The sequence below is a fragment of the Carettochelys insculpta genome, chromosome 15 (genome assembly GCF_033958435.1).
Source record: "Carettochelys insculpta isolate YL-2023 chromosome 15, ASM3395843v1, whole genome shotgun sequence".
In the NCBI taxonomy this organism is placed as follows: Eukaryota; Metazoa; Chordata; order Testudines; family Carettochelyidae; genus Carettochelys; species Carettochelys insculpta.
The window spans coordinates 32,909,697-33,023,963 of NC_134151.1; the positions used below are offsets into that span (position 1 = coordinate 32,909,697).

Consider the following 114,267-nt stretch of genomic DNA (forward strand, 5'->3'; position numbering starts at 1 on the left):
CACCCAGTGTCTCAGGGCAGGCAGCTCCTCTGCTGGGCATTTGCCCTGTTCCCCAGCACCCCAAGGTGGCAGCCCCTGCTGCCAGCAAGCTCTGCCACAAGGCGGCTGCCTCATTCCCTGGTGCCCCACACCTAGGGGAGGAAGCTCCTGCTGTGGGGAAAGCTCCTCCATGGGGCAGCTGTCCCATTCCCTGGCAGGGCAGGCCCTGCTGCCAGGGACCCCTGCCTCAGTGAGCTGCCACTTTCCCTGCCCCCACCTGCACCAAGAGTCTGAGGAGACCCTATTCTCAGCATCCCCCTGGCTGGAGGTTGCACAGCCTGCATCCTCCACTCCCCAGCATCGGAAGGCTGCAAACCTCCATCTCTGGTGCCTCACCATGGGGCATCAGACCCCATCACCAAGGAGCTCTGACATGAGACAGCAGCACCCCACCCCTAGAGGCCAGTGTCCTGTATTGGCTATAAGACAATGTGGTCACCCAAATGACGAGCGATGTTTTCACAACATTATTATATCGGCAAAAGCCTGAGTGGAGATGCAGCTGCACTGGCACCGAAATGCACTGGTATCCTTTATTTCACCCAGGGAACCAGTATAAACTGTGCCTCAGGCAGTGAGGGGCTAGAATTTCTGTCTCACAGAAACACCTGGCTTTTTTTTAAACTTTTGTTTTGTTCCGAATGGGACTGGAAAGAAAAAAACCACCATGCAACATGGCATTTTCAAGACAAAGAAATCACCGTTGTGCTCCCGGAAACATTTCCTCTTGTTTTAATGTTTTAAATATAAAAGAAAAGAAACATCTGAACAAAAAAGTGTTGTGAGAAGAAAAATCAAAATGTTCCACTCTGAAAATGTTGGAACGGACTGTTTCAAAATGTCTTTTCCCCCCATTGGCATGAAATTTCATCACAAGCAACATTTTGTCCTGGCAAATTTCCATATAAATCAGGGGTGGCCAAACTTCCTAGCCTTCCAAGCTCCCCTGGCAATTTTCAGGGGTTTGAGAGAGGGGTGTGCTTGGTAGGACTCAGGACTTCAGCCAGGCTTCAGCTGAAGCCTTGGGACTCCCCGCTTCCTAAGGGGGCAGAGTCCCTGGTCTCACCACTCTGCTGAAGGCAGGATCCCCAAATCGCACCACCTTGTCACAGGCCAGGAGCTCCAACCTTCCCTCCCCTGAACCGAAGTGGTAGGTGGAGAATAGGGGGAATATGCAGGGCTCTGTGAGCCATGTTTTAACCATAAAAGAGCCACATATGGCTCACAAGAGCAATTTGGCCACCCTTGATCTAAATGAACCAGAATTTTCTAATGGAAAATCATTCCATAGCTCTCTACCACTGCAAGGATTTGCTGGTATAGCTAGCTATACGGACAAACCTACTTTAGTGTAGACAAGGCCTTGGGGAAGATCCTAGACCAATTTTTTTCCCGGTCCCGGTGGGAGTGGAGAGAGCCAAGCAGAGTCTGTGGGAAGAACAGTGTGGTTGGTGAGTGGTTTTCCTGGCTGACATGCCAGTGCTCGCTGTGTCACAACCACAGGAGGAAAAAGCCCTGTGAATTGTGAAATGGTGGTTTGATAACAGGGTGGGGGAGACACCCTGCAGCCAGCAGGCCAATCTGCTGCTCCATGAATCAGAGCTAGCTTTGCTGGACTGGCAGAGCCAGCTTTTCCTACTCTTGGTTGGGTCAGATGCTGCAGCATCTCTGCCTTGTGCTGCAGATTAGCTGGAGCTCAGTTTGGTGAGTCACCTTTGCCGCTCAGCTTTCAGTTGTCACTAGCTTCTCCATTGCAAAAGTGAAGTGGCCACAGCTAAGGCCAGCGTTCTTTACCCTTCCCTGGCTGCCCTCAAGGAAGCATGTCCAGGCAGTGCTTTCCTCTGGAACATTAAAAATACTGGGCAAACCTGGTCATCACTTAGAGGATTTGCTGGGTGTGTCTAGTATACCATTTTGTGAGAAAAGGGTCAATCAATTCAAGGGACTCAATGACTCAGGGTTAATTAAAAACACCACCCAGGTTTTCAAAATGTAACGCACGCAAAATGGAAATGCCAAAATATATAACGCCTTTCCGTGTCTAATTTGCATGCAGTGTTGCTGCCACTGTGCCCAGAAGCATGGAAATTAGCTACCTGGGAAACTAACCAGTTATGTGCCTAATTGGTCACTTGCTTCTTAAATTAAGTAACTTGCATGTGTATTGGTAGCTGTGTGTGCAAACTCAGTGTCCAGCACTGCACACAATTTTGTGCATGTACATTTTTTGAGATGTCAGTTCAGGCTGGGGTCCCGGCTGAGCCAGGATACCAGAGGCATCTTTAACTTACACAGTACAACAGCAAGGAAGAAATTCCAGGCATGGTTCTGATCTTGCCTTTTAAACATGTTATAAAGGGCGACAGGGAGTGCTCATGGCATGCAAGGAAGCCTCCAGAAAGACAAGATCTGATGAGACAGATTCTTAGAGGTACTCAGCACTCCATGGGAACTGAAGAAGATCTTCCCAATGGTCCTAAAAGCATCCTGAGTTCTTCTGATAATCTGCTCCCAATATTCCTTTAGACATTACAAAAAGGCACAAATACAATCTCACACCCCTTTGCTCTGGAAAGGCCTTTAAAACGTAGTAGGAAATGAGAACTCTTCTATAGTGTTTTGGGGTTTTGGATTGAAATAGAAAATAATTTCCACGTAGATCATTCTATAAAAGGGTTGAAAGAGTCTGAGAGCTTCTGCTGCTTTTTGGAGAGATTTCTCTAGCACCTTTAAAGCAATTCTATAGGACTTTGCAGGTCACCTTTTAAATGAGTGATCACGTGCCATGTGATGTCAACCGTGGTGGAGGATGATGGGTATTTGAGTCACTATTCCCCTGCTGGGGATAATGCTCCCTCTAAGATTTCCCTACATGTGTAGAACAAATTTTGTTATGTTCACCCAGGCAAGTGCAATGTGCACCGCCAATATAAACACTTCTTGTCAGCTATGGGCAGCTGTGGGCATGCTACTAATCAGTTAGGCAGCACCTGAATCTCTCCTGGGTGGCCGCCCAAAAGCTCAGTTTACAGGGACGACTAGCTGGGAGTTTCATTCCATATATGCCGGGAGTTTAGCAGAGTGGAGCAGTGGGCTGGTAGTTTGTATGAGACCTATCCCTAAAGCACACACTTCCATGCCAGATCAAGGATCTCCCAAATTCAGGCAAGTCTGGAGTAAAGGACACAACTGTGAAATGAAAGTCCAGGTCCAGGCTGTCTGGATTATGGGGAAAAGTAGGAGGATGTGTTGCAAGAGCTATTTGGGGACTGGAGTGGGGTGTGCAAGGCGGGGGTGCAGTAGGGCAGAGGTGAGCAAAGTGGGATATGAGCCCCCTTGGGGGGGGGCATGAAATTTTGCAAGCAGGGGCCCAGCACAATCAGCTGTTGGGTCTCAGGCTCATCCATCTCACTAAAATGTTGCAATATGTTACTGGTTTTATGTCTGTGCAGTCACGTGGACATACCGATTAATGAACTTTTTGCATTCTACGGACTTTTCCTTACCTGTGCCGAAAGGTGTTTTTTTTTTTTTAAATATGAACATAACCAAATTCCCCAGCAGTTTGGATTACATTCGAAAGGTTGGGAGGGCCCTGCTAATTGCAGGACAAAAAGTGGGGCTCCACATAAAAAGCTTGCTCCCCCCTGCAGTAGGGCATTAAAGGATGGAGTGAGACCAGGTAGGGTGGGTGGTTACAGGAGAAGGAGGCCCTCCTGCTTTCATGAACTCAGCCATACAAAAGTGGTCTTTGGAATGGCCTGTCTCCTGCTAGGCCAGGATCTGGGCACTGATTAGGTCCTATACTGTAGGGAACACCTTTACCTTGGCAGGGAAGTGCTCTAAATGACCACCTCTAACTCCTCTGCCTCTGTGAACGCTCCCCTCACTTTGCCCCCCGGATTTGTCAGGTACTGTGTGCAGATGCCATCTCCTGCTTACTGCTGATCCCTGCTCCATTCCCATCTTCCCAGTGCGTCGGCTCCCGTCTCTGGCTTCTGGAGCCGGGGGCTGGCCTCGCCCCATCACTCAGAATTAATGGCAAGCCAGCGACAGTTCTGTGGCGAATAGGGGCTTGGAGCCACGTCACCCAGTCGGGCTCTGGGCTGCTTGGAGCGCACTACTCGTTGTAATACGATAACTGTCGGATGTGCTGATAGGCCAGGCTTCCTGTGTGCTGGGCAGCCGCTTGGCAGGGAGCGTGATGGTTTCTGAGTGTGGTTACAACCCCTGTTTGTTTTTAAAATACTGCCATGTAAATCGGGGGCTGGGGGGGCGGATTACGTCACACCCCCAAAGGCCCTCCCCTCCGCGAGGCGGTTGGCCCTGCACGGGGGCAGATCTAGCATAACTTTGCTGCACTGAAGTTCTCTGCAGGTCACTGGCAGTAAAGCATGATCAAACTGCTCCTGTGCAGGCTGCACTGGATGTGTCCTTGCCGGCGAGATTTCACCTGTCAGGCCTATTTCCTCGGTCGCTTGCTCCTGCCTGGATGCACCGGGAGTTTACACCTTCCCCAGGGCCATTTCTAGGGAGTCAGTGTCTTTCTGTACCTGCCTTTGAGTGCAGGGCAGCAGCCACTTTAGGAGTCTAAGACCTGCCAGATGGATCAGATCCAGCGTTCCCCGTAAGCTGAGCACTTGGGCGGCTGCCCGGGAGAGATTCAGGTGCCACACAGCTGATTAGCAGAGCACCCACATGTGTTTCTATTGGTGGTGCACATCCACAAATGCCTTGGTGCACATAACAACATTTATTCTGCCCCTGGATGGAAATAATTACAGGGAGCATTGGCCGGATCTCAGGTGCATCCAGCCCTGTGTCCTCTAGCGCTGGTCAGGGCCAGGTGCTGCAGGGGAAGGCATCAGCACCCTCGAGCAGCAGGTGTGGAAGGATAATCTGCCACCCACAGGAGGCCTCATCCTGGTCTCTAATAGTTGGAGATTGACAGAAGTCCTGACGCACAGAGCACTTTCTAAGGTCCCCCTGTTCTGGCTTACCCCAGGGAGCTGCCCGGAGCCCCCCAAGATCTGCATGCAGAGGGTTCTCTACCCAGGCACATCCCAAAGACACAGTCTGGCCCTCACTTCTTCTGATTGCCGTGATCTGAGACATGGCTGCATTTCACAATGGGATAATGCTGAACCACAGCCAGGGAGTTACAAGCAGAGGGGAAACTCAGCAGAAACAAGTGCTGGCTGAGCTGCAGCAAAAGCCAGTCCGGAGCTATTTAAATGGCTGGCATGGCCCTGGCTGACAGTAGGACAGTACCAGGAAGGCATAGTACGTTACGTTCACCCCTGGTTACAAGAGCTGCCAGATTCACTCCCAGTAGGAAAGCGGTGGTGGTTTTCTAGGTTTGTTTGTTTGTTTCATGCTTCTGTCATTCCAAATGGGCTGGAGAGATTGGTACAGAGCGAAGGCACCTGAAACTGGCTGGAGACCGGCTCCAGAAAACCCCACTCCCTGTGAAAAGGCCATCCTGGGCTGACACAAGGTGTCTAGACCAGCACTGGAGTGCCGCATGCATGGCAGACACTGTGGGTTTGTGTAAACTGCAGTCATGGGGTGTGATTGCCACCAGACATACTCGACTACCTACTGGGGGTCCAGGACCACTGATGTGGTAGCAGAGTGCCCTGCAGAGTGAGCTGTGCAAATATGTCTGGAACTCTGGCTAATTCCTGCACTGCTACGACTACACTGCTCTGGGACCTGCACAAGGCTAAAGACAACGGGAGGGAGGGTGAGGAGACCCACCCTAAGGTCCCTGGATGGCAGACAGGCTACATGTGCAATTTACCAGGCTGGGGACTTTTTTTGTGATAAGATAGTAATGCTGTTGCTGGTCTGAGCTGGCTGCTTATCTAGCCTGCCTATGTTTATGGGTTTTGTCCAACCAACCGAGACTGAGCATGGCTGGGAGTTTTCACAAGGTCACTTGAACTCAGGGCCTCTGGACCCAGTGGGAACAGCCACCCAGAGTCCTGTGGAGAGTTTCAGGCTGGGATGGTGATTTCAGAGCCTTCCAGTCGCTCTGGGGGAGGATTGGGGGTTTTGCGAAACGTGGGGAGAAGAGAAAGCCAAAGCCAGTCAACTGTGTCCCTGTTTTGGCCTTTCTTTTGACTGGCAAAAAGAATTAAGCGGTGGGTGCGGGGGAAGAGGATGAAGCTCACTTTGCCCCCAAAGAGTAATAATCAAGGCTTGTAGCTGGGTGGAGGCCCAGGACAGACCACACAAGCCCACTCCAGGGGAGTTCTCTGCACTCCCGGTTAGTTCTCCGGCCCTGCATGGGAAAGCGGATCCATGCTAGGGAGTTTGCACTTTCCCGCCCCTGCTGCCAAGGGCACGGGAAGATCGTGGCTGCCTCAAGGGCTGGGTGGGAGGAAGAGGGGCCTGGGCTTGCTGCTATTTATTCCTCAGCCCGAAGCCGCTGCAGGATGATAAGTGAAGCAGTTGTCATTGCCTGGCTGGGGGAAGGCGAAGGAACGCATGCCAGGCCCCCCTCCTGTGTCACCCCCCTGCACGGCCCACCATGCTCCTGCATGCACACGCTGGTTCGGCTGATGACTAAATAAGGACACAGGGCTGCTAAAAATAGAGCCTCTGCCAAGGGCTCTGCTGACCTGCAGGACCCTTCCCCGACGGGAGTCAGCGCCTGGGTGATTCAGCCAGGGCCCATCTGCTCTGTGCTCCCTCCCCAGGGCTGCACACGTAGTTCCTCACCAGAGCAGGGCAGTAGGTTACGCTGGGTCTGATCTGCCAGAGGAGGAGGGGGGCACTGAGGAAACCCTATCTCCGACCCCCCATCTCTGGGCCCGGCACCCCGCTTCAGAGTGGGGAGGGCACCACTGGCTGCACCCGCAGCTCTGTCCATTCCAGGGGTGACCCAGACGTGTCCCCAACCTCGGCTGGTCAGAAGCTGGGAATGGCCAAAGGGGAGGGATCGCTTGATCCCTGTTCTGCGCTCTCCCTCTGGGGCACCTGGCCCTGGCCACTGTCAGAGGACAGGACACTGGGCTAGATGGACTTTCAGTGCGGCCCAAGGTGGGTGTTCTTCTGTTCTCTGCCTTGCGGGGAAGAATTCTAACGTTGCAGATGCGCAGGCATCAGCAGAAGCACAAAATACGTTTGTTGCTGCCTGTTATTTGTTCAATGTCATTAACAGCAATTTCTTTATTCGCGGCATCGTTCAGTTCATTGGGGTGGGACATCTACTGAGCAGACACTGAAAGCCCCAAAGTGCCTTTTCTTAACCCCATCCTGGCCTACTCCACCCAAGCAATGCTCCAACCAGCTGGGACAGCGTAGGTGGGTGCTAGAGGGGGAATGGATGCTGGGAGCAGGAGTCCAGGGAGTCTCACTAGATAAGAGAAATAACCTCCCACCATTAGTAGGTTGGAGCTCAATGAACGTGCATCAAAGATCCTGGGAAGAAGTAAGAGTCTCTGTGTAGGTGGGGGCATGTCCTGGCCTTAGGAGGCTCATCATTCCAGATCTCTCCCCCTCACCACCACCCACTTTCCAGTGCAGGCAGATTCGCTGAAGCCTAGAAATGCACTGTGGGGCCCAGCTGGGGAAGGTCCCACACCCAGAGCAGAAGGTGAGGAGGAGGTAGAGATGGTCACTCAGGGGGCTGCCTTTTCTCCAGCAGGAACACACACTTAATCAGCTGGAAGAAGTGGGTAAGTTACCCAGGTCTGGCAATCAGCTGGTTCCCCTGCCAGCACTCCGATTCTCCATTTACCATGCCGGAGAGACCGTATGGTCATGGGAGAGTCCTTTCCATTTTCTGGGAGCACCCCCGAACACCCTTTGAACAGCTGCATTCTCAGCCTTGGGTGCAGCTCTGTGGCCATTCTCCGGAGGAAGTACTATTTGCAGGATCAGCTGTACAAGCAGCCCCCTCATGCCTTGGTGAAGGATCTGTCTAAAGTCTTGTGTTTATAAAAGGCCTTGGCTTGGCACAGCATGTCAGCAAACATAGGGAAATGTGATCCCTGCCCCAACACATTTATAATGCAAATGAACAAATGTGGATTATGTTGTTTTCATGGCTGAATTTTCTCTTTCTTTCTGTAAACATTATAGTCCTTTGCCTGAGCCTCCCTCTCTCTCTCTTCCCACTGCTGAAAGTCTTTGTAATTCTTATTATACACATGTGCAGCAAACATACGTCATCGCCCTGAAGTCACTAAGACTGCTTTGTTATTTGCCCAGATGAATGAGTTCTGCAGATGTAATTTTGCCCTTCAGGACACAGCTGGGGCTCTTTTCTTTTCTTTTCTTGAAAGCTTGTTACTTATTTGATAAAATGGTTTACTACTAAAGATCGGTCCAATTCACCACCCCACTCCCAGGAATCCTGACATTCAGGGCTGTTCGAGATCTGGCTCCATATATGATGGCGGGAACCATTTAAAGGGTAAAGAATGATAGAATGAGTCACTTCCCTTCAACACAGAATAAGGAACTTTAGTTAGACTGTGGACACTGACCCACTGGATACGTATGTGCATGTGCACACACACAAATGCAACCCTTACAGACGTCCAGAGATCTTGCATTTCAGTTATTGGATTTTATTATACAGAATATCAGCTCGGGAGTAGGACCTGGCCTGTTGGGATCTTCCTGCACCCATCAGGCTTCTGGGAAAAGCATCCTGAGTTGGGTGCTGTGATTGGCTGGGGGTGGGGCAGCATCTCCTGGGTACAGCGCTGTGACCAGCTGGGGAGGGTGAAGCACAGGACCGTATGCATCGGGGTGGGTGACCGGTTTCTCATGCTGTACAGAGACATGGGTACTAGCTGCGCTGCAGGTGGCATTCCATAAGATGAGCCAGCACAGCTGGGCTCTTGGGGATGCTCATTCTTCCCAGGCCATGCTGGGCTCGCTGTGTTAGCTGGGACAGAGCCAAGAGGGCTTCCCTTTAGGTGGATGTGGGGGACTTTTCAAGCACCTCGTGCTCCTGACCAAGGAGGCGTGCCAGCGGCTGCAGAGCAAGCCCACCCCACTCTCACCCAGCAGCAGCAGCTCAGGCTCCCCGTACTCCAGATGTGGTGACATGGTGCACGGAGTTGCATGGCACTGCCACCCAGCTACCTGAACGCTGTGGGTGGGTCGAAACGCCCGGAGTGGGGAGGTGGGCCAAGCCCCACAGGATAGGAGATACTGACCCATTGCCCAGTCCCACTCCGTCTGCCAGCCTCGTGCTGCAGCTGGAGACGGGCAATGTGGCAGCCCTACGCACCCTGTGGATGCCTGTGCCACCACTCCGTGTCCCTGCACTGGCTCCAGAAGAACCATGTAGAGGCCACGGAGGGAGGGTAACTGCTGCCTTAGCATCGTGAGACTGATTCATCTGCGTGAGCAGGTGCCCGAGTGAAGGTGTTCCTCAGGTCTGAGAGATGTGGTTGGGCTGGTTCTGCAGAGCCCTCTGCCCATACCCATGCCAGGAAGGGTATTACATGATTAGCATTGCACCAACCTCTCCGGCTAAACATACCTGCAGGGAAGATATGGCACCAGCTTCCCAGACAGGACTAACCAGGGCTTTCATTAGTGCAGAGCATGTCACAATCTGCATGCAGCAAGACTCCCTTCTCCCTGCCTCCCAGGAAGGCGGCAGATGCGGTGCAGCTACCTCGCTGGTGTGTTGCAAGGAAAGATGTTGCACCCCACACAGGACTTTCTTCTTCCTTTGTAGTAAAGAGAAGGGCCCACGCTGCAGAATGTGGCTCTGTGTAATGGACCCCCAAAGCCGGGGGTTGTTGGGATCCCAGCTGGTTTTCATATCATGTCGCAGAGGTGGAAGGGACCTCGGGAGGACACTGAGTCCAGTCCCTGGCACTCATAGCAGGACCTATCACTATCCCTGACAGACTTTTTTTTAAATCTAGCCTGCCCTGGTTTGTTTAGCTGTTATAAAGGCAAAGGCAATTGTGTTTGGGAAACAATTTTGTGGCTGATGCAATCCCGGCCCATCTCCAAAAGTTCTGTGGCACATTTGTGCACACCTGGATGGGTTGGCTAAGGGCCTCAGCTCAGGAGGTACCAACGCTCCACAGGTAGATGAACTGGTTACTTTTTCATGCAAGTCGGAGTTTACTGGTGGAACTCACTGCCACTGTGGGTCACTGAAACCGAAGGTTTAGCAGGGTTTAAAGCAGGCTTTGCCATTTTCATTTATATGCCTCACAGTAGCATTTTATAGGCTAAAGCAATCACAGATGGCTGGGACTAAGAGAGAACTGTATGGGCAGTTTATTCCACATAAGTCCATGACGCATGTTCTTAGAGCATCTGGCACTGGTCTGTGTTAGAGACGAAGCATGGGGTGAGGTGGTCTGTGGGTCTTTTTCAGTTTGGACTATTCCAATATTCCTGGATCTTCAGGTCCCTTGGGCAACCAGTGTGCCAACATCCTTGCGAGCCCCCTGTCACTGTTTGTCTAGGTAAACAAATAACAAGCAGTCCCAGGGCACTTAGAGACAATCAGATGTGCTAGGCCAGTAGTTCCCAATCTGGGGTCCGCGAACCCCTTGGGGGTGCAAGAAGTATTGCAGGGGGCTGCAAAAAACCAAACCAAAACAAAAAAGAGAGATAACAATGATCGTCGAAAATAAGTTTTAAATAAATTGCACAGTTACAAGCCAGTGTTATTTGTAAAGTAAACACCTGCCAGTCCTGTTCTTAATCGCAGTCGGAAAATCTCGGTGGCGGCTTCCTTTGTGTGAAGCCCGCAGCGCGGCTAGAGCTGGCGGATGGGAGCCTGCCAGGCTGGGGGTGGCTGATGGGGGCCGCACTAGTGAAAAGATCGGGACCCGGTCTCAGGGCATGACCGCTAGTGGGTCCCCCCCCGTCTCCTCGGATGTTTGCCCGCGTGGCCCACCTGAGCCCGCAAACCCGCGCAGGCCCGGGCCCGCCTCCGCTGCGCGCCAGCCGCGCCGAGACACGAGGGGGAGCTGAGCGTCGGCGGCCGAGCAGGCGCAGGGAGCAGCCGGGCAGGGCCCCGCCCCCCGCTTGCCCGCCCCCCTCCAGCCGCACGCACCCGAAGGAGGAAGGGGCCGGGCCGGGCGAGGACGAGTAGCGCTGCGCAGCCGGAGGCGCAGTCGCTGCCGAGCCGCGGTGCCCTTCCCTGCGCGGCTTCCTCCCGCTGCGGTGCTCCGCCTCCCTCGCCAGCCGCTTGGCCCCGGAGCGGAGCGAGCTATGCTGGTGTTGGCGCTGGCCCTGTGCGCCCTGCTCCCGCTGTGCCCCGCTGTGCCGGGCGGGGTGGAGGAGCCGCTGCCCAGGCGGCTGAGCAAGGTAAGGGGCTGCCCCTACCCCCCAGCCCCGGGGCAGAGGCAGAGGCAGGTTCCCCAGGGCTCAGCTGCCCCAGCCCCAGCTGTATCCGCCCCGGGTGGCTGGGTCCCCGGCTCAGTTAATGCTCCAGTCCTGGAACACCTGAAAGACTGACACCTGCCTGCCGTGGGCCACCCGCTTCCTCCTTCCCGAGGAGCTGAAGCCGGGAGTCTCTGAGGCGCTCCGGGGCTGCGTGGGGCCTGTGCCCCTCGCAGACAGGCAGCTTGTGTTTTCCATCGTTCAGCTCATTGCTCTGCGCTGGGGCTGGGATGTGGGGTCAGTGGGCGGCTGCCCTGGCCCTAGCTCACCGCAGCAGCTTGGGCCCAGGGGAGAAGCACCTCCCCATGGCCCCTGTAGCTCCAGTGGGCAGAGCCAGGGCAGAGTGCCTGTTCCCAGCTGGGGCAGGTCCAGGCGCGTCTGCCCCGTGCAGGGTGAGGAATGCAGCAAGCTGTGCACTTCCCCATGGTCCCTGACAAAGGGGAACAGCCAGCCGTGGTCCTAGGCATCGGGGGGGAGGGGGGAGCAGGACTTTCAGCACCCACCCATCCTCCACAAGGGTCCTGGAGGTGAGAAGACTGGGGCTGGGGCAGTCCCACAGGGAATCAGCCCCAGCCAGCCCGTTTCACCTGCCTGGTGATTGTCTCTTTCTTCTCTTTGGTTTTATCCCATTGTCCTGAAACAACCAAACTCTGACTTTGCTTCATGTTATGAGAAGAGGAATCCGTACACCGAATTTGGGGCCCTAACTCTTACCGTTTAGCAAGAGTTCTTGACCAGACTGATGGACGGGCAGACACACACACTCTCAAACGTATAGTAAATAATGTCGCTATTGATGTTATTAGTCGTTTAAATGTCTGATCCTTCTGTCAACCCTGCTCAACTTTTGGTGTCGCTGATATGTAGAGGCAGTGAGTTCCACAGGTGTTCCATTGCGTGTTGTGTGACATGTAATCTGTTTATCTGCCTGAGCAGTGTTAGTGTCTCCAGTGCCACAGAGGTCTAGGAATGTGTTGGTGTCAGAATCATAGAACTAGAAAGAACCTTGAGAGGTCGTCAAGTCCAGTCCCCTGCCCTCACAGCAGGACCAAGCACCATCCAGACCATCCCTGGCAGATGTTTGTCAAACCTGCTCTTAAAATTCTCCAGTGATGGAGATTCCACAACCTCTCTGGGCAATTTGTACCAGTGCTTAACCACCTTGGCAGTTAGGAAGTTTTTCTTAATATCTAGCCTTTACCTCCCTTGCTGCAATTTAAGCCCATTGCTTCTCGTCCGATCTTCAGAGGTTAAGGAGAACAATTTTTCTCCCTCCTCCTTGTAACAACCTTTTAGATAATACTTGAAAGCTGCTATCCTGGCCCCTTTCAGTCTTCTCTTTTCCAGACTGGCTGGGATGAACCCTGTGTAGAGGGGTAGCCGGGATGGGAAGCGAGGTTCCATCCCTGGGCAGCAGCCAGGGTGGCAGAGCTGGGTGGAAAATTGTTTTCCTGCCAGGTCAGCATTTTCCAGGCTCCCTGTGTGGTCCCTCCTGTATCAGTACAAGGACCCAAATTGCCAGTGGGTTTGCATACTGAGAGCCCCAGTCTGGATATGTTCAACATGTGTGTCTATTGTCTGATTAGGTGGTGTTATAGGAGCTGGGTCAGTGTTGTTACTGTTTCTGAAGCCTGAAGATGGGTAGCTTGGCAGCACCCCATGCCAGACAGAGACTTGCCAGGGCTTGGGGCTGCCTGGTACCCAATGTGTGCGATGCAGGGAGGAAACAGGGACTCTAAGACAGGGATCAGGAATGCGTGCCCACCTGCTGCTCTTGGCAGAGCAGAGGGAGGATTTGGCCTGGATTTCTATGGGCATAGCACCCTGCTTGCTTGCCTGCTGTGAGGGGAAGCTGGGCAGCTGTCAGTCTGTAGCCCAGGACAGCTAGCGATGATCTTGTACTCTCTGTGACACTGCACCTCACTGCTCTTCTGGTGTGGCCAAACTCCTGCTGCATGGCTAAAAATGATGGCAATGAGTGGTGCATCACACCTTACAGGCTTGGCCCTGCTGTGAGCTGGCATTGCTCATGTCGGTGGAGACATGCATGCCTGTCTGCCCGGAACTGGGCCAAGATCCCTCAGTTGTACCCTCCTACGATGGATGACTGTGGCCTGAGCTGACCCGAAGGCCTGTCCCGTTCCACACCTGCCTCCTGGAATCTGCCTTGCCATGAGGGCCGTAACTCTGACACAAAGCACATGGCTTTATTATTGAATCTGTACAACACCCACCCCAGCGCAGAGCCTGGGCTCACAAGCAGCTTCCTCTGAGACCTGCCAGGGGTTCTCAGTTCTTCTTTTCTTCTGTGCAATGTCAGTTCCACTTCCGCAGCCGAAGTCATGAGATGCTGGAGTTCTGTGGGTGTGAGAGATCTCCCCAGAGAGAGCTGGAGGCTCTGGCCACACCCCCCAAGATTGGACAGATAAGCGTGTAACTCCTTGTGCACAGTCTGCAGGACGCACATGGAGCAGGGCTCAGAGCAGCGATGGGCAACTTAGGCTAGCGAGAGGGGCCGGCTGAGAGGCCCTGCATCCCAGTGGGCTGCACAATTGTCATGACCGAGAGAGTCTCCAGGGATAGGGGTGTTTTGCTCACTGAACTGGCATACCTAGAGTTTGCAGGGTGTGCTGACTGAACTGTAGCAGCGCTTTGATAGGCGGGAGAGCCCAGCTCCCACTGTCAGTGCTATGTGTGGTTAGTGCACGCCTCACTTCATGTGCCCTAGTTCTGCACACGTGTGTGTCACATGAATAACACCAGTAGGGAGAAAACCAGCAGAAGCTGGGAGTCCCACGGCGTGGTCCACGGTAAACGGAACATCTCGTGGGCCACACCTAGAACCCTGATGGGCTGCATGTGGCCCATGGGTCGCAGGCTACTCCCCGCTGGCCCAGAGGCTCTCTGCAGCCGAGGAGTGCAGCTTGGAAGGGAGGTGCAGAGAGGTCTCAGATCCCCTTTTATGCTCTGCTGATCTGGGGCTGTGCGCTGGGTTCGTCTCAGCTTTGTGTCAGGCACCTTGAGGCCTGTTCTAAAGAATGCCAGTTACTGGCATCCCCAAGGGGCCCAGGAAGGAGCTGGGAATTGCTGGGGTACGGGACAGCCTCAGCTCAGCTCCAACCTGCAGCCCCCCCAGCTATGCCCCAGAGGCTGGTTGCAGAGTGGAGAGGTGGTATAGAAGCTGCTGCCTTGGCATTGCACTTCAGGAGGCTCCTCTATGTGGAGTTGAACCCCAGGGTTGCCTGTGCCAGGGCAAGAGCCACTCTGGACTGCCAGCGTGGTGCCAAGCAACCTGGGTCCTGGGAAGAGTGCGGCTCGACAACTTTCCATCCGTGCACCTCGGGCTGGATTCAAACCAGAGGCGTGGCAGCGTGTGGCTCCCTTTCCCACATCTGTCTCCTGAGCCATTGTGGTTCCCAGCCTACCAACTAAGGACTTGGAGGGGAAAGACCTCGTGTCTGTTGCCCATCCCTGAGCCTGGCTCGTGTTTTCACCGCTTCCTTCTGTGCTCGCTGCCAGCAGCCGGAGCCACTTGCGAGCTGCAGCCAATAGATGGGAAAACGTAGCCTCTGGCTGGGCAGGGCATTGGTGACTTGCAGCCAGGCTAGTGCAGCGGTCATTTGGCTACAGGCTTGTGCCAAAGCAGTAGGGGCACCAGGCGTTGCCACTGAAAAGGAGGTGACCTTCATCTCTCCATGGGGTTTCTGAAATGACTGTCAGCACCTGAGCAGGGCCAAGTGCTGTAAGAGAAAAAGCTGTTATGGTCAGGCGTGTGCCCAGTAGGGTTCTGGGCCATGTGTGAGCACAGGATGGGTTTTCTGTGTGTGCCAGACCATTGCACAAGAGCATCAAGCAAACATTGAATCAGTCCCAAGGGCCTGATTCACACTGACACTGAGGGTGCTGTCCACCGCGGTGGCAGTGAAAAAGGGGCCTTCCACTGGGAGTAAGAGCTTACAATTTTTGTGCCCCATTTCCTGAGCTCTACCTTGGGTGGAAGCAGCATTTCCCGTAGAGCCCCCATCTGCCAGACCAATCACCCCGTTCTCCTTCTGGGCCCAAAGGGGCATCACATTGGTCAGCTCAGTAGCCACCCAGAGAGCTGGGCTTGTTTTTGTTACCCAAGAGGACAGACCTTTGTCCCCTGCTTGTTTGGACACGTCTGTGTCCTCAAACTCAATGCATGGTTTTAGGGAACTGGGCTTTTGTCCTTGCCTGGGACATGTGCCTTTGACATGGCTTGACGAACGTTTGTTGGAAGTAGCAGAGTTATCCCTGACTCAAAGGTAGCCACTGAGTAAGCAGCACGGGGTGTTCCATGGAAATGGTAAGCAGCCTGCGATCTGATTGTCTAACCCTGAATGACCATGCGATAATTGCCCCATTCTGTTCGTTCCATCTGAGGTACCTGGCACCAGCTGCTGTCAGAAGACGTAAATACTGACCTACATGGACCAGTGGCTTGACCCAGTGTGGCTGTTCTTATGTTCTTCTGCTGAAAGTGTGAATCTGTTCTACACTGATTAGTCTTTCACTGGAGTACTGTGACCAGTTCTGGGGCCCTTGTTTTAGGAAAGATGTGGAGAAATTGGAAAGGGGTCCTGAGAAGCTCGACTGAAATGGTTAAACGTCTAGAAAATATGACCTGCGAGAGAAGATTAAAGGAACTAGGTTGTTTCCTTGGGAAAAGAGAAGTCTGAGCAGGGACAAGGCTTTCAAATACCTAAGTGGGTGTTACAAGGAGGAGGGAGAAAAATTATTCGCCTTAACCTCTGAAAATAGGACAAGATGCAAAGAGCTTAAAATGCATCAAGGAAAGTTTAGATTGGACATTGAGAAAAATTTCCTAACTCTCGGAGTGAAGAAGCACGGGAATAAATTGCCTAGGGTGGCTCTAGAATCTCTACCACTGAAGATACTTAGGAATGGGTTAGTTAAATATCTAACAGATGATCTAGATGGTGCTTGGTCCTGCCATGAGGGCAGGAGACTGAACTTGATGACCTCTTGAGGGCCCTTCCATTTCTAGCGTTCTGTGATTCTGTGACTCTCCTCTATAGATCGACACCCGGTCCAGCAGTATGCCAGATGCTGAAATTTACTGAGAGCAGACAGAGGTGTGCTCCTGGGAGAAGTTCTCCTTTTAGTGATGTGTTGGCAATTCCGCTGATATCAGCGGGTTGGCGCTGACTCTAAGTCAGAAGAGTTTACCCACAAAACCAGTCTGTCCTAACACAGGCTCCAGGCATGCTGATAATGTGAGGGGAAGCCCAGAGCAGCTGCTGTTGACTCAGCTGTCCATGGCCTGTGGATAAACAGACCTTGGGTTTAAGTGGTTGGTCCACACCTAGAAGTTGAACTGGTTTGAAAAGGATTTAGCCCCAGTCTTGGACACACAGTCACACTGGGTTGAACTGGAGGTCTAACTTATATAAGTTCAGTAAAACCAGTGCAGCTTTGTGTGTGGGTGCTTTTATACCAACTTATACCTTATCTTGGTGTGGTTTGTTGTGGTAAATTTCTGCATAAAAGCTGAACTAATCAAAACAGTTTGAAACTAGTACAAGTTGAACCTCTCTCATCCAGCACCCTTGTGGTGCCGAAGGAGAGAATTTGCCAAACCACTGGAGGTCAACATTGTGTAGCGTATTACCAACACTTCCATAGCTTACTGGGCTATTAGAAGACATTTAGGGGTAAATTACAGCTAAATAACAGCACAGAACACTGAGAGCCAGGACTGGTGACTGCAAAGAAGCATGATGGGGCCTGAGGAAACTTGGCCACACCCATGATCAATGATTGTGCCGGATTATGGATGCTGCTGAATGAAAGTGTGCTGGATTAGAGAGGTTCAACTTGTATCAGAGTCTATGCATGAAAGTGGAGACATTGGTTTAATGAAACTGGTTGATGTGAAACTGGTACAGCAGCTTCTGTGTGCAGACAAGCCCGTAGGGCAAACCACTGTAGCTACTCTTCTGATGGTTTAGCTTGCACTTGTCAATTTACTGACACCAGCAGAAACCAAATTTAAATCAGTGTCAGACTGTCCACACACAAAGCTGAGCAGTTTTAACTAAACCAGTTGAAGTTGCACCTTCAATTGCAGTAGTGCTACTTGTCTGCATAGATCAGGTCTTACACACTCAGTTCAGAACCTGTTAATAAAACAGACTCAGCTTCAGACTCAAGTTTGTTGGTGATATCAGTGACGAATGTGCTATTTCTACACACACACATCTGGCAGACAATGTTCCCTCTAAATTGAGCGCTTAGTGGCTGCCCAGGAGATATTCTGGTACTGCCCAGCTGATTAGCAGAGTACCCACAGCCATCCGTAGCTGGCTGCATGTGTTTCTAACGGTGGTGCACATCTGCACATGCACATAATAAAATTTGTTCTTCCTCTCAATGGAAAAAAAAATGAGAGGGAACCCTGGTGGCAGATGCAAGTTCTTATAATTATTGTTCAATAAACAGTTTGGAAATGACAGAAGGAGCAGCATTTGTTAAGTCTCTTCGAGGAAGAGAATTTCTAAAATGCCTGATGGATTTAGGATGCCAGAGGTGATGGCATGTGTGGTCCTAAATCCCTTGGGCACATTTGAAAATCTCCTCCTGCAATGTTAGTATATCGTTACTATTCCTTCAGCATCTGACTGCACACTTTTAAAGCTCTGTGTGTGTGTGTGTGTGTGTGTGTGTTCTCCACCCCCAGAGTGGAATTGTGAGGGCCCTTTGCCCTCCCAAATGCTACAGTGCAGCTGCCATATTTCCTGCTCTGGAGGACCCCCTTTCAGAGCCCCCCAAGAGGTTGCTGGAGCACTTTCCCTGCTGGTGTCACAGGGAACATGAGAACTGAGTGTCCTTGCCATGCTAGCTGAGAGCTCTTAGCCAGCAGGCCAAGCTGAGCACAGACAGGGGGTCTTTAACATTTTCCTTTGCTGAATCCTGTAGGTTCGTGGCTTCTCATGGAAGGACTGTGGCAATGGGACTGACCCCTTTGTGGTCCAGAGTCTGTCCATAGCCCCCGACCCAATCTGCCTTCCTGGGGATGTAAAAGTCAGCCTGGCGGTTTCCAGTAAAGTGGACCTCACCGCGCCACTGAAGGTAGGTGGGAAAGGCAAGCCTGCCAGAGAGGCCTCTTCACACTGGGACCTGCCCCTTAATGTGCGGTGGAGTGCTGGGAAAGGAGGTGCCACAAGCCACCACAGTACCCAGCCCCAGAAACCTTTCTGGTCTCTGAATTGCTCAAGAGGTGGCAATACACAGGAATGGCCAGGCCGGGAGCGTGTTTCCAACCCCCTGGCCCCGGCCTGGTCCCACTGCAGCTACTTTCCAGGGCTCTAGTTTTTTATTCACACCGATGTCTGGGGCTGGTGCAGGAGAACTGAAGGCTGCCTTGGTCTGTGCTTGGTTTGTCTGCAGGGCTGTGACTTTTCCGTGGAGTGAAGCAGTGCAGCCCAAGGCTGTTCCTAGGGGCAAGCAGGGCCTGGGGCAACTTCCCCCTGCCCCAGACCCCACCCCACATTCTTCTGCCACTGCTCTGCCCCTCCCCCCACTCCACTGCTTCCCCGAGCCCCATCCCCTGGTCCCCCCTCCTCCTGGTTCCTGAATCTCCCTCCCCAGAGCTATGTAACCTGGGAGAGCCGGAGAGGGGTGACAGCAGGGGCCATGCCACCCCTGCACTCACTGGGGTGGTGGAAGCTGACATTTGATCTGCTCTTCTGCCATCTCCCAGCTCCAGCTCCCTGTGCTCCGCCTCACCGCACTAGGCCCTCCGGTAATTCCCCGGCCGCCCTGGGCCACGCAGGCTCCCATGCAAATGGGTGACTGTCCCGTCCATAGGACAGTTGTGGCAGCTGCCCTGGGGCCCCCCCAAACCACAGGGCCTTCCTAAACCATCCCCTGGGCGGGACGACTGGTGCAACCCTTGGGAGGGAGGCACTTATCTTGGAAGGAAGGCACGCAGACTGCGCTGGTTCCTCCAGGAGCCCACTGATTTGTGCCTAGTCACTGCCCTGTGCCTTCCCACACCCTCGCGGCACCCTGCAGCCTGCGAAGTGGAACTGGGCGAGAGCCAAGGCCTTCCCAGCTCCCTGCAGCAACCCAGCACGTCTGGGTAGGCTGGGCTGATGAGCGAGTCTGGGAATCGCCTCTGCGGGAAGGTGGCCAAGCAGGAGAAGGGCAAGCGTTGAAGCGGCTGTGGCCCAAGGGGCACATCCTGGGCACCCGGCGACCCCAGTGGGGAGCAGATGAGTGCTCAGGACCTTTGGGAATAAGGGGATGGAAGGTGGCTGGGGAGCCCGTCCTCCGAGAAGCCTGGCCAAGGGTTTGAGATGTGGCAAGCTCAGCCAGGAGCCGTTCCCTTGATCTTTTCTCACTCTCCCAGTGCTCTCTGTAAACCCCCTCTGGGAGGGGAGGAGCTGCCAGCCCTGAGAGCCCAGCTCCCAATGCCTAGCCTGCTTCACATGGTCACTTTATAGCGCTGTGGCTTCCTGTGCTGAGGGATGGGTGGAGGGAATAGTTTTTCACACCCCTGAGCACGGTTCCCTCTGTTTTTTTCATCCACGGGCAGAATAAATTTTATGTGCACTGAGGAATGTGCTGATGCACACCACCAGTAGAGAGACAGGCTGCTGGCTGTGGGCGCTCTGCTAATCAGCTGGGCGGTGGCTGAATCTCTCCTGGAGGGCCGCCCAAGTGCTCAGCTTCCAGGGAACACTGCCCCTGAACCAAAAAGCTGCCTCATTGTAAAGTGCCAGACATGGCTGAAGGCACAATCCATGGGGTGAGCTGAGAAAGAAGGGAACAGAGGAGCGCGGGGTGGCGAGGAGAAGACGCAGTGAGAAAGGGTGCTGGGGGCAGAGAGACAAGGGATCCTGAGTGGGAGAGTCCAAGTTGGGTTAGGAGGAGGGGCGGAGACCAGGGGACCCTTCCTGGAAGGTGACACAAGAGGAAGGGGGTGTGTGAGGCTCCAGGGGTGTGGAGAGGCAGCCAGGAGATGCCTGGCTACTGCGCAACCCGGTCCCCAGCCTGTGGGCCACGGGGAGCTGATCTGCTCCCTGCCCCCACAAAGCCAGACTTGGGTCCTGATTGTGGAGACGCTGATAACTAACATAACCACTTCCTCAAAACTCCCCCACCTCTGCACTGCACCCGCTGCAGCAGCGGGGCTGGGTGCTGCCAGGACCCACAGCAGAGGGGCTGTGCCCACCAGGCGGAGGGGCGGCATTGCAGGGTGTCGGAGGGGCGCAGCCTCCACCTCAGCTCTTACTGAAAGCGGAAGGTGGCTCTGGTTCACTAAGCCGTGCAGCCTGGCTCAGGGCTGGTGTGGGAGGTAGGGGGAGGCAGGGCTCTGTGCCCCTCAGTGACACTGTGAGTCCCTGCCCACCCTTCCTCAGTGTCAGCCCGGCAGGCCGAGGCCTGGGCTTCATGGGGGCTGGGTCAGCAGGGCAGGTCTCGTCCATGGGGTCTCCGCTGCAGGGTGTTCGGTAGCAGGCAGTTCTCATTCCCCAGGAGCGTGCGTAGCAAGGGACAGCAGGCCTGTGTCTCCCCTGCCTTTGCACCTGGGCCCCTTGCTGTGGCATTAACCAGGACACTGCTGTGGCCCTGTCCTGCCCGCAGCAGGCTGAGAGCAGACTGCTGGGATTCGCTGGGGAAGATAAACCTGGCAGTGCCCTAAGGACAGGGCTGCAGTTACAGAAGAAGTAGCCAGAACTCGCCCCTGCCTCCCATGTGCCTCAGCCAGGCAACGGCGACAGTAGCAAACACTGAGCCAGGGAAAAGGGAGCTGCTGCCCAATTCAGGACCTTGCTGTTCCGCCTCTTTATTGAGTGCAATGTGGCTCTGGATCACTTTGTGCTGCTTCCTCTGGTACTTAAGCACACTGCCAAATTCTGCTCTCAGCGGGAGCGGTGCACCAGCACCTCCAAGAACAAGACTTTGCAGCCTTGAGTGCTGTTCTCATTGCTGGTCGTTCATATGTGAGTTGTTGTCAGTGTGTCCGCAAAGCTGAGCACTTGGGTGGCTGCCCAGGAGAGATTCAGGTGCTGCCCAGCTGCCCGTGTTTCTACTGGTGGTGCACATCTGCACACACCTTGGTGCACATAATAAAATTTATTCTGCACATGGCTGGAAAACATTACCGGGAACCCTGGTTGTGGTAATGCTTGGATGTTGGCTAGATCCAAGTCCTGCTGTGTTAGGTGCTGTGCAGGAAGAGAGGGCGGCTTTACAGTCTAGGTCTGGGCACGTGTTTTTTTTCAGGAACAAAATTAAAGAAGATGATGGGTCTTTGCTGAGTTGTTTGAACAGGAAACCTGCAGCCCAGTGATGACTCCCAGGTGTTGTCATTCCTAAAAATCTCTTGCATTGTGGCTAAGCGCTCTGCCCTCGGTTCAGACCAAGGGCTGGTGTCTGATCTTTCGTCAGGCTAGTGAAGCTCCAGTGCCTTCAGTTTAGGATGGTGCTTCTCCCGCTTGGAAGAGCGTACACTCTAAGGCTGCCAAGGGAAACCAGGGCAGGCCATGGACCAACCAGTGTACTGCAGGGCTACAGAGGAAGGCTTCCAAGAGAGGGGAAGGGTAGAGGGGAACCTGTCCCAGCTGGGATTCTCTTGTATGTGACTGTGTGCGCAACCCCTGGTCCCAGGTGGTGTTAACGGTGGAGAAGAAGATAGCGGACATGTGGATAAAGGTCCCCTGCCTGGACCAGATCGGGAGCTGCACATACGATGATGTTTGCAGCATCCTGGATAATGCCATCCCCCCTGGCACTCCGTGCCCCGAGCCCCTGCTCAGCTATGGCCTCCCCTGCCGCTGCCCCTTCAAACAGGTAAGCGCTAAGCCAGCTGTTTCCCCCCTTGTCAGGACCCCTCCATCTCCTCTGGACAGAGCCAGCTTGTGACATGGGAAGGGCAGGATAGTCACAGCCCCTAAACCCAGGACCCTGCTCAGCCCAGCAGTACTTGTCTGCCCTCGCTGGCCATGTGCAGAGGAAGGGGCTTTGCTAGCACTTGGAAGAGAGAGAACAGAAACTGCCATGACCGAGAGATGATGGGCTGAGGGTGGGCTTCTCCACTGCCTTGCAGCCTGGGTGTCTGGTTGGAGGTACTGGCCCTGGCTGGAGCCTGGGGCCTGAACTAGATGGACCCTTTCTGCTCTGCAGTGCTTGCTTTGCACACAGGGTATCAGGCTGACAGAACCTGGTCCAGCAGGCCCATGCCAGGAATGCCTGGGGCTTTGCCTCCCAACCCCTTGTGGTGGTCTGCAGCAGGGGTGGATCGGCCGTACAGGAAGGCCGGACAGGCTGGGGGTGAAGGAGTCCTTGAGAACAGCCACTGTCGCTGTTTGATCATTGGGCCTTCTTGGGCTCTGCCTCAGGTTGCCAGGTGTCCAGTTCTCAACCACAAAGCTGCTCATAAAGGGACCCCACTGACTCTGGTAGGCACTGCCAGTCATGTCCAGGGCCATCCCTAGAGGGGAGTGGGGCCTGGGACATCCCTCTCCCTAGTGCCCCAGGCTTGAGGCCCAGAGCAAACCCACCCTGCCGCAGGCCTCATCCTGCCCCTGCTCCTCAAGCCAGTTGGTGGTGCTGTGGGGCTGAGGCAGGCTAGTCCGTTTTGGACACTGGAGGTCCCTGCACCCCCCACTTGGGTTTTTAACAGCTCCTGGTGGAGCAGATTACTGTCACTGCCAGTGGGGACAGGTCCCACGCGAGAGTGTCACACACACCTCTAGGGCAATTTATTGTGAAGGAATTACCCCTGCGGTGAAGGGTTCCACTGAACCCGGAGCTTCTATGTTAGACACAGCAATGCGTGAAGGACTATACCTTCCCTCTAGTGTGCCTGTGACACACACACCCCAGGCAGGGGCTGCTGGCAAACTGGGAAGGGGGTGACCAATTTATAGGTGGCTGCTCTTTGCCTCGCCCGTTCTTAGCACTCTGCTCTGCCTCGAGGGCCCTTCCATTCACAGAGCCTCACTGCCACCGCCTGTTGTACTGAGCTGGCCCAGGCAGTGCAAATGGGGCCCAGGGACCCAGGGGAGTACAGACAGAAACCCAAGGGGCTGAAGCCTTCGCACGAGGCAGGTGACTGAGAAGCAGAGAGGAGGATTTGGAAATCCCTGGGTGGTGGGTTTCCCCTAGGGATGGTGGGCAGCTGTGTTCCCTGTAAGCTGAGTACTTGGGCAGCCACCCAGAGAGATTTGGGTGCCTCCCAGCAGATTAGCAGAGCACCCAGCTGTCCACAGTGAGAAGCATCGGTTTCTGCTGGTGGTGCACATCTGCACCTGCTTTGGTGCACATACCAAAATTTATTCTGCTCATGAGCGGAAAAAAATTAGAGTGAACACGAGTGGGCAGCCAAGAGCACCAGTGTGGATGTAATTCGTGATCAGTAAGTATGGATACGCCAAGAGGCTTGACTTGTTCACCTTGGTTAGGGCTGAGATTGAGTGAGAGGCACAGGGCAGGGATGGCTGGCTCAACGCAAGTGCTGTGGGGGCCAGGGTGAGGCAGGACCTGCCATGTGCCAACATCTTGCTGTCTGTTTCCCTCCTCAGGGCTCCTACTCCCTGCCGCCCAGCGATTTCTACTTGCCCATCACAGAGCTGCCCTCCTGGCTGACGAACGGTGACTACCATATTGAGAGCACCATGAGCAATGGCGCCCAGCAGCTGGCCTGTGTCAAGATGGCCTTGTCCCTCCACTCGGATTGAGGCTGGCCCGGCACTGCAGACTGCCACCTTTCCTTTCTCTTTCCCTCTGGTGGAGAGGGCCACGAGAGCAGCTGCCAGGTCTGCTCCTCCTGCTGCTTGCCCTCGCGCTGCTGCTACTTCCTCTTTCCCGCCTTGGTTCGCCTGCTCCCTCTCCAAAAAAGGCCAGTGTAAAGTGGGATCGGGGCAGGCCTTTGTCTGCGGTGCAGGGTGGACTGGGAGGTGGGCCAGATGGGCAGGTGCCAGCAGGGCGCTTTCTGGTTGGGTCCTTCCTGGTCCTGAGTCAACAGTCGGGGTGTTTCCGGGGGCTCCGACTCCTCGCAAGTGGACTTGAGTCTGTCGCGGTGTCTCTCCCCACCATGCATTGCATTTCCCAGCTGGGCTTAGATCCGTCACTGCACCCAGGTTCGTGCTGTTCCGTAGAGCAGAGTCCAACCTTCCCCAACGGCCTCCTTCTCCGCTGTGCACCATGCACCGCACCAGTTTGGGGCTGATCCATTGAAGTCCATAGAAACTCTGATTTCAGGCCCATGTGGAGGGACAGAGTACTAAACAGAACTTTCCACCCCAGCTGCTGTGCGATTTCCAGATGTGCCTTACCCAGGAATGTCCCAGGCCCCAGGACCTCATGGGTCTCTCCCACCCCCAGTGTCGCTGGTCCTGCAGGGGATGTAGTTTAAATTGCTGACTCTACCACCCAGACTTTCTTGTCACATCCCTGTGGTGGCTGAAGCTTTCAGGAGCTCTTTTCCAGGCCAGAATGTCCCCTCTGCACACTCTACCCTTGAGAGAGCTGTTTTAGTGCTACAAGCCAGCCGTAAGGAGTGGGTGTAGGTTGATTATTTTCCCACATATATAATGAAATCACACTCTTTGTATTGTTTAACCTTCCCCTGCTGCAGTCAGTAATGATGGGAGGGTCCATTAACCCTCGGCTGACTGGTGTAAAGCAAATTCAGGTGTCACCATACTTCACCAACAGCAGGTCAGTTAAACTCTGCCCAGCCTGGCCCAGGCTCTTTGCTCTCTGTTGGGTGTGGTGCAGGGCTGTTTTGTTTGCCTGGGTATTTTTAATCCCCTCCCCCAGACAGTTAGAGCACAGCATTCAAGGAAATGAAAAGTCCTTTTAGACCATCTGTAGGAAAAGAGAGGAGGACCAAGCCCTGTCCATGAATGTGTGCCCCTGCACTGGACTGCAAAGATGCGGAAGATGGACCATGTATTCTCAGCCACCCCTGCTGGAGACAAGGTACTGGGCTAGATGGACCCTTGGTCTATCAAAAGGCGGAACTTAAGTTTCTAAGAGAACCTGCGGCTGCGGCAGCAGAAAAGCTGTCAACACAAAGAGCTCTACAGTGAGCACTGAAATCACTTATAGTAAATAAACTTCCACCAGAGGACCACGCTGGGCCAGATCCATTCCGAAGATGTCATTGCTTGTGACAATGGAGGGAGAGCAGGAGGGCTGGGCATCGCCGGTCCAAGAGGCAGGTCTCCACGTTGTGTCTCTCCCACATCTGCATTAAAAACAGAAACCAGGGACAGAGCAAGAAAGCAATGTACTAATAGTTTCGCCCAGGGGACCAAATGCCTCATTCTGTACTGGGCTTTTTTTACCCTAAACAGGGTTGTGGTTGTGACACCTTGACAACCCAGGGAACAATTTGATTGGCTGACAAGCATTCCAAGCAATGTTGTTCTGAAACACTGAACTTCTAACCTACAGGGTTGATTGACCAGCTCCGATAGGTGCTGCTGTAGGGTGAGACAGGCCGTTGCACTGCTGTATGTTGGGCAGAGGAACAAATGAGTTTAGAATGGAGTAGGTGTGCAGCTGCAGTAAAGGAATGGAGCACATGGGGCTGTGCTGATCAGCCTTTTCCCACAGGCTTTAAGGAGAAGCACCTCTGTTTGGCATAGGAGGTGGAGGGAGTCTGTGCCCTAACTGGGTGCACCGGGACGGTTGATTTATTCCTTTCAGGAGCGATTCTGCAGCTCAGTGGGAGCTTGGCCATTGATTTCAGTGGGGATAGGATCACGTTGCATAGACGGGGGTGGCTTTTCAGTGCTGTTGAGTTGCTGCCTCCCAATTCACCTGCAGGGCTGCCATTGCACCTGCAGACCCAGTTCAAAGCAGCTGACCCTAAGGTGTGTGTGGAATACACAAGCCAGACCCTGCACACCCACTCCCGCATTATTGCTCTGGAGCTGTGTGTGTGTCCATTGCTGGGATAGTGCACTTGGAATGCGAGTAGATTACACCTCCTGCTGCTGCAGCCGAGCTGCATGTGTGCCAGGCCACCCCCACCTTGTACCCACATTCATGCACTTGATTAGCGTGGGTAACACATTGTCACTGCACACTCTCTCTGGCAGTATTTTGTTCAATCAGCACACTCCTGTCTTGTGCTGCTGCGGTACCTCATCATACACTGTCTTCTGCTGTACTCTGAGCATACACATGTGACAGCCACTGCTCACCCTGCTCTGCATTACTGCATCTGTAGTGTGTGTATAGTAGGCATCCTTCAGTCTGCATAGACTATGGATCGCGCCCTTTAAAGTTTCAATTGAGGACTTCATTTACAGCGTCTGTTGTGACTATAAAGACCCACACGAGAGTGACAGTCCTTGCTGCATCTCTTGCAGATGTAGTGGGTGTCTGGCAAGTCCTTACTGTGCTTCCTGTACGCTCGCTTCTCCTCTGCTAGTTGTCTGATCTTCAACTCGCCCTTCTGAAGGCCCTTGTGTAACCCCTGCCTCCATCTGCTGTGGTCATCTGCTAGATCTTCCCAGTTGTCCAGCTCGATGTCTACCTCTCTGAGGTCTCTCTTGCAGACATCTTTGTAGCGCAGGTGGGGCGTCCGGGAGGTCTTTTGCCAGAGACTAGCTCACCATACAGGATGTCTTTTGGAATCCTTCCATCGTTCATCCTGTGGACGTGGCCAAGCCAGCGGAGTCGACGCTGCCTGAGGAGGGTGTGCATGGTTGGGAGTCCAGCTTGCTCAAGGACGGCAGTGTTGGTCGCTCTGTCCTTCCATGATATTCCAAGGATACGCCTGAGGCAGCGCAAGTGGAAGACGTTCAGCCTCTTCCTGGCGGGCATACAGGGTCCAAGTCTCGCTGCCATAAAGGAGGGTGCTGAGGATGCAGGCTCTGTAGACTTGCATTTTGGTGTGAGTGTACAGCTTGTTGTATATGACATCCTAATACTCCTACTCAGCACTTGGGTAGGTCTGATCTTCCAAGCACTTCATAAGCCTTAACTACCGAGGGGCGTGTGTGATGGTGATTAGCATTGGCTTAATGGAGGATGATTTGCACAGTGTGTGTGCCCATGACAAAAACCTTGGTTACCTTTCTGCTTCCTAAACTTGCTGCACTTTATAGTGACTTCCTGTCAGAGTGGGGGTGGGGGGAGGGGTTGCTCTGCTTTGTTCAGTGTGGAGAATTACTAACACCCATTCCTGCATCCTTCCTGCTTGTCTGAACCCTGCTATTTTTGGGAGGCAGCGGCCCCTAGTGCTGGTGCCACAACAGACACTTAATAAATCTCTTTAACTAATGGGCTGAGTCCTTAGCAGTGGTTCTTGGGTCTTTGATACATTTGAAATTGGATTTTCTGTATTTTAAATGAACATCGGGCGAGTTGGTTCGTTACCCAGGATCGTCCGAGAGCCCTGGCTGGAGCGAGTGATGGTGGATGCCTGGGCTGGCCCAGCTCTTATGCCACGTTGCTGTGAGTGCATCTCCTGCTGGACCTGCAGCGTTCCTCGCTCGTCTTATCCCGGGCACCACACAGCTGTATCAAAGGGAGGTGCAAAATCCCCTCAATACACTGCTGGGCTCTTGAAGGGCCCTGGGTGTCAGACAATTTGCATTCATCAGACTGCCTGGGCAAATGATTCCCAGCAACTGCTCTCACTGGACATTTCCTGGATCAATTTGCCCCTGCCCTGACACATCCCATGGGTCCTTGTCCCACAGGCTCTCAGATGTAGGTGTCACCTCAGGTTCTGGCTGGCAGTGCCAGAATATGCATAAGAACGGTCATATTGGGTCAGACCAAAGGTCCATCTAGCCCAGGATCCTGCCTTTTGACAGTGACCAGTGCCTGATGCCCAGGAGGGAGTGAACAGAGCAGGTGATCATTGAGTGATCCCTTTGCTGTCATCCATTTCCAGCCTCTGACAAACAGAGGCTAGGGCCACCATTCCCACCCAGCCTGGCTAATAGCCTTTGATGGACCAAACCTCCATGAGTTTTCCTAGTTCTTTTTTGAACCCTAATCAAGTCCTGTTCTTGACAGCATCCTCTGGCCAGGAGTTCCACAGGCTGACCAGGCACTGCCTGAAGAAAAACTGCCTTTTGTTAGTTTTAAACTTGCTACCCATTAGTGTCATTTGGTGACCCCTCATTCATTACATTACCCAGGCTGCCCTGTGTACTCCCCATCATCCACCACATAGCTGAGTGGCTGGGCATGTGCTGAGCCCCTCTGGTATGCCCCAACACAAGCCCCAGTATGGGTACAGGCGTCCCTGGTGTACACATCCCCCTCTGACCTCTTTGGGGGTGTACACACCTGTCTCTGAATCCTGAACTAGTGAAATGTGCCAGCTGAGATGGTGGCTTTTGTTACATCCGTGTGAGTGCTAGGGGGACAGAGAGCCACAGAGTTGCCTGTGTGTGTGAGATGCTGAGGCTCGATTTCTAAAGCCAGCATGCTAAACCTGCAGTGCTCAGACACAGGCAGCCCTGTTGTTCCCAATGGGTGGTTCTCCTCCTGCTGCACTTTGGCTTCTGGATCTGTATCAGTGTAGGGAAGAGCTTGGAAGTGGGAAGCTTTGAGGCTGGCAAACGCCAGCAGGGACAGACCTGGACCAGGAAAGTGATAAGCCCTGGTGTGGGACAGCCAATCTGCAGCCTTCCTGTGCTCTGTGGGGGAGGTTAGTGGGTGTTAGTGAACTGGCTGCACGAGCCTTTCCTGCTGACTGCAGGCAGGGCTGGTATCCAGTCTGTGCAAGGCTGGGATTCAAGCCATACCAGGGCTGGGATCTGGGGTGTGCCAGACTGGAATCTGGGCCATGCAAGGAGTGGGGCCCGGGCTGTGCCAGGGCTGGGATTCTGGGTGTGCCAGGGTGGGACCCAGGCTGTGCTAGGGCTAGAATCTGGGCTGTGTCAGGCTAGGATCTGGGACGTATTGGTGCTGGGATCTGGGCTGTGCCGGGGTGGGACTCCGGCCATGCCAGGGCTTGAATCCAGGGTGTTTCAGGCTGGCATTGGGCTCGTGCCAGGCTGGGATTCTGGGTGTGCCAGGCTGGGATTCTGGGTGTGCCAGCAGGGGGCGCCGTGACTGGCCTCGCACCGCGCAGCAGCCAGCCGTGCCCTTCGCCGCCTCCGGTCCAAGCTCCCCCGGGGCGGGGCTAGGGCGGCTCGCGCCACTCCAGCTCCGGCCGCCCCCCGGCGACGCGCACCGCCCCAACTGCGCACGCGCAGGCTGAAGACGCCGGATGGAGGGGCGGGGCGCAAGGGCATCAGCTGAGCCGGGCGTCACGTGACTGACCGACAGCCAGAAAACGAAGATGCATCGGTGGGACCGGTGAACGCGGGGCTGCGACAGGTAAGTGCTAAGCTGGGGGCACGTGCTCGGGGCGGGGCAGTGCCCGGGGTCAGGAGGGAGCCGTGCCTGGGTCGGGGGGTCAGGTGGGAGTCGAGCACGGGGTGGGGGCAGTGCTTGGTGGTGGGGGCCTGAAGCTCCCGGGGGCAGAGCATCCCTGGTCGCCCCCGGCCGTGTTAGTGCACAGCGGGGGCAGCCCGTGTCTGATGCACCAGAACAGGAGCAGACACGATGCTGGCGGTTTAAAGTCCCGGGCTGGCCACCCCCAGAGGTTGTGGGACGCTGCGGCTGCAGGTGCCTGCAGCAAAACAGGGAGCAATGAGTCGGGGGAGGTTTGTGTTGGGGGGAGTGTGCACCAGGTGCCCAGCATTGGACCTGTGCCTCGGTGGTGCCAGTTGAAGCTGACCATCTCTCTTGCTGATCCACACATGTGGTGTTCGGAGGCTACGGGTGAGTAGAGGGCAGTGCCTGTGAGCCAGAGGTACATTAAGTGTCATCTGTTCTGGAGCTATTGTGGAGCAGTGAGCGGTGGGAGCAGGTGGGGCAGAGCCAGCTGCAGGGAAGTGTTTGTCCCTGTCTTCGTGTCACCCACATGATGTGGGCAAGCTGGAGTAAGGAGAGCAGTTTGCTCAATAGAAATTGCCCAAGAGAGGACTGGTAACACACATCTGATGAATGTGATGAGCATCTGATGAAGTGAGTCTGTGCTCACGAAAGCTCATGCTCAAAACTTTTCTGTTAGTCTGTAAGGTGCCACAGGACCCTTCATTGCTGGTAACACACAGTGGCTTTCTGTGCACCCAGTGCTGCTGGTCATGTCTCCAGGTATTGGAAAGTAAGAATTGAATCGGCACCAACAGAACAACGCCTGGACATCTGATGTGAAACTCAAACGACAAAGGCCTTTGGAAGGTCTGAACATCTGAGCTTAATTTTGAAAGGAATAAGCACCCTTCCACCCTCCTGCAGCTTTCATGTCCAAACCGAGAAAGGAGAAAACTCTGATAATTGTATAAATGGTTCCTCCACTTCAGTTCTGGAGGTAGACTCCTGACCTCAAAGTGTTAGAATCTGCACGTGCTTCTCTTTATGCACTTGGTAACCCCAGTGACTTTTCTAGTGTACATTTGCCTGGCTGGTCAGAGAAGGGACTGAATGATCTTGCCTCCACTCTCTGAGAGGGATGAGGCAATACCTTGGTGGGCTTTTGGCTGAGAATGTTCTGTGCCTGGATGACACAAACTGTATTTGTCCCCGGAATACTTTTCCAAACCTTGGCTTAGTGGATTTCCTTCTTGCTGATTGAGTGGAAACTGATCGCTTGGAGTTCCTGGTACTGTGCAATCTTTAATCCAGAAAAGATGTCTGAGTACAGAGGGTGGATTGGCATGGGTTTCTAATGAGCAGAGCAGTGGGGTTTGTCGTGGCAAAAATCAGAGAGAAGAACTGAGAGCTGCCTGGAGAGATGGGTAACCAAAGTACAGTGTTTTTGCATGGAGAACATGGCCCATCTGAGCCTCAAAGGCTTACCAGGCTCCTGCTCTCTACTAACGGTTTGTTTCTAGATGAGCCAGGCGGAGGAGGTGGTACTGCTGTTGCTGTGTAATTATAGTCATATTGCTTTGTTGGAAGACTTTCTCTTTGATTCTCAAGCTGATGATTGCCTTTACCGTTTGTAGTACATATACCAGTAATTTACTCTCCACTGGCATTTACATTTTCTCCTTTTGAGAGTGAATGTGGCGCTGCTTGTAACAATATCTCCAGTTGTTTGGAGTACACTTAGGAGTTGAATCTGCCAGGAGACCGGAGATGGTTCTGCATTTCTGACTGGTTTTGAAATGATGCTGCTTGTCTTTTAGGCAGGACCTCATTTAAATGGCTTGGCTGAAGCAGGGCTAAGCATGAAGGAGATTGCACTTGTATTGGACATCCGTGTTTTTGCTCACTTTTATTCTTCCCAGGTGGGGGCCATGGTTATTTGGGTTAAGGATGATAGTGGCTAGTGTAAGGCTGAACCTTCCAGAGATTTCCCTTTCTCCCCTCCGTTATCTTGTTCCATGCATCCCTGAAGCCTTGCATGATATTATTCTACCATCTTTTCTGTGTACCCTTCCCTTCTTCATTCACCTAATGCCAGATGCCCAAATGAGCACTTGAGAGGATACATTCACCCTGGCCTTCAGTGGATTTTGGCCCACTAAATTATGCTGTTAGTTTCAGATGAAAGCTTATATCTCTTCTCTAACCTCTAGGAGCAGACCTTGGGCCAGCCAGGTAACCTGGCTCTCGCCCAGTGCTCCCTGGAAAATTTTTCAGAAGGTTCAGGCTTATGCTAGCCACCACCATCCCTAAATGAAGGCTGCCCAGGAGTGATCAGGTGTCACTCAGCTGATTAGCAGAGCACCCACAATGTGTTGCATATATTTCTATTGGCGGTGCACATGTGCACATGCCTTTGTATGCATAACAACATTTATTCCACCCTTGGATGGAAAATATTAGGGGGAACGTTGCTCATGCTTCTTTTCAGCTCAGCTCCCCTCTCCCTTGAGCAGGGGGATCCTCCAGTTTTATCAGATGCTCCTACAGAACAGGAGATTTTGCCTTTACCATGGAAACTAGCAGCGCCCTTTCTGCAGCACTGTGCTGGTCTTACGTGACTGCCTGTCCTCTATTCAAACTTGCCTTCCTTGCTGCTTGGTGCAGTGGACTTCCTGCAGACTGCTGTGGTGACCCACAAGATGTATTGTCAGCTGCTTTATGGTCACAGCATACTCAGAAATAAGTGCAGTAGAGTGGTGGGACACAGTGTGGAGGTGCTTAGTGACTTGTTTCTTTCCTGGCAGAAGGGGAGCCTCTCAGAAAGAGGCAGACACCATTTGGGCCTCCAGGAAAGGAGGCATTGGTGTCAAGTGAGCCAGAAATAGGTGTCTTGCTGACTAGAGAAGGAGGAAAAGTCAGCCAGAAGGACAGCTGGAACCAGAGACTGGAAGGAAGACAGAAGAAAAACAGGAGCTGAGCACCCAGTTCTGAGGGTGGTGCTGCCTCATCCTGCCAGCTTGTGCTTTCTTGGGTTGTAAATTAAAGCTTCCAACAGCAGAGGGAGTGTGGCCTTGACTGACCAGGGAACGTCCCATGGGATAAAGTGCTTGACTGCTTGAAGCAAAGAGTTGTGTGTTGAAATGAACCTCGTAAGGCTGGCAGCTGTCTCAGACAGTAGAGGAGCAGATAATATGTGTGCCTGTCGAAACCGTCTGCCTGCCTGCAGGGCCTTGCTTTCTTCCAGCCGTGGCTCTAACTGAGAGATGCTCTTTGCTGGCCAAGAGCATTTGGAAGGAGAATGTTTATGGGCTGACGTTTACTGGGCTAGCAGGGGACACTAGGAGGAGGGAAGGGTGCACTTCCAGGAGTATGGGGAAGCCAGGAGGGAGACCGCAGGGCTTGTGCTTTGAAGGTAAGGATTTAATGGCATTGGGCAAGGCTGGGCCGGGGTGGGTGGGGAACGACACGGACTTGTGTGACTTTTGTCTGGGCTGTCTTTGGCTCCGTGGTCTGATTCGGGGTCTGCCACGTTGGTAAACCTTCGAACAGACTTGAGAAGCACCAGGGCAGTCACTAAACTGAGGACGCTGCTTGCTGGATTTCTTGCAAATGGGGGTTCTAATGCTTGATGCCAAAGAGCCCAGCTAGTGGCAGGAGTGGGACGTGCTATGCTCTGCTGTCTCAAGCTCTTGGTCTTCTTGATGTTCAGATTCTTCTCAGGCATACTGCACAAGGCTTAGATTGTTTCTATGGCGCTCTTCTCTTTCATTTGCTTTCCTTTCCTTTCTGCCAAAGCCCCACCGTCCGCCCCTCAGAAGTAAATGTGGCATGTTTCCAGAGACCCCTGGTTTCTGTGCTTGGCTGGCTCTTGTTAGCGGCTGGGGGTGTCCAGAAAGAAAGCAGTTGAGCATGATGGGCCTCTGAGCCTGCGGAGTGGAAGGAGAATGGACTCATACTAGCAAAGAAATGTTTTGAGGCAGCGTGACCACTGGCAGCTGAGTGCTCACCATGTAGTGTGAGCCGACTACAATGCACTCTGGGGGTTGAAAGATGGACCCAGGCTGAGGCACGAAGGTGGAATTAGAGCCAGGGCGAGGTTAACTTAGAAGATGGCATCAGGAAGGACAGGCCAGGAGCAGAACACGCCCAGCTGCTGGTGGATGTCCTAAAGGAAGTGCTAGGAAGTGGCTGGAGAGGTCGGATAGGAGCTGGAAGATTTGGTGGCCTAGAATCCCGGGGAGTTACGCTAAGTGGGAATTCCCTGGCGTGCTTCAGGGTCCATTCCACCCTGGTCGCATCTTGCCAGAAGTGGGGCAGCAAACTGTCGTCCTGGGCTGCGTGGTGCCCCCATGTTGTATCTGATTCTGTTACCATGGTGCTGCTGGCTTCTGTCTGTTCTCCCTCTCTCCTTCTACTCTTTGCATTAGAGTAATGCCCAGAGGTCCCTAGCGGAGCCGGGTGCTGGCCCTGCTCCAGAGAGCTTCCAGTCTAAAGAGACAAGTCACAGGAATGCTTGGGCTCCGCTTTCCAGCCAGAGAACCAAGCTTTGGATTTTGGAGAAGTCACGTGAGATTGTCACAGAGTTCCTGAGTTCCCTGTGCAGTGGCGTGACCCTAAGGCTCAGTGTCCATCTGTCCATCCTTGTTCTGTGTGTCCTGTTTCTCTCCCAGCCTCGCTTTCTGTTTTCACTCCTTGCTGTTTGGCTCTACCAACCCCCTCCCTCTGCCTCCACCTCTCCCCCTCTTCTCGACTGGCCCGCACGTAGTTCAGAGTCTGTTTTCCAGGAGAGTGGCTGTTTGCTCTGGGTCCAGTCCTACTTTCATGGGGGTTTGGCAGTTGTTTGATGTGAGTGGAATCACCACAGCGCTCCTCTTCCATGCGTGTGCAGAACATTGCTCCTAGGCTGTGTTGCTTGCTGCTTCTGCCTGTGGAATGTTACTCCAAAGTGCATTGTGACACTTCTGCAGTGGGCCTGGAAACCGAGCCTGGGTTGAGCTCAGTAGTAGTCTATTCTGTGTGTGTGTGTGTGTGTGTGTGTGTGTGTGTGTGTGTGCGCGCGCCTGTCTGGTGCTACATTTGTTCAAGATCTCCTCTTAAACTCTAGGAGCTAGGGCCACAGAACTTGGTAGGCAACTTCCTCTTACCCTCCGTTAAGCCAAGGCCAGAGTTTGGTTGTGGCTGGAACGTGGGAGATGCTTGAAAGCCCAGGATTTCCCAGAATGTGGAAAGGGAGGGGCCAGGAGTATGAGGGAAGCCAAAAGGAGGGATACTGACAGGAGGGAGGCATTACTGAGAGGGGTCACTGGGGGCAGCTGCAGAACCAAGAGAGAGGCCAGCAGGACTGAGGCTCTGCCCTCTTGTCTGCCACAAAGACCGTGCAAGTAGCTCGCCTGCCCTGTGGAAAGCCTACAGGTCACAGGAGGTGAGGGGGAACAGCTCCTGGAGCCTGCCCCTCCCACAGGCAGGAAGCAGTTTAAACCCCTCGTCCAGCTTGCTCAGTCTGACTCCTTCAGGGGCAGCGTCCTAAACCAGGGTAAAGATTTCCTGGAGCTGTGCCTGGCAGTGAGGGTTGGGACCGGCCTATTGCAAGCCCAGCTCTCAAAATCCCAAAACAAAACGGATGAAAGATGGTTGGGAATTTGGCTGGCTGGGGCAGCCGTGGGCAGCCTGTGGCCCATCAGGTGCCACGTGTGGCCCATCAGGTGCCACGTGTGGCCCATCAGGTGCCACGTGTGGCCCGTGAGACGTTTTGTTTACCATTGTGCAGGGCGGCCAGATTCTGCTGGCTTCTCTCCACGTAGTTCTTGTGACACCCGTGTAAAACCGGGGCAGGTGAAGGGAGAGGTGTGCTGAGAGCCGGGTGCTCCCTCTGCACCCAATCAGAGCGCTGCTCCGGGTCAGGCAGCGCACCCCACGCATTCTCACTATGCCAGCGTGGTGAGCCTAATCGCCCTATCCCAGGAGGCCGCTGGGTTGGAACAATCTAGTGTCCAGTGAGACGGGGGAGGGCCCGTTCTGCAGCTCACTAGTCTAGGTTGCCCATCTCCGAGTTCAAGTCACGTAGGGAAGGAAGTATTGCCGAAACTGTGTCCTGTGAGGAGCTTGCGGGTGTGTGGCCGCGTAGCATCTTGTAGCGCCATGAGGCCCATGGATATGTTTTGTTACAGGAAACCCGCGATTGTACCGACCCCGATTTACAGACTTTGGGGACAATTGGGGGATGTCCATTGTTCCCCAAATCCTCTGGGGTCCATAAAATCGGCCCCCTCCCCACTCAAAAAAACCAGTGAGACTTGCGGTGCCACAACCTGGAGGAGCTGCCGCCTTCTCCACCAGAGCTTCCACGCGCTCCTCCCACCAGCGGTGGGGCATGTACCCAGCCAGAGTGGCACTTGCGTACACACCCCACGCCTGGTGGGAGGCGTGCGCGGCGGCTCCAGCAGTGGTCCCTCCAGCTGCATGCGGTGAAGCGGCTCCAGCCACTCAGCGTGGTCCAGCAGCTCTGGTGAGTGGCAGGGTTTTTTCTTTTGGGGGGGGCAACAAACCCTTGCCTATAACAGACTTTTGGGAATAGCAGACACCCCCCCTTGGCCCGTTAAATTGTGGGTTTACTCTGTTAAAGCCAGATACAACATTACTGCTACATTGCTGGGGCACCTGATTAAACTACTTCTCTTTGGTTTTGCTCCAGATGTTGCTCTTGTGGGTTTTTTAAGAAAATATCCAGAGATAGTCCACATAAAAATACTGTTTGGTGCTCTGTGGTCTCAAAGTTTAAGAAACACTGACTTAGACAATCAAAGTGTCTCTTTACTGGGAGCCCTTTGGGCGCCTGCCAGCCCTGAGTGTATCCACTTGCTAGCGGGCCTATGGTACAGCTGCCATCTGCCTGGACAGGGCCCTCCATTCTGAGCCCTGTCAACAGCCTTCCAGAAAGGTGACCTGCTGGGGCTGCGTGCTGCCAGCCAGCATGGTGCTGGTTGCCCTGCACAGCCTGCTGTGTGGGACACGTGGTACAAAGGTCAGGGTCACCTGGTGTTAGGTATCTTGGCAGGTCACCTGAGTGCTCTGACCCTGCTGGGACTATTGGGTACTTCTGGGGCGGGTGTGTCTAGTTTCAGGGCGGAGTGCAGGGCTTCAGTTGATCCCTGCTCGGGTCTGAGCTCTCTGGTTGGGCCAGAGGTTCCATTCATGGCATGCCGATGCAGTGACTGCCTGGGCTGGGTTTGGGGGTGGCGCCTTATAAGAGCCTCCCAGGGAGAACCTGCTCAGGCAATAGCCCAGAGAGCTGGTCCTGGCACAATGGCTGAGCCAAAGAAGCCCCTGGGGGGAAGCACAAAGAGAGTAACAGCTCCTGTGGTGACTGTTTCCACAGCCACGATGTCCACCCGGAGGCTGCGTAGTGAGGACTACAGCGACTACAGCTCCACGGAGCCTACGCCTGAACGGAGCCCCCCCGAAAGCATCAACAGCTTTGCCTCTCCCGCGTCATACCAGCGGTTTGGGGAGAGCGATGGCACAACGTAAGTCAGCCAGTTCAGAACCACCTGTGCCTGCAGCTCGTGGCTACCATGACACCTCTGTGATCAGAGGATGCTCATGGATCCTTTGGGCATGAAATGTGCTGCGTAACTGGTAGGGAACGGTCGCCTTTTCGTGGGGGAAGGCAGCTGGCTTTGCACAATCACTTGCGCAGGTCTAGCGAGCACGTCGCTAAGCTCAGTGCACGTGCACATTGGTTTGGTACTTTGCACAGAATCTGTCTCTGGCAGTTTTATGTCCCCCTGTGAATCCTGGCTCAGAGACAGCATCTTACCTTTATAATGCACCTTTGGTTTCCCACCTCGCTCCCCACATCCGCCCCCACTAGCTCTGACTCGGGGGTTGGAAGGCAAATGGCTTTCCTGAATTTGGACCCAGTCAGTGTTCGTGCTTGCAGTAATGCTTCAGCATTGTCCTTGCTCCCAGTTTGAGCAAAAGGATCCTCTCTGCAGCAGCTAACCTTGAGACAGCTGCAATAAAGCTGATTTAACTCCCTGGGCTCCCAGACCCCCTAATGGGGAAGCTCCTTGCCTGCTATGGAACGCGTTACCTAGAGGCAGTGGAATCTCCATCCCTAGAGGTTTTTAAGTCCTGGCTTGACGATGTCTTGGCTGGGATGATTTTGTTGGGGTTGATCCTGCTTTGGGCAGGGGGCTGGACTCAATGACCTCCTGAGGTCCCTTCCAGCCCTGGGATTCTATGCAGAGTCCACTTGTGGCTATATAAGCTCTCCCTGGATGGCAGTGTGGGAAGCTTGAGTTCTTAGACCCATTCAGTATCAATTGTGCCTGACTGCTTTGTCACCTGCTAGTGCAGCTGGGATTGCTTAGCATTGCCAACGCTGTGTTTCAAAGGTAGGAGACTCTCAGCATCCCCATCTGACCCCTCCTAATATCATTATTAATAAAACTAAGCAGGACTCACCTGCCTTTGCCAGGGATACATCTTACTGCTTTTGGCAGCACTCAGCACCTCCCGATCTCATTGTATGGAGATGAAGTAATAAGAGCTGTCCCCTCTCCTAAAGAACTCTTGGTGACCCTAGTAAGACCTGCAGGTGCTGAGCTCTGCCTGCTGCATTGGCAGACACAGAGGCTGCTAGGCAATCCTGCAAAGGTTGTTTTCTGTTCACGACTCCTGGGAGTCTTTGTTCAGCCACAGCATGGCTGTGTGATGGGAAAGCCATGGCTGAAACCCACCAGCAGGCTGGCACTGGGGCTAGGGATGAGGCCAGGCCATTCTGTGAGGCTCCTGGCAGTCTCTGTGTCTTCTCACTTACAGATGGTTTCAGACCTTGATCCACCTGGTGAAAGGGAACATTGGTACTGGGCTGCTAGGGCTTCCCCTGGCTGTGAAGAATGCTGGCATTGTGGTAAGACGACATCTTCCCGACTTCCACGAGGTTACCCACTTCAAATGTGGGAGAGGGCAGAGGTTCCTGACCGTGTATTGCTGGCTTGGACTCAGGCCTACTAAAACCACCTGCATCTTGTGCATTTAGCCACTCCTGCAACCCTCAGGCCCTGATCCGGGTGTTCTGGTCTCACCAGTATGTACAACGGGGCAGATGACCCATTGCTGCAGCTGTTCTGGAAGGAGCAGTCTGCCAGGGTGCCCCGTTTCTCTGGAGCTCTCTGTCCAGGGATGCTGGAGATACTCGCACTGAGTCAGCCCCCCCCCCCCCGGGATTCTGGTTCCCCCTTGGCTGTGTTACTGATCTGGTGCAATGCCTGACATGAATATCGCCTGTAAAGCTCCTGGAGGTCCTTCAGCATCAGCCAACACCGTCACTGGGGGCGCGTCTGCTCACTGCCTGGCTCAAGGCGTGAGGTTGCACCAAACCTGTGACTGTTGTACTGCAGAGAGCAATCCAGCATTTGGAATGGGTCCTACAGGGCTTCCCCCCATCCCGCTCACAGCTCTGACTGCACAGTCAGAGCAGTGCCCTGCTGGGATAGTTTATGGCTCCTTGGTACGTGCTCTAGTACAGGCAGGTTTACTTGTGTCCTTGGCTTCCTACATGTCAGGGAGTGGGCCTCAGGAGTGGCCCCCAGCCATCCACAGAGGGGTTCCGCCTGCAGCCCCCTGGACCTCCAGTCACCTCCTGCGCACTGGGGCACTGGCACCCCACGCTCACTACCAAAGTGCTGGGAATCCAGGGAGTCATGCTCTGTCCCCACTCTTCCCCCTGAGCTGCAGCACCATGATCCAGCTGCCCCAGGTCTGGGAGGGAGGGGCCGGAGCCAGGACAAAGCACAAATCAGTGGATTTGTGGTGCCACGGAAGGGCTGGGCGGGAGGAGAGGGCCGCGGGAGGTGCGTGGTGGACGGGTGGAGGGAGCAGGGCTGTGGGCTGCCGGCAGAGCCCCAGTGGGCAGCAGGTTTCCCATCTCTGCTATACGTTGAATGTAAGCCCAGGTTTGCCGTTCTCATTGTAACCATCAGCACGCACTCTTCTCTCTCCCGCTGTCTAGCTGGGCCCGCTCAGTTTGCTGGTGATGGGAATTGCTGCCGTGCACTGCATGGCCATCCTGGTTAAATGCGCTCACCACTTCTGCAACAAGTAAGAGAAACTCCAGCTGCTGCGGCGCCAGAAATGTTGGCCTCCGATCCCTCTCCCCAGGATCCCCATCGTCTTAGTTTTACTGAGCCCCGGTAGAAATGGGGCTCCTTTGGTGCATCCTTTAACTTCCCCAGCCAGTGTCCTGTCTGCAGAAGCGTGCCAGAGAGCAGAAAGCCCTTGTGCAACCTATGGACAGAAAGGGCTCCGCCCTGATTCTCTGGGTGCAGTGCGCGGTGGGTGGGTAGCGTCAGAGAGGAGGTTGCCTTTGTGGTATTGCCACTAGATTTTGCAGCGCATTGCATAAAGTTCCTCATATCAGGAAGAGGCTTTGTGCAAGCTGACTGGTTAGATAAGTTGCACAGGCTTTCCAAGGCATGGTCGGTTTCAGTTCGAGGGAGGGACACTTACGCAAGGGGAAGGAGAGGCCGGGTTATGTTTGGCTATTATAAAAGCAGTTGTGTGCAGCATGCGATTGCGCCATGCCTGGCCCTCGGAGTCGCTCATCCAGTGGGTTACTGCTGTGCTCCTCTGTCCTGGTTTCCCACTACACCCGCTTCTCCCAGTGCTGAGCCTGGCAGTGCCTCTGACTGGGTGTATGTTATCCCCGCCCTTCATCTCTCAACCTACCGTCACAATGCAGTGGCTCGCAGCTCTCTGGGGCCCTCTGTGAATCACTTAATCTCGCTCCACCTTTGCTTCCCCCCTGCCCCCACCCCAGTAAAACGGAGGGGCAATGCCTCACTCCCTTCCTCTGGCCTTGGTTGGTGCAAGTTGCAAACTCCTGTGATGGGTCTTGACTTGGGGATTTTCTCCCTGCTTACCCCGGCTGTGGCCGTGAGCGCTCCCTGTCTGTTGGGGGGAGTCCCACCTCCCCCTGAGCTCCCGAAGCTGCTGTCTCCATTATGTGCTCTGAGTTCAGCAGAGGTACATGACAGAGAAAGTGGCCAAACACGGTGCTCCAGAAACTACAGGGTGCGCCCCTGAGGGGGATGCCAGGGAGGTTCAGTGGAGCCTGGGCCAGGCCTCGTAGGAGTGACCCACAGCCCAGCTCTGCCCTGTAGTTAGGGCCCCAACTCCTGGCTGTGGCTCTGCTTACAGCCTTGGCCCATGCCCCATTCCAGCCTTGGCTCCTGGCCTCAGCCACAGTCCGGCTGCGGTTCTGCACTCGTTCGTGTCCCTGCTCTCAGCTGAGGGTCTGACCCTGGCTCCTGACCATGGCCCTGCGGGATGGGCACACCATAAAAGTTTGAGGGCCCCGGCCTGGTAGTTGCCAAACAAATACCTTCAGGCTTGCATCTACTAGCAGCAATCTTGTGTTACCCACACAGCGTGAGCCTGAGACTAAGAAGTAACTGGGTTTTCTTCTTCTCGCCTTTCAGGTATCAAAGGCCTTTTGTGGACTATGGGGATGCTGTGATGTATGGGCTGGAAGCCAGTCCTAGCAGCTGGCTTCGGTCCCACGCCATCTGGGGAAGGTACCATGCTCTCTTCCTGCTTTGGGTGTGGAATGGGATACAAGGAGCTGGCTGGACTCTCAAGACCTGCTGGTCAAATAGCGAGTAAAATGAGAGACTTAACCAGTTCCTTCTGTTCAGCAAAATGCAACATCCACCTCCTTGGCTTTGTCCCTATCTGCCTGGAGGTTGGCTTTGTGCATTGCACCTGTCTGTCGTGAGTTCAAGGCTTTGTCCCTATCTGCCTGGAGGTTGGCTTTGTGCATTGCACCTGTCTGTCGTGAGTTCAAGGCTTTGAATTCTAAAGGAACCTGTAGAAACCAGAGAGAAACTCTAACTTTATTACTACACAAACAGCACAGACAAATAACGCAAAATTATGGAGACCTATTTCACTGCATACACTAGTTGACAGTGATAGTACAGTGATACCCTGTTTTGGTGACACAAACTGATTATTTTTTTTTTTTTTTTTTTATAAATCATATACATGTTAGCAAACTTACAATTGCCAAGTGGAAGGTTGTGTCCTCTTTCCTTTCCCACACACAGACACATCCATAAAGCATTTGCTGATAAGAAGGGGTTTTAGCTTCTTCTTGCAGTGGGAATACCTTATCCAGTCGCTTGCACCGATTACTTTTTACCCATATTTACACTCGACTTGGTCGTTCTAATAACAATGTGATTAATTAGCAGTTCTGTGGCTGTATCCGAAAGTTTGTGCTTGTCTCTAATGAAATGTACTAGCGCCAGGTTGCTCCTGGTCCTGGCAAGGCCCCATTGTACTCTAGGGCAGATAAATGATGGTACAAAATGTTCCTGCCTCCGACCGCTTTCTCCCCATTGGCCGTACCTGCACGCTAGGTGCATCAGGCCTGGGCTTGTCTCTGTTAGAGATCTCTGTGCTGGACAGAACAGACACAGCAGACGTTATTTTGGTTAAGATGGGGTTGCCCAGATGACTCTACACTGTCTTACCCTAAGAGAAGCCACACAAAACGAAGTGTTAAGCTCTATCCAGGCTCTAGGCAAACAAAACTGTTGTGTGCTCTACAGTTGCTTGGGCACACCCCTGGATACCGGACTCTCTCACCAAAAGGATTGCTTTTGTTGCCTCGAAATGCAAGAGGCCATCTTCCCCAGGTGCTCAGCTGCAGTGATGTAGAGGCAGTGGATTCTTGAGTACACACATCTGGCTGGGAAAAATAAAACTCCTTTGCTCTGCAGCCTCGCAAGTGAAGGACAGATAAGACTAATGACCGTAGCGCATGCTGGTCACTTACAGAGCCTAGCCCATTCCAAGGCTTCCCGTCCATTTTGGCAACTCCACTGCCTCGCAGGCACGCAGGTGTTGCTGAAGTCAGGATGTTAGCAGAGTGCTTACTGCACACACTGATGAGCCATATGCAGGGCAGTGCTGCCCAGACTCGGCGCTGCTCTGGCACAAGAAGAATCTGTAATGCCTTGTGCTTCAACAGATCTCTCATGAATGAGTGGGAGTCAGGTGAGAGTAACCGAGCCCTCCAAATGACAAGGCTTTCCTTACAGAGGGACGGTGCTGGTCCCTTCCATGGGAAGTGGCAACCCAATTTCCTGGGATGAACTCTGTTCAATTCACAGTGCCAGTAATTAACCAGTGGCACAGTTTACTCTGGGTTTTGGTGGGTTCTCCATTGCTGGCAATATTAAAATCAAGGCTGGCTGTTGTCCTAACGGATCTGCTGGGAGCATTGCTGTGGGGAGAATTCAGGTCTGTGCTGCACAAGAGGGCCAGCTCTACTGAGTTTTTTGAGGGATTTGGATATTCATCCTCACCCACTACAAAGCCAGTGCTTCTGCACCTCTCCAAGCTGCAAGACCTTCTCTCTCCCCCCGCCCCCCCCCGCCCCCCCCCCCGCATGGCCACAAGCTATGAGATGCCTTTGTAGGTCTGGTGGGTTGAATCTTTGGAGGCCGCAGTGTCAGACCTACCCAAGGGTAGCCCAGGGACCTGAACTCCTTCAGAAGTGGGAGATGGGGGCAGAGAATGGGAACAGAGCTGTGCATTTTTAAGATGCAGGGTCCCATCTTGTCCCTTTGCTGCGACCGCAGCTGGGAAGCACTCTTGTGTAAGAGAGAGGTGTTTGCACGCCTTTGTCTGCTTGCTGCAGCTTCTGATGGACCTTCTCTGGGTACTGGCTTCTCTCCGAGTTGAGAGATTTCACCCTGTGCTTTCCTGGAACATTTCCTTCTAACTGTTGCTGGAGAAGCCTGGGAAAGGTGTGCCAGTACACAAAGGGCCTGCTGCTGTGTGATCTTCCTGGTGAAATGGAGGGAGGGAAGAAGGATCTGTTGCCTCTTGCAGTGCTCCCTCCTGCCATCAGCAATAGCTAGCAATCCAGATCACGCTGCCACCCCTACCTCTCTCTGTCTCTGGGCTGAGATGCCCTTATCCTGTTGATGTAACATTAGGATCAATGGCCGCACCTCTAGCATGAGTTAGGGTCTTGCTGGCTGCATGGGGTTTAGCATTAGTGATTCTTTAACTACTTTCTTCCCCTCAACAGGTACATAGTGGGATTTTTCTTGATCCTGACCCAGCTGGGGTTCTGCTGTGTGTATTTTGTGTTTCTGGCTGACAATCTGAAACAGGTAAGATGTTGGCATTGTTAGTGATGAGGGGGTGGGGAGTTCTCATTTAAAAATTCTCTTCTGGCTCTGCAGCGTGGGAAGTACTCAGGTTGCCCCTGCGCTCACAGGCTCAAGCCCAAACGCAGGGAGAAGAAGAGTCTTGCTTTCAGAACCAGAGCAGTACAGGAAAATTTCTGCCAAAAGGCAAAGATCAGTATCCTGTCTGTGTATGTGCAAAGCGGGAAAGAGACAGACATGGCATCCCTCTGTCCTCCGTGTGTCACAGGCAACAAAAACTAGACGTCTTGTTTTCCACACTTGCAGAGGAGCTAAGCCAGGACCTGGAAAAACAATCATTGCTAGATAAAACTTGCCTGCCCCACTTGTAGTCTTTGGATGTTTCCAAGCTGCAGAGGTTAAGAGGGGAAGGGACTTAGCCTGCATGGGTCTGTTGAATGATTTGTGAACCTTCCTCTAAAGAGGTTGAAGCTGACTATAGTCAGATGGGGTCTTGGACTAGCTACTACTGTCATGCCTAGAAGCTTCTCTTGAGACTCTCTCTCTATTTCAAGGGGCTTCCTCTTGTAGCATGAGGTTAACAAGAGCCCCTCTAAACAGAAGCAGATGAATTAGGCCTCTCCTCTCTGGATGGTGCACTTCCCAGGGTGGGCTCATCAGATCCTCTAGGCTGGCCTGAGTATGACATGCCACCAATGCTGCTTGGCACATGTCCCCTAAACCGGAATTAGACCAAAATATTACAGCCCTGGACACAGGCATTTGCAAAACTTCAGAGCAAGCTGGGAGTCCTCTGCAAGCCTCCCCGGGCTAGTCGCCCCTTTCCATTCCAATGGTCGGAATCCAGCAGGCGGGGCAGAAAACGAAAGCGCTAGAACTGCTATAGAAATAATGGCCAAGGAAGTTCCCATCAGGCTAGTGCCTCTCGAGGGCCGATGTGTAGGAGGGAGGCAGGTCCATGCTAAGCTCTTTGGAGCTGACTATCCCATGCTCTGAGCCTGGTAGCACACTGGGGATGGGGGGAGGGGCTGTAGAAATCCCCCCCGCCCCAAAAACATTGAAGAACCCTGCCCACGTACTTCCCCAGCACGTGGGGAGCTTCCCCATGGAGCTCCCTTGGTGCAGTGATATATCCTTTTAGATACAAGCAGCTGGGCAGGAGATGACAGTGCCAGCTGGGCCTATTTGATCCACTGTCGGCAGTAGGCTTAGGCCCAGTGTGAAACCCCCAGGCATCACATGCTGGTGGGCGTATGAGGTCTGGAAACGAGCTTTCCTGGGTTTTATTCAGATGCCTGGGAAAGAGGGGAGGGGATGAGACCTGAGCTGTGCTGTTAGGAAAACTGTAGCCTCAGGAGGGGGAAGGAGGGGCTCCCTGGTCCCCAGGTGTGGAGCACACCTGAGTGAGTTCCCAGCAGCTTCACATGCTTGCTGGCATTATGTTGCCTTCTGTCTTCAGTGTGTGGGGGGGGGGGTCCTGTCTGTCACCACAGGGTTAGTATATGAGGGGGCTGCTCAGCCTCTGCGTGCACTGCAAGACGGACTGGTTTCAGTTCACCATCCAGACTCTGTCCTACTCAATCCGGACTAGAGCGTGGGTGGGCACGTGCGGGCAGATCACCGACCCCATTGGCTGGCTGGCAGAGCCATTTCAAAGCAGGGGTCCTTCCAGGGAACGCATGGGGTTGCTTTAATAATGGAGCGTGCTTGGCTGGCTGAGCTGCAGAGAAGCAGCCAGTTGGCTATGGGGATGAGGGGTTTGTGTATTCACAGGCTGAGGGCGGGGAATAGTCCTCTTCTGGTGTCAGGAGCCAGCATTTTATGCAGTTCGAAAGCGATGTCTTCTTGCAAGAGCTGGAGAATTCAGCCTTTTGTAGAAAATGCCTGTTTTGTGCTATGCTCACTGCCTCCCCCAAGGAGTGGCTGTGGCTGGGGTAATTATGGGGTGTACAGGGAGGGGGTAGTACCTCTGTTGGAAGGACTTGTCATACCCCTTTGGGGATAGTCTGTCCACTTTGGTCCCCGCCTGTCACTCGGCTCTCACTTGTGGCTCCAAGTAGCTGCAGCATGTGCAGCGGCCACACCCCGGGCAATGGCTTTGACTGGCCGGCCAAACCAGGTGAGTGTAACCGATGGGGCTGGGGTAATACATCGTATACGAATGGCCAAGTGCCTTTCAGCCAGGTGTGATGGGACCAGCAGAACACCCCATTTCTCTGCTTTCATGCAGCACTTGTGCGTGTGCTGAATTCTTTGTGAAACAAACATACTGTGCCGTGTCTTTAACAGGCGAGTCACAGGTTGGCTAAAAAAGGGGTATTTGTTACTCCTTGGGAAATCTGAGCGCAGCCCTTCAGCAGCCTGACAGGTGAGGGGTTTGTCTTGTGTCATTGAGTATCCAGGGTCTATGACCGTGGCAGGGGAAGGATTTCCTCGTGTAGAAAGCACAGATCTGGGCTCTGCTGCCAGCTTTGCACTGTGAGCCCTGGCTAAACTCCATGCAAGTCTCTGAATTGCTTTCTCCTTCTAGGAACAATAACCTGTCTCTCAAATAAGCACTCCTGGGGCACCCAGGTAAAACCCACGAAAGCACATGACATAATAAATTTGCTAGTCTCTAAAGGTGCCGCAGGACTGCTTGTTTCTGAATCTGCAGACCAACATGGCTGCCCCTCTGAGATTTTCTCACTTGTGGGGGAGTCTGAGCTTTTAATCTGGTGTTTACCCAGCTCTGTAAAAGTCACATGGCAGCTGCTCTAGGAGGTCAAAGTGTTTTTCATAGGAAAATGTGGTCACAGTTCCCCACCCTCTTCCGTGTGACGTGTAGGATTATTAAAGACTTGCAGTGTTTAAGTTTTGCAAATGCAACTGAACGCTAAAAGGTCAAGCTCTGCGGCTCTTACGCTGAGACCCGAACTGTGTGGCTAGGACTTGCCGTTGGCTCAACAGCTTGGGTGTCAAGTGCATGTTCAGCACAGAGACCCGTTCAGGATCCATTTTGGCACTTCTCTGCAGGTGATCTCTGCAGCAAATGGCACCACCACCGACTGCCATTCCAATGAAACCACGGTGCTTACGCCCACCATGGACTCCCGGCTCTTCATACTCTCCTTGCTGCCATTCCTGGTGCTACTGGTCTACATCCAGAATCTCAAGTTCCTCTCCATCTTTTCCATGCTGGCCAACCTGGCCATGCTGAGCAGTCTCGTTATGATAAACTGGTATATCCTTACGGTATGTGCAAGAAACAAAGGTGTCTGCAGACTAGAGATTTTTCCTGATGCCTTCCACACCTCACCCAAGCACACCACCGGTGAAAGTTTCCCCAGCAGAGTGGTGAAGCACTGAATGTGTTACCTAAAGAGGTGGTGGAATCTCCATCCCTAGAGGTTTTTATGTCCTGGCTTGAAAAAGTCCTGGCTGGGATAACTTAGTTGGGATTAGTCCTGCTTTGAGGAGGGGGTTGGACTTGGTGACTTCCTGAAATCTCTTCCAGACCTAGGGCTCTTTGACCATCTTCAGAAGTTTCAGAGCCTGGTGGGGGTTGTCTGGAGCTCAGGGCTTTGGTCTGGCAGGGGAAGAGGAGGTTGTCTTGGGGCTTCAGCCTGGCTGGGGGTGGGGGAGAGTGTTCTGGGGATCAGGGCTTCAGCAGGAGTGGGGAGGAAGCCCCAAGAGCCACCACCCAGAAGCCCTGAGACCCCCACCATCTTGCTGCAGGGCAGAAGCCCAGAGCTTCTGGTCCAGCTCCAGTCTGGTAGGTGAATGGTGGGGAGGCAGGGCTGCATGCTGGGCTCTGAGCAGCACTTGAGCTGTAAAAGAGCAGTGGTTGGACTATCCCCGTACTATTGGGATGGCTGCAGGCCAGTGCTATTACAGGAGTGAATGTGTGCTTTGGGGGGGTGCATATACTCAAGTAGGGGGTGCAGCAGGTAAAGCAGAGATGCACTGTACTCTTGCAGTACTGGCCTCACACCCGCTTTCAGGAGCGCTCTAGTCCCTCTTTCGAGTGTGTTTTGTGATCCAACTCGGCGAGCAAGCACCACCGAAAAGAGCCCTTTGAAAGAGACCTTGGTTTCCCGCTTGCATTTAATGCCAAGCTGCTCTTCTCTAGGGCATTCCGGATCCCAGCCACCTGCCCCTCGTCGCGGGCTGGAAGACCTACCCTCTGTTTTTTGGCACGGCTATCTTTGCTTTCGAAGGTATCGGAGTGGTAAGTGTTGGCTTATCAGCTGTGCAAGAATCTCTCTTTGTCAGTGTTCTCTGCAGTGGAGCTGCACATGCAGGGAAATGTCTGTCAGCCAAATGTTTTAACCTGGCTGACACAGTGAAGGATAAAGTGTTTCCTTCTCTGTCAAATCTTGCTGCCTTGAGGGGTTGGGTGGTGGGATGGCATCAAGCCCTTTTAAGATGTCTCCAAAGAAAACAGTTCCATTGCTTCCTCTGCAGATCGAATGCTTTCAGAGCCGGTGTTCTGACTTAACAGCGTGGGTGGAAGCTACCGGTGGCACATGGGTGTGGCACAGAGGAGAGAACTTCCCAGACTAGCTTTACCAGGTTGGGTTTGAAAGAGCCTTGTTGGAGACAGAAGAGAGAATGGTGTATAAATCGGAGTGCTCAGTCCATTCCTCCTCCTAGAGCAGCTGATTAGCTTGCAGCTGTTTTGCTCCAGCTTTCTGTGGTGCTGTGATATAGATCTATTTCCAGTTGGTGCTGTAAGCAGAGCAGCAGGTTGGTCGGAAGGAGGAGATGGATGGGTGCAGCACTGTTTATTATCTTGGTTAAACATTGTGGGCTGTTTCTCAGAGCTCCTTCCTAAGGGAGCAACTGTTTCCACGTCTGTGTTACCCGGCCATGTAAACACAAGAGGTGGAAGCAGCAAGTCCATTAAAAACCTGAAAACAGCCATAGTTAGTCAACCAATGGGCTGTCTGGCTCGGTGCCAGGCGCAGGAGGGCTGGCAGCCACCACAGACCCTGGGGCAAAGGGTGGGGGTGGGGGAGCTCTGCACCACAGATACAGGCTGACTGCCCCCAGCCCTGCTCCAGCAGCACCCAGGCTGTGGTACACAACACCCCCCCACCACCCCTTGGGCAGCAATTCAAACTGGTATGAGGCTCTGTCCACTGACGCTGCCATAGTAGTGGTGACAACAGCTGGTTCCTCTAGACCCCTTTACATCTTGGGGCTCTGGTGCGATTGTCCCTCTTGCTCCCCACTGTTGGCGGGCCTGGCCAGGTGCTTCAGAGGGAAAGAACAAATCTGCCACTCTTCAAGTGATCCACCCCCAGCTTTGGTGCTCGGAGGCTGGGGACACCCAGAGCATGGTGTTGCATCTCTGACCAGCGTGGCTAAAAGCCAAGATGAGTGCATCTAGTTCTCATACGAGGCACCAGAGCACTGACAAAACTCGCTGCACAGAACTGGAGGAGCTGTGTGCAAGGCCTCTGCTCTCTGCAGTGTTCCCAAAGCAGTTGTGGGGCAGTGGGACTAAAAGCTTGTTCTTTGGCTTCTTTTGTTTCTGTCCTGTACTTCAGCAGCCATGCCTCAGTGGCCTGTGGAAGTGCCCTCTTTAAAAAGCAGGGCAGTCTGAGCCACAGCGCAGCAGTCAAAGGGTCTCACAAGGGTCTGCGTTTGCAAGCCCAAAACGCCACTGACAAGTCAGGTGTGAAAGAATAAGACGACAGGCTGTGGGAGAATTTGAAGAGCAACTAGCTAAGGGCCCAAGAGCTAACGGCAAAACTTGAAGCATGCTGGAAGCAGGAAGCTGGTCAAACAGTCTGTGGGGCCACTGGACAATTGAGGGGCCAACGGAGCCCTCAGGGAAAACCAGGTTATTGGGGAGAAGCTAAATGTATTCACGGCAGAGAATGTAGGGAAGGTCCCCGCACCAGAGCTGCTGTTGTAGAGGACAAACTTGCAGAACTTCCTGACCGAGGTGTCAGGAGCTTGGCCGCAAGTTGATCAATAAAACAGCAGTAAGTCCCCAAAACAGGGCAATAGTTATGGGTGGCCCTGGGAGGGCTAAAGTCCACCTGCTTAGCATCCAGGCCCACCCAGATCCAGGCTGGCTTCCCCAGCCCCCCAAATCCCCAGCCAAGCCGCACTGCTCTCCTGCTGGCACCATGCACTGCTACACTGGTCTCCAGCACTAGTTCACGAGGGATGGTCTGGGTGGCGCTGGCACTGCAAACGGGCAGCGGCACGCTGGCAGAAGAGCAGTGCGGCAGGAGAGGGTCGGGGGAGCCAGGGCCCCCTCCCCTTCCTGCCCCTCCCCATTGGGCTCAGGATATGTCCTGTGTCCCCTTCCCATGGCACTGGATCCTTCCATCATTCACCCCCGCAACCATCATCGACTGCCCCCTGAGAGCTGGGCTCACACACTTTCCCTGTCCTAGCTACGCCACTGCCCCAAGGCCACAGGGCCCTCACCTAAGAGGGCTATGGTATCGCTGCTAGATACTAGTAAAGGTGGTGTGTCGCCTGTTGCTGAAACCTACCTCTGTACTAGCCGATTGTGTGACCCATCGTATTATGTCTGTGTTTGAAAACAGCTCTGCTCCAAAAGGATTCTTGGCAGTTACTGGCTGGAAGACTCAACTTTAGCAAGTTGGTTGAAACTTTTAGTAAAGAACCGAGCTATCAGACCTGCCAGCAAACCTGATTTGTTGGGGGGAAACAGGCAATGTAGCTTTGAGGCAAGATTTCACTATACAAATCTATTGCAATTCTTTTGGGGGGTCAGCTTGCTCATAGACGGGCACGATAAGGCAACTGGCATTTGAGAGCCTTTGGCAAGGTGAGCAGCATGGGGTAAATGGGAAGGGCCTCTCGTGGATCGGTATCTAGCTGAAAGATCGAGTCAGGCTAGGAGAAATGAGCCCGTTTTCAAAATGGAGAAGTGAACAGTGTGTCCCACAAAGATCTGTACCGAGGCCAGTGGTGTTCCACTTTTTCATGAATACACTGAAAATGAGTGTGGGTGTGACAGAACTGAGTTTTCAGTGGCATGAAATTGTTCATGAAGCATCTGATGTCCATGTGTGATAAGGTTCGGGGGTCCCCAAGCACTGCACCCCAGTCGTAGGCAGGAGTGACTCTCACTCAGCAGGTAGATCAGGAAGTTTATTAGTCAACAAGGGCACAGAGGTGTCAGGACAGCTGACAGAAACTGTCATTCCAACCCATCCTGGGGAGAGGAGCCCAAGGGGTGCCCCATCTGGGGTGTAGCTTCCCCCCTTGCCAGTCTGGCTGCCTTCCAACTCCATTTCCCCCCAGCTTCTAGCTGCCCCCTCCGATTCAAACCCAGCTCAGCTCTTCCCTGCTCTTTGTTCAGGTCAGAGGTGTTACCTGCCAGCTTAGGTTACAGCCCCAGGGGGTCATCCTTAGCTGCTGGGAGCTGCTTTCTTTGCCTATCTCACACACACACACACGCAGCCTGAGTCTCACATGCACTCCCCCCCAACTCCATCACACCATGTAACACTTTGTTGTTTTGTTGAAAGACTGAATGGACTGTCCCGATACATTTTGGTTCAAAAGGGTCCATGGTGCTGCGTGGAAGATGCAGCTTGCAGACTCTATCCTTTCTTTCTCTTGCATGTGATGGGCTCACTAGCTGGACTTCACTTCCCATGATGCCACAGCCAGCAAGAGGCTCCTGTGATGAATGTGCCCTTTTCTAAAGGAGAAGCATCGTCATGGGAGATGTAGTTTGGCCAGCAATCCCAGACCTTTGAGGAGAATGGGAGCAGAAGGCATTCAAACTACAACTCTCACAAGCCACTGCTGCATCTCTTCTTCATTATTTCATGGAAGAGTTGACATCTCCTTATCTGTGCTTTTGCCAATTTGTCACCTCCTGTTTGGAATGACTGGGGAATACTACCAGCAGTGTGAAAGTGGGGTAGGCAAGTAAGTTTCTGTAAAGAAAGCCTGACACCTACTAATTATCCAACTCCAGCAGTTACATAACCTGTGGCCCAAGCAAAAAGCATGGAGGTGAAGTACATGAGTTTAATGGCAATCTGGCACATCCTGGTCTGAAGATCTTGTATTTTCAGTAGGAGATTAAGTAGTAAAGCTAGTCAGTCTTATGGGATGGGGAAGAATTGTGTGTGGTTCAGGGTGCGGGGGGGGGGAAATCCTTTTCTCTATTAAGGGTGCAAGCAGGTCTCCTGGAAAACTTTTCTAGCGATGGTACAAAGGGAAACCTACAGAATTCACAGAGGTGTAGAACAAACTAATGTATAGTTTCATCATCCCAGTGTAATCTAGTCCCACCATGTGATAGAATCCTGCATTCCCACCCATTGGCTCTGAGAGCCAGCCATGCAGGGTGACTGGTTTGGAAGAGGGGGTAATAGTGTTGATGGACAGAGGAGACCAACTAATACAGCAGTAGGGGAAATCTGGCCCAACAGAATTAAAGGAAAAAAATGGCAGGGGTCTTCAACGACACAGAGGACATGCAGGTCAGCAGGCATTTCTGTGCTATGTTACGTTGTGTGTGGTGCTCTTGTTCTTGCCCTTTGAAAGCATGGGCTGACGCATTAGGATTTGACCACGTGATTCCTGGGAACCTAGATACCTCCTCGCAGACTTAAACCGTGTATGCTGCCCTGTGGGTTGCCTTTATCCTGCTGTTGGCTTCCCATCTCCTTAACTCTTCTGCAGTGTAGTGACTTGGTTTGTCTCTGCAGTCACGCGTTTCCTTCATTTCCTTGGGCCTCATTGCGACATGGCAGAGGTGGAGAAGGTTACCGCTGATCAGGGAGCGTTGTGTCCTCTGCAGCTGCTGTACTGTTGGCAAAGGTCTGAACAGCCCCAGTGAGCTGTGTGCCTTGGCCCCTACTCGCTGCTGCTCAGGGTGTTCCCTGATTCTGGGGCACAGACTCGGCCTTCCTGAGCAAGCCACACCCAGGAAGATGCTGGCTCCGAGGTGTCGTGCTAGGCTTGGATGCTGTGGAGGTGAAGGGTGGGGAAATTAATTAGTTGTTTTTTCCTCCTCCTCCAAGGTGCTCCCTCTGGAAAACAAAATGAAGAATCCGCAGCACTTCTCTCTGATCCTGTATATCGGAATGGCCATTGTCACCGTCTTGTACATCAGCCTGGGCGTCTTGGGGTACCTGCGATTTGGAGACAGCATCCGGGCGAGCATTACTCTCAACCTGCCCAACTGCTGGTGAGTTTCCAGTCCATATTACTTACTCCTTCCTGTAGCCCAAGAACCGGGGTCATCTGGTGACCTGAGTAGGCGGTGGGTTCATAACTAACGTAAAGAAGCATTTGGATAATGCAGAGAGCCTGGTGCGCTTTGCTGGTGGTGTTGTGAAGGTGAGACCATAACTGAGTTTAAAACCACCCAGCTAGATAAGTCTATGGAGACAGGTCTGTTGATGACTATTAGCCAGAATCGCTAGAGACATTAACCACATGTTCCAGGTGTCCCTAAACTTCTCCCTGTCAGAAGCTGGGACTAGACACTGGGCTGGATCACTCAGTACACTGCTCTGTGCTGTTCATTGCCTCTGAAGCCCCTGGCACCGGCCACTGTCTGAGGAGAGGATGCTGGGGTAGATGTCCCACTGGCCTTACCCAGTGTGACTCTTATGCTGTGCGGGTGAGGCGTGCACATTTCGTGAGATGCGGAGAGGGATCGGCCAGTGCAATAACTCTTCTCAGTGTAGGGGTGCTAAGGGGATGAGTGTAGCTTGGACGGATTTGCCAACTGCACAGTGGAGCGTATCGAGGTACCACTTGGCCTGTGCGCTACCACTTGTTTGTGGCCCTGCAGGGCTTGGCTCCATCCCACCTCTGCTGTCGCTCCCTCTGGGGCGGGAATGCTGAGGTGAGCACCTTTGTCATTTGTGCAGAGGTTTGGCTCTGAGTGTCTTAACCTCTGCTAGGTACTTGTAAGAGTAACACAGGTATTCTACTGTTGTGGCACCTGCAGCTGGGTCCTTCGTGCGGGGGGGGCGGGGGGTGAAGGCGAGTGGGTTCATATGTACACAGCACTTTCTATCTCGGAGGAGCCATAGGCACTGAACTGCTGCCAATGACACGTGTGCAGCGTATCCTGATAAGGGGAAGTTTTGGCCACTGTCTCCAAGGTAACCTCTTCCCTTGGAACACGCCGTAGAAACTTGAATGTAAAGGCCTCCTACAGAAGACAGCTACTAAATCGCATTTGTACAAGGACAGCTTGTGTCTGGTTGGTCTTGAACGTGTAGCACCGGTGCTGGTGCTTAGACTGCAAGAGCTTTCCCTTCAGGCTCAGCTCCTGTACTGGCTAAATGCTACCGATGACTAGATGACTGTCTAGGAGGGAGTACTGCAGAAAGGGCTCTAGGGTTCAGAGTGGACCACAAGCTAAATATGAGTCAACAACCTGACGCTGTTGTAAAAAAAACCAAACAAACGTGATTTGGTGATGTATGAAGGGGAATGTTATAAGCAAGACCTGAGAAGTCATTCTTTCGCTGCGCTCTGCACTGATTAGACCTCAGCTGGAGCACTGTGTCCAATTTTGGGCACTGCATTTCAAGAAAGGTGGAGAAATTGGAGAGGGTCCAGAGAAGAACAAAAATAATGATGATTAAAGGTCTAGAGAACATGATTTGAGGGAAGACTGAAAGAACTGGGCTTGTTTAGTTTGGAAAAAGAGAAGGTGGCGAAGGGACGCTAACATCTTTCAAGTATGTAAAAAGTTGCTGCAAGGAGGGGGGAGAAAATACATTCACCTTAATCTCCTGAGGTTAAGACAAGCAGCAATGGGTTTAAGTTGCAGCAAGGGAGGTTTAGGTTGGACAGTAGGAAAAATTTGCTAACTGTTGGTGGTTAAACACTGGAATAAGTTGCGTAGGGAGGTTGTGGAATCTCCATCACTGAAGATATTTAAGAGCAGGTTAGATAGACATCTGCCAGGGATGATCTAGATGGTGTTTGGTCCTGCCACAGAGGCAGGGGACCAGACTCGAACTGCAAAGGACCTCAAGGGGTCATCAAGTATTCTTTGATACTTCTGCTCTTTTCACTGGGATGCTCTCTTTGCAGTGCGTCGTCTTTAGTGCTGGGAAACCTTGCTGGGCTTTGATTCATCATGCCTAACACAGAAAAGAGCATGCATCTGTCCTAAAGCCATCTTGTTGCCCAGGAAGGAAGAACAAAGCTCTCAAAGCAGCACTAGTAACTGTTTGTCTTTCCCAGATTAAACTCATGCAGATGATTTAAAAAGACAAACCTCATGAACAGTTGAGCGAGGGCCACAATAGAACAGTGAGTGAGGTATCCCCAGGGGAGCCCTACAATCCTGCTTGTCCTTGTTGGCCTGTGAAATCAAACACAAACTTCTTCTGAGTCTGTGCAGAGATCTAACCACTGGACTGCAGCAGCGGGGACCTTATCGCATCACTCATGTTCAAGATGACTGATCTGATTCTAAAGGATGTGGCAGTCTGGCCCAAAGAGATGGCAATAGATACATTGGGGAGCTGGTGATTGTGTGCTGGAGGACTGACCTATAGGTTGCTAGGGAAGGCGTAAGGGGGAGACAGCCTGTAAGCAGGGCTCTCTTTCAGCCTTGGGTAAATGATTTTAATTGTGCTGCCTTTCTTTCCCTCTTTGAAGTTGGGCTGCTACATCCCTGATGAGTGGTGGGTTTTGAAGCACTTTGAAGATAAGTGGCAGGTGATTTTTATTGGGTTTGCATTGTGTGTTTCGGTCCTACACACCTGTTGTTTATTAATCAAAGGCAACACATAGCTGCAGGGTACTTGCAGGAATGGCTGGTGTGTGGCGTGTTAACTGACGTGTGGCCGCAGGCAGTCCGTACTGCCTGACGCTTCACCAAACTGCAGTTTAACAAGTAGCTGGTTAGTAGGTGGCTGCTGGGAACCGTCTCATCTAAGACAGCTGATGCCCCATTATTGAGGACTTTATCTTCTATAGGCACTTGTTGCTATCCCACTTCTCCCATCGTAGTTTCCTGTACCCAAGCCTCATCACAGAAAGAGATTCAAAAGAGACTTGCTTGGCCCCGGGGCCCAGACAGAACACTCCCCACTGCTCTAATCTGAACCCTCCAGTTACAGAGCTGCCACCTTTTTGCAAGAGGCAGTTTTCAAAGGACTCCGAGGAGCTAGCGTGGAGGCAGGAGAGCAGGAGCTAATTAAAAGCCCAGTGCTATGGACTAGCAGTTAGGGGCTTGGTTTTGCAGCTTGCTTGGAATGTGAAGGCTGCGATGTAATGTACCCTCTGTCCTGACGTCCTGGTGTTGGTTCCTGTGTGTGCAACTCAGGAGGGCGATTGTAGGTGGGAATTTAATTCGCCTCCCCACTTGGGCGGGGTGACTTTTTACTGGGGTGCAAAGTGACTCCAATTTAGTGTGTAAAAGTGAGCCCACTCTCTTTGCGTCAGCTCAGCTACGCTCCTTCTTCCCTTGCTCCCCTGGCATCGCAGCAAGGAATGGTGGCAAAAAGTCTTACGATATGTGGCAGGGTGCCATTTATTCAGTGACATGCTTAGACGGAGGTACTTGCCCAGCATGGTCTGGTTCTCTAGCCTGCTCCAGATCAGGAGCTGGGATAGCCAAGAGCACCTCGAATAGCACAAAAATCATTAGTCCCCTCCTCCTCAGGGGTGCTGTGCTTTATAGCAACGAAGGGGAAGGGGCGGGCTTTGCCAAGTACTGTACTTTGTGTGATGGGTGGAAATAACTGAAAAGAATTGGATTTTTTTGCCTCATCTCTCTCCTCAAAAACTAAGTTTCAGACATGGGGCCCTCTTAAAAGGGTTCACTGGCAGGGCCTTGGACAAGCTGGTGCTGGTAAAATGGCGCATCCCCCTAAGGAGACAGCCAAGCCACTGACTGCTCGGGAGCTTGCAACATACTCCATGCAATCTTCCTCTTCTCCTGGGCATCCTGTCTATCCTCCTGTGTATTATATTTCACTTGCTTGAGTCCTCTTCAGTAGCTCCAACTGGCCAAGCGGCTCACAGCCCTTCAGTTTAAAAACAAAAATCCCTCCACAGCATGTTGCATTGGCGGCACAGGCTGGCAACGCATCGTCCTGCCAGCGCTATCTGTGCTCCTCTGTCAGAGGCACGTTGAATCTCCAACGCTGCTCCGGCTCTCCGGCTGAAGAATGCTTTAGACCTGGGGTGCCCGACCCAAGGCTCTCAAGCCGCATGTGGATCTTTGAGCCATTAGATGTGGCTTCTGCTTAGAGCGACGCCCCGGGAATGCCTTCCGCCGCTCTGCACATGCGCCCCAGTGCGTGGTGGGAGACGTGTGTGGCGCTGGCTCTGGTGAGTCGCTGGCATCCACATTGAGTGAGGTGGGGCTGGGGGTGCCTGGATGTGCAGGAGGGCATTGAGTTAGAGCCGGGGAGAGGGCGACTGGGGGTGCCTGGATCTGCAGGAGGGCATTGAATTAGAGCCGGGGAGAGGGCGACTGGGGGTGCCTGGCTCTAGGGAAGGGCATTGAGTTAGAGCCGGGGAGAGAGGGCGACTGGGGGTGCCTGGCTCTAGGGAAGGGCATTGAGCCACCTATTATATATTTTTATCTAGATAGATGAAGATAAAGATAAAGATATAATATGTGGCTCTTTGCCCTCTATCCATGTGGCTTTTCATCCCTAACTGGTTGGTCACCCCTGCTTCAGAAGTCTGTGAGCCTGTCTGTGTCTGACTAGCCTGTCTATGGGAAGCCACAGTTCAGGGAAATGCAGTGTGCTGGTGGAGAACAGATGGCATTTCTCCGTCCTGGTTCTTCTATGGCCTCCATGACCAGGGTGTCCGAGCACCTCCCAGCTCCCTTGGGACATAGGGCTGGACTGTTTACCCTCATCCTGCAGAGGAGTAAGTGTGGCACTGGCCTCCCCCCATGTCTACCTGTTTGGTAGGCAGGGGATTGAAGCTGGGTCTCCCACCTCCCAGGCCCTGGGTCTCCCATCTCCTGCTTCCCTGATGAAAGGGGGAACCATGTGAACACCAGCCCATGAGGAACCCCTCTCTGTGGCTACCCCTGTGCCAGCTTTCCACTCACTGGCCGTGGGCGGGAATGGGTGTGACTTGTACAGAAGCCATTCCACTGCTCTGGGGCTCTGAGGGGTTGTGGAACAGCTGTGCCCAGGGCCTGAGTTCTCCAGGGTGTTTCGTGGCCGAGGGGGGGTGAGTCAAGGCGCTGTTGGCGAGCAAGGCCTGGGAAACCATTCAAGGTTTAAAATTGTGCTGCTGCTTTGCCTTCATTGAGCTTGGAGCCCTGCATATGCCACAGTGAAGCTATGTGGTTTAGGGACCAGACAGCAGCACTGAGCCTTGGCCTGTTCCCTCTTCACCCTGTGTTTTCCGACAGTGTAAAGTGGCTTGACTTGTGTCATGTGACCTTGCTGTTCCTTACGCTGGAGTGAACAAGGTTACAGTAAACCTCCCCTGTCCTGAGTCTCTGGGCTTCCCTGATATTTACACCCCATATTCAACGCAGTGCACACAGCAGACCCAGCCAGGGCTCTCGAATATCGGAAGGGCTTGCTTTTGCTTTCAAGATTTTGCCATTACTAAAGGGCTCTCTTTACTGATTGCTCTTATTTTTAACTAAGGCTACAGGAAGCCCCTGATTTAGCAGACCCCAATTCAGTGAACTTCATGGAACAATGAATGTCCGCCAGCCCCGCCCCCTGTTTGTTCCTAAAGTCCCTTGACTCCACCAGAGCCGCCCCCTGCCGCCCCTACAAAGGAATACATAAATGCTGGTGACTCATCAGAGCCACCATCGGAGCAGCTGCAGGACCCGCTGTGGCTGGGGCCCCCGGAGGACTTGCTGGGGCTGCTGCCACAGCTGGAAGAGCCACACTGTGGCAGGAGGAGCCACCACATGCTCCTCCCTCCAGGGGTGAGGCATTTACGTGGGCAGAATGCACTCGCCTACGCACTCTGCACCCGGCGGGAAGAGTGCGTGATGGCTCTGGCTGTGGTGGAGGCTGTAGCCCTGGCAGTGGTCCAGGACTCAATGAGGCTCCAGTGGGGCAGCTCCAGAAGCTCTGGTGAGTCGCCCATTTTACAGTATTTTGCGGGGTGGGACCTGGGGAAGCCTGGCTGGCGCAGTGTCCCCCATGTGAGTACAAGGAAACCCTCACATTTAACAGACTTTTGGCATTCGTGGACACCCCTGCCCTCCTATTGGTTCTCTCATCGAGGGTTTACTGTGCTACCTTTCTGAGGCATGGCTGAAGGGAATACAGTGGGAGGCTGAAGGGAATACAGTGGGAGGCAGGTCCTGCAGAGAACTTTGCCTTGTTCCCAAAGCCTAAGCACATGAGTGGCAGTTTCTAAAAAAATATCACAATCGGAGAGGTTCAAGAGAGTCTTCAAAAAATGCTTTTGTGCAGGTTGGGCCTCTTCAATCTGGAACTCTCTCTCGTCCAGCAACATTCGTAATCTCACTCGATTTTAGTTAGCCTGAGGGCCAGTTCTCATGGGTGTAGCCAAGTTTCTCCTGGTCCCAAGTTTGTTTACAGCCACCAGCCCTGGCGCTCAGTGTTCTGGGCTGTTACTTAGCTGTCGTTTATCCCTTGATGTCTTCTCAAAGCCCAGTAAGCAATGGAATCGTTGGTAATGTGCTAGACATTATTGACCTCCCGTGGTCCAGCAAATTCTCTTCACCTGCACTGGTCAGGTCCCGAGGGTGCCAGACAAGAGAGGTTCAATCCAGAGTTACGGTAGCGCCCAGTGGTCCTAGCTGAGATCAGAAACTCTTCTCCTAGCTGCAGTTGAAATACATAATAAGATGGTCTTCCCCTAGAGAATTTACAGCCTAAGTGGGCAAAACAAAGGAGAGGATGTTACTCTCCCCATTTTTACAGAAGGGCAGAGAAATGAGCTAGTTTGCCCAAAGTCACACCAGGAATCGAACCATGCTAACGGTCTGAATTCAACCCAGCTCCCTGCAGTGTTTTCCCAAGCCCATCCTTCCTCTTAGCAGAGCCTCCACTTCCTAAACTGTTGGTGGCTTTCTGCAAGCTCGGGAGTGGTGAGTTGGAGGAGCTGAAAAAAATAAGCTGTCAGTTGCTCTGTCTTGCTCCAGTAGAAGAGGAAGTAAGCAGGGGGCACAGGGCTGTCTGGGCACACTTCAGCCTGTTTGCAGCTTGGAATAAACTTTTGGTTTTGTTATAGACCGAAAAGATCACCCAGGTCAGGGGACGCTGGTGAATGGTTGTCATTGGTCCGTGTTCCAAGATGTAGGAGTGGAAGAGGCTTAATACTACTACTAAAATATTGGTCAGAAAAATCCATATTCTGAACTATGCCCTGGCGCCTGGCGGGTCTTGGTCTGCAGCCAGTTGAGCATTCTCGAAAGACTTGGGTTTAAAATCCTGCAGAAAACTCCCAGCATGCCTCGTTCTAAAAGGAACATTGCCCCCTTTCCCCCTTCAGGGGTAATTGCCCCATCACCTCCACAAAAGCCCAGTAAGGTGGAGGGGAAAAAGGAGGACAATGGAGCCTTTGGGGAAATGGAATCCTCTATACCCTGCAAGCAGAGCTGCTAATGCAGTGCACTTAATATTTTTGAAGCACTGTGCAAATATGGGTTAACTTCCAGACAGGACACTTGAAAAGATTCCCCCAAAAGAACTCAAGATCCCAGGTTAGGGTAAAATACGTTAAGTGTAGAAAGGGGGAGTTGAGGTGCTTGATGGATGCCCGCTTCTGGAGCGTGTATCCCAGCCTGCTGTTGATAAGCAGAGTTCCCCATCAGTTTGTGAGCTACATCCGTGGAGGCACGGCAGTCACAGTAACCACAGCATTAGAAGAATGCTGAAGAGCTGTGCCTCAGCGACCCCTGCTGGCTTTGCAGCAGTTGAGGGCTTTGCAAGGTTATGTCATTGCCAGGGGCTTAGGACGGTGGCCGTTAAGCTGTGGAGAGTGGAAGCTGAGCAGCGTTGATGCTGCTGGAGCCTGTGGTGGGGATTGGAGCGGAGGACGTAGCCTGAGGGAGAGCTCTGGGAGCATGGCCCCAATGGTGGATGGGTCAGCTCCACACAGGCCAACGAGCACACCACTCGTCCTGTGCAGGACTCCCTCTTCTCATCCCTGAGTGGGGACTGAGCTGTGGTTAGCCCCTCTGGGCCTCAGGGGATCCTTCCTGGCTTCCTTCCTGCACTCAGGCTGCTGCCGTGCGTGGCTCCCCCCTAAGGGAGTGAGGTGAAGCTGCTGACTCCTTGTGACCCGCACAGAGTCCTGGGTGGAGCCAGCCGTGTCCTGAGTCTTGGAAGAAATGCATTACCGTGGGACAGACCTCTTGCTTTTGGAGCCTTTTCCCATCTTTAGTGGTCACTTAAGGTAGGTTTACACAGCAAAATTATTTCAAAATAACAACCCTAGCATCTGCACAATGCTACGGCTAGTTTGAAATAGCGGACGGCGTATTCTGAAATTGGTAAACCTCATTCTGGCTGGGTCTACACTTGCCCCCAACTTCGAAGGGGGCATGGGAGATAACTAATGAAGTGCTGTTTTTAATATGCAGCACTTCCTTGGGCTAATTCTCCCCCATGGCAACTTCGACGTGCTGGCATCTATGTAGTCTGCGCTACTGTGAAGTCCCAAGGAAAGTAGTACTTTGAAGTTGCCGCATGCCAGCACTTCGAAGTTTCAAGTTGCCACAGGGAAAATTAGCCTAATGAAGTGCTGCATATTCACCACAGCACTTCACTTCATTAGGCTAATTTTCCCTGTGGCAACTTGAAACTTCGAAGTGCTGGCATGCGGCAACTTCAAAGTACTACTTTCCTTGGGACATCACAGTAGCGTGGGCTACATACATGCCAGCATGTCAAAGTTGCCATGGGGAGAATTAGCCTAGTGAAGTGCTGCGTATTCACTGCAACACTTCGTTAGTAATCGCCCATGGCCCTGATTAACATGCCCCCTTCGAAGTTGGGGCAAGTCAAGACAGGCCCTTTCTGAGGAATAGCACCTGCTTTGAAACAGCTATTTTGACATAGGTGCTGTTAAGACAGGGAATAGCGCCTGTTTCGAAATAAGCCACTGTGTGTCCAATGGCTCTGTTTCAAACTAGACTCTGTGTGTGGACGCTGTATTTCGAAATGGATTTTGCTATTTTTGAAATGTATTTTTGTGTGTAGCAGCATCGTTTCGGAATAAGCTATTCTGGAGTAGTTCATTTTGGAATAAGGCAGCTGGGTAGACACAGCCTTACTGTGACACAGCAGGAAGAGAACCACACCCAGGAGCTAAGGGATTTGTGCTCAGCTGTTCAGACAGGTACTCCCAGACCTGGATGTTGCTTATGATGCAAATCCCAACGTGCCTGGGCATCGAGGTATTTACACCCCAAAACTAGACTCTCACCAGCTTGAAATCTTGCCTGTAGCTTTTTGTGCATTAGGCTGTCTTGGTCAGTGCAGGCACCATCAGTAGCTAGCAGGTAGTGTATTGGCCCAGTGGGCAATGTGGTTAGGAGTCTTCTGTTACCTGCAGTCTGAAAACAGTGATATAAATTAGCTAGTAATTTATAAAAGATTCAGGCACATCGATATAGGAACAACCTCAGGGAGATCTGCTCCAATACATGCTGCAAACAGCTCCCCTCTCCAGCTCACACTTTACACCTTGCATGTCTCCATCACTACTCCTGCCAGTGTGGTGGTTTTCTTCCCATACTGCTCCCCCCTTCTCCCCCCTGAGTTGATCTTCCCAACCTAAATCAACAGCATCATTTCCCTCCTGTTGCCATCCAGTTGTGCTTGGTGCAGAGAAGCTGCATTGCTTGAAACTGGTTCCCAGAGGAGGGAGAATGATTGATTTTTGTGGGCTACTGGAATAGCCAAGGGCTTAAGCCTCACGCTTGAGAGCTGTTCCATGCCCCATTGAGCAGGTGGGTCTCTTCCCTTCACCCCCAGCTGCCTGATTCTTGGATCGAAATCCCTCAGTTATGCATTGCCATGCGCCAAGGACAGAAGAATGCATTCATATGACCCACTCACCAGTGTGGACTCCATAGAGTTGCAGTCCCTCTACATACTTTGCTGAGGTACCTTGTATGATTTCCATGGGGTAGAAAGTCCAGCTTGTAGAAGCTAGAGGATTGTAACAAGGTGGCTGGCCATCTTCCTCCACATCTCCATCTCCCCCCCCCCCCGCCACGCCCTCCCGCCCATGCCTTTGGCTATGTCTGCACTAGGCAAAGTCAGTCAACCACAGAGACGCACTTCTAGCTACGGCAATTGTGTAGCTAGAATCGATGTGTCTGCACTCGGCTAACTTGGCTGTTCCTGCTGGGGAAGGTCGACGGGAGAGTTTTTCCCGTCAACCTCCCTAACTCCTCGTCTCGTGAGGAATACAGGGGTAGAGTGCATCCCCTGAGAGGCTGACTTCGCACGTCCATATTAGAAGCATGAAATCGAACACTGGGTTAGTGTAGACATAGCTTCAGCTGGAGTTTGTCTCCAGCTCCTATTCGTCTTCCCCCCTGTGCCACACAAGTGCTGTCTAGCTCTGCTTGCCCCTGCATGTTATTTCTCCAGACAAAGCCGGGCAGGGATCTAGATTAGCTCATCCAACCCTGGGATCCGGTCAGTTGATTGGCTCAGGCTGTACAAGTCCTGTAAAAGGTTGGTTCTCTTGCCCATAGGTTCCTTGACGTTGCCCACTGATTGGTATTCCCCCAGCCATCCTTGGTTTGGGATCGGGGCCATTTTCAAGCAGAGAAGGCAAACTCCTTCCCTTTGCATCACTGGTGTCTGTCACTGTAGAATGAGTGCCCAGTGCAACTGTTGCTAACTTGGCCACTGACCTGTTAGATTGGGAGTCTAGCAGGCTACAAAACCTTTCCCAGTGCTGCCATTTGGCTGGGTCCTTCCCCCGCATGCTCTGTGCTGAGCTCCAGAAATTAGCCTGTTTTTTGAATCGAGTGGGTTAAAGTGCAGGCGGTGGTGACGTCTGCATTGCGTTTAACTTTGTAAGCCTGGGCTAATCCTGGCAGTGCAGTCCTTCCCCCTAGCTGGGGGGAAAGGCCATAATCAAAAACTGTGAAATATTCTGTCTAAAGCTGATAAACCGCTTTGAAGGGATCCTTTTTAATTTTATGGCACAGAGTAAAATCCTGCCTGCTGCAGAATAAGGAGAAAAGAAGCTTTTTCTTCCTCCTGCAAAGAACCCCGTTTTGCTAGCAAAGGTGGGGATGAGCGATAGCCCAGGGAACAGGTTACAAGAGAACTTCAGTCGTTAATGCCATTGCCTTATGTCTAGTGTGGATTGCTGGTTAACTGATGTCTGATCAGCTGGCTCCTCAGCGAGGGGACTTATGGTATCTGTCCATTTCCTGGTGAACAGGTATACTAGTGGTTAGTGCCTTGGTAGGGCTTAATCTCCCTGCATTCCAGGAAGGCTGGCCCTACAGGTCCGGCTGGGGAGGGTGGTCAGGCAGCATATTCTGCTGGGGCTGCACACATTGTGTAGCTGAGCAAAGGTCTTTGCCCTCCAATCAGCAGGATCTTGGTAGCAGTGTCGTTCTGCGTGTGCATGGGCTCCCACGCTCAAATCCCCAGCCCCTGAAACCCATCCTGGCCAGGGTGTGAAATGTCCCCCTTTCCAAGCAGTGAGAGAGGACCCATATGCAAGCAGACACGCTTGGAGAGAGGTGAGTATAAGAGCCCAGGAACTGGGTAGCAGTGGCTCGCTTTAAGCCGGGTGTGGAACATGTGGCCTTCAGAGCTTCCCCAGAAGCCAAAGGTGCCATAAATCCAGCAAGTCACCTGCAGGTTGAACCCCTTGGTACCCTCAGGACCTGACTGGTGCGAAATGAGAGAATTTGCTGGACCATGGTAGGTCAGTATTGTCTAACAGCGTTACCAGCACCGCTACTGCTTACTGGGCTCTTAGAAGACATTTGCGGGTAAATTACAGGTAAATAACAGCACAGAACACTGAGAGCTGGGACTGGGGGCTGCAAACCAATATTGTGGGAAACTTGGCCACACCCATAAGTATTGTCTGGCTAACTAAAAGCATGCCAGATTACAGATCTTGCTGGACGAAAGAGGTTCAGCCTGTGATGGGATTTCCTGAACATCCAAAGTGGTTTAGGCACCCGTTGTGTTCAATTACCGGTACTTACTTCAGGCAGTTTTGCAAATTCCTCCAGGCACCTTGGTGCATCGGTAAGCTCCTAAATACCTGTGTCAGTTTGGCCCTTTGTACCTTTAGGGTGTGGTCAGAGCACTTGAAATGCTCCACTCCTCAATGGCTCCACTCCTGTTGAGTCCTGGGGCACCAGCCCAAGCAGAGCTCGCACCTCATGGATGCAGAGCCATTCAGCCAGGGCACACGTCTTTCAGCTGTGGGCTTAGGGCTTGTGCCATCCGCCTCAGGAATGGCGTTCCCCCTCGCCCATTACCTGGGGATCGCAGGGCAGACTGGCTGCCTCTGGTGCTGCTCCTCAGACATGGGATTGTGTTCAGCTCTTTCCCATCTAAATTCACCCTCGTCACAGTGATTTTGAGTTTGTTTTGTCCTAAATCTGCCTCTGAGGAGCCTGGGCTGTGAGTGGTGGTGACTGGTGTCCTCTGTCTTCCCTTTGCAGGCTCTACCAGTCAGTCAAGCTGCTCTACTCCATCGGCATCTTCTTCACCTACGCCCTGCAGTTCTATGTCCCGGCTGAGATCATCATGCCCGTGGCGGTCTCCCAAGTGCCGGAGCGCTGGGCGCTGGGGGTCAACCTACTCCTCAGGACGTGCCTCGTCTCTGTGACATGTGAGTAGGTGCCAACCTCGCCGGGTGCGCTTGCTGTCTAGGGGTGGGGCTGGCAGGGTCTAAAGAACTTGAGAAGCCAGGTGTGTGTGTGTGTGTGTGTGTATGTGGGGGGGGGGGCAGTTTCTCTCTCAGATCTCTGAAACTTACTCCCAGGTGGCAGGCAGGGCTGTGCCCCCTCTAAGGTCTTCAGTGCCTCCCCCCCATATTCTCAAGTGGTTTCTTGTCTGCCTTCTCAGCTGTGGTTGGAGACCAACTGGGGATCTGCCTTTTTAAACTCTGTCCTCTGAGAGCGTGCGTCCGTGGGACGTGGAATTCGTGGCAGGGGAGAAATCGCTGTGGGAACCCTTGTGAAAGTATTGGCAGCATATCCTGGACTCTCCTCTCAGTGCTTACTGGATACCCGTCTATGCCGTCAGACGTCCCTGTGCACAATTGTTTGGCTCCTCCCAGGAGAGCCCGTTGATTGGGATCAGAGGTTAGGACTTGCCAAGCATCTGTCCCTTCCCTGTCTCTGCTCTAACCAGAGGCTGTCACACTTGGCTCTGGGTGCATCCAGGATGTGAGCAGCAGACGTACTGTGTGTTGGAGCAGCGCATGGGAAGCTCGCAGGACACTTGGCCACGTTGGCTCACACCAGGGACTCGTGATCGACGTGCCCATGCTAAGGTGAGGAATGCCGAGTGTGGGGCAAACCATCTTGTGCATTGAATATACACGCGTGGTGCAGTACCATCCCTGCGTGCCATGAGCCTAGCCTGTTGTAGGGCTAATGTATGTTCGTGTTAGATGGTTACACACTCTGCAGACAACTTCTAGTGGCTCTTCCGTGCTCAAAGGCTTGTAAGCAGCTTATGGACAGGAAACTTGTTCCAGGGGCTAGCAGTTGCTAGCTAATAGAGTAGCTGGATGGGTGGGAGCAAGACAGGGAGAGGGGAGCGTGTTAAATAGGCCAAGCACCCATTCATCTAGCACTGACCTATTTCACCAGGCTGCTTTCCTGTGCATTCTCTCCACTCTGTTTTGAAGGCAAATCTCTGTGGCTGCTGCAGAGAAGCTCCATCTCCCTCGTTCCCATCACATGAACTTTCTTAAAAGTCCCCATTTAACTGCAGCGTGTAGGAAGGCAGAAGGTAGTAACTGGCAATGAAATCAAATCAAAGCCATTGAGTAAGCATTGGCCCTCCTGCTGACTGCACATCACCTGCTGTTCCTGCACCAGGGTTGCTTATCTATGCCAGATGGACAAAGAAAATCTGAAATGGCCCATCCTCCCTGGCCTAGAGGGGCTGCAGCTCTGGGAATATGGAGCCTGCATAATAGGCCAGAATAGTGAAGTCCTGGTTATCCGCAGAGCAGGTGCAGCATAGCCAGTGTCAACATTGGCTTCCCAATATTGACCCTTGCTTCCACTCCGGGGGGACTCGCCCCTTTAATCTAGAGTGGCTGGACCATCCCTACCACGAACAGGTAACTGTCTGTTCTTGCTCTGTTCTTTGTCCAGCTGCTGAGAGTGGCTGTGCCCAAATCACGGTATTTTAATGCAGAGCTGGCTAATGATCCAGAACAATCCTCTGAGCGGGGTGAGAAGCTCAAAGACGTCCCCTCCATGGAAGCTGAACAGCCCAAAGGAAAGTCATTAATCTCAAGGAACTTTTGAAGGCCAACAGACTGGGTGCCGTGGCTGATGATGAGCTATAGCTAGAGAGGTAGCTGGCAGAAAATGACATTAAAAAGAGATCCAGGCTGGCATGGTGTTCTCCTTCTCTGCTCTCCTTTGAACAGTGCATAGGCCTGGAAAGGTCATACCTGTCCCTCTGAAGGACCACCCTAAATAAGAGGACAGGAAGTGATGAGAGTTGGCCTTGCCGGGAAGCAGTGGCCTGTGTTCCAAGGAATGGGCCAAGATGATGGCATACTCTGTGGAGGACGTTTTGAGTAGGGTACAGTTGTCCAGTCTGCGTTTATCATGGGATACTTGGCAGCCAGAGATGGTGCCTTCCATCTCTGGCTAGTGAGACGACTGTGCTGCTCACCTTCCCATGTAGAGCTCATCATTGTAACCTGCTGTGTCCCCACTGGGCTGTGTCCCGGCAGTGTACATCCCTAGAGGCTGCATGGAACTTCCAGCGCAACTGGCAGTAACCAGTCTTCTAGGAGGGACCGATCAAAGCTCAATACTGCCCTTCCAATCCCATATCGTCTTCAACTGCTTGGCCCCATCAGAGCTTTCAGCACGCCAATTACCTCTGGGCTCCCTCTCTGTGCCAGGCAGCACGGGTGTGAAGTTACAGGTCTCGGTAGCTCTTAGTGGTGGGCCTTTGCCTAGTGCTCTGCTGCAGATTTTGCTGATCTTGGCAGCGGACAAAGCAGGTCGTTTGAGTGCAGGTCTTCTCAGAAAGACTGGAAGCAACTGAGTAGCCTTCCACGCTAGGGGCTGCAGAGCATGTTCTGCTAATACGTCTGCCTTCATGCTGTCCTCTTATGTTATCTTTGGTACCACAGCCATGAGCATTACAAATTCATGGGTTCTGCTGCAGAGTAAGGGCCTGGGCACCAAACAGTTCTCGCCAGGTTGGGTTTGTAGGGGTGCGTGTTGATGGGATCAAACGGAGTGAATTCAGTGAAAATGCTGGGTAGCCGGTCCTGGGGCATGCTGGTGCCAGAGTCTTTCTCTGTAACGTTCTCTTCTGACCTCATAAACCAAAAGGTGCGTGTGTGCACAGGGGAAACCCATCATTGCCACCCCCTTTCCAGAAAAGTGAGTACTGCAGAGAAATGTCAGCTTCAGTGTAGCTTATTTGCCTGCCCCCTGGTGTGTCCTCACTGCAGTATCTACCGTTAGAAGCAGACTCCCTCGCTCCCCTGGCTCTGCAGGTGTTGAGCCCTGGCTTCTGCTGGTTCAGCCAGGCTGACACCTTCCCCTTACCTCTGCTCCTCTGGTTACTACCTTTTTCAGTGCAGGTTCAGCTTTGACGTTTTGTGAAGTTTCCGAGTGATGTTTTACCTCGTCCTACCCCACTGATTTATGCAGTTGGACAATAGGTCTAAGGAGCTTGGGGTTTTTAAAATCTCTAATGACTTCTTCCTCTGCATTTGGAAGAAGATGCAGCTAGCAGGAAATGGAATTAAAAAGGGTAAGGCAGGTGTCCTGTTCTTCTGAGCTCTGCTTTGAATGGGGGGTTGTGCTGGAAAGATATCGATTGTTCTGAAGGGCAGTCCTAGAAGGGTTACCGGTACTTGGAATGCCTGAGTAGGACAGCACAGATAGAAGAGGGTGGGATGTGCATGAAAAACCACTGTTCTCCCTTCCTGTCCTATGGGTCTCCGTACCACAGGGGACAGTGTTAGAATGGAGATTTCCATGACAGCATTCCCCGAGTGCTGAGGAGAGCTTCCCCTGATTTACTGCTCAGGCAGAGCAGTGTAGTGGAGAGAGAGAGACCCCTATAGCTGGAGGGAACCGTTTCAGGCACCTAAGTGGAATAGGCTGGAGTGAATCTAGGGCTGGAGCTCCGCGGTTACGTCAAGAGGCCTGGAAAGAACAGCAGTTGTCCCACAGATGGTGGCTGAGCCATCGCCGCAGAGGTGCTAAGGGGGCGGTCAGTCGTGGCTGTTCCCTGATGTTTCTGCATCTGGAGGGAAGTGAGTGTGAGAGCAGAGGCTCCCACAGGATCAAAGCAATTAATTGGCTTGCATGATCGGAACAAGCTCATGATCTTGGCACAAGCCTCTGCGTCACAGCCTCGGTGCCCAAAGAGAGGGCACAGTTTGCGGGTGGGGGTTAGCCCAGCACTTTGAAACCTGCACCATTAGAAGCCCTTTGAATTGATATCTGTGGAAAGGACAACGGTTTTCCCCTGAGGTGGAGGAACTGCAGCTGGTGGTTTAGTTTTGCTGCTTGTTTTAATCTCATTTACTCTGAGCCACCACAATCCAAGGAGTTGCCAGAGGCTCACGATGGCCCGTTAAGCTGCCTGTGGCTCCTCTTGTCCTGCAAGTTGCCTCTGTAGGGTGGTGCCGTTGGGAAACGTGAGATGTGGGGTTTATTTGGGGTGGAGGGAGAGGAAACAGAAGAAAACAGTTCAAAGCAGGAGGTCCAGCTCCAGTTGCCCATCAGCATCTCTCTCTCCCCTGCCATCCGCTCACACCCTGAGCCCGAACCACCGTGGACCAAGGGAGCCCCTCCTTAAGCTGCAGCATTGGAGGTGTGGTGGCTCTTGCTGAGGGGTGAAGTCTCTTTTTCCATATGGAACGTTGTATGTGACCCGGGCTTCCTTTGCTCCTGGCCTGATGGCCGGCTGCTCTGGGAAGCAGCTGAGACTGTGCCAGTGAAGTATCTGCTTGTAGCAGTCAGTATCGCAGTATGGTCACTCCACTCAATGCGGTATTTGGGCCACAGGCAGAGCCTGCTTCTCAGGCCTAGGAGCCAAAGACCTGAGTTCTAACCTGGCCGGAAAGCAGCAGTGACCAGTAGGAATTCAGTGGGTCACCACAGTGGTGGTGGTTGTCTTTCCATATTCGCCTCAGCCCCAGCACCTGCTCTAACTGAATGCCCTCCCCTAGAGCCAGGCAATCAGCCCCCCTCAGAATAAATGTCCTCCCCCTCCCCCAGAACCAGACTCCCCCAGCCCCCCCTGCTCTAACTGAATGCTGGTGACTCACCAGAGCCGCCGCCAAAGCTACTGCCAAGGCTGCCACGCACTTCTCCCACCAAACAGTGGGACACGTGCGGAACAAGTGGAAGGCACTCCCTGCGTGTGGCTCTCAGGAGGAGCTGCACTTAAAGGCTCCAGAGCCTTCTACGCCACAATGTGCTGGCCAGCTCTCCACATGTGAATTCTGAAAGGCTGCATCTGCCATGTGGCTACAGGTCCTGGTGAGTTCTACCCTGAAGGCAGAGTCGGTTCCCCGTATTGTTGGAACACTTTGAAATTTAAAATCTACAACCGTATTTTCCCCCCAGTGTAAACATTCAAGCTTCTAGGGCTTTCGGTCCGGTTCTGCCAATATTATTTAGGTGCAAAACTGTCAAAAGAGGGAAAACAAATTTCTCCTCAACACAACTGAGGCGTTTCTTGCTCTGTGGCTTTAGCGCAACTTGATGAGAAACTGCTGGTAGCAGCAGCAAGACTATGCGGGTCTGTTCTCCATTAACCCCCTCAGCTCCATGTTCCTGCTAGTATTTTTCTTTCCCTGGGTGGGATAAATTTTTATGTGTACCCATGCATGTGTGAATGCACACCACCAATAGAAACATGGTGCCGGCTGTGGGGGGGCGCTCTGCTGATCAGCTGGGCGGCACTTGAGTCTTGTGTGGGCAGCTGCAGCATTGCTCTCCATCCAGCAGAACCATGGCAAACCACGGTGCTGGGGCAGCACAAAAGCCCCATGGAAGACTGCTGTGAGACCGTTCATCCTATTGCATGAGTTACTCAAGTCTGGCGTTTAGAATCAGGTGACATGCAAACTTGTTGTCTGTGCAGGCAATTTCTTAGATTAAAGCAAATTCTAGCATAGGCCTCATGGACTGTCAATTGCTCTTGTCAAAGAAGATCTGACGGTGATGAAAGAGAAACAGTTCTGAAAGTGCGCTCGGCTGTGGAGATCTTTCAGCTGGTGAGAACTCTTCAGAGGAGCGTTCCTGGCTCTGCAGCCCCCTTTCCCAGCTGTTGCTTTCAGCCCATTGCCGCTACAGAAGAGCGGCATGAAGAGGGGAATTCTTGTGACCCCTCTCCTTTTGCAGTGCCGCTTGTGCTCCTCAGATGAACATCTTGATCAGCGGTGGTCAACCTTGGCTAGTGAGTCGGCTGCCCGAGTGGCCCTCCTTCATTTCAGTGGGCCTAAAGATCGTCATAACCAAGATGGCCTCCTGAGATAGGGTCATTTTACTAGTAGACTTTATGGGCTGTGCCCACTGACCTGTAGCAGTGCTTGTGACTCTGCCAGCGTTGTGTAATTGGCACGTGCCTCACTTCATGTAGCTTGCATTACGTGCATGTCACTCTGTTAATACTGGCAGGAGAAAACCTACATGGACGGAGCCCAGTGGAATCTGGCAGCCCTGCGAGCACCGGTAAACAAAATGTCTTGCTTCATGCAGTCTGCAAGTTGGCCTCCACTTGTGCCAGCAGCAACCTGTTTACAGGGGCTAATTGACTAGTGTCACCTGCTCATCTGAAGCGGACATTCAGGGCCCAGGTGTTTGTCTAGAGCAAAGCACAGAGCTGTAGGTAAACAGCACTGTGGTAGTCATACTTGGAGTAGTCCTGGAAAAGTTCCAGGAATGCGGCCAAGTTGGTGATTGCTCCAAGTTGTTCCTGTTGGCATTGGAGGGTGCTGGGTTATGAGCAGGGTGTAGAAATAAGCTCCCTGCAGCACTAGTTTAGTAGAATGAGCTGCTGGCTTGATTGTGAATATCTCTCATCTATGCAGAGTGAGGGAATGAGTGGCCTCCTTTGCTGGGTTCTGCCAGTCTTCTAGTGTGCTGGCTCCTTCCCCTGGCGTACAAAGAAATCTGTCACCTCGAGGGAAGCCAGCACCTCAGTGCTTAACTTAGCAACAGTTTCTTCTTCTTCGAGTGGTCCCCATGGGTGCTCCACAGTAGGTGTCGGGCTCGCCCCGGCGCCGCAGCTCGGAAAATCTTCAGCAGTCTCCGTCGGGTCGCTCATGCGCCGATGCGCGTCAGCTCTTTGCGCGCTTACGGTCACGTGCGCAATCCGGTCCCCGCCAGTTCCTTCTCAACCGCTAATGGCTGCAGACGGAATCCTCTCCGGCTCCAACGCCTGAGATAGATAAGTCTTATTTTTTTCTCGTGTTAATAGGTTTTAACAGTTCTATAGTTAGTTACTCTGTTAAAAGTTAAAGACTATCTTAAAACTGCAGTGGCTGCCTCCGGACGGGGCCGCTGCTTTTGTTTGTCGGCCTTCAAAGGCCAGCGCTTGTTAACAACACCTAACAGACTGTTAAGTGTGCTATTAGCATGTAAGGACTCAGAATTAAGTTTTAACAATGCCATCTTCCCCCCCCCCCCCACTTTAAGAAGTGTGAATCTCGCCAGAGGCCATGCCTGCTTCGGATGGCCATAGCAGATGCATAAGGTGCTTTGGGAGATGCATGTTCCACAGAAGTGCTCCCATTGTTCCAAGTTTTCTAATAGAGCTAGAAAAGATAGAGAAATTAGGCTGAAGATGCTGTTAGTTGACAAAGCACTTCAGCCTGCCTCATCGAGGGCAACGCATGCGGAGGGCTCTTCAGGACCGCACAAGAGGAAGGCTGCCTCTTTGACCTCCTCTGTGCAGAAGAAAAGAAGAGCCTCGCCTACTCAATCCCTGCCCCTTACTGTTGGCAGCGGGACGAGTGTAACAAAGGGCCCACGCACGCTGGCTTCCTCCACTGGTAAAGACGCGGCACATGCAACCACTCAAGGCCCTGCAGCTACCGGGGAGACGGCACCGAGAGCTGTGCGGGCACTAGTCAGTCCGGCACCGATCGAGACTTCCCCGGAGGCACCAAGGATGACTGCACCGGGATCCACGGCACCGGCGACGACGGCACCGGGAGCAGTGGAAATCAGCATGACACCTGCTCTGGTACCAAGTTCACCAATAGGACCACCCGAAGGGGTAAAGGCTAAAACAAAGACCAGGCACCACAGCCCCTCTCCTGAGGTAATTGCGCTGCATCTGTCACCACGGTCACCACCGGAGATTCGATGGGCAGCAACACCTTCAGCCTGCCACAGATGTCCTTCTCCTTTTCTTCGGAGCCCATCACAGGGATCTGCACGCTTTTCTCCAGCATCTAGCGGAGATCCCTACGAGTCTTCTCACAGAGGCTCTCCTCATACGTCGGTATCATCTCGGAGGTCTCAACATTCCAGGCACCACCCTTACATCCTTGGGTCATGGTCCAGGGCCCCTGTCCCTGTTGCTACGACCGCCATCATTATGTGGGGCGTCATCATAGGAGGTCGACGTCTCACTATCGATCCCCGTCGACCACTTCTCAACACCACAGTGTTCTGCTTCCACCTGGGGGAACACCATGGGTTCCCCAGTCAGAGGCTGGGTCTAAAGACATTGAACCCCACCTCGAAATTCCACAAAGGCAATCACATCAATACAGCCAGGATCCAGAGGAATTGGAGGAGAGAGACCATAGTGATGCCTCCTCATCCTCGCCAGATGAGGCTGTGGTCTCTGAAGACATTTCTCCCGCAGATGACCTGAAACAGTTCCAGGAGCTGTTCAAACGGGTTGCTCGATCCCAAGATATTCAAGTGGCGGAGGTGCAGGAGAAACACCACAGGCTCCTTAAAAACCTCAGGCCCCCATCTTCTTCTAAAATTGCTATTCCTCTTGATGATGCAATCGTGGAGGCAGCCACTAATATATGGCAGACCCCAGCATCCGCTCCTCCTACCAACAAAAGAGCGGACAAAAAGTACTTCGTCCCTGCGAAAGGTATGGAATTTCTGTTTAGTCATCCACAGTCAAACTCACTAGTGGTTGAATCGTCCCGACACAGGTCCAAATCGTCCCAGTACAAATCTGGGGGATTGGACAAGGACATAAAGAAGCTGGATCTTCTGGGTAGGAAAGCCTACTCCTCTTCTACTCTGTTGCTCCGCATGGCCAACTATGCCGCTCATTTGTCGAATCACAATTTCGACAATTATTCCAAGCTTACTGCCTCATGGACTTCCTTCCAGAGGAAAAAAGGCCAATTCTTAAGGCAATTGTGCAAGAGGGCTACGTGGCTTCTCGAGCGGGCGTGCAGATTGCACTGGATGTGGCGGACACAGCGGCTCGCGCTGTGGCCACTGCAGTGGTAATGCGGAGAGAGTCATGGCTTCACACATCCGGCATTCCAAAGGAGTTACAGGTCAAAATTGCAGACCTCCCCTTCGACAAAATAAAAATGTTTGTTTGCTGAATCGACCAACTCAGTCCTACACTCGAGCAAAGATTCCAGGGCGACACTTCGGACTTTGGGGATATATACTCCACCGTTCAGAAGGAAGAAATTTTATCCTCAGTAACGCCGTTATGGTTACCAACAGCAACGTACCCAATTTCAACGGGGGTATGATCAGGGACGTCATCAGCAAACGCATTATAAGGGCCCTAGGTGCCGGCCTCAGCAGGGCAGTGCCTCCGCAGGGCAAAGTGCAAGACAGCAAGTTTGACGGGTATGTCGAGGGCCGCGAAGCCAAGACCGTACCTCAGTGCCAAGACCGTACCTCAGTGCCAATCTCAGTACATGTTCCATCACCGACTCGAGCCATTTTACCCACAATGGAAAAGCATCATGTCGGACAAGTGGGTATTGGAGATTTGTAAACACGGGATACATGATCCCCTTCCAGTCTTTACCTCCACCAAATCCTCCCACCGCACCCATTCTCAGAGACTCCTCTCACCTACCGGAATTAAGGCGGGAGGTGGACCACCTCCTATTCATAGGGGCGGTGGAGAGAGTACCGGAACAATTTCAAGGCAAAGGGTTCTACTCCAGGTATTTCCTGACGGAGAAGAAGACAGGAGGGTGGAGACCCATTTTGGATCTACACACACTGAACCAGTACCTACGCAAACAGCGCTTCAAAATGACTACGATGGCTTCAGTAATCACAGCACTAGACCATGGCGATTGGTTTGCAGCCCTCGACTTACAGGATGCGTATTTTCATATCACAATTCATCCAGCCCACAGGTGTTTCCTCCTGTTCCTTGTGGGTACAGATCATTTCCAGTACAGAGTCCTCCCATTCAGACTCTCTTCAGCACCCAGAGTCTTCACCAAGACCTTAACGGTGGTGTCAGCATACCTACACAGACAGGGAGTTTTCATTTTCCCGTACCTGGACGATTGCCTGCTAAAGGGAACTTCCCGGGCGGAGGTATTACGGATGATACACATCACCACAAACACATTTACCTCACTGGGCCTCATCATCAATTTCTCAAAATCAAAAACCGACCCCACGCAAAATATAGAGTTTATAGGGGCTCGGATAGACTCAGTCACGTCAAGGTGTATTTACCCGAGGCTCGTTTTCGTGCCATCGAATCCCTCGTACAACTACTAACGTACAGCCCCACTGTTCCAGTTCTCACGTGCTGACAACTGTTGGGGCATATGGCAACCACCATGTTTGTGGTGCGAAATGCCAGGCTGCATATGCGAGGATTGCAGCATTGGTTGGCAACCGTATACAAACCCTCAATCCACACCGTCCACAAGAGGGTGTCACTTACAACAGAGGCACGAAGCTCGCTAACATGGTGGGGAAACCCCAAGAATCTCCTAACAGGGGTGCCCTTCTGCCAACCGCAAATTACGGTGTTCATTACAACAGATGCCTCCCATATGGGATGGGGGGGCTCACATGGACAACAAAACCACTCAAGGATTAGGGTCCCCCGCGGAGAAGACACTGCACATAAACATATTAGAGCTCAGGGCAGTGTTCAATGCGTGCAGGCATTTTCACAATTATCTGCGCGGAAAAATAGTCGGCATGAATACCGACACCACCACCACCATGTTTTATATAAACCGACAGGGGGGAGCCAGGTCTCGTACGCTTTGGGCGGAGGTGGTCTGGCTCTGGAACTGGTGCATCGCCAACAATATAACCCTAAAGGCTTCATACCTACTGGGGGTCCACAACGTCAAGGCGGATCAACTCAGCAGACACTTTGCTCCCACTCACGAGTGGCAGATCCGTCCAGACCTACTCCACCAAGTGTTCCGCAGATGGGGTTTTCCCCAAATCGACTTGTTCGCCACCCGAGAAAACAAGAAATGCCCCCAATACTGCTCCAGAGCGGGCATGGGACAGGGGTCTTTGGGGGACGCCTTCATGATCCCATGGAAGGGCCCTCTACTTTATGCATTCCCTCCCACGACACTTATACACAAGGTCTTGGAGAAGAACAGAAGGGAGAAAGCATGCATGATACTCGTAATCCCAACCTGGGACCGACAACAGTGGTTCCCATTGCTCTTGCGCATGGCTCAACATCAGCCATTTCACCTACCAACAGTACCAGACATTCTCTCTCAGGCTCGGGAGTCAATACTGCACCCGCACCCAGAGAGACTTCGGCTACAAGCATGGCTAATCCATGGCTAAGCGCCTTAGAGACTACATGCTCAGAGGGAGTACAACAAGTCCTTGAATGTAGTTGGAGAACTTCCACCAGAAAGACTTATCAGCACAAATGGTTGCGTTTTTCCGAATGGTGTTCCTCCAGGCAACTAATACCCCAGGACGCCACCATACCTACGATTCTGGATTATTTGCTATAGCTCAAACAAAACGGACTTTCGCTATCCTCTATAAAGGTGCATCTGGCGGCTATATCAGTGTTTCGGCATGAAGAGGATGGATCAACCACATTTGCCCATCCTGTTGCCTCGCTTTCCCTAAAGGGGTTGGTGAACCTGTACCCCCCTCAGAAACCAATACCACCGTCATGGAGTTTAGACCTAGTTCTACATACCCTCTCGGGACCGCCCTTTGAACCATTGGCTACGGTCCCCCTCCGACTACTTACCATTAAAACGGCTTTCCTCCTGGCAATCACGTCAGCTCGCAGAGTGAGCGAGCTCACGGCCATAATGTCCATACCACCCTGCACGATCTTCTCAAAAGAAGCGGTGGTCTTACGATTACACCCAGCCTTCGTTCCGAAGGTCTCTTCAGACTTTCACATCAACAAACCAATAGTGCTGCCCTCGTTCTATCCTGAGCCTCACAACTCAAATGAAGAGGCACGGTTGCACTTACTTGACGTAAGAAGGACACTGGCCTTCTACATTGATAGAACTAAACCTTTCCGGAAAACGGACAGACTCCTGGTGTCCATTGCATCCAGGTCAAAAGGAGAAGCGCTATCTTCGCAGAGGATTTCAAATCACATTGTGTCTTGCATAAGACTGTGTTATGAGATTCACAAGACTCCTCTGCCAGTTCCTCCAAGAGCCCACTCTACGAGGGTGATGGCGGCATCAACGGCCTTCTTCAAAAGGCATCGTGCTGAGAGATATCTGCGGAGCGGTAACGTGGTCTTCCTATGACATCTTCGCCAAGCACTACACCATGCACAGGATGCTTGATGAGGATACACGCCTGTCGACAGCAGTCCTTTCATGGGCAAGCTGCACATAAATTGGGTACCCACCTCCTTTTTCGCGGGGGGGCGGTTACTGCTGGGTAGTCACCTACTGTGGAGCACCCACGGGGACCACTCGAAGAAGAAAGAGAAGTTACTCACCTGTGTAGTAACGATAGTTCTTCGAGATGTGTCCCCGTGGGTGCTCCACTACCCACCCATTCCTCCCCACTTCGGAGCTCTGTTTGTGTGTTTTCAGGGGCGTCCGGAGCGGTTGAGAAGGAACTGGCGGGGACCGGATCGTGCACGTGACCATAAGCGCGTGAAGAGCCAATGCGCATCGGCGCATGCGTGACCCGACGGAGACTGCTGAAGATTTTCCGAGCTGCGGCGCCAGGGCGAGCCCGACACCTACTGTGGAGCACCCACGGGGACACATCTCGAAGAACCATCGTTACTACACAGGTGAGTAACTTCCCTTTCCAGCAGGTGAAGTGGGTCATGGCAACATGTAACCCTCTCCATTTGCAATGCCATAGTCCTCTGTGCTGCAGGTCATCTGAGACAACTTTCAGTGCTGGGGCTCCTGATCTTCCTAGGGAAACTTACAGCAGAACAGGGACTGTCAGCCTGGACACTGAGCTCTGGTCTATGCTACGAATGTATGTGGGTTGGGTGCAGCTGCACTGGGGTGTGGAAAATTCCCACCCCGAGTGACGCACTCCTACCGACCAAATTCCCAGTGTCGACAGGAGGGCTTCTCCTGCTACACAGCTGCCACCTCTCAGGAGGGTGGAGTACTTCCACTGGTGGGAGAAACTCTCCCTGTTGGCCCAGGTGGCAACATTACGAAGCACCACAGCAACTCAGTATTGTAAGGGCAAACACGATCCTTCGGCTGCGTCCTTGCTCCTTTTTCTTACGTTCCAAAGACAAGCAAGAGCACACACTGGGTTCTTCTCCTGGGGCCACCTTTATGCTAGAAAGGGGCAGGATGAGCCCTGCACCCAGCTGGTCTCGTGCTGCTGAGACCTTACTAGGAGATGGCAGCACACCTCTATAAAACCCTGTGTTGTGACCCTTTGTGTTTAATTCCAGCAAAACTCAATAGAGAACAGGTTTCTGATGTAACCTTCTTGTGGCCCAACAGTGGCCAATCATTAGCTAACCAGTCAGGCTTGCTCCTCTTGTTGAAATAGATTGGTGTTGCTTCTAAGACCCTGACTTCATGGAGTGAACCCATGCAACGGGGTAACTTAGCAACCGACGTCTGATGCCGACTCCCAGTCAAGATAGCTGCTGCCTGTTTGTTCAGTCAGATGCTTTTCTTGGGTGGGACAAGATGTTGGACCCTTCAGATCCAGTGGCTGTAATAGAGTTGAGTTGTTTGCCTCTTTAGACGTGAATGGTGGTTGCATCCTCCTACTCCCCATTCCTCATGCTGCAGCCGTATTAGCAAAGTGACCTCTGGCCAGAAAACCTTGGTGTTGGGGGCTGAGAGGCGACCTGAACAGAACCGCGTTTCCTTCTAAGCATGTTTCAGGCCCCATTGCACAAGAGATCTGGTTTCTGGTGACCCATATTAAAACAAACAAGCCCTGGATGGAAAAAGGCAATACTTGGAGACCTTCAGTTTTGTTTTTTTCCATGTCTTGGGCTCGAGGAGTTGGAGGTCCCCCCCCCCCCGGCCCCGTAAATGAGTAGCAGACAGCATTTTTTGACAGGACATGTTTTCAAAGCAATCAACCAATTTCCTTTTTTCTCTGGTCATGGTGATTGTGCTTAGAAGTGTCCTACTTTCACTGTGGAGAATCTGTTTTGTTCTGCAGAATCCAGTTGTCTTCCTTAGGATATTCTGAAAAGCCTTAGCAATGCCATTGTGCAGCAAAGATGAAAGGGGCTGGAGAACTCCCTCCACCCCTTTTCCTTTCCTTGTAACTTGGCTGGCTGGGGCTTTGGCCTTTTACAGCATTTTTTTTTTAAATTGATTGATTTTTTTTTCAAACTTCTGTCTATGGTAGTTACCAGCCCCACGACTGCAGTGATGGAGTGTTTTGGGCACAAATAGTTACTACACTCCCATGAGAGAGGGAAGTGGTGGTACTGCTATTTTATGAAAAGATTGAGGCATTGTGAGGCGAAGTGATTCACCCAAGGTCACACTGGACATTGTTGCAGAGGCACGATGAGAACCCAGCTGCCTAGTTGTCCTAGGCTAGTGAAATGGCATACACCCAAGATAATATGCTTGACAGCTAACAGAACATCCCACTGTTTGTTGGGGATACAAAAGAGCAAGTAGATACAGGACAGTTCGGTGGGTTCCCTGGAAACGTTCAGACTGGAAGTGATCGTTCCCAGATGTTAGAGTAATTTCATTGAATCCAAACCATCCCTCGGCACTGGTTCAGCAAGTCAGGTGCCCTCCAGGAAGTTACATTCACACTTGTGACATGAGGCTGGAACTTAGGGACCTAGTTGGCTGTCCATTTTGAAGTGTCCATCTGCTGCTTTTTGGTTATTTTCCCCTTTATCAGCAACTTCCCTCTCCCCTACCGTTCCTCATGATCTGTCCAGCCAGCAGATCTAGTTAGACACTCTTATAGGAATCTCCTCTTCCTATCCCCAGTCTCTCTGAAGTCTTGCTGTTGGTTAAAAGGTGAAGTTTCTTGGTGCTGTGCCTTAAAACTCAAGGCCAGCATTTGAAAACAACTTGTTCTCCAGAGACACCAACTCCTGTTCAATAATTTGCTGTTGCTTATTAGCAATTGAGGTTTGAAGTACGTTTTTTCCTGCTGCTCTTACAGTCTGTTTGCTTCGAAAGGCAAAGGCATATGCTCTGCTCTTCTTACTCAGTCACCAGTGGCTTTTTTGCAGTCATTGAAATTCAGATTCATGTAACCCCTGCACAGTTTTGCTTTTATCTGCCTGAAAAATGCAGACATGGGGCCTTCTTAGCAAGTTTGCCTGCCTGCCTGCCTTAGCATCTCGCTGCCAGCCCCAGGTCGGGGAGAGGAATCCAGTTGAATCTGCAATCTTCCAATTCTGCAGCACCTCCCAAAAGACAAGTTGTATTTGTACATGTTTAATCAGAGCTTTGTTATTCAATGAAATGATCTCCAGCTGTATGGAAAGGGGCATGAGAAATTCCTAAGTAGACTTTCCTTGTACTGCAACTCTGGGGGCTGGTCCAGAGGAACTTTTCCTTGGCTGACCACCCCTAAGTTCATACATTTAACTGTGGGATCCAACTGTTGCCCCAGGATGGACTGTTTTGTTCTCTCTAACTTGCTACCTTCCAGCTGGACACTGAGACTGAGATTCCCTGTCACGAGAGGCTGTTCAGAACTGGAGCAGAGACACTGCTAGCTGTCCTGTATCCATTCTGTGGATAAATGGGATTTCCCCTGTGCTTTGCTTGGCCAGTTCGTTGCCTTTCCCAGCTACTGTTCTGAGAGGAGGGGAGTGGGGAGAAATTAAATGAGCGTTAACTTGTCATTTAGGTGTTGGTAGTGAATGAGCTTTGCTTGCAATGTAAGATTGCAGGTAGTTTGCTTGGCTAGTATTCACTTCTGAGAGCAGCACTACGCTGCTGCTTGTTGATCGAAGTTGTGTCGCTCAGGGCTGTGAAAAAGCACCACCCCGCACTCCCTGCATGACACCGCTTACAGTGACCTATGTATGCAGCGTCTGTCCCAGCAGGAGATGGCCTGCTGATGGCTTAGAGCCGCTTCACCAGACATGCCATGGTGGTGCAGCCTGTGTTTTTTGGGAGCCAGTCAGAGGTGTGATGGTAAAATCGAACACCTCCCTAGAATGTAAGAAGAGAAGGCCGACCAGTTGGGGAACGAGAGCAGAGGTTGATTCAGAGACCCCGAGTGTGTGCTAGGGAGAGGATCCTGAAATGTGAGCCTGCCTGCAGACAAGGGGGTGGCTCAATACTTAGGTTACATCTGTACTAGGCCAAGAACCTCAACCCCAAATATGCAGTTTTAGCTATACCAATCTTGTAGCTAAAAATCAACATCTGTGCTCGCTACCTTGTCTGTCTAGACAGTTTCTCCCTTCAACCTCTCTCACTCTTTGCGTGTTGTGAGGATTTCCGGGGTCGACTATGACCCCCGAGAGCTTGATTTTTGTGTGTCCAGATTAGACGTGCGAAAACAAACCCCAGAAGATTGACCCTGAGCAGGTTGATCTTCCATGGTAGTGTGGATAAGCCCTTGGTGATGACTTGGGAGAACCCAGTTCAGTTCCCAGTTCTGTCATGAACGCAGTGTGTGACTTTTGGCAAATGACATCATCTTTGTGTCAAGTATCGGAGGGGTAGCCGTGTTAGTCTGGATCTGTAACAGCAACGAAGGGTCCTGTGGCACCTTATAGACTAAACAGAAAAGTTTTGAGCATGAGCTTTCATGAGCACAGCATCTGATGAAGTGAGTCTGTGCTCACGAAAGCTCATGCTCAAAACTTTTCTGTTTAGTCTATAAGGTGCCACAGGACCCTTCGTTGCTGTTATCATCTTTGTGCTTCACTTTCCCATCTGTAAAGTGGAGATAACGGCAGCACTGCCCTGCCTTATAATACCCTTGGAAGGATCAGTGTGTTAAATAGTTGAGGTGCTCAGTGTGTGGATTCTACAGCAGTGAGGACCAGATAAATACCTAGACCTTCTAAACTTTCAATCCCCACAGCAGTGGATCCAGAGGATGGCTTTAAAGATCCACCACTTGAGCTTTTAGTGCATGGATTTTTTTCTTTTTTTTTGGCGGACGTGGGGGGTCCTGAGTTATCAAGAAGCGGGTTATCATGACACCAAGGGATGCTGGCCTTATCAAGAAATGGAGCTCTTGGTCTCCAGCTTTGAAAGAAAAAATATGAGCAGCTTTAACTAGCATCTAGGAGGAAGATCAGCAGGCCTGGGAAAGAGAGACTCTGCCTGAGTCCAAAGAGCCCCCTGCTAAAAAATCCAAGTTGGGAGAACTGGCACTAGTTGGCTTACATCAGAAGAGCAAGCGCACCAATAGCTTAGCTGCAGAAAGGGAGTGTCTCTTTTAGCCCAAGGCCTCTGAGCAGTTCAGCTGACGTCGGTACATCCCGAACTAAGGATTTAAACACTCGGCTGCAGTGAGCCTCTTCTTTTCCTTGTCTCTCTGCAGTTGGATTTTTGGGATTGTGGCATGAATGCGTGCTCCCATGAGGCCATGTTGGAGGGTGGGAGCTCTGCCTGAAATGAATTGCAGGTGACTTCCCCTGCCCCATGGGCAAGAAGCTGCTGTGAATGCTCTCCCCCTCTGTTTAATATGGTGTGATGAGGGAGCGGACATGATCAAAAGGAACCACTGAGCTGGGGCTAGGAGGGCCAGTTTTCCTTGTTTCACCTCTGCAGGAAACGTGCTGTGGCATTACAGGGCCTCAGCCTTCACAGCCCTCGGTGTGAGTCCTTCGTCCGGACTGGATTCGGCAGCTCCTGCTCAGTTCTCTTTTCTCTCCCATTGCCAGCAGAGCCCTTGGGAATTCTTTGAGTCTCTCCTGACCTGTTCTTCAAGTGGAATCACAGCTGACATCTGGTCTACTTGTCCTTCCCTGACTCACTCAAATGCACTTCCTTCTACCCCAGGGATCTGCCAACCTAGAGGAAGCCAGTTATGGCTGCCGCAAAAGGCCACAGGGGTCTTTTCAACCCTTCCTAGTGATCTCTAGACACTGCCCCTAGCTTGGGCCTTTCTTTGTTGATTTTTCCCTTAGCATGAGGATGCTGTTTAATGTATCATTCCAAAGATCCCCTCCCGCTTGTCTTCCTTCTCCCAGTCTTCAGCCCCTGATGGGCCAGAAGCTGGATGCTCACCCTTACCATTGATGTGACACCTCGTCTTTCCTTCCGGCCTCCACTTTCTCTCAGCCTGACGTCTGCCGCTGCCGGTTCTGCCCACCTGGCCTCTTTGGCACTGCCCTTTGCCAGGCTGAGCCTCCCCAGGGGAGAAGACTGGCTGATCCCATGGCACAAATGGGGTTGCTGCTGCCTGGCTGCCTTGGCTGTGCCATGGCTTTTCTGTTCCACTCAAAGCTTCACTCCTTGGGTAGCTCCGAAGGCTGTATTGCCCACGCCCGTGGCCAAGCAGCCTGGGGTCTGTGTGTTTAGTGAAGAGCTTGCTGCTCGCCCTCCAGGGCATATTCTGGGCTCTTCTTTTGGGGCAGGGGAGAGAAGGCTGTCTTAAGGAGCCTCACTTCACTCCACCAGGTTCCTTCTTATCTAACTATGGTCTTCAGAGGCCTTCCATCACAGCAACCTCCTTCTCCTCTTCATGGCAGTGGAAATGTGTTCCTGTGATGCCTTGAGGTGCTGAACGCTGTGGTCAGAACAACGCTATGAGATCCATATCTTTCCCCAGGCCACTCTCAGCTCTGTCCTGTTACGGCTCTGGCTCAGGCAGGTGGCTTCTTCCCCCATTTTATAGCAGCATAAGTTGGGTTTAAGCATAACTCGTGGTCTTCCTGCAAACCTGAGTCCCTCCCTTTTCTCCTGATACCTGACTTGTTTGTTTTCCAAGTCAGCCTTGGGAGGAGAGAGAGATGAGTCTGGGGAGTTTGAAGTGTTTTGTAATGCAGGCATTGGTTTTGGCCTCTCACCAGCTCTGTCAGAGACATGCCAGGCCTCATTGTAGCCCCATATCTGACTCCCAGCTGTGCGCCTTGCAGCCAGTTAACTCTACCAGGGCTGGACAACAGATTCTGCCCCCCCACCGCACACGCACACGCACACGCACACGCACACGCACACGCTTTGGTGAATTTATCTTGATTTCGAAGGCAGCTGTCCCAGCCACCCCCAAGAGACGCCGTAGCAGCGTCTGATCACTCTGACCCACCCAACTGATCAAATTCAGCAGCTCTGTGGGGAACGTTTCCACTTTGTGCCTCTTGCATCATCCCTCTTTTCAAAGCTGCAGAGCCTGCCCTTGAAGCTAAAAGTCCCTTCTCTCCAGGGCTTGCAGTAGCTTACCTCTTTGCCTGGCAGCATTCATTCAGTAAGTGCACTGCAAGTCTTTGCTGGAAGAGGTCCGATCGACTGGAAGCTGGTGGGAATTACTTTTCAGGGCAATAGTCTTTGCTGTCTAATTCTTTACAGGTGCATACATAAAGGGGGCAGGGGAGGGAGTAGGTGCATGGGCCCTCCAAGTACCTGGTGGTGGGGGGCACAGAACTTCTCCTGCCCCTGGACCATGGCTGGGGAATTGGAGTTTCTCTAGCTCCAGGGGACGAGCAAGCATCTCTGGCCGCAGGGTCTCTGGGCACGGAACACACCCCATCACACTCTAATGCCTGGGTGCGCCCTGTCTGTGACTGAACCCCTCGCTCTTCTCGTCATCCTGCTCTGTTCCTTCCACACCCTGTCTGCGCTCGAGAAACCTCAGCAGCAAATGGCTGTGTCTAGTGACTGAGTGACTTTTAACCACTCCTGGGCGGGTGCTGACACCTCAGGAGGTAGAACGTTTTGAGAGGTTACGTCAGGAGTTCAGCTTCCCCTAGCATCCCTTTCCTTAAACGTTGGGTAACAATGCTATTGGCATCCTCGAGCTGCAGTAGGATCCTCTCACCAGGAAGAAGCAGCGTTACTTTTGCAATCTCATCTCTTCCAGTATGTGCAGAGCCAGTGCATTTGCGGGGCGCTCGAGCTGGCCTGACCTCCTACGTGGCAGTGTCTTACCAAATCCGTATGCAACAGCTGGCTGAAAACATATCTGATTTCTCTTATCTTCCCAGGGTACTTCAGGGATTAATCAGGGGCAGGGGAAACCTCCTCACCAGCCCCCAGTTGGGATGTTTTCCAGCCAGAGAGGGGGTTCGTAACTCAGTTTTCTAAAGTCCTTGTGCAGTACTGTGCCACTGCACCCTTTGGGGTGGTGTCCTTTTGACCACGTGCCTGGGGACTTGTTCATACAAGCAGGGCTGATATTGTCTTCCAGGTACAGAACTGTGCTGTGGAACAAGGGTGAAGGGCCACTTCAGCTTTGTGCCTTATGGAAAATTGGTCTCTCCTGTAATCCAGTGTTCCCTAAGCTGGGCGCTTGGGCAGCCACTCTGGTGAGATTCGGATGCCATCCAGCTGGTTAGTAGAGTGCCCACAGCCAGCAGCATGTTTCTACTGGTGGTGCACATCCACATGCCTTGGCACACCTAACAAAATTAATTCTGTCCATGGATGGAAAAAATGAGAAGAACTTGCTTTGTAATTGGATGGATTTTTAGTCACTTGTCTGTATTCTCTTTCCCCAGTAGTGCTGCTTATGTAGGGCCTAACACAAGAGAGCACCAGCCTTGGCTGGCACTTTGGACACTATCGGAATAACTGGTTGTAACACTACAAGGACAGTGTCACCTCACGCTTTCAGGCATGGGGTTTTGTGCCGTTCCTTACATGCGTTAGGTCGTGCCCACTCACTGATCTCTTGGGCTGGAGAGAGTTCTCTTTCCAGGCTAATCTACACTTGCAGGAAGGTCGATCTTCCGGAAGTCGATTCTGCTGCATCTCTTAAGGGCACCAAAGGTCTGGTCTCGTTCAGCCTCAAGTGGCGTGTTCGCTCTTGTTCTCAGGGAGCATGCCTGCTGTGGATCAGGGGCTGTCCTGCCACCACCACCGGGGCCCTGCAGCTCAGCAGTTAGCTGAGCCCTGTTGCCACGGTGCCATTAATGGCTCTCACAGCACAGCCAGCTGAATTCCTCCTGCTTCACTGTCAGGATCTCACTTCCCCTGACCTGGGCCTCTGTTCCCCAGGGTGCCCAGGAGCAGGCGAATGTTGGACATGTCAGAGTGCTGGATCAGCTCCCTCATAGTGCCGGTGACCCAGCTCCTGCCTTCCCCCCTGCAAAACCCTGGAAACTGCAGGAGCCTTGTGGGACAGAGAGTTAAGTTGGCAGAAGAGGGGCCTAACCTCAAACCCTAACTTGCTCCTGGATCCCCAGCTGGGCCCAGGGAGTCCAGCAGCTGAGGAGGAGTTGTGGAGGTTCATGGCTTATTCCACTTGAGGCAGCTGTCTGATGGGTCCTGGTCTGGTCAGTGAAGGAACCTTCCCCATTGCTAGCGAGGCGTAGGGCTGCCAGCCTTTCTGTGGCCTCACCAGGGGAGAGCATAACACACCTCTGACTTCAGCTTAACCAAGACCAGGCTTCTCTCTAATTTTATGTGCACCGAGGCATGTGCTGATGTGCACCACCATGTTGCTGGCTGTGGGGGCTCTGCTAATCAGCTGAGCGGCACCTGAATCTCTTCTGAATGGTTGCCCAAGCGCTGAGCTGATGGGGAATGCTGATCAGGACCCCTTGGTCTGGTTACTGGCACAGGGGACCCTGAAGGCGAGTGGGCATGGCCAGGGACCGGCCTTTTCTGGGCTAAGGTAATGGCTGTGCATCTTGGGGCTGCAAACCGGATGGATTCCCAGAGTGAAGCTGCCACACTGGGGATTTCTGGGGGCAGCCCCACAGGTTTCTCATGATCTCACAGTGCGTTAGGTGTGTCCAGCGACAATGGTGCCAAACCCGTGTGCATCCCTGGAAGACGAGTCCCCAGGCTGCTCGTGGTACACGGTACAGCAGGTCAGTTCACTGTAAGATGAGTCTGGGTGACCACACAGGACTGATTCAGGTGTTCACCCACTGAATATCAGCACGCCCGCAGTGTTCAGCATGTGCGCCTGTTGGTGGTGCGCATCCGCACATCTTGTGGCACAACAAAATTTATTCCACCCATGGATGGAAATAATTAGAGGGAAGCTGGCCAGGAGTACAGCCTAGGGCTGTGGAGTGCCCTGTCCAGTGGTCAGCGCTGCCTCTGAGGCAGATGAGGTTGTGGGTGGATCGGGGTGTGCTGTAACTTTAACCGTCGGGGGGAGGGAGGAGGGAAGAGACACCCAGGCTCCTGGCTTCCAGGTGGGCAGGAGCAGAGAGGTCACCCATGTGGCTGGACACTGCCCCTCTCCCCCCACACTGCCTTGTTTGCCTTGCAGTATTATGGCCAGTCCATCTGCCCAGCTCAGGGGGCAGCGGTCTCTCTCCTAGTGGCAGCGCTCACAGCCTTGTGCTTCTCTCTCTCTCTGCCCCAGGCCTGCTGGCGATCCTGATCCCCCGCCTGGACATCGTCATCTCGCTGGTGGGCTCCGTGAGCAGCAGTGCCCTCGCTCTCATCATCCCGCCCCTGCTGGAGATCACCACCTACTACTCCGATGGCATCCACCCCCTCACTGTCGCCAAAGACCTCCTCATCAGCATGCTGGGCTTTGCGGGGTTTGTGGTGGGGACCTACGAGTCCCTTTGGGCGCTGGCCATGTCCCCCGTTTCCAACACCACCAGCACCTTGGTCCAGTGACCCTAGCCCAGCCCAGCCACGCCATACGCTGAGTGGGTTCTCGTTGGAGGCGTCGCAGCTGCTCTTCCTTCTCTTCCAACGCCTGTGTCGAGGGGAAGAGAGGCCGAGCCTGAGAGAACCAGACCCCCAAGTCCCTTTCCCACTCCTCTGAGTGTGCGATTCCCGCCTCAGGGGCTCCTTGCTGGGAACTTTGCAGAGATGCTTGTGGCCCCTGGCAGGGCTGGGCGGGGTGGGCTGCCTTGTTGCAGAGGGAGATGACATCTGGGGTGCTCCAGTTTGAAGTGGGCCTGGTTCTAGACTACAGAGTACCAAGGGCTGGGAAGAAGGCCAGGGGCTCTTTCTGACATCTAGATAACTGCCTCTGCCCAGAAAGAGAACCTGCCACCAGTCTCTGTGCCAACTTCCTTTTTCCTCAGTACTTTAATTCGTGGCGACAGACACCAGCCAGCGAGTGACGCATGAGAGTCCTCAGAGCTGTATAAATTAGAGGCAACAAGGGGAAAAGGAGCAGGAAACTGCCAAACGAGAGACTCTCGCGTGCGCTGGCTTGGCAGGCTGACAGCCACCCCTGTCTGACATTCTTGGGGTGTGAGCAGGCTGGTTTGCACAGCCACCCCTGTGAGCACCAGATGGCATTGTTCATTGGAAGCTGCCTCCTAAGCCGCTTTATCTGGGCATTTTTCAGCCTAGGTTTCTACCGTGCTCCGTCCTTCCAAGTTGTGAGATGCTCGTGGGTTTTCTCCTGAGCAAAACAGCAGTGGCTGGGTGTGGGAGGAGGCGTGTCTGCTCTTGGGGTCTGAGAGAGGAGTTGGGGGATCGTGCGAAATCCCTGACAGTTTGGTAGTGGGGCACCCCTGCTCCTTTTAGACTCTGTAGAAAGGATGTGGGTTTATCGGAAGCATTAAGAGCACATGGAGCAGGCTGTGATTGGTGCCTGGAGGCTCCGAAGTACTTAGCTGCTGAAGCTGTGTTTGGCTTCTTGGATTAGGAGCCAACTTGCCTTTACACCTGGCTTTTCAAGAAAGTGCCTGCGACAGGGATGTCCCCTTGGCAGTATTTCTTTAACCCCCCCGCTCCAGCCCCTCTGCCTGCTTCAAATGCACCCCGCCTTACAAAGGAGATCTTGTGTTTACACCCATCACAGCCTATCCCCTGCTCCCTCTGCTACCCCACTGTTGTAGATCACTGATAGCACAACTACTCAATCACCTCTGTGAGATCTGAAGGCACTTTGTTACAATGAACCCACATTCCTTTTCTGTTCCCCAGGTGATCTGCTACCCCTTCACCCTTCCCCAGTGAGCTAAGTGCTGATCATTATCTGTTTTAACCATTGGTTTGAGGTGAGGAAAGGGAGCTGTCTCTTTTATTTACCTTGACTTTGCTCTGGAGCAAGTGACACACTCTTTAAAGCTTTGTCACTGCGTGTGCTTTGCTAAGGCATGGCTTGACGTGACATCTCTGTGACATCTCTCCCATTCATGCCACTTGTAACCATTTGTCAGTGATCAAAGGATTAGAGTAAACCATCTTGGACGTGGCTGCAGGTCTGATTTATAAATCTCTTCCTTCTGGTGAGCATAAGAGGACGTGCTCACATAATTGAGCTGGAAGTAGAGAGGGGATTTAGCATGTACTTCTGCACATGAATGCATCAAGAGCTACTTTGTAGCAATTGTTTTTTTGTAATTCAGTTTTTTAAGTCTATTTTAAAGGCCTTGCCAACCCCGGCAGAGTGGTGTGTTAAGCCCATGTCTGACAGTGCATTGAGCTGAACTTATTTATTGGCTAGGGTGGATTTCACTGGCAAGCAGGGGAGGCCAACTTGTAATCATCTTGGAATAGAAGCCTGGAAGCCAAATTTGCTGCAGGTGATCAACAGAGTTTTGTTCCCAAGGCCCCATACGGTTATATGAATGGGCTGGAAGGTGGGTTGGTGTGGTCTGTAAGCCACCCAAAATCTCGGCTCTCAAACTAATGTAGCCATGGAAAGAGAGGTATTGTATATACAGTCACTGGGGCATTTTGTTCAGGTCGAACTGGAGCGGGGTTTCATTGCCCCATAGCCACAAAGTGGCTGTGTTAGGCAGCTGTGCTTAGCCTCTACGGCCCTGGAAATGGAGTCAGTGCACCTGGGAAATGGCAGAATGGCACTTTTCAGACACTTTTTTTTTTTTTTTTTAATGACAGTTCCAAAACCTGTGGCTGGTCGGTCCTGCTGCGCCCAAGAAGCAGGGTTGTGAATCCCTGACCCCAGGGCCTTACTGGAAGAGGTGGGTTTGTGCTGTGGCAGTAGCACTTGTTGGTTTGAAAGGGCACACTGGTAAATGGGATCTTGTCATTTTGCACTCCCCCAAAGCTGCTGGTCTCTGGCAGCCCTTCGGGAGATATCAGAGAGTCAATTATGGGCCTACGTTTTCTGTGTTTCTCTCTCTTTCTCCCAGTACAGTCCTAATGCAGATGCTTCCATTAAACGGAGAGTTTGTGTCCTTCATTAACTCCTCTACCTCAGACCATGTCCTGACACAAACTCTTCACAGGGCATTAATTTCATATCTCCTTGGAAACAGCCTGACCAAAACAATTCATCCTGGCACCTCGCCCACCCCGTCATGGGGCAACCTTTTTTGTCCGCTGCCTATCCCCTCTTCTTCAAAGACACAGAGCACGTCCACCCCAGGGGTTCACCTTTCCTTCAGAGATTCCACCTGCCCGCACCCTCTGCTGGGTTTGTGCAGCCAACAGGTTCCAGGAGTGAGTCTCATCTGGTCCAAAGAACCAGCCTTGGGCTCAGCAAGAAATACCATGGTTGGTTTGAACTGAACTTGAGGCAGATTTTTGGCATGCTGGCTTCCTGTTTCTGACCCTGCAGGACAGTGGGGCTCAGTTGTTTGGTTGTTTAGACCTTTTCTGAGAGAAGACAAAGTGCCAGGCTGAGAAACTGTCTGGAGATGAGTTCCAAGACCCCTCTTCTGTTGTACGGAGGGCAGAGGCTGTGTAAGGAGCCTCTTTCCCTGCAGTGCCGTCACAGTGTAGAAGTCGCTTTCATTTCCACATAGCATGCATCGTTGTTGAGACCTCTGCACTGGTGTGTCCAGGCCTGGTGGTGTCCTGCAAGGTTTGCCAGCTAGTCAATTGGTGAAGAAGCTGTTTTAAGGTGCTGGTAGCGACAGTTTATGCCCCTTTACCTGTTTACTGCCACTTGCATCATCTGCTGCAGGGGTAGGAGGGGGTGTCTGCAGCTGCCAAGCAAAACCTGTTCCTGCTGCAGCTTTTCTGTGGAAGAGCACGACCCCAGCAGCCAGTGAGGGCTCCTTCCTGTTCTTAGGTAATGCTCTCGAGTTGCCTTGATGTCTAGCTAGTGCGTCCCCCTTGAAGACCAATGACACGTTTCTGGTGTCAGTTGTTGCTTTTGGTATAAAGTGCAAGTAACTGCATTGCAATCCATGTGAACCATGTTAAGCTCAGCGGGTCCTTACTTCACGGATCTTCGCTAGGAATGGAGCTTGACTTGTAAACGATCACTGTATATTGATTCCTCTGGAGCCTAGTGTGCCACTTCTCCGGTGTCTGATTTCATTACTGACATGCAAATCACTGTGCTCCGCCTTTCTATCCCACTTCATTGCACGCTGGAGTGGCGGGGACACTTTCTCTTGGCTTCCTGGCTTTGTCTTCTACTTGATAGCCACCAGCTTCTGCATCCTCTTATCTCCCTGCCAGCCAGCCCGCATAAGGTTTATTACATCAATGGAACACTAATATGCCCACCTCCCACCATGCCCACCCATCCATAGTGCTGCTCTTGGCTTTTCAGCAGTGCTGACTGGCTGCTGAGATGGTGTCTGGTCACAATCCCCACTGCTGACAGGGGCAGTTCAAGTTCATCCCAGTACTGCAGTGACCTCCTCTTCCCCCTCCATCTTTTCTACCAGTGTGAGAATTCTCGCTACTGTAATGAGCACTGTCGCGGGTGATCACTTCTAGGCCATTGGCAGCCCTGAGCTGTAACAACGCAGAACAGCTCTGGGGACTGACTGACTGACTCTGTGAGCACTCTTGCACACAACAGGATGTAAAGGTAACTTGGCCGAGCGCTCGGCCAATGCGGAATTGCTCTCTGAATATTAGCAACTCGCTGCTAGTGCAGAAGACGGGCAGACTGTTTTGGCAGTACGAGCTGCCTTGTCCGTCAGCGTTAGAGGCATTATAGAAGTGGCTGTATCTACTTCAGGAGTCTCATTCTACATGCATCTCCTGCCATCCCTCTCTAATGCCTGTAGGGCTTTGGTTCTGGTAGGGGTGCCACATCCTCCAATCAAGGGAACAAAAAGGGCATTTCGGAGCAGAGGGAAAGAGTGCTTGACATGCCCATCTGCCATGGTCAGGAAACACAGGACAAAATTCAGCTTTGGAGCTACCCCTGTTTATCAGGACTAACTGTTCAAAGTCAATGGCATTTCCTGGATTGACCCCTGATGAAAACGGCCTTAAGTCCCTGGTGTTTAGAATGAATGGTTGACCTGGCAGTTCAAGTAACTGAATTTAGACTGTAATCAGTACTGAAGCCCTTGTGTTGCAGGAGCTTCTAGATTCTTAAGATCAGGACATCATTCAATTTTTTAAAAAATATATTGCCTTTCCCCCCGTAGTGAAATGAAGACAGCAGCCTGGGGAGCAGGGTGTATTTACTTGGGGTTACACTTCTCCATGGAATGACTGAATAGTTGCTGAGTAAAGTGTATTTTGACATGTCAAATTTTGGACTGGATGATCAGCAAGACAGATCATTTGACTTGTGTGTTGTCAGTGGGGTCAGTTACCGGGACAACTCTGTGTAAATATATCAAATCTCTTCATGTTTACATTTTTTCATATATATGTTGCCAGTACACAATACGTATATCTGCCCAGTGAAAGAATTTACTTGTGTTTGGTGTTCTACCTGGATCATGCATTCTTTATTGTTTTATTCAATAAATAAAGTCTATTTTTATTTTATTACTGGCTTCTGTAATGTGATTTTTTTTTTTAATACTAATGACTTTATTTTTTGTCAAAACAAAAAGCAGTCAAGTAGCACTTTAAAGACTAGCAAAATGGTTTATTAGGTGAGCTTACCTAATAAATAATAATACCAAAATAAATACCTAATAATTATTTATTAGGTAAGCTAAATAACTATTTATTTCGGTATTATTATTTATTAGGGAAGCTCACCTAATAAACCATTTTGCTAGTCTTTAAAGTGCTACTTGACGGCTTTTTGTTTTGATAGTGTATAGACTAGCACAGCTTCCTCTCTCTTACTATTCAACATGCAAGGCACTTTATTTTTTGTGTGAGATACATTTTATCCCTTGGGCTAAATGTCCACAGTTTACTTAACCAGCTGTAATCATGTGGATATATAACCAGTAGTTTGTTCTTATTTATTTAATGTTGTTAAATATTTAGCATCCAAAACGTGCAAGGTGCTTTATCAGTAACTTTACACCAGGGTTTCCGGCCCTCAAAGATAACAATGAAATGCTCATCAGGGCCTGGACTTAGGGGGCCAGGCCTAGGGTTAGTGTAGGGTGGGGGGACCATGCCAGCATGGGGCTGAGGACAAGGAACTGAGTCAGTTACCAGGAATGAGATCTGGTAAGGATCAGGGGACAGGAGCTGTTAGTACTGGTTGATCAGGGTGGGAGGCACTATCCAGCAGTGGTTTGAATAGTGGAGAAGGAGGAGCCATCCTGACCCACTGTTGAGTGAATCTGGCATTTGGAGAGTAACTTCTTTGGTCAACTTTTGGAGTGCTCAGTGACCAGCCCAAATCCAGGAACAGAGCCAGGTCAGTTTTGTCTTTGTGCAGGTTCAGCCAAGCAAATTCTGCATTTTGCTGGAGAGTCATCTGCTGACTTGTCCTGTGTATCACTCTGTGGAGGAAGACAAAGCTGCTGCCCCTGAATGAGCTCAGTATTAATGCTGGGACTATAGGGCTCCAATGTTTACAGGAGACAAGTAACCAGTTTGATGGCTGCTTCTGGCACAAAGAATAAATACTTTGCTCTCTCAAGTACCTTTCAATTACATGTCCTGTTCTCCCATTCGCTTGCTGCTTAAAATGCAAAGCAGGTGCAGCTCTCCGCCTAGCCAGCTCCAGGGTGATGGAACAACTTAATACAACTCGTTTTCTTCAGGGCCAGCCTACCAGTACTAGGTCTCTTCCACTTGTATCAGATCTTACTAAGGTAAGTACCCTTTCATTTGAAGGGCTGGATGTCCTCCACATGTGCTGAACAGAGTTGAGCTTGTTCGTTCTGTTCAAATAAAGCACAAAGTTTGAGAGAAGCTATTTTTTCCCCCCCTGCATTGTATGTACAGTACTTTGGATTAAATGCATGCCAGTTTTCTCATTATACTAGTCCCTTGCATATGTGCTGTGGGTCAAGGAAAAAATTCAGGAATACATTATATATAAAAGAACTTTTCTCCATTGAAGAACTCAGTCTGCTGCTTTAATTGACAACATTCCACTAGCAGCTTACATAAGAATGGCCACACTTGATCAGACCAAAGATCCATCAGAAATAGCACAGAACACTAGAGACCAGGGCTGGTGGCTGCAAACAAACTTCATGGGGCCGCAGGAAACTTGGCTGCATCCATAGTGAGTGGTCATCCAGCTAACTAAAATCATGCCGGATTATGGATGTTGCTGGATTAGGGAGGTTCAACCTATATTTTGTCTTCAGCTGTTGGCCAATAGGGATTGAACAGAACAGGTAACTAACTGACCTATCCCTTCTCACCCATTCTCAGTTTCTCCCAAAGTGTAGGGACACCATCTCTGCCCAGCCTCGTTAATCGCTATCAAGGGACCTATCCTCCTTGAATTTATCTAGTTCTTATTATGAAATACATCACCCCACCCCTCCACCTTCAGATAAGAGGACTTTTAATTAAACTATTAGTTAAAATCTCGCTGTTCTAGGTTTTAGTCTAGGTTGAGCTGCTAACCCAAATTAAGCTTCTGAAACCAGGGTGGCCTCTCAAAAATGGAGCAAGGTCCTGAATTTCTTCCAGGCAAGAGCACATGTCTGAGCTTTGTCCTGTGCCAGGTTGAAGTAACTTCCCAGCCATGCCAAAGTGATGGACTAGCTGTCACCGTGCAAAGAATCTTCAAGGCTGGAGTTCTGCTTAATAGATTTTAGCCAGTCAGCTCCCTCCCCATGACCTAAAATGTAATGCCAGAGCCAGCTGCAAAGACCAGGATCTCTCCTTGCGCCAAAGAAAACTCCGCAGTCATGTTACCTCCAGATAACGAGTCCAAAGCTGCTGTTAGTTCAAGATCGGACATCTCCAAAGAGAAGAACAGCCCTGCAGTTGGGTTCTACTTTGGTGCATCTCCTTGACGTTCCTGATGGATCACAGTTACCACCAGCTGAACCTATTTTGCAGATTTGTCCCCTTGGGGGCAGAATTTCAAATCTTCCAATGTCAGTTTTATGATACAAGATTTAATAAAGCTTAAATCCACCTACAAAATATGCTGCAGTGACACCTCCCATTGTTGACAGAGCAGGGGGTTTAAGGAAGCTTTGGTTTGGTTTTTGTTTTTTTAAAACACAGTTGTACTACCATCTGCCAACAGCATTACAGGCTGTAGACTCTTTAAGCATCTGACATGAAACAGAGACTAAATCAGATCCTGGGTCAGAAATCTTGGCCTTATGTCATCTTCCTAGCCCCTTCGAAGGCTCCAAAGTGGAGTTTTGTCACAGCTTGACTTTTAATTCTTAAAAAGGTCAGAGTCTTGACTGTGACATCATCTTGGAGGAGATGCAGCTTGTGACGCTGCACTTCACCATCTAAGGCTGGGGGACAGCCTGTTGCATGTATTAACAGAACACGTGTATCCTCTCGGCAGCCCCAGCTGCAGGCATTACGTTCTGGTCTGAGTTTTCTCAAAGTGCACCAGGCATTCCTGAGGGTGGACTGCCATAAAAGGCTGGAAATTGATCTGTGCATTTCATTACCTATTTGCATTTAGAATTCATGGGGTGGCGGCGGCAGCTGCTGCTGGAAGTTGGCAGTTGGCAATACAGTAAACCCGGAAGTTACGTGGGTTGTGTTCTTGCAACCCCACCGGAACTTGAATTTTTGCACAATTCAAGGGGGAGAGGGAACTAGGCTGCTGCCTGGTTTTTGGCTCCCCTGGGCTTGCAGGAGGCAGGAAACTGACCAACCCACCAGGACTGGTCAGTTTCTGGCACCCAGAGTGGTGGTGGGTCAGGAACCAGGGGTGCAGCCTGGGACCTTTCTCTCTGCTGCTGGTGGGACCCAGGAACCTGACCAGGGTTGGGCAGTTTCCTGGCTGCTTCTCCCTGCCTTCCTCCAGTGGTACAGCTGTCATCCTGACAGCTGCGCTGCAGGGAGAAGGCTTTTAGCTTGCCTCACTGCTCCCAGCTGCAGGCAGCGAGGCAAGCCAAAAGCCTTCCCCCTGCTTTCCTCCAACCATGTGGCTGTCATGCTGGCAGCCACCCTGATGGGGGAAGGGGCCACAGAGCAGCTTCCAGTTGTCCTTAACTCATGTTAAGGTGAATTACTCGCAACTTGAAGCCACATATTAGGAGGGTTTACTGTAAAGCTAATTAGGACCGTAGGTGTGGGGTGTGAGCACTTCAGAGAAACACTCCCCCTTGTTGCTAAAGAGCTCTGTTTTCAAGGGAGTCAGTGCAAAGCCTGGTTGCTCTCAAAACAGGCAGGGGCGTGTGTGGCATTTACTGTGTCCGTGAGCATGCACCTGTAGAAGAGTGCCAGTTAATGCCTGTTTCTCTGGTCCTTGTCCTCCTTCCTAAGTGACTTAGTGCAGTGATGTCCAATAGGAATTCAAGGACCACCATACTTGTGGTTGTCCTCCATCCATATTTGCCATGCGCTTCCACCCCCAGCTCTAACTGAATGCCCTCCCCTGCCCCAGAGCCAGGCACCCCAACCCCGCTTCAAATAAATGCCCTCCCCTGGAGCTATGCTCCCCCAGCTTGCACCCCTCCCCCACTGTAACTGAATGCCCTTCCCCTCCCCTAGAGCCAGGCACCCCCCAGTCCTGTGCATGGTGACTCACCAGAGCTGCATGAGGGCCCAAGCAAAGGCGGCAGGATCCATGCAGGGGCCTGAGCTGCAGCGGCAGGAGCAGTGGCGGCGCAGGAGCCCCCAGGAGCTGCTGCTGCCACATGCTTGTCCCACCAAGCGGGGGGGCGTACGCGTGGAGAGGCCAGAGGGCACCCATGTGTATGGCTCTGAGGAGCTGCATTTAAAGGCTCCAAGAGCCACGTGCAGCTCCAGAGCCCAGAATCGCCACACGCTGTGGTGTCCCATTTGCCACCAGTGGCGAACATGTTGAACACTGCGGACGACATGCCTTTGCCTGCAGTGGATGGATGCAGTGCGAGGGTTGCTGGAGCTGGGTCAGATGTAGGAGCAGGTTCTTCTTCGAGTGGTCCCCGTGGGTGTTCCACAGTAGGTGTCAGGCTTGCCCCAGCGCCGCAGATCGGAAATTTCCAGCAGTCGCCGTTGGGTCGCGCATGTGCCGATGCGCGTCGGTCCTTCGCGCGCTTACGGTCACATGCGCGATACGGTCCCCGCCAGTTCCTTCTCAACCGCCAATGGCTGCAGACGGAATCCACTCCGGCTCCAACGCCTGAGAAAGATAAAAACTGATTTACTTACTGTTAATAGTTATTAGTTGATAGCTTTAGTTATTATAGTTGAAGTTGTTTACGTTAGATATGTATATAGTTAAAAAGAAAAGAGAGCAAGGAGAAGTACGGAGGTGGCCACCTCAGGCGGTTTGCTATCTTAAGGCCGTGAACGTTATCTGTTACTGGACTGAATAACTGCTAAGTGCTCCATTAGCACTCAAAAATTTAAATGTTCGAGCAATGTCCTCACCGGGGTTCAAGAAATGTGACTCATGCCGTGAGGCTATGCCTGCCTCAGATGGGCATAGCAAGTGTATCCATTGCCTCGGGGAGGCCCACGTCCGTCAGAAATGTCCTCACTGCTCTAAGCTTACAGCTAGAGCCCGAAAGGACAGGGAAATGAGGCTAAAAATGTTCCTATTTGATAAGGCCCTCCAGCCTGGACCATCAGAGAAGCCTCACAAAGAGGGATCCTCGGGGTCGCACAAGAGGAAGGCGGCTTCCCTAACTTCCTCTGTGCAGAAAAAGAAGAAGCTTTCACCAGCTCAATCCCTGCCGGTAACTTCCGTGAGTGGGACGAGCGGAGCACAGGGCTCGAGCCCGCTGGCTTCTCATAGCGGGAAGGCCACGGCTCATGCACCCATGCAAGGGCCTTTGACCATTAAGGAGTCGGCACTGAGGGCCCTGCAGGCGCCGGAATTGGCAGCACTGGCTCCCATGGCACCGAGCCTTGTGGCACCGATGGCACGGGAGCGAGGGTACCCGGCATGGGGCCAAACAGTGCCGGAGAAGACTACCCGCACGGCACTGCGTGCAGCGGAACCGAGCACGGCACCGTGTGCAATGGAACTGAGTGCGGCACCGGCTACGGTGCCGAGGTCCCCAGCACCAGAGGGGACACCTACAACTCAGGAATGGGGAAAAGCGAAGGCCAAGACCCAGCACCGCAGTCCTTCTCCAGAGGTCATTGCGTTGCCATTATCACCTCGCCCCCCCCCCCCCCCCGAAATACACGGGGCAGCAACTCCAACAGCCTGCCTTAGACCTCCATCTCCTTTCCTTCAACCACCATCCCCCTGGCTTAGACATCTTTCACCAACCTCCAGCAGGGATCCCTATGGATACTATCACAGAGGATCCCCGCCATTGTCAACGTCATCCCGGAGATCACGCCCTTCCATGCATCATATCTACACTTTCCAGTCGTGGTCCAGGTCCCCACCACCGGGCCCTTGCCCCTGTTGTTATGGCCGTCCTTACCATACGGGACACCGGCACAGAGGGTCTGGACCTCGGGGTAGATCCCCATCCATGCCTCGCCAACACCCCAGCACACAGTCTCACCCTGGGGGAACATCGCAGCTTTCCCAGCCAGAGAGTGGTCCAAAGGACCTGGACCCCCATCCAGAACCCTCAAAAGAGCAAACATACGAACAGAGTCAGGAACCTGAGGATTTAGAGGAGATGTATCATAGCGATGCCTCCGCGTCCTCCCCAGATGAGGCAGTTGTCCCTGGGGATATCTCTCCCCCGGATGACCTTAAACAGTTTCAAGAATTGTTCAAGAGGGTAGCACAAACACAGGACATTCAAATAGCAGAGGTGCAGGAGAAGCATCATAAACTCCTGAAAAATCTGAGACCCCTGGCTTCATCCAAGATCTCCATCCCATTAGATGAAGCGATTATGGAATCGGCCACCAACATATGGCAGACTCCGGCTTCCATCCCTCCTACAAATAAGAGGGCAGATAAGAAATATTTTGTTCCAGCAAAAGGCATGGAATTTCTGTTTAGCCATCCACAGCCGAATTCCCTGGTGGTCGAATCATCGTAACATAGAGCCAAGACACCCCAATATAGGTCGGGGGATCAGATAAGGACACAAGAAAATTTAGACCTACTCGGCAGAAAGGTCTACTCCTCATCTACCTTACTGCTGCGAATGGCAAATTATGCTGCTCACTTGTCGAACCACAATTTCGACAATTATTCCAGACTTACCTCCCTCACGGATTTTCTTCCAGAGGACAAGAAACTGGTCCTCAAAGCGATCGTCCAAGAGGGCTACGCGGCCTCACGAGCAGGAGTTCAAATTGCCTTGGATGTAGCGGACACAGCAGCTTGTTCCACAACCATGGCAGTAGTAATGTGTAGGGAATCATGGCTCCAGACGGCTGGGATTCCCAGAGATCTGCAAGTAAAAATCACAGATCTTCCTTTTGGTAGAGGTTATTTGCAGACTCAACCAACTCGGTCCTACACTCCAACAAGGACTCGAGAGCCACACTTAGGACCCTGGGTATATACACCCCCCAACCCCCGTACAGGAGAAAGAAGTTTTACTCACAGCAAAGGCGTTATGCTTACCAACCACAGCGTACTCAATATCAACGGGGATATGACCAGGGGCGCCACCAACAGCAACAGCAGTATAGGGCCCCTAGACGTCACCCCCAGCAGGGTCGCGCACCCTCCAGGCAAGCCCTGAGACAGCAGGTTTGACGGGTACGTCGAGGACTGCAAGATCAAGACCGTCTCTCAGTGCCAATCTCAACACATATTTCACCATCGGCTCAAACTGTTCTACTCTCAATGGCAAAACATCACCACAGACAGATGGGTATTGGAGATTATAGCCACGGGGTACACGATTCCCTTCCAATCACTGCCACCACCAAAACCTCCCACCAGGTCCTCTTTCAAGGACCCCTCTCACCACACAAAGTTAAAACAGGAGGTGGACCACCTCATACTCATAGGGGCGGTGGAGAGAGTACCGGAACAATTCCAAGGGAAAGGCTTCTACTCACGGTACTTCCTGACAGAGAAGAAGACAGGAGGCTGGAGGCCAATCTTGGATTTACGGGCCTTCAACTGGTATTTGCGCAAGCAGCGTTTCAAAATGACTACAATTGCTTCCATAATCACGGCACTGGATGATGGAGACTGGTTTGCAGCCCTCGACTTACAGGACGCATATTTTCATATAGCAATTCATCCGGCACACAGACATTTTCTCTGGTTCACAGTAGGCAGGGAGCATTTCCAATACAGAGTTCTTCCATTCAGTCTCTCTTCGGCACCCAGAGTTTTTACCAAGACACTGGTGGTAGTATCAGCATACCTACACAGGCAAGGTGCCTTCATTTTTCCATACCTAGACAACAGCCTTCTGAAAGGGACCTTGAAACCAGAGATTCTACGCATGATACGCATCACTACAAACACATTTGCCTCGTTGGGCCTAGTCATCAACCTCTCGAAGTCAAAGACCAAGTCCACGCAAAACATAGAGTTTATAGGGGTGCGCATAGACTCTACTACATCAAGGGTATACCTGCCCAATGCCCGTTTCCGCGCCATCAAATCCCTGGTACAAGTAATAATGTACAGCCCCACTGTCCCAATCCTAACATGTCTACAACTGTTGGGACACATGGCGACCACCTGGTTTGTGGTACAGAACGCCAGGCTGCATATGTGAGGCCTACAGCATTGGTTGGCGAGCGTTTACAAACCAATAGTCCATACCATCCACAGGGCAGTATTGCCCACAATGGAGGTGTGAAGGTCACTGGCATGGTGGGCAGACCCCAAGAACTTACTAGTAGGGGTGCCTTTCCGCCAACTGCAAATTACCGTTTTTCTCACGACAGATGCATCCCATATGGGATGGGTAGCGCACATCGGCAACAAAGTTACTCAAGGGTTATGGTCCCCCATGGAACAGACACTGCATATAAACGTACTAGAGCTCAGAGCAGTGGTCAATGCGTGCAGGCATTTTCGAAATTACTTGCACGGCAAGGTAGTCGGGATAAATACCGACAACACCTCCACCATGTTTTATATCAACCGACAAGGGGCGGGGGCAGATCTCGTGCGCTCTGTGTGGAGGCTGTCCAGTTGTGGAACTGGTGCATTGCCAACAATATAACCCTAAAAGCCTCCTACTTACCGGGTGTCCACAAAATAAAGGCAGACCAACTCAGCAGACACTTTGCGCTCACACACGAGTGGCAGATCAGTTCTGACTTGCTCCGACGAGTGTTTCACAAATGGGGGGTTCCCCAAATCAATTTGTTTGCCACTCACAACAACAAGAAATGTCCCCAGTACTGCTCCAGAGTGGGCATTGGACAGGGATCCTTGGGGGACGCTTTCATGATCCCATGGAAGGGCCCTCTACTCTATGCATTCCCTCCCACAACACTCATCCACAAGGTTTTGGAGAAAGCCAAAAGGGAGAGAGCACACATGATACTCATAGTCCCAACCTGGGACCGACAGCAATGGTTCCCTCTGCTTCTGCGCATGGCCTGCCGCCAGCCATTTCCTCTACTGGCAGTGCCAGACCTCCTCACGCAGGCTCGGGGGCCCATAGCGCATCCACATCCTCAAGGACTCTGCATACAGGCGCGGCTAATCCATGGCTCAGCGCCTTAGAGACCACATGTTCGGAGGGAGTAAAACAAGTCCTGGAGTGCAGTCGAAGGACCCCCAACAGAAGGACTTACTAGCAGAAGTGGACGTGATTTACCTCCTGGTGCTCTTCCAAGCAGTTAGCTCCTCTAGACGTCCCTATAACTGTAATTCTAGACTACCTGCTGGAGCTCAAACGAGACGGACTCTCCCTATCCTCACTAAAGGTTCATCTCGCAACTATATCAGCTTTTCGACACAAAGAGGAAGGGCCAACCATATTCACCCATCCTGGTGTCACTTGGTTCCTAAAGGAGTTGGCAAACCTGTACCCACCTCGGAAATGGCTACCGCCATCATGGAGTTTGGACTTGGTCCTCCACAAGCTGTTGGGACCACCCTTTGAACCATTGGCCACAGTCCCCCTCTGGTTACCTACCATGAAGACAACCTTCCTTCTTGTGATTACGTCAGCCCGTAGGGTGAGCAAACTTGTAGCAATAATGGCGACACCACCCTGCACAGTGTTCTCAAAGGAAGTGGTGATCTTACGATTACACCCAGCCTTCGTTCCAAAGGTTTCCTCGGAGTTCCACGTTAACGAACCAATATTATTACCCTTGTTTTATCCTAAGCCTCACAACTCCAGACCTCTGCTGACTTTTGAAATCTCAGAGGAATGTACGAGGGTATGAAGAAGGCATTAGGACCCACCCAGAACAAGATGGCACCTCTGAAATCCAAATCTGGTGAAGTCATTGCTGACAAAGCCAAACAGATGGAGCACTGGGTTGAGCGCTACTCCGAGCTGTACTCACGCGAGAACGTTGTGGTTGACGCAGCCCTCGATGCCGTCGAGCTGCTACCAGTAATGGACGAACTGGATCAAGAACCGACTGTGGATGAACTGAAGAGAGCCATCAACAGCATTGCAGCAGGAAAGGCCCCTGGCCAGGATGGTATACCACCAGAGGTAATCAAGTGTGCCGCGGACACACTCCTGGAACCCCTACATGAGCTACTGTGCCTGTGCTGGAAAGAGGGTGAGTTTCCACAGGATATGCATGACGCTAACATTGTAACGTTGTATAAGAACAAAGGAGACAGAAGCAACTGCAACAACTACCGTGGAATCTCCCTCCTAAGCATCACTGGTAAACTGTTCGCTCGCATCATCCTTGGCAGACTCCAGAAGATTGCTGAGAGGGTGTACCCCAAATCGCAGTGTGGATTCTGCACAGAGAAGTCTACCGTTGACATGGTCTTCTCTCTAAGGCAGCTGCAGGAGAATTGCAGGGAGCAGAGGAAGCCACTCTACATAGCCTTCATCGATTTGACCAAGGCCTTTGACTTGGTCAGCAGGGATGGTCTGTTCAAACTGCTCCACAAGATAGGCTGTCCTCCACGGTTACTCCAGATGATCCAGTCGTTCCATGAAGACATGAGAGGAACCATCCAATATGATGGCGCATTATTAGATGCTTTCAGAATCAGGAGCGGCGTCAAACAAGGATGCGTGCTTGCTCTGACATTGTTTGGGATCTTCTTTGCACTCCTCCTGAAGCATGCCTTTGGATCTTCAACAGAGGGCATCTTGCTGCACACAAGATCTGATGGGAAACTGTTTAACCTTGCAAGGCTGAAAGCTAAGTCTAAGGTGTGGGAAGTCCTCATCAGAGACATGCTGTTCGCAGATGCTGCTGCTGTAGTGTCTCACACAGAAGACCAGCTTCAAAAACTGCTGGATCAGTTCTCCAAAGCATACAAGGACTTTGGGCTTACCGTCAGCCTAAAGAAGACAAACGTACTCAGTCAGGATGTTGCTGAATCCCCATCAATCAGCATTGACAATTATACGTTAGAGGTCGTCCACGAGTTCGTGTACCTCAGATCCACCATCACTGACACCCTGTCGCTGGACACTGAGCTAAATAGGAGGATTGGAAAAGCGGCCACAACTCTGTCCAGACTCAGCAAGAGAGTGTGGAATAACAACAAGCTGTACACTCACACCAAAATGCAAGTCTACAGAGCCTGCATCCTCAGCACCCTCCTTGATGGCAGCAAGACTTGGACCCTGTATGCCCGCCAGGAAAAGAGGCTGAACGTCTTCCACTTGTGCTGCCTCAGGCGCATCCTTGGAATATCATGGAAGGACAGAGTGACCAACACCGCCATCCTCAAGCAAGCTGGAATCCCAACCATGCATACCCTCCTCAGGCAGCGGTGGCTCCGCTGGGTTGGCCACGTCCACAGGATGAATGATGGAAGGATTCCAAAAGACATCCTGTATGGTGAGCTAGCCTCTGGCAAAAGACCTCCCGGACGCCCCCAGTTGCGTTACAAAGATGTCTGCAAGAGACCTCAGAGAGGTAGACATCGAGCTGGACAACTGGGAAGAACTAGCAGACGACCGCAGCAGATGGAGGCAGGGGTTACACAAGGGCCTTCAGAAGGGCGAGATGAGGATCAGACAGCTAGCAGAGGAGAAGCGAACGCACAGAAAGCACACTAAGGACTTACCAGACACCGACCACATCTGTAAGAGATGCAGCAAGGACTGTCACTCTCGTGTGGGTCTTCAAAGTCACAGTAGATGCTGTAAATGAAGTCCTCAATTGAAACTATAAAGGGCGCGATCCATAGTCTATGCAGACTGAAGGAAGCCTACTATACTATACTATACTACTGGAGGGCGTTGGCCTTTTACATAAAGAGAACTAAGCCTTTGCAGAAAACGGACAGACTCCTGGTGTCCCTTGCGCCCAGGTTGAAAGGGGAAGGCCTATCCTCACAAAGGATTTCAAACCACAATGTATCCTGCATAAGACTGTGTTATGAGTTTTGCAAGACCCCTCTGCTAGTTCCGCCCAGGGCTCACTCCACTAGAGTGATGGCGGCATCGGCGGCCTTCTTCAAGGGAATCGCACTAAAAGACGTCTGCAGAGCGGTGATTTGGTCATCCTACGACACCTTTGCCAAGCATTATGCCATGCACCGGGTATTTGATATGGATACATGCCTGTCGACAGCAGTCCTTTCAAGGGCAAGGTGCACATAAATCAGGTACCCACCTCCTTTTTTGGGGTCACTGCTGGGTAGTCACCTACTGTGGAGCACCCACGGGGACCACTTGAACAAGAAAGAGAAGTTACTCACCTGTGTAGTAACGATGGTTCTTCGAAATGTATCCCCATGAGTGCTCCACTACCCACCCGTTCCTACCCGCTTCGGAGCTCTGTTTCGTGTTTTTCAGAAGCATCCGGGGTGGTTGATCAGGAACTGGCAGGGACCAGATCGCACACACGCTCGTAAGAGCGCGAAGGACCGACGCGCATCGGCGCATGCGCGACCCGATGGAGACTGCTGGAGATTTTCCGATCTGCGGCACCGGGGCAAGCCCGACACCTACTGTGGAGCACCCACGGGGACACATCTTGAAGAACCATCATTACTACACAGGTGAGTAACTTCTCTTTCCCTGACACTTCCCACCATACACCCCTTTCCAGAGGTCCATAACTTCATCTACTTTTACACACGGGGGGGGTGGGGGCTGAAATTTCCCACCCGGGGTGTTTGCCTCAGGCTGAAGCCTTCTGAAAAACTTCAGCCAACCCCCTTGGGCTGCTTCCCAGAAGAAGATGAGGGGGAAAATGCCATTTTGCCCAGTGGAAAAAAATCTGGACTGTTGTGCTGACAAGCCCTCATGCCGCTGCCCTTGAGAGCTGGAATTGGAAAAGGGGCTGATATGTCACCTTGGCATGTGCTGACAAGCCCTCATGCCGCTGCCCTTGAGAGCTGGAATTGGAAAAGGGGCTGATATGTCACCTTGGTGGTGCCTTTTACTGCTCCTGTAAAAAAACAAACAAACAAAAAAAAACCCTGCCCCAGTTTGGCCAAGTTAGGAGCCCTTGAATAATCCGCTCCCCTGTGCACCATGCAGACTTATAAAAGCTTCACAGCTAGAATCTCCAAAGGTTCCACCTGCACTGGGCATGTCCCAGCCCCTTCACATTCCTTATAGTCTTCCTTCCTCCCAGAGCTGTCGACTGCATGGGCAGTCCTTTGTCGGACTGCCCTACGTGGCTCCCCTAGCCCTCCTACTCCCTTCTCCCACCTGCAGTGCCGGCAGTTCCCTGCCCTGCTGCGCTGAAATCATAGAATCATAGAAGAGTAGGACTGGAAGGGACCTCGAGAGGCCACTGAGTCCAGCCCCCTGCCCTTATGGCAGGACCAAGCCCTTTCTAGACCATCCCTGAAAGTCATTTATCTAACCTCTTCTTAAATAGCTCCAGTGATGGAGATTCTACCACCTCCCTTGGCAATTCGCTCCAGTGTTTGATCACCCTGACAGTTAGGAACTTTTTCCTAATGTCCAACCTGAACCTCCCCTGCTGCAATTTCAGTCCATTGCCTCTTGTTCTATCCTCAGAGGCAAGGAAGAACAAGTTCCCTCCCTCTGCCTTATGACACCTTTTAAATGCCTGAAACCTGCTATCATGTCCCCCCTCAATCTTCTCTTTTCCAAACTAAACAAGCCCAATTCTTTCAGCCTTTCTTCATAGGTCATGTTCTCTAGACCTTTGATCATTCTCGTTGCTCTCCTCTGGACCCTCTCCAATTTCTCCACATCCTTCCTGAACTGCGGTGCCCAGAACTGGACACAATACTCCAGCTGAGGCCTAACCAGCACAGAGTAGAGTGGGAGAATGACTTCTCGTGTCTTGTTCACGACACACCTGTTAATGCATCCTAGAATCATGTTTGCCTTTTTCGCAACAGCATCACACTGTTGACTCATATTTAGCTTGTGGTCCTCTATAAATGGGACTCAATTTAATTGGTTTAACAGTTAGATCCCTCCTGCTGCCTGTTAACCCAATTAAACTGAGTTCCATTCAGTGCTGCAGGGCAGGGACTGGGAACCAGAGAAGGAGTCAAGCAGCAGCGGCAGGAGCCACAAACGGTTCCTTAAAAAGCCACATGCAGCTCGGAGCCATCCTGCTGGTGACTCTTAGAAAATCTAATGGTGACCCATATTTGGGCCCTGACCCATAGGTTGGGAATCCCTGATTTAGAGGCTGCTATTCTCTCCAAGGTTAGAATACATGCGCAGGAGGTTGGGTTCTCAACCTGTGAATGGTGTGAGATGCAGGCCCTGTGCCACGCTACGGACCATCCTGGATGCAGAGGACAAGTGTTTCTTCTCTGGCTATTAGATGCATGTTGGTATCTGAATTTAGCAACACTAGATGGATTAACCTGGGAGAATCCAGCGTCAAGACATGAGGATGACACCAAACCAGCAACAGGGCAGTGACTAGAATTCTGGGGAGCTAACCTCATCTTCAGCAGTGTTTTCTGAATCTATGTCACTTGCCTTGCTTAGGTCAAGTCACTTCCTGTAACATTAGTTCACCCAGAGGTGCTGGAACTAGGGACGCTGGGGGTGCTGTCAATCCCCTGACTTGGAGTGGCTTCATTACATCCTGCAGTTAGTTTGGTTCGATGTCTCTCAGCATCCTCACTGTTCAGATTATTCCACCCCCTGAGTTAACCAGCTCAATTTCTTATTTCTGTCCTGACCACCAGGAGGCACACCGCTGGCAACACCGCCAGCATCTGGCACATGCTGAACCTCTCTAATCCAGAACACTCTCATTCAGCAACATCTGTAATCTGGCAGGATTTTAGCTAGCCGGATGACTGCTTATTGTGGGGGTGGTTAAGTTTCCTGTGGTCACATAAAGTTTGTTTCCAGCCACCAGTCCTGACTCTGTGTTCTGTGTTTTTATTTAGCTGTGATTTACCCCTAAATGTCTTCCGACAGCCCTGTAAACAGTGGCATTGCTGGTAATTCTGCTAGATTATATTGACCTCCTCTAGTCCGGCAATACTCTTGTTTGGCACCAGTCAGGTCCCAAGGGTGCTGGATTAGAGGTTCAACCTGTAACAGGCCAAATCAACATGGGTCTGCTGTGGTCTCAGGGATCGTGCTGCTGTGAATTCATTCACTGCTTTGGCTTTAGCAGTGGATTTACAGCAGGTTTCAGCAGCCGGTGGTCAAATGAGCCAATGCTGTGGAGTTAGTCCCCGCTAACCATCTTTGCTATGTCCAGCAGCCTTGCTGAGTGTACACAGTCTGTTTTAAACACATTGCTGGGGTCGGCTGAAGTGAAGAGCCTTTCTTCACACAAAGGACTCATGTGACGATTGGGCACGTGTATGTTACATGTTGGAATAGGGCAGGCTGTTCTTTGCTGTGTTATTGAGGAGCTTTTTACAGAACTCATTGGAAAGTGTCTCATCAGTGCTGGGGTAATTGAAAATAAAAAACTTACTGGAGATGGGAGGAGGCAAATTTATCCTTGGTGTAATATTTCTGAAGCCAATAGCATTCCTTCAAACCCATTAACTGGCACGAGATGTAAATCAGCCTGAGTGACTGGGGATCCCATAATGCCTTTGGAGTCTCCAAGCTAGCACAACCTCTGGAATTATACTTTGGCTGCTGATTCCTGGGCCCTGGCATTCTTTGATCTCATCTCTGAGTCGTGGGGCTCTGCACTGTTACAGGTGGCTGCCTTTCAGTGACAGGTGAAGTGATCCCTGTGCATCTTTCATGCCTCCATTTTTGGAGCGTTTGGGGAAGCTCTCAGCTGAAAGGGTGGGAACGAATAAAAGATTAGCACTGTTTATTCTCCCTGGGCTTGGCTTGTTTAAGCCTTCCCATCAGGGTCTGAGGAACAGTGACCTAACGCAGCTAAAGCTAGATGAAATCAAGTGCATGAATGCTGTTACTTTTAGCACAAATTAAAAGTTTCTGTACTAGGTGGAAGACAGGTAACCCCCTGAAGTCTGTCAACCTGATGACGGGAGTCCTCACAAGCCACGTAGGAATCTGTCACAGAGGGTAATATTTCTGTTGCAGTCTGGGCGGCCATATCTAACAGAGCCCCTTTGCTTAAAAGACTCAAAACCTATAAAGCTTTGGTTGTCAATCAAAATCTTCTGGCATTTTTGAGATGTCCGATTTCTTTTCTTTGGCAAGTGGCCAGACGCTTCTGTGAACCCAAGAATGGTCTGTCAGTGCCCCACTGGTCCGTCAGTGCCCCAGTCGCTGTCAAAACAGCTTTACTGGAAACCTCTTGGCCAGTCCTGGATCAGCTGCCACTACTGCTGCCTTAGTTTGCTTACTAGTGTATATTTTCTGTTTCCTGCGGTACGGTGCCCAGCCGCGAAGCTATAGCTCAAGCGCTGATGTACAATCAAATAAGGGAATTATTACATTGAGGTTTTTTGGGTGGCTTGTTCTATGGTAGCACCTTGGAGGGTGGTAGGGATTTATTTTTGGCAATGGTAAGGTGGATATTTTGGGTCCCAGAGGCATTCCCCTCCATCATAATGTTAAGGTGGCACAGAACAATTTGGAGTCTATGGAACTTAAATCTTATAAATCTTTTATTGCCTTTCTAATGCTGTCAGGACAAAAAAAAGGGCGCAAGCACCGTTTGGGAAACACTTTTATCTGGGGACAGGGAGAGCAAATGGGAGCCGTCACACCAGTTGACAGGCTAGTTATCCCTTTGTTCTTTCTGAGCAACGAAGGACGTTCAAATGCATCAGCTGGGACTGAACCCACAGCAGAGTTTTTCATTTGGGCATTTGCAAGTGGCTTTTGAACCCCAGTAAAAATAACCTCATTAAACTAATGAAAGCAGCTGGGGAGGAAAACATTGATTTTTTTTTTTTTTTAAAGCTTTCATGCCTAGCCAGGAAGGCAAGATGCTTTTAATCAAGTGCTCTCTCTCTCTCTCTCTCTCTCTTTCTCTGTATACATTATATAGAGGCATTTTGAAAATTCCACTCATAAATTGCATCAACTTTCAATGAAATTTATGCCTGTAAGTAATTTAGGCTCATTTGAAAATCCTATCCAGAATACACTATCGATGTACACTTAGAAACTTTCATTTAACGTATTGTTGTGTCTGTCTTAATGGCCAGGCACAAAAGCCAGTTTATGTTTTACATGCCGACGTAAACAGATCAGAACGCTTCCAGGGATCAAAGGAAAACAGCATGCAAAATTTGTTGTGTGCTCCAGGCCCCGCTCACCCTTGCACCCAGGAATGTGTTGCTTAAGTTAGACAAGGAAATGATTTTCTTCCTGGTGATCAGACTTGCTGCAAATTAAGATTCCCTTCTCCATCCCCTCAGTCTGTTAAATTCCCACCCAATGACCCATTGCCATTCACATCTTCCACTGAACTCAGTGCAAGTTAGAATCCTAAGTCCCTTAAGGATCTGAGCCCAGCTCTCCTCTTGGCCAAAATATCCCTTGAACGAGATCTCAGGCAAGACAATAATTGGCTTCCTGCCTGCATGGGAACAGAATTCACACATGTGCTCTAAATAGCTCCTGAAGAGCCTGCAAGCCTGGATCTCAGTTTAAGGTGCAATGTCTTCCCAGGGTAACTGCTTTCTTTGAGCCGCTGGCATTTGCAAAGGACTTGTCACCATGGATTATCTTCCGACTTTTCCATTCAGTCTTGTTGGGGTGGTTTCCCCTCCCTGCCATGATGGTTTTTCACCAGCACAGGCACAGTAGCTCATGTAGGGGTTCCAGGAGTGTGTCCGCGGCACACTTGATTACCTCTGGTGGTATACCATCCTGACCAGGGGCCTTTCCTGCTGCAATGCTGTTGATGGCTCTCTTCAGTTCATCCACAGTCGGTTCTTGATCCAGTTCGTCCAATACTGGTAGGAGCTCGACGGCACCGAGGGCTGCGTCAACCACAACGTTCTCGCGTGAGTACAGCTCGGAGTAGTGCTCAACCCCACGCTCCATCTGTTTGGCTTTGTCAGCGATGACTTCACCAGATTTGGATTTCAGAGGTGCCATCTTGTTCTGGGTGGGTCCTAATGCCTTCTTCATACCCTCGTACATTCCTCTGAGATTACCAAAGTCAGCACAGGTCTGGATGCTGCTGCATAGCTGGAGCCAGTGGTTTTTGGCACAGCGCCTGGCTACATGAGCTACTGTGCTTGTGCTGGAAAGAGGGTGAGGTTCCACAGGATATGCGCGATGCTAACATTGTAACGTTGTATACGAACAAAGGAGACAGAAGCGACTGCAACAACTACCGTGGAATCTCCCTCCTAAGCGTCACTGGTAAACTGTTCACTCGCGTCATCCTTGGCAGACTCCAGAAGATTGCTGAGAGGGTGTACCCCGAATCACAGTGTGGATTCCGCACAGAGAGGTCTACCATTGACATGGTCTTCTCTCTAAGGCAGCTGCAGGAGAAGTGCAGGGAGCAGAGAAAGCCACTCTACACAGCCTTCATCGTCTTGACCAAGGCTTTTGACTTGGTCAGCAGGGATGGTCTGTTCAAACTGCTCCACAAGATAGGCTGTCCTCCACGGTTACTCAAGATGATCCAGTCGTTCCACGAAGACATGAGAGGAACCATCCAATATGACGGTGCATTATTAGATGCTTTCAGAATCAGGAGCGGCGTCAAACAAGGATGCGTGCTTGCTCTGACATTGTTTGGGATCTTCTTTGCACTCCTCCTGAAGCATGCCTTTGGATCTTCAACAGAGGGCATCTTGCTGCACACAAGATCTGATGGGAAACTGTTTAACCTTGCAAGGCTGAAAGCTAAGTCTAAGGTACGAGAAGTCCTCATCAGAGACATGCTGTTTGCAGACGATGCTGCTGTAGTGTCTCACACAGAAGACCAGCTTCAAAAACTGCTGGATCAGTTCTCCAAAGTGTGCAAGGACTTTGGGCTTACCGTCAGCCTAAAGAAGACAAACGTACTCAGTCAGGATGTTGCTGAATCCCCATCAATCAGCATTGACAACTATACGTTAGAGGTCGTCCACAAGTTCGTTTACCTCGGGTCCACCATCACTGACACCCTGTCGTTGGACACTGAGCTAAATAGGAGGATCGGAAAAGCGGCCACTACTCTGTCCAGACTCAGCAAGAGAGTGTGGAATAACAACAAGCTGTACACTCACACCAAAATGCAAGTCTACAGAGTCTGAATCCTCAGCACCCTCCTTGATGGCAGCAAGACTTGGACCCTGTATGCCCGCCAGGAAAAGAGGCTGAACGTCTTCCACTTGTGCTGCCTCAGGCGCATCCTTGGAATATCATGGAAAGACAGAGTGACCAACACCACCATCCTCAAGCAAGCTGGAATCCCAACCATGCACACCCTCCTCAGGCGGCGTCGACTCTGCTGGGTTGGCCACGTCCACAGGATGAATGATGGAAGGATTCCAAAAGACATCCTGTATGGTGAGCTAGCCTCTGGCAAAAGACCTCCCGGACACCCCCAGTTGCGTTACAAAGATGTCTGCAAGAGACCTCAGAGAGGTAGACATCGAGCTGGACAACTGGGAAGAACTAGCAGATGACCGCAGCAGATGGAGGCAGGGGTTACACAAGGGCCTTCCGAAGGGTGAGTTGAAGATCAGACAGCTAGCAGAGGAGAAGCGAGCGCACAGAAAGCACAATAAGGACTTACCAGACACCCACTACATCTGCAAGAGATGCAGCAGGGACTGTCACTCTCGTGTGGGTCTTTATAGTCACAATAGATGCTGTAAATGAAGTCCTCAATTGAAACTTTAAAGGGCGCGATCCATAGTCTATGCAGACTGAAGGATGCCTACTGGTTTTTCACCAGAGAAACAGTCAAGTCTTGCTGAGGATTGGCCTCTTCTGAAGTGGATTTGGTCTTCTGGGGATGGGTTTTCCTTTCTGAATTGTTCCCCTGGCTCCAGGGGAGGGGAAGAGGTTCACCACCACTGCTCATGCCAGGGAATTGCCAGGCTTACCAAGTGCCCTAGTTTCTGTGTCTATTTACTTCAGCTGGGACCTGAGCAGGCTCTACTGGGAACATCTGGCAAACCTACCCCATAAAATGCTGAATTCCCTTTGGCCAAGTCTGCACCCACTTCTGTTTTCACTCTGGGGTAACCTTATTGTCAGAGCAATTTTGGTGGGAGGGCAGTTAGCAGAAAGAGCAAATAGTAGATACTGGAGACCAGTGTTCCCTATAAGCTGAGCACTTAGGAGAGATTCAGCTGTTTCCCAGCTGATTAGCAAAGCGCCTACAGCCAGCAGCTTGTGTTTCTATTGATGGTGCACATCTTCACATACCTTGGTGCACATAACAAAATTTATTCTGCCCAGGGATGGAAAAAATAGTGGGAACCCTGCTGGAGACTATTTAACAAAGACAAATCCCAAGTAAGAGAATCATAGAATTCTAGGGCTCGAAGGAACCTTAGGAGGTCATAGAAGAGCTTCAAGCAGGATCAACCCTGTCTAAGTCATCCCAGCAAGGACCTTGTCAAGCCAGGACTTAACCTCTACAGATGGGGAATCCACCACCTCTCTTGGTAACACATTCCAGTGCTTCACCATTCTCCTAGTGAAACAGATTTTCCTAATATCCAACCGACACCTCTCCCTCTATAACTTCAGACCATTGCTCCTTGTTCTGTCATCTGTCACCATCGAGAACAGTCTCTCTCCATCCTCTTTAGAGCCCCCTTTCAGAAACTTGAAGACTGCTATCAAATCGTAGAGGAGAATAATCGCTTCCCTAGATCTGTTGGAAATGCTTCGCCTAATGCACCCCAATATGCCATTAGCCTTCTTGGCTTCAAGGGCATACTGTTGACTCATATGCAAGTCAGGGCTCACACAGGAAACTTCATCCAGGCACAGACCAGTAGCTATTCCAAGGGTCCACATGAGACCAGTTGAATTTTGAGCAGCCAGCATTTGGCAAGCTGTTCACAAGTGTTGCAATGCACAGTATTAGTCGGCCAGTAACGGGCAAAATAGAGAACTTGAGGTGCTGT

The 114,267-nt window shown here is 51.9% G+C and overlaps 2 protein-coding genes across 11 annotated transcripts; both read left to right on the forward strand.

Annotated features, from left to right (window-relative positions):
- The first annotated feature begins 11,111 nt into the window (after nt 1-11,111).
- GM2A (ganglioside GM2 activator) lies at nt 11,112-27,564 on the forward strand. Its single transcript, XM_075009918.1, has 4 exons — nt 11,112-11,346; nt 18,382-18,534; nt 22,078-22,260; nt 23,994-27,564. The coding sequence occupies exons 1-4, from the start codon at nt 11,251-11,253 to the stop codon at nt 24,147-24,149; spliced, it is 588 nt and encodes a 195-aa protein (XP_074866019.1). The 5' UTR covers nt 11,112-11,250; the 3' UTR covers nt 24,150-27,564.
- A 147-nt stretch (nt 27,565-27,711) lies between these two features.
- On the forward strand, nt 27,712-93,257 carry LOC142021285 (proton-coupled amino acid transporter 1-like). 10 transcript variants are annotated; one of them, XM_075009913.1, is made up of 11 exons: nt 27,712-29,769; nt 37,187-37,334; nt 38,635-38,725; nt 39,827-39,915; nt 41,295-41,390; nt 43,919-44,003; nt 47,016-47,234; nt 48,112-48,210; nt 53,015-53,181; nt 65,602-65,771; nt 87,994-93,257. In XM_075009913.1, the coding sequence occupies exons 2-11, from the start codon at nt 37,192-37,194 to the stop codon at nt 88,254-88,256; spliced, it is 1,422 nt and encodes a 473-aa protein (XP_074866014.1). In that variant the 5' UTR covers nt 27,712-29,769; nt 37,187-37,191; the 3' UTR covers nt 88,257-93,257. The 10 variants fall into 10 exon arrangements, 6 of the variants coding, with proteins under 6 accessions (XP_074866014.1, XP_074866016.1, XP_074866018.1 ...); XM_075009915.1 differs by lacking the exon at nt 27,712-29,769 and adding an exon at nt 29,929-30,678; XR_012647653.1 differs by lacking the exon at nt 27,712-29,769 and adding an exon at nt 66,008-66,437 and having other exon boundaries at nt 33,261-37,334; nt 87,994-88,125.
- Nucleotides 93,258-114,267: the final 21,010 nt, after the last annotated feature.

Excerpts from the sequence above, each read along its gene's own strand:
- GM2A (XM_075009918.1), top strand. The coding sequence starts at position 11,251 with ATGCTGGTGTTGGCGCTGGCCCTGTGCGCCCTGCTCCCGCTGTGCCCC. Across the intron at positions 18,535-22,077 it reads ACCTCACCGCGCCACTGAAG|GTGGTGTTAACGGTGGAGAA; the intron begins GTAGGTGGGAAA and ends CCCTGGTCCCAG. Across the intron at positions 22,261-23,993 it reads GCCGCTGCCCCTTCAAACAG|GGCTCCTACTCCCTGCCGCC; the intron begins GTAAGCGCTAAG and ends TTCCCTCCTCAG.
- LOC142021285 (XM_075009912.1), top strand. The coding sequence starts at position 37,003 with ATGGCATGCCGATGCAGTGACTGCCTGGGCTGGGTTTGGGGGTGGCGC. Across the intron at positions 39,916-41,294 it reads GCTCACCACTTCTGCAACAA|GTATCAAAGGCCTTTTGTGG; the intron begins GTAAGAGAAACT and ends CTCGCCTTTCAG. Across the intron at positions 47,235-48,111 it reads TAAACTGGTATATCCTTACG|GGCATTCCGGATCCCAGCCA; the intron begins GTATGTGCAAGA and ends GCTCTTCTCTAG.